At 54.5% G+C, this 137,867-nt stretch overlaps 6 protein-coding genes across 13 annotated transcripts; 3 read left to right on the top strand and 3 right to left on the bottom strand.

Annotated features, from left to right (window-relative positions):
- The first annotated feature begins 3,332 nt into the window (after nucleotides 1-3,332).
- Nucleotides 3,333-32,672, top strand: AEBP1 (AE binding protein 1). Of its 2 annotated transcripts, none has more exons than XM_030551867.1 (22): nucleotides 3,333-4,357; nucleotides 9,054-9,506; nucleotides 16,886-16,951; nucleotides 17,298-17,369; nucleotides 17,702-17,773; nucleotides 20,603-20,692; nucleotides 21,748-21,834; nucleotides 22,431-22,520; nucleotides 22,855-22,956; nucleotides 23,413-23,487; nucleotides 23,874-23,983; nucleotides 24,096-24,235; nucleotides 24,921-25,005; nucleotides 25,808-25,952; nucleotides 26,498-26,586; nucleotides 27,263-27,386; nucleotides 27,747-27,943; nucleotides 28,249-28,428; nucleotides 28,764-29,109; nucleotides 29,638-29,777; nucleotides 30,922-31,021; nucleotides 31,607-32,672. In XM_030551867.1, the coding sequence occupies exons 1-22, from the start codon at nucleotides 4,099-4,101 to the stop codon at nucleotides 32,170-32,172; spliced, it is 3,588 nt and encodes a 1,195-aa protein (XP_030407727.1). In that variant the 5' UTR covers nucleotides 3,333-4,098; the 3' UTR covers nucleotides 32,173-32,672. The 2 variants fall into 2 exon arrangements, with proteins under 2 accessions (XP_030407727.1, XP_030407726.1); XM_030551866.1 differs by having other exon boundaries at nucleotides 22,852-22,956.
- Nucleotides 32,673-33,329: 657 nt separating this feature from the next.
- On the bottom strand, nucleotides 33,330-48,608 carry POLD2 (DNA polymerase delta 2, accessory subunit). Of its 5 annotated transcripts, none has more exons than XM_030551869.1 (11): nucleotides 48,454-48,608; nucleotides 47,713-47,976; nucleotides 41,178-41,299; nucleotides 38,830-38,953; nucleotides 38,346-38,460; nucleotides 36,765-36,963; nucleotides 35,644-35,724; nucleotides 35,392-35,549; nucleotides 34,982-35,109; nucleotides 34,137-34,238; nucleotides 33,330-33,591 (listed from the first exon to the last, which is right to left on the bottom strand). In XM_030551869.1, the coding sequence occupies exons 2-11, from the start codon at nucleotides 47,930-47,932 to the stop codon at nucleotides 33,434-33,436; spliced, it is 1,407 nt and encodes a 468-aa protein (XP_030407729.1). In that variant the 5' UTR covers nucleotides 47,933-47,976; nucleotides 48,454-48,608; the 3' UTR covers nucleotides 33,330-33,433. The 5 variants fall into 5 exon arrangements, with proteins under 5 accessions (XP_030407729.1, XP_030407728.1, XP_030407733.1 ...); XM_030551868.1 differs by having other exon boundaries at nucleotides 48,509-48,608; XM_030551873.1 differs by having other exon boundaries at nucleotides 48,567-48,583.
- Nucleotides 48,609-57,787: 9,179 nt separating this feature from the next.
- Nucleotides 57,788-62,877, top strand: LOC115645113 (antimicrobial peptide NK-lysin-like). Its single transcript, XM_030549514.1, has 6 exons — nucleotides 57,788-57,949; nucleotides 59,481-59,611; nucleotides 61,077-61,187; nucleotides 61,461-61,632; nucleotides 61,948-62,077; nucleotides 62,653-62,877. Exons 1-5 carry the CDS (start codon nucleotides 57,904-57,906, stop codon nucleotides 61,959-61,961), a joined length of 474 nt encoding a protein of 157 aa, XP_030405374.1. The 5' UTR covers nucleotides 57,788-57,903; the 3' UTR covers nucleotides 61,962-62,077; nucleotides 62,653-62,877.
- A 1,092-nt stretch (nucleotides 62,878-63,969) lies between these two features.
- MYL7 (myosin light chain 7) lies at nucleotides 63,970-70,807 on the bottom strand. 2 transcript variants are annotated; one of them, XM_030551864.1, is made up of 7 exons: nucleotides 70,705-70,807; nucleotides 69,520-69,630; nucleotides 68,124-68,199; nucleotides 66,335-66,439; nucleotides 65,347-65,425; nucleotides 64,436-64,484; nucleotides 63,970-64,146 (listed from the first exon to the last, which is right to left on the bottom strand). In XM_030551864.1, exons 1-7 carry the CDS (start codon nucleotides 70,705-70,707, stop codon nucleotides 64,045-64,047), a joined length of 525 nt encoding a protein of 174 aa, XP_030407724.1. In that variant the 5' UTR covers nucleotides 70,708-70,807; the 3' UTR covers nucleotides 63,970-64,044. The 2 variants fall into 2 exon arrangements, with proteins under 2 accessions (XP_030407724.1, XP_030407725.1); XM_030551865.1 differs by lacking the exon at nucleotides 69,520-69,630 and having other exon boundaries at nucleotides 70,705-70,738.
- Nucleotides 70,808-78,507: 7,700 nt separating this feature from the next.
- On the bottom strand, nucleotides 78,508-114,657 carry GCK (glucokinase). The gene is made up of 10 exons (XM_030549419.1): nucleotides 114,634-114,657; nucleotides 100,518-100,680; nucleotides 99,414-99,568; nucleotides 96,067-96,186; nucleotides 94,551-94,646; nucleotides 94,076-94,175; nucleotides 86,796-86,979; nucleotides 83,281-83,436; nucleotides 79,930-80,163; nucleotides 78,508-78,865 (listed from the first exon to the last, which is right to left on the bottom strand). Exons 1-10 carry the CDS (start codon nucleotides 114,655-114,657, stop codon nucleotides 78,721-78,723), a joined length of 1,377 nt encoding a protein of 458 aa, XP_030405279.1. The 3' UTR covers nucleotides 78,508-78,720.
- A 5,977-nt stretch (nucleotides 114,658-120,634) lies between these two features.
- Nucleotides 120,635-135,729, top strand: YKT6 (YKT6 v-SNARE homolog). 2 transcript variants are annotated; one of them, XM_030551862.1, is made up of 8 exons: nucleotides 120,635-120,738; nucleotides 121,010-121,136; nucleotides 127,925-128,007; nucleotides 129,646-129,746; nucleotides 130,538-130,642; nucleotides 131,259-131,324; nucleotides 132,043-132,144; nucleotides 133,381-135,729. In XM_030551862.1, the coding sequence occupies exons 2-8, from the start codon at nucleotides 121,033-121,035 to the stop codon at nucleotides 133,414-133,416; spliced, it is 597 nt and encodes a 198-aa protein (XP_030407722.1). In that variant the 5' UTR covers nucleotides 120,635-120,738; nucleotides 121,010-121,032; the 3' UTR covers nucleotides 133,417-135,729. The 2 variants fall into 2 exon arrangements, with proteins under 2 accessions (XP_030407722.1, XP_030407723.1); XM_030551863.1 differs by having other exon boundaries at nucleotides 120,652-120,752.
- The last annotated feature ends 2,138 nt before the right edge of the window (nucleotides 135,730-137,867 follow it).

Raw genomic sequence — 137,867 nt, 5'->3', positions numbered from 1 at the left:
GGCCTCTCATTCATGCCATGTAAGGAACGGCTGCTCCTCTGGCACGCCCCCGAGTCCAGATCGGCCCAGCCGAGGGATGTGCCCTCAGATCCAAAGCTGTGTCTGATCCAACAACCCTCCAGAGACTCAGACAGGCAGCTGCGACACAGAGAGGCCTTGGCCAAATGGGCCTTTGGAGCCAAAGTATTCGGGACTTGCAGCTTCCTTGGAGCCAGATCTCATAGTCACTGAGAACTCTGCCTGGCCTCTAGGATTCCAGCACTTTGCCAGGTGCCTGCTTCTGGACCCTTATCCGGTTTCTTTAGCCCAGGAGCTGCTGCTTTCTCCTTCTGTCATGGCTCCAATGGGGCAGCCTCCAGGGCTGGCCTTAGAGATGGGTCATCTGGGGGTTTTCTGGATTCCTCGATCTGCCCTTACATCTCGGGCTGCCTCCTCATCTGGGGCCTCAGATACAGACGTGGGGGGACTCATTCTTTCCATGGGACTTTCCCCCATTTTCCGTGGGGAAAGAAAAGGCACTGGGTTCTTGGGCTGGGTTCCTTGTGTGACCCTGCCAATGCCTTGCTGCCTCCCGGGGCCGGCCTGTGAACATGTGACAGAACAGCCCAGATCACGCTCTCCTCTGGAGAACGTGTTGTCTCCTCTCCCCTAGCATCTGGTGCTGTGTTAGGTTGGTGTTGACCAGGCTGATCAAGGGGTCTGAAATCCTGCTGCTAGCAGTGGAATCTCTCTGGCCTCCAGCTTCTCCAACAGATGATAAGTCAACAGCCCGGTATTTGACCCCAGATCCCATCTCTGCTGCGAGCCAAGCATCTCCCTCCAGTGCCCCTTAGCCCAGAGGATCGCTGCACCGCTGGGGAAAGCTTCCAAGATATTAGATGTCACAGGTAACAAAGCCTATTCTATGGTAATAGGCCCTGGATGGCCAATTACCTGGTAGCAATGACCAAGGTCCCTTCCCAGGCCTTCCCTTGCCTGTTGAATGATCCACTGAAAAAGGCCAGGCCTGTCCCAGAGTGCTGGGGGCGGGAGCTCACTCTCGCTGGCTGGTTTTATTCCATTCCCCCCGATCGCTAGCCAGCTGGGTCGCTAGTGATGTTTGTGTGCATAGACTGGCACCCTGCGGTGCTGTGCGCTGACCATGCTGCCCAGCAGACGGGTGGGTTTGGAATCACAGCTGTGCTGCTGATTCTGCCTCAGAGGAGACAGGTTGGGTTACGCCAACCTCTGAATAATAGCGCCCAACCAACTCCCATTAGGGTCCATGGAAAGAGGCCCAGATGCCTGCAGTGGGGACCTAGGCCAGGCCCAGTCCAGCCATCTTGGAAGCGAGACATCCCCTTTTCCCAGCAGACGTGGGCGCCAGGGGCTCATTCCCAGGCACTGCTGGAGTGCACAAGGCGGAGGGAGAGGTGGGCCTAGTATTGGTGTGGTACAGAGTGGGCCTGGGAATCACTACCCAGCACCAGGGAACAATCTCACTGTAAGGAAACTCCAGGGGGACAGTGGGTGGGTGCCAGCTGCTGGCAGCCAGGACAAGAGTGAGGTTTGTTGCTTGGCCTGGGTACAGATCCATGTCTCACAAAGGCTGGGACATTTGGAACTGGGGGTGGGCATCTGGAGCGGGAGGGGGCCCACCCTGGCGCCAGCAGCTCTGTGGCTAAGAGAGGAGTCTGAGGGCAGCTCACACGGCTCTGCCAGGGCCATTGACAGCAGACTTTGCCAGCTCTGGTCTCCAGCCAGGGATTAGGACATCCCTGGGGAAGGGATCTGGGGGGCTGTTAAGGGGTGAGGCAGGACGGACTCCTCCCACTGCACAGGGAGCCCTGTGTGAGTGATCCCAGAGCGCCTGACAGAGGCAGATACTTGATTGCCAAGGAGCTCTGGGGAACACCCTCTGCAGACCCCTATCGAAGAGTGGCTGCTGGAGCAGCCTGGCAGCCAGCCCCTGGTTTGGGGCACACTGCAGGCAGGGAAAATGAGGGGCCGTGACCAGGGCACATCACACTGAAACTCTCTTCTCTATTTCCCAGGGGCCACAAGGAGCACAGTGGGGCCAGTGTAGCTGACGCAGGAGGCTGGGCAGGACCTGAATGCAAAGGGAGCTTAAAGCTGGCTGTGCCGTGTCCTTCAGTCCTGCGCTCAGCATAGAGAAGGCCTGGCTGAGAACTGAGGCCTGGCAGAGTCCATTGTCGGGGAATGCGCGGCAGAATTCTCCTTTGCGTGCAAATTTGGTTCCCAGGATCTCCCCATTGGTGTGTGACTGCTCCTCGATGAAAACCTTCCCTGTGTGACCTGGCAGATACTAGAGCACGTTAACTCTGAACCCTAGTGATGACACGTGCACATTTACTTTATGTCCTAAGGTGCATCACCAAGTCTTTGAGGAGGGAGCAGTAAGGAGCTCTACCACATCTGGGGATCAAAGTGTGCCATGGGGGCGGGCTACAAACTGTTGATTGCTTTAGCGGAAGAAGCCAGCTAGTGTCTTCTCCCACAATCTCCCAATGCCTTCATAGGTACCAGTCCCTTGCTGTCCCTCCCCAGCTGCCATGCCCTGCAGGCTCTGTCTGGCAGCTCCCATGGTGAAATCATGCAGCGGCCAGCAGCTTACGGCGAGCGTGGAAAGAGTGCCTGGCAAATGGAGCTGGCTATCCAATCGGGGTCCCGCTGCGCAGAGGGCGAGGGGACTCCTTCCAGCATCATTAAGGCACAAAATTTCCCATCTGCTGCACCAGAGGCCGCTGAGTTCAGCGGGGGGCCTGGCCACTGAGTCCAGTGGACCTGGCATGGAAACCAGTGGGCCACAAAATCGAGGGGGGGGGCTACTAGAACCAGAGGTCTAGCTGCAGAACCAACAGAGTCCTGGGAGAAGAAGTGACTCTGCTGTTTGTACAGTCATGCCCCCTGGGTGCCTGCCTGGGCTTTGGGCCCCCAATCCCACCTCTGCTCAATATATTTGGGCAGAGCCCTCTCCTTCCTCTGCAGGGATCTGGAGTCGTCCGGCCCCTGCGTGGTTTGGATCAGATCTTCCAAGGGACTCCTGCATTCGGCAGTAAGCCAGCATCCCGGGCACCTTGGCTTGTGCACACTGCCATTGGGGCAGCGTGCTGAGCGGCTGCCACAGATGGGGCGTCCCAGAGGCCGATCCCAGCGCTGGCTGCGAATGGCTCTCCGACACCACTGGAAGTCTCCCCTGGTCCTATAGTGCCTGAGCCGGTGCTAGCTGCCTTGGGCAGCATCTCCCCTTCCCCAGGCAGGATGGGGTTACAGCAAACGGCGCTGCCCTCTCTGATCCATCCTTCTCTGGAAATGGGAAGAGAAGGCTGGCCTTGGTTTTCTCCGCAGAGCTAGACAGTTCCTCCAGCTGCCAGGCTTCCACTCCGACAGCTGTAGGGGAGAGGGGAAGGTGCCTGCTGCTGCTGCGCTCCAGGACTGGATCAACCCCCTAATCCACACCCTGCAGACTGGAGTCCTGGTGACTGGCCTCAGCAAAGGGAACTGCGTTGCCGAAGTCCCCTCTGTGTAGGGGGAGCTGGAGACCTTGGTGGGGGCAGCAGGGCGACAGCAAGGAGTGTCTGAGCTCTCAGGCGCCGTTTGCTGCCTGCTGCGATTGCTGGGCTTATTGGACCGATCCGTACAGCCCAGCCTGGACCCCCCACTTTTGGATGTGGGGGGGGCAACCTCTCCAGGGCTTCGTGGGGGCCTCCTGGCTCCTAGCCCTTGGCCTGCTGCCTCTTGACTTCAAAGCTGACGCAGCCACAACCTTCTGGTCTGAATTAAGCCCAGCTGTGCGGAGCTGCATTCTTTGGGGCTGGCTCCTGCTTCCCCTCCGCCCCCAGTCAGCAGCACATTCCACAGCCCGCTCCGGAAGCCCCGGAGCTGCCCTGTCCTGACAGCTGCGCCGCATCTGCCTACTGTGGAGCCTGGTGACCCAGCTGCCCCAAAGGAAGCGAGAGCGACAAACAGCCCCCCATCGGGTCCTGTCCCCAAGGCTGGCCAGCCAGCCCGTAGGCCAGGTGAGGCCAGGTTCTGTTCCCTCCGGGGCTGGGGGGTCTCTAACTCTGCCCTAGCCCCCCCAGGGGGCGTGAGGCTTCCATGGGGCTTGCCGGAACCTGCCGCCTGCTGCCGCTCTGCCTGCTTGTGGGGCTGCTGACCCCCAGCCCAGGGCAGCCCCCACCGGAGTTGACGGATGATGAGATCGAGGAGTTCTTGCAGGGCTTCCTGCGGGAGGTCAGACCCGAGGGCGAGGAGGAAGCCGGGGGACGGGGACTGTTGGAGCCCCCCGAGCCGCAAGGGAGGCTGAAGCCTGCAGGGAAGGACAAGACAGCCAAGGCCCCCATGGAGGTGGAAGAAGGTAAGTGTTCTGAGAGCAACCTGGGCATAGAGGGCCCAATCCTGCCCCCCCGGTCCAATTCTGCCTGGCTACCTTGGGGCCCGATCCTGCCCCACCCACCCTCACTGGGCCCAGCTCTGCCTGGGCCCAGTCTGGCCCTGCCCAGCCCCATCAAAACCCCATTTCCTACATCCCCTCTGCACAGGTGTGACTGGCACCCAGGGGCTGGGCAGGGGGAACTGAGCCTGAAGGGACTCGCTGGCAGCTACCTAGGGCCAGCAGAGGGGCTGTGTTGGCTGCGACTTGCAGCTTGGGATGTGGGGTTCCCGCTGTCTGGCTCGTGCTGGGTGCCCCTGGGAGAGGGGGCACAGGAGAGCAGAGCAGCCAGTGCCCCTTGCCGTGCTGGGCTTCCCAAAATGCTTTGGGAGCTGCTGCTCCTTCCCCTCGACCCAGGCCGGTCGTCGCTACTGGGGGTTCCCAGCCATGGGTGACAGGCTGGAGACTGAACCACAGTGCTTGCCAGCCTGGGTCAGAGCTGGGTCCACCCAGCCCAGGGTACGGTCTCTGACAGCGGCAGCCCTGGATGCTGCGGGAAGCCTGCTGTGATGGGAGACCCCGGCCGTCAGAAGTGGGTGTGGACTGTCCCTTCCCAAGGAGCGATGGGGGCTGGTATTTGGCTCCCGCCCAAGGGAGATGTCTGGAGATCAGCACCTGGTCGGTGGTGTCCTCCCTGCAAGCCGGCCTCTTAGTGCCTGGGGCAGTGTGCTCAGCATCCCTGAGGCAAAGCCAGGGGGCAGCCACGGTGGAGTCTGTGCCCCCTGGGGCAGATCTCCCCCTCTCCCCCCATGTAAATCCCAGGGCACACTCACACCCTCCCCCATCTGTCACAGTTACAAGAGAGCAAACCCCTGTATGGACAGTGTCTATTCATCCCCTTCCCCCCCGGAAATCCCAGCCCCCTCCCCCCTGCACTGCATGAGCTGAGCTGCTCCCTCCTCCCCTGTGCCGATGGCCCAGGTAAGGAGCAGAGCTTCAGGGGGGCTAGTCCATGCTCTCCCTCTTAGAGGGGTTTATGGAGGGTCTGGCCCCTGGGGCTGAGAATTCAGCCCCACCTCCCCCCAGGTGTTAGCGCAGAGGGTGATGTGGGAAGCTGATATCCCAGTGTCCCCCTCCAGACAGCCACAGGGGGGAACAGGTGGGACGGTTACCCTCACACCATGGCTGTCTCTGGGACCAGCTCACAGGAGGGGCAGTCAGATGGTCACAAGAGTGATCCCAGGCCAGGCTCCAAAATGTCCCCACTGAGCTGCCTCTAGGGGAGAGCCCAGGCCAGGAGGGGAGCCAGGCCCACACCCCCGAAAATCAGAAGCCCAGAAAACATGGGCTTGGCGGAACAATAAACGTGACTGAGTACTGTCTTTGGGGGAAGTGCCCCTGCGTGTGTGTGTGGTAGATGCATGATGTGTGTGTTCATGTGGTTCAGTGCATCTGTGTGTGTGTTTGTGTGTGTGCACGTGGTTTCCTCCATGCATTTGTGTGCCTGCCTGCTTCCACTCTCAGCCTTAACACAGCTCTGCCATGCAGCTTTCCTGGAGGCTGGCAGGAGGCACTGTTAGCCTTCCCCAACCCCCAGCCACCCTGCCCCGTGGCCCCCCGCTTCCATGCTGACCCAAAGCAGCAGCTCACTGGGTGATAGCAGTGTGAACCCCGCTGCATGGGGTGTGTGACTGAGAACTAGAACATTTAGAGTTTTCAGTGGAAAAAAATCAACCTCCCAAATATTTTGATTCGAAAATGGGAGCCCACCTATTCCCCTGCAACCCCTCCTGCTCATGGGACTTGTCATTTGGGTGCAGTGTCCTCCCATTGGCTGCTGTAGGCCCAGCTCCCTGGTCTGGCTACATCTCCCATGATCCACAACAGTTTCCCCTTTTGGGGAGGGGTTTGGAAGGAGTGTGGCTGTGGAGCATCATGGGAGATGAAGTCCCCTGGGGAGCATGGTGCATCAAGGAGAAGAGGGGAGCGAGGCAACTCAACTGCATCTCCCATGGGGCATTGCAGGATCCAAATATTGCAGGTTTCAGGCATTGGTTTTTCCACTGAAATCCCCCCACAGGAAAGAGAAGCTTTTTGCAACAACAGTAACAACAAAAAAAACCTGGTTTAGTGGAAAAGCCAAATTTCTATATGGTCTTGATAGAAAACTTTCAGCTGGCCCCTAGCTCCATTCTCTCTCCCTCCTGCGTCCTGAGGAGGCTGTGTCATCCCTGGGCTCTGTGGGGGCTGGTGCCTTTGCCAGGCCCCAGAGCACAGTGAGCAGCTGGATTCTCTTCCCCCTGCTCCCAGTCCCCACGGCGGGGTGGAAGAGCCTTATGGATCAGGTGTCGCGTGATGAGGCAGAAAGGGGAATCCTGCACGGGAGAGCTTTGTGCTGCCATCCTTACCAGTACCGTGCTCTGGGTCTGAGCTGACGGGCATTGCAGACACTGGGGAAGAGCCCAGGGCTGGGATAGCAGGGGGTTATAGGTCAGGATTGAAGGGCATGGAAGAGCTGGGCGGGGAAAAGGGATAGCTGTGCACATGCTGTCTCTCACCAGTGCTCCTGATCACACAAGCCCCTGACAGCACGGCCCCTCTGGGCTTTGGAAGTGGGCCGCCCGCTCCATCCCGTCAACTTTTCCAGGCTGAGGCCTGCAGAGTGGGGTTTGGCTGCTGGCCCAGCCCTCAGGCGAGGTTTCCCTGCTCAGTGGCTGCTGGTGCACAGCCTGGACCCTGGTGGGGTCTCGCTCTGTTTTGCTCAGCCTATGGGGCTGCGCCAGCTTCTCCAAGGAGGGAGGCCGTGCTCCCCGAGCAGCACAGGAAGGCTTGTCTGATGGTCTGTCACCCAGGGGCAGGGTCCTGGGTTAGGGTAGGTGACTGGAGAGGTGTGAGCTGGGGGCCGTTCATCACAGGGAGCTGTTAACTCGGGAATCCAGTGATGGCACACTGCTCTCTTTGCACATTGTTTTGTCAGAAACCTGCTGCTTGTCTGCTTAGCCATGGCTGCAGAGTGTATCAGCCCCGACCGGGTCGGGTGTGGGGGCATCCAGTTGCTGCTGAGGTTGGGCAGGCAATGAGGAACTCCAACTCAGCTTGTGCCCAGAATGGGGCTTCACCCAGAGGCCCAGGGGACGAGGGAGCGAGGAGGAGGAAGGAGCCCTGTATCCTCTGCACGGGGGACTCATTCCTCCCTGCAGCCTGCCCTGGGCATGTCAGTTCAGTGGGGCCATGTGAGTGTCACACTCCTGGCAGGTGCTGGACAGACAGCGGGCACTCAGGGTGGTGGGGACGTTCTGCCCCATTCCCCGAGGAGCGGGAGTGGCTACAAATCCTACCGCAGAATTGGGCCCTCTCTGCTCACACACTAGAGGACATGGGAATGCTGCTGCTCAGAGCTTTGGAATGAGCCTGTGGTTGCCGCGGGGCGACGGTGCTGTTACTCAGCAGCCTCCTTTCCTTCCTGTCATCCACTGAGTCATGGAGTGAGGCCTCCGTGTCTGGCTGGAGCTCGCTGGAGCCTTGGGTTGGGGAGATCTCCGAGCCCCCACCCTGACCATATGCCTGAAGAGCACCTGCCTCCTGGAGTGCCCCCTGCATCACACGCCAGTCCACGAGGGGCCTCCGGGCGAGGGCACTAACAGAGCCAGATAGCCATGCTTCCCACACCCCCTTCAGTTGTTCCCTATTCCCTTGCCTCCATGTCCCGCTGACTGTGCACCAAGGTCCTAGCTTCTGTCCTGGGCCCATCCTGGAATCAGATCAGTGGGGCTGGAGCTGGGCAATTATGCCAAGGCATTTCCTGCTCATCTTCTCTCCATCTCTTTGGCGTTGGCTTCCTGCCTGTCCTGGGGAGCGTGGATTGTTCCCAGAAGGAGGAGAGATGATCTGTGACTGCTGGAGAACATTCCCAGAAAGCAAACCTCATATTCATAACCGTGGGAATTCGCTGGGGCAGCTGATTGCTCTTGCCCCATCGGGGAGTAGAAACAATTCTCAGGACCATGATCTCCAATCAGTAGAACGGGAGGTTTGAACCCCCCCACCCCTCCTCACTCCCCAAGCTGCTTGCTGAGTAAGTGAGCGGCCGAGAGTGACGCATACAAAGAACCCGGCTAATCGTTCCAACAGGTGCCCTCTTGGTTTGCAGACACACTATGGCCGGATTCGCTGGCTGAATGACCAGCGCGATAGGGTGGGCACGCTGCAGGGTTGGCACGTTGCAGGGCTGGCACTACCAATGCTGATCATTCACAGCTTGTGAGCCTGGCTCCAAACAGCGGAAGATTTAAAAATTCTAAATGCTGGGCTGCTTCTACGTGGAAGTGGTGGAGAATGCGGGCAGGGCAGCCTAGGTCACCGTGTGGGAAATAGAAGGAACCCCAGGGAGCTGCTCAGACACAGAGGCTGTGGACTATGGTGCTGGCAAGGCTTGGTGCCCAGTGGGCCGTGGGCATCAGAAATCCCCAGTGGGTATTGTTTAATGTCCTGCTGAAAGGCAGGGGAAGAGACAGGCCCCAACGAAGTGTGGCTGCCTTCATGTGTGGAATGACAATGACTCCCTGGGGCCCAGCTGGGTGGGGACAGGTGACCCCATTGACCCAATAGGTAGAGGCCTGGGGCCCAGCTGGTTGGGTGGGGCCAGAGACTGGCCTGGGACCGACTCTTTCCTTTTATACAGGGACAACTGTGAAGGTTAAAGAGAAACCTAAGAAAGGGAAAAAGGAGAGGCCTCCCAAGCCCACCAAGAAGCCCAAGGAGAAGCAGCCAAAGGCCACCAAGAAGCCCAAGGAGAAGCACCCAAAGACCACCAAGAAGCCCAAGGAGAAGGACCCAAAGGCCACCAAGAAGCCCAAGGAGAAGCAGCCAAAGGCCACCAAGAAGCCCAAGGAGAAACCTCCCAAAGCCACCGAGAAGCCTCCCAAAGCCACCAAGAAGCCATCTGTTGGGAAGAGGCCCAAGATACCACCCCCCACCCAGCCCTACGAGGAAGAGGAGAGGTACCGGCAACCCGAGAGACCTCTGATCCCCCCGCCAGCCGAAAAGGATTACGACCTGCCCGAGACTCCCAGAATCGCCTCACCCTATGACGAGGAAGAGGAGAGGTCCCGGACGTATGGGGAACGGGACAAAGGTAAGTGCTACTGATTGGCTAATCAGGTTGCCAGTCACTCAGCACGAGGCGCCCACCTTCCTCACACTCCTGCCTGCCTGGTCCCATTGCCCGCCGCCTTCCCAGAGCCCTCCAACCTCAAGGGTGACCCCCCAATTCTTACACGACAGGCTCCTCCCCCTTTAGCATGAGAGGACATGACCAAGGAGTTACCAATCCGTGAGCATCACTAAACATGCTGCACGGCCAGTCTGAGCGGTGGCTTCTCCCTGGAGAATGCCTCGTGGGCATCAGAACAGTGTCTGGGGTGACATCTTCCTGCATGTAGAATCAGGGTCCCTTGGAGCAGAAACAGGACCAGGAGGCTCTCAGGTGCCGTCACTGCCTCTGGCTGTATCACGGCTTGGGATTTCCAGGAGGCAGCAGTGTTGTGGAACTTGTGCTTTAAGACTGGGTTATGAGTCATTTCCAGTGCATGTTTGGTGCTGTTTCTCTCTACTGAGGCAGAGGGCCAGGTACAGTCACTCCAGGGCTCCCCCAGTCAGCTTGGTCGTCCCTCACTAAGATTTTCTCACCCTGACCTGACCGCCTAGCCACAAATAATCACATCCGCCTGATTCTTATGAACATCCAGTTTAATCAGTCCAGGTGAGACCCTAAATTACCTCCCATAAACAACATTGCTGGCGTCAAGTATCAGAGGGGTAGCCGTGTTAGTCTGGATCTGTAGAAGCAGCAAAGAATCCTGTGGCACCTTATAGACTAACAGACGTTTTGGGGCATGAGCTTTCGTGGGTGAATACCCACTTCATCAGATGCATGTAGTGGAAATTTCCAGGGGCAGGAATATATATGCAGGCAAGCTAGAGATAATGAGGTAGTTCAATCAGGGAGGATGAGGCCCTGTTCTAGCAGTTGAAGTGTGAAAACCAAGGGAGGAGAAACTGGTTATGTAATTGGCAAGCCATTCACAGTCTGTGTTTAATCCTGAGCTGATGGTGTCAGATTTGCAGATGAACTGAAGCTCAGCAGTTTCTCTTTGAAGTCTGGTCCTGAAGTTTTTTTGCTGCAGGATGGCCACCTTAAGGTCTGCTATATAAGGTCTCCCTGTGGCCAGGGAGGTTGAAGTGTTCTCCTACAGGTCTTTGTATATTGCCATTCCTAATATCTGATTTGTGTCCATTTATCCTTTTCCGTAGCAACTGTCCAGTTTGGCCGATGTACATAGCAGAGGGGCATTGCTGGCATATGATGGCATATATTACATTGGTGGACGTGCAGGTGTATGAACCGGTGATGGTGTGGCTGATCTGGTTAGGTCCTGTGATGGTGTTGCTGGTGTAGCTATGTGGGCAGAGTTGGCATCGAGGTTTGTTGCATGGATTGGTTCCTGAGCTAGAGTTACTATGGTGCGGTGTGCAGTTACAGGTGAGAATATGTTTCAGGTTGGCAGGTTGCCTGTGGGCGAGGACTGGCCTGCCACCCAAGGCCTGTGAAAGTGTGGGATCATTGTCCAGGATGGGTTGTAGGTCCCTGATGATGCGTTGGAGAGGTTTTAGCTGGGGACTGTATGTGATGGCCAGTGGAGTCCTGTTGGTTTCTTTCTTGGGTTTGTCTTGCAGTAGGAGGCTTCTGGGTATACGTCTGGCTCTGTTGATCTGTTTCCTTATTTCCTCATGCGGGTATTGTAGTTTTGAGAATGCTTGGTGGAGATTTTGTAGGTGTTGGTCTCTGCCTGAGGGGTTAGAGCAGATGCGGTTGTACCTCAGTGCTTGGCTGTAGACAATGGATCGTGTGATGTGCCCGGGATGGAAACTGGAGGCATGAAGGTAGGCATAGCAGTCAGCTGGTTTTCAGTATAGGGTGGTGGTAATGTGACCATCACTTATTTGCACCGTGGTGTCTAGGAAGTGGACCTCCCGTGTAGATTGGCCCAGGCTGAGGTTGATGGTGAGGTGGAAGCTGTTGAAATCGTGGTGGCATCTGATTTGCAATTGCATGGGCTTCATTGCTATAGGCCAAGAGAAAAATTGCAATATTGTGTGGTAAGCCAGCTTTATCAGGGGGTCATAGTCTAGATTGCTTGCTTGAATGTCTGCAGGAACATTTTTGCCAGGACGGTGAGGAGCTGAGGTGCCATGTTTGATATCATTTATCTTGACAAACAATTGGACATCTTTGGATGTGAATTAGGTTACATTGCCACCATCTGCTGAGAAACTCCCGTCCCTAAAAAGCCAAGTCCTAACCCTCTGCGCTGACCTAGTGGAATGCACACAGAATACCGCAGTTCGGTTAGGTTGAGCACCTACGGCAATATATGGCCCTGAAAACGGTCCAGTATGGAGCACATTTAGGCATGTGTTGCGTTCGCTGACAATCTTGACGCTTGTTCTGGCATTTCCTCCATTGTGTATCAATCCCTGCCCACCACCCGGGACTCTTGGCCAGACTTTGCCTTTTTGAAATTCCCAAATAGTCTTTGTCTAATTCCTGGAATACGTGGGCCCTGAGCCCCATAGGAATAACCACATTTGCAACCTTGATATACACGTAACGGTTCTTTGTGAACAAAGAAAGATGGACACAGCTGTCCGTGTATATTACTCCATCCACTCCTCAAAATGTCCTGCTCTTTCACCTGCACTGGGTCATTGTTAGGGTTTCGTTGGCCATGGAAGGGTGCCACATAGAACATACGTACCTGGCTCTGGTGCCACTTCCGTGTGCCAGCTTACCTGCCACTTTCCAGCGGGCCAGTGTGTCAAGCAATCTGCATTTGCATGTCAGTTGGCCCTTTTGAACATCACCCCTCTCTGTAACCAAGCTGGAGTCATTGCCGGCACTCCTTTAAAACCAAAAGCAGTGGTTGGTAAACCGTTGCCCATCCAGGGATTGGTGACAGTTTTTAACTCCACTTGGAGTTTCTCACTCACTTCAAGTATAGCTCCCTTCCCTTTTGCCAAGAGATCTAAGGCAGTGTGATCTTCCACCCCTTGTGAAATGACTGCTACAGTTCCATAACGTGAGGTGGCACAAGCTATCTTCATAAGCAAAGGTGCGCTGTAGTTGGTAAGGACCCTTCCCGATCCTGGAAACTTCTTGACTTCATCAAGAACTGTGGCTCACTGTAGAGCAGTGGTTTTCAAACTTTTTTTCTGGCGACCCAGTTGAAAATTGTTGATGTCCGTGACCCAACGGAGCTGGAGATGAGAGGTTTGGGGTGTGGGAGGGGCTCAGGGCTGTGGCAGAAGGTTGGGGTGCAGGGATGAGGGTTGTGGGGTGGGGCTGGGAATGAGGGGTTCAGGGTGTGGGAGGAGGCTCTTGGCTGGGGAAGGGGGTTGGGGTGCAGGAGGGGGGTCAGGGCTCTGGGTTGGGAGTGCAGGCTCTGGGGGTGGGGCCGAGGATGAGGGATTTGAGGTGCAGGAGGGGTCTCCAGGTTTGGAGGGGAGGGTACTGGACTGGCACAAGATTGGGGCATGAACTTACCTCCAGTGGCTCCGGTCACTGGCGAAGCTGGGGTGCAGAGGCAGGCTTCCTGCCTGTCCTGGCACCACAGACTGCGCTGTGCCCCAGAAGTGATAAGCAGCAGGTCCAGCTCCTAGGCGGAGGTCTGCAGGCTCCGCCTTCCCCCCCCCCAGCTCCCATTGGCCAGTTCTCAGTCAATGGGAGTGCGGAGCTGGTGCTCGGGGTGGGGGCAGCGCATGGAGCCCCATGGCCCCCCTGCCTAGGAGCTGGACCTGCTGCTGGCCACTTTCGGGGCACAGGGCAATATCAGAACAGACTGCTAGTTTTTACTAGCTGGCTGCCAGGGTCCCTGCTTACTGAGCAAGGTGATCCAGTGCCTTGCATTTCGTGACCCAGTACTGAGTCACGACCCAAAGTTTGAAAACCACTGCTGTAGACAGACAAGGTGGGTGAGGTCTTTTAAGGGACCAACTTCGATTGATGAGAGAGACGAGCTAATGTCCATTGTGCAACAGCTCATAACCCGGCCGCTGTGTTAAGTAAGATCAGTCAGTAGTAACTGATCATGCCCAGAAAGGAATGTGAATGGGACACGTGTTGTGGCTGGGATGCTGGAAGGACATGTTTCGTGGCTGGGATGCCATAAGGACAGCTTTGCCTTGCTCTTGGGATTTGTGCAGCTCATCTTTGTCCATGGAATGGCTGCCGTATGCAACTGAATCTTGGAAAAAATCCAATTTCTCCTTGTTTGCCCCAAGCCCACATTCAGACTCACAGTGACCTCTGGGAGGTTCTCCAGGTGTTCCTCACCCCTAGCTCTTGTGATTAGTAATGCTGAGCACTGGCAGTGTCCCCTAATAGCAGGTCCAGAGCTTGCTCCCAGACAGCAAGTGTGGATGCTATTCCAAATGCCTGCCAGTGATGTTGGAATAAGTCCTTGTGTGTGTTCATCGCACAGTACTTGTGACAATCTTTGGTCTCCATTTGTAGATAGCTCAGGCTTGGTTGATCTTGGAGAGATGCTTCCTGCCAGCTAATGAGGCAATTATAGCCTGACTTCCAGGCCAGGGATACTGATCTTTATGCAGTACCAGGCAACCTTGAAATCACCACAAACGTGGCTAGCTGTGTTCTTTTTCATAGAATCATAGAATATCAGGGTTGGAAGGGACCTGAGGAGGTCATCTAGTCCAACTCCCTGCTCAAAGTAGGACCAATCCCCAGACAGATTTTTACCACGATCCCTAAATGGCCCCCTCAAGGATTGAACTCACAACCCTGGGTTTAGCAGGCCAATGCTCAAACCACTGAGTTATCCCTTCTCCCCCTTTTTCACTCCATTTGTTCCAGTTGACCTTGGGTATAATTCTGGAGTCCTAAGTGCCCTATGGCAAAATGCACTGGATGAACATTGCAAGATGTAGGAATTGCTCCCTCTTCAGGCACAAGTTTTGCTGGCAGGTGTTTTAAGGTTTTGATGCCCTACTGAAAGATATCCTCTGCCTTGTCCAAGAGGTTTGTTTTGGAGGCCATACAATTTTGTAAATCTGGTGGCATTTTGAAATCAATGGGAATTAGGTGCCTAAACAACTTGGAGGATCTGGACCTTTATGCTCTGCTGCCCACATGAATCTCTCTCAGCCAGTCTGTTAAATAATACCTGACCCTCTTGCTTCACAGCAGAGAGGTTTAACAGGTGCTGTACACATTTGTATATTGCGTTCAATGTAATAATCGCCAGGGGAGTGAGGACTTCCCTGTGTATGTTTTTAGTAGCACCAAGTTTTCTGCAAAGTCCCCTCTTTAAAGAGCCTCAGATTATCTGACACAGACATAGCAGACCCGGTATCCAGCTCCATTTGACGTCTTGCTCCATCCGGTGTAAAGAAATCCGACGGACCTTTTATTGTTGCACAAACTGTTGGAGAGATGGAATTGGAGTTGGAAAATGTTCATAAAAGGGCAACAAAAATGATTAGGGGTATGGAACAGCTTCCTCATGAGGAGAGATTAATAAGACTGGGACTTTTCAGCTTGGAAACTAAGGGGGGATATGAGAGAGGTCTATAAAATCATGACTGGTGTGGAGATAGTAAATAAGGACGTGTTATTTACTGCTTTTTGTAACACAAGAGCTGGGGTCACCAAATGAAATTAATAGGCAGCAGGTTTAAAACGAACAAAAGGAAGTATTTCTTCATACAACACACAGTTAACCTGTGGAACTCCCTGCAAGAGGATGTTGTGAAGGCCAAGACTATAACAGGGTTCAAAAAAGATAAGTTCATGGAGGATAGGTCCATCAATGGCTATTAGCCAGGATGGGCAGGGATGGTGTCCCTAGCCTCTGTCTGCCAGAAGCTGGAAATGGGTGACGGGATGGATCACTGTATGATTACCTGTTCTGTTCATTCCCTCTGTGGCACCTGGCACTGGCCACTGTCGGCAGACAGGATACTGAGCTGGTTGGACCTTTGGTCTGCCCCAGTATGGCTGCTCTTATGTTCTTATGCTCCAGCATTCTCCATGGACTCCACGCCGTCCCCGGCGAGCTGATGAAAGCCCCCGGGCTTGTCCTTGTGAGATGATGGTTGTGTGTTTTGCACATCACCTGTCTGTACCCCAGTTTGTTGCAGCTTCTGCAGGGTTTGTCTGTGAACCAACAGCCTTTTGCACAGTGGGCTGGTTTGCCACAGCAGGAGCATGCAGACAGAGTGCTGTCCATTTTGGACTGACCTCCTGTTTATTTGTTGCCTGGGTGCTGTTGCAGCTCCCAGGCATTTTTAGCAGCTGTCTCCATCGAGAACACAATTTCTAGTGCACGTTTGAGGGTTAAAGCAGCCTCAGACAATTGCTCCATCTTGCAAACCGCACAGTAACTGAACACCCCATAGAAACGCTCTCCAAACTGGCAGTGCGCTGTTAATGTCTTTGACCCAGCCGCAAATTCGGGAGTTGCTGTTTGGTTCTATTTATAAAAGCGGAAACACTCTGCGGTGCCCAGGGGCTGAGGGAAGGCGGCTTGGGAGAATTTCCACAACCTCAGCAAACATCTGCTGAGTAAGAGAAAGCTGGAGGGTTGTGTTCCAGGTTATTAGCTGTAACCCCCCGTGCCACTGAGTAAAAGCACCACTTTAGTCATCTCACTTGTACCATTAGCTAATCCGTGCTGTTCCACTCAGCCAGAGAGCTGGGCGAGTCCTCTCCAGAGCTGTCAAGGGCATTTTCCCCAAACAGCCAGACGTTTTTAAACCCTTTCCCTGCAGGTCTGCCTGGTACCAAGCACTTAGCTCCCCGGGGACTGTCCCTGCCGGGTACCAAGCGCCAACCCCCCGGGGACTGTCCCCACGGGTACCGAGCGCCAACCCCCCGGGGACTGTCCCCACTGGGTACCAAGCGCCAACCCCCCGGGGACTGTCCCCACTGGGTACCGAGCGCCAACCCCCCGGGGACTGTCCCCACTGGGTACCGGGCGCCAACCCCCCGGGGACTTTCCTCACTAGGTGCCAAGTGCCAACCCCCCGGGGACTGTCCCCACCTGGTACCGAGTGCCTACCCCCTCCGGGGACTGTCTCCACCGGGTGCTGAGCACCAACCCCCCAGGGACTGTACCCGCCCGGCACTAAGTGCCAACCCTCCGGGGACTGAGTCTCTCCCTGTAGGGACTGTCCCGCCAGATACCGAGCGCCAACCCCCTGGGGACCATCCCAGCCGGGTGCTGAGTCTCTCCCTGCAGAGACAAGGCCATGTGGCTTCCCCAGGCCCTGAGAACTCCTCCTTCTCCTGGCAGGGGGGTGCTGAGCCCTTTGCCCGGCCTGGACCCCTGCTGTGTGGCTCTCCGATCGAGAAGGCTGTTCAGTCCCGGCCCCTTGCCTTCCCGCCCCACCCCAGCCCCCGGCCCAGTGCTCTGAACTCTGCCCTGTGTTTTCCAGATGGATTTCCCGAGGGGCCTGACGAGTCGCGTTGGGCTGAAGAACAGGAGCCGGGGAGCCGCCGGAGTAAGAGCGATTCAGGGAGGGGGAGGGGAATGGGGTGCGGGGTGGACCCTCCCCCATCGCAGCACTGCCCTGGCACTTCGCACAGGCTTGGCCCCATCTCCCTAGGGCACAGGAGCCTGGAGCAGCTTGGTGAGCTTTGCTGGGAACAGCATGCGCTTCTGAGAGCTGTGGGAGGCAGAGGCGCAGGAGCGAGGGTGACACAAGGGCAAGGCATGGGCAGCATGTGGGCCATGCAGCGCAAGGGCAGCAGGGCAGTGCATAGGCGTGGGCGGCTGCAGAGGCCCTGGCGCAGCAGGAAGGTGCCTGACCCAGAGGACCCCTCCCAGCCAACAGCTTTTGTTCCTAGATGAGTTCTATGAGCCCCCGACGGAGCCGTGGGAGCCCAGCAGGGAGGACCGGAGACTGGCGCCTGACCCTGGTGAGCGCTCGCCAGCTGCGTGGGGCCTGCCCTGGTTGTGTGCCCCTCAGTCCCCTGTCCTAAACCCAGAGCATCCCTGTGGCCTCGGGGAGGGCAGGGGAGTTCCCAGGAGCCCCTAGCCCTGGCATATCCTGTGGGAGCCCTGGGAGGGCCTCCCAGATAGGGTTGTAGCAATGACTGCGCTGCCTTCTCTTGCCCGCAGTTTAGCTCCAGCCTGGCACAGCAGAGAGCAGCCCCTGCCGTGTCCCCCCTGCCCGCGTGGCCCCCTGTCGAGCTGGGTCCCAGCACCCTCATGGGCAGCAGCTGGTGATTGTGTATGTCTCTCTCTGCAGTGCTGACGGAAGAGCCCGAGCCACCCACGCTGGATTACAATGAGCAGATCGAGCGGGAGGACTACGAGGACTGTACGGGGCTGCTGCTACCTCCCCGCGGCCCCTCCGCCCAGACCCTCAGTCCCCTCTGGGCCCCGGCCCTGTGGGGACAGCCCTGCCCTAGAGCAAGCACACACCAGGGCCCCCCCACACCAAGAAGAAGGGGCTGGCCTGCGACCCCCAATGCTCCCCTGGGATGGGACAGCCTCACCTCCTAGGTCCCAGACCCCCAGTGCTGCACAGCCCCATCCCCTGTGCAGATCCCGGAGCCCCAGCCCTGGGATCCTGTAAGATGGCTCTTAAACACCTGATACCCCTTGGGCCAAAGTCCTATGGGGCCTGAGCCTCCTGTGCCCGGCATCAGCCCCCTTTGGACTTGGGATAGGGGTAAGTGATGTCCACGGTGCCAGGCAGGGAGGATCAGGCTCACAGTCCCTGTGCAGGGACGACAATGACCAGGGCTGCTGGCATCTGAGTAAAGTTACCAGGATCCGGCCTGCTCTGCCCCCTTGACCCCACTCACAATGGTGAAGGGAGAACCCCCCTGACACTGAGTGCCCCCTCCTGCCCCAGGATTGCCCCGGCTCTCAGACGGCCTGGTAGAAAGGCAGCCCTGCATCTCATAGACTCATAGACTTTAGGGTCAGAAGGGACCAATATGATCATCTAGTCTGACCTCCTGCACAAAGGAGGCCACAGAACCCTACCCATCCACTTCTATAACAAACCCCTAACCTATGTCCGAGTTATTGAAGTCTTCAAATTGTGGTTTGAAGACCTCAAGCTGCAGAGAATCCACCAGCGAGTGACCCATGCCCCACGCTGCAGAGGAAGGCAAAAAACCTCCAGGGCTTCTGCCAATCTGCCCTGGAGGAAAATTCTTTCCCGACCTCAAATATGGCCATCAGCTAAACCCTGAGCATGTGGGCAAGACTCACCAGCCAGCACTCAGGAAAAAATTCTCTGCAGTAACTCAGATCCCATCCCATCCAACATCCCATCACAGATCACTGAGCATACTTATCTGCTGATAATCAAAGATCAATTGCCAAAATTAAGCTATCCCATCATACCATCCCTTCCATAAACTTATCAAGCTTAGTCTTAAAGCCAGATATGTCTTTTGCCCCCACTACTCCCCTTGGAAGGCTGTTCCAGAACTTCACTCCTCTAATGGTTAGAAACCTTCATCTAATTTCAAGTCTAAACTTCCTAGTGTCCAGTTTATACCCATTTGTTCTTGTGTCTACCTTGGTACTAAGCTTAAATAATTCCTCTCCCTCCCTAATATTAATCCCTCTGATATATTTATAAAGAGCAAGCATATCCCCCCTCAGCCTTCTTTTGGCTAGACTAAACAAGCCAAGCTCTTTGAGTCTCCTTTCATAAGGCAGGTTTTCCATTCCTCGGATCATCCTAGTAGCCCGTCTCTGAACCTGTTCCAGTTTGAATTCATCCTTCTTAAACATGGGAGACCAGAACTGCACGCAGCATTCCAGATGTGGCCTCACCAGTGCCTTATATAACGGTACTAACACCTCCTTATCTTTGCTGGAAATACCTCGCCTGATGCATCCTAAAACTGCATTAGCTTTTTTAACGGCCATATCACATTGGCTGCTCATAGTCATCCTGTCATCAACCAATACTCCAAGGTCCTTCTCCTCCTCTGTTGCTTCCAACTGATGTGTCCCCAATCTATATCTAAAATTCTTATTATTAATCCCTAAGTGCATGACCTTGCACTTTTCACTATTAAATTTCATCCTATTACTATTAGTCCAGTTTACAAGGTCATCCAGATCTTCCTGTATGATATCCAGGTCCTTCTCTGTGTTAGCAATACCACCCAGCTTTGTGTCATCCGCAACTTTATTAGCACATTCCCGCTTTTTGTGCCAAGGTCAGTAATAAAAAGGTTAAATAAGATTGGTCCCAAAACTGATCCTTGAGGAACTCCACTAGTAACCTCCTTCCAGCCTGACAGTTCACCCTTCAGTACGACCCGTTGGAGTCTCCTGTTTAACCAGTTCCTTATCCACCTTTCAATTTTCATATTGATCCCCATCTTTTCCAATTTAACTAATAGTTTCCCATGCGGAACCGTGTCAAATGCCTTACTGAAATCGAGGTAAATTAGATCTACTGCATTTCCTTTGTCTAAATAATCTGTCACCTTCTCAAAGAAGGAGATCAGGTTGGTTTGGCACGATCTACCTTTAGTGAAACCATGTTGTAACTTGTCCCAATTACCATTGACCTCAATGTCCTTAACTACTTTCTCCTTCAAAATTTTTTCCAAGACCTTACGTACCTACAGATGTCAAACTAACAGGTCTATAGTTACTTGGATCACGTTTTTTCCCTTTCTTAAAGATAGGAACTGTGTTAGCAATTCTCCAGTCGTACGGTACAACCCCTGAGTTTACCGATTCATTAAAAATTCTTGCTAACGGGCTTGCAATTTCATGCACCAGTTCCTTTAATATTCTTGGATGAAGATTATCTGGGCCCTCCGATTTTGTCCCATTAAGCTGTTCAAGTTTGGCTTCTACCTCAGATGTGGTAATATCCACCTCTATATCCTCATTCCCGTTTGTCATCCTTCCATTATCCCTAAGCTCCTCATTATCCTTATTAAAGACTGAGGCAAAGTACATCTGCTGGCCAGGCTGCTGCCCTGTTCTCCCCAGGGGGCGTTACCCTTCCTCTTGCCAACTCTTTCCTCCCACTCTGGACACTGTTGTCCCCTCATGCCACATGGGAGCCCCCTGCCCCAACCCTGGGAGAAACCCCCTGGTTAGAGCCTCCGCTCTCCCTCCTGCAGCAGGACAGTGACAAACCTACGTTCCTTCCCTCCAGTCGAATACGTCCGGCGGCAGCAGAAACCCAAGAAACCTCCGAGCAGAAAGAAACCCGAGAGGCCGCCGTTGGAGGTGGAGGAGAAGCCAAGTATGTTTCTTCTGGCCCCAAGTCTTCCCCAGCCAGGGAGGAAAGGGGGTGGGGGACAGGCAGGGAAGAAACCCCCCTGAGTGGGCCACCATTGGAGGGGTCTGAGGCTGCCCTGCATCGGCGCAGAGGCTGTTGTGCGTACCGGCACCAAACCAGAGGGACTAGGGAGCCACCCCCCTCCCCACACTTTTTAACAAGAGGCACATAAGTGCAGAATTCATGTCCTCTGAAGATTGTTTTTCCCCTGCAGAATAATAGAGTCTGCTGCGGAGGCACTGCAATTACACCTTTCACCCACCAGGGGCTGCTGTGTCACCAGAAGAAAGGGCAGCTGGCTTGGGCAGCCGCAGAGAGGGAGGGGTCACTTTGGCCTTGGGCCCCTCCCCCTTCTACAAAGGTTCCGGTGCCCTGGGTTGTGTGCCCACTGGTCAGAGAGGTGCCCACTCCTCATGCCCAGCTCTCCATGCAAAGCAGCACCTCCCCACTGCCTGGGTGTCAGGGCCTTTCCCTTGGGGCCCACAGGCTCCGCTGCATGGGGAGCTGCAGGGACGGTGCCCTTGGGTGACGTGCCCAGGCCCAACTAGACCCTTGGACTCTGCTCCTGCCCTTAGCCACACATCTGTGACCTACACAGCCTGGGAACCAAGGACCTGCTCTGTGCGGGAGGGGCTGGAGTGCTCAGACACCGTGGTTATTCTGGCCCCTTGCAAAGTCCCCAGGGGCTAATGAAGCAGAGGGGCAATTTAGGGCAGCCCTCAGGTCTGCTCCAGCCACTGTCCCTGAATTCACCTCAGACACCTCAGACCACAGGCCTAGCGCCCTATAATGCCACAGATTGATGGGGAGGGGCTGTGGGGGTTGGACCACGATCTCTCCTCTGAAAGGCCCCCTGCCTGCCCTGTCGTGGGCCACGCTGTGCTGCTGGCAGCCAAACATTAGCTCTCGGAGGGTCTGTCCTGGTCTAAGTCTCCCCAGCCCTGGCAGCTCTCCCCAGCCGGCACCTGGCTGTACTTCACCTCCCTGGGGCTCACTCGGCCTCTCTCCTCCTCCTGCAGAGCCACCCGTGGAGCCTCCCCCTCCACCCCCCGAGAGGGACTACGATGAGGAGCTGCCACTGCCACCACTGCCGGACTACGACGACAGTGAGTGTCGGCCGCCTCAGGACGGGCCCCCGGCCCCCAGCTGCTTGTGCCTGGCCTCCTGCCTCAGCACCCAGCCTCCTCCCCCACCAACACTCGGCCCCTGCCCTTCCCCCCAGCATCCTGCATCCCCCTGCAGCTCTCTGTCCCCCTCTCCCCTGCTTCGGACCCCACAGCTCTCTGCCCCCTTCCCTCCCCCTGCCCTACACTCAGACACCATAGCCCTGGCCCCTGTATGATCCCGCTCCCACTCCTGCCATGGCCTGGCCTGCCACCCAGCCAGTGCATGCAGGCCCAGGCAGCATGATGGGCCTTAGGCCAGCTGGGGGAGATCTGGCATTTCCCCCCCTAGGCGCTAACAGGGGCCCGAGCCCCAGTTAGAACCAGCAGACGGGGTCCCCCCCAGAGGACCATGACTGGGCAGGGCTCGGGTCCTGCAGGGAGGGCTGCCCAGTGCCCTCACGGCCCAGCCTGGGTGCATACCAGCCCAGCGCCATGTCCTGTGGCATCCGGCAGGGCCAATCCCTGGCCTGTTCTCCCCCACTTCCCGCTGCGTTCGGCGGCAGCGGCCCCTCAGTGCGCCCCACTCTCGCCCGCAGTGGAATACGGCCTGCCCCAGCCCAAGAAGTTCCCCAGCAAGAAAGAGGGTGAAGGTGAGATGGAAACGGATGAGGAGCAACTCAAGCCAGGTAAGGAGAGGGCTTCCCCCAGTGGGGTGGGGCAGGGCACACAGGGGGAGGGGCCAGGCACATGGGGCGGGGCCATGCTAATTGTGGGCGGGGCCAGATATGCTGACCATGTATGCACTCCCCAGTAGACCAAACCCCTGGCCATGTGGGCTCCCTTCTCCCAGCTGGCCTGTGCTCCTGGCTGCCCCCAGCCAGGACGCTGGCCCTGTGGCTACGTGGGGATCCCCAGGGACACAGTTCTCAAGCAGCCAGGGCAGAAGGAACCCACCAGCCTGATCTAACCCTCCCTTGACCACATTGGCCTTGACCCTGCCCCTCTCCGCTCCTGAAGCAGGAAAGCCCAAGAAAGGCGGCAGTAGCAAGGAGGAGGAGGAGGAGGAGGAGGATGTGGACACAGATGACAAGTGGGCGGAGGAGAAGACCAAAGAGCGGAAAGGTGAGTGCGGAGCTGCCTCCCCGAACCATGTCCTCTCCGGAGCGGGGCCACATGCAGGACCCCCAGCAGGGCCCGACCCCACGGCACCGTACCCAGACTCCCCAGCCGGGGCCTGGCCCCGGGGCACTGTACTCAGGACCCTTGGTGAGGCCCTTTCTCTGGCCTGGCCCTGCATAGGTCATTCCAGGTGCTCTGGCCATGCCAGCTTGAGTTAGAGAGACGTGCACACAGTCCCCCCCCTCCAGCCCCCCGCCTCTCTGTCCTTCCCAGCCCCTTCCTATTCTGCTGCTCTGGCCCTGCTCAGCTACCAAGGGGTGCAGGGCAACAGGCCCCTGTCCCACCTCTTCTCTGTGCCCCTGCCTGGCACCCTCAGTGCCCACCCGGAGCAGGGTGCCCAGCCCAGCCCCGACATCCTCCCCCTACCTCTCACTAATCCCCCGCCCCACCCACCTGCAGGGAAGCCAAAGAAGCCGGGAGGGAAGAAGTGGGAGACAGATGAGGACGAATGGACGCCCCCGGAGGAGAAAACAAGTGAGTGACCCCCGGGCTGCGCCAGCTGGGGGCAGAGCCACATGCTCCATTTGGAGAGCAGGGGGCAGGAATGATGCAGGGGCAGGAGGGTGAGTGAGGCCGGTTGGCCCAGGTCTGGTTGATGCAGAAACTGGGCACGGCTGGGTTGGTGCCCACACTGGGCCCGAGGACCCCGGCAGTGGCCACGCCAGCTGCAAGGGGCAGAGAGCAGGGAGAGGTCACCCAACCGCTCCGCCACCAGCTGCGGGCACATCTGGGTCGCTCCCGGGCAGGGGGCAGCTGGGTGTGCGAGTGTGGCCCTAAGCCAGGGAATGAGGGGGCTGGAGGGAGCTGGACTAGTGAGGGCCTCCCCCCCTCACACGGGTGCTGCCCTCCCTGCCTTGCAGAGTGTCCCCCCATCGGGATGGAGTCCCACCGCATCGAGGACGACCAGATCCTGGCCTCGTCCATGCTGCGGCACGGCTTGGGAGCTCAGCGCGGTCGGCTCAACATGCAGGTAGGAGCAGCCTCATCCCCTGCCAGACTCTCCAGACCCGCGGTCGCCCCTACCTGCCATTGGCCTCAGGGCAGACCCTGCCCTCTCCCCTCTCCCTTTGCCCATCCCTCAGGCCGGCTCCAACGAGGACGATTTCTTCGATGGTGCCTGGTGCGCGGAGGACGACACCCGGGCTCACTGGATTGAGGTGGACACCAGGAGAACCACGAAATTCACAGGTGTCATCACACAGGGCCGGGACTCCCAGATCCAGTACGTACGGGCTGCGGGGGTGGGACTCCCAGATCCAGTAGGTACAGGCCAGGTTAGGGTTGCCAACTGTCTAATCACACAAATCCAAACACCCTTGCCCTGCCCCTTCCCCGAGGCCCCGCCCCACTCACTCCATCCCCCCTCTTGCAGTCACTCGCTCTCCCCCACCCTCACTCACTTTCATCGGGCTGGGACAGGGGGTTGGGGTGTGGGAGGGGGCTGAGCCTGGGGCAGGGGTTGTGGGGTGCAGGATTTGGCAGGGAGTTTGGGTGCAGGAGGGGGCTCAGGGCTGGGATAGGGGGTTGGGGTGTGGGAGGGATACAGGCTCTGGGAGGGAGTTTGGGTGCAGGAGAGGCGGCTCAGGGCTGGGGTAGGGGGTTGGGATGCGGGAGGAGTGCAGGATCTGGGAGGGAGTTTGGGTGCAGGAGTGGGTGCGGGGTGTAGGCTCCAGCCGGGCGGCGCTTTCCTCAGGCGGCTCCTGGGCCTAGGACTCGTGCTGCCTGGCTGTTTCCTGAGGCCGAGATCCCTGTGCCTTCCTCCCCACCACCACCAGACTCCCTGCCCCGGCTGTGTCCTGAGGCCGAGATCCCTGTGCCTCCTTCCCCCCAGACTCCCTGCCCCCGACTGTGGCTGCCCCCAGCCGCCCCTGGGTGCTGAGTCCCCCCCCATGCTCTTGTCTCCCCAGTGATGATTTTGTCACCGCCTTCTACGTGGGTTTCAGCAACGACAGCCAGAGCTGGGTCATGTACTCCAATGGCTACGAGGAGATGGTACGGGCCCTGCCCCCCTGGCACCCTGCTGGGGGCTCCCATCCACCCCCTAACCCTGCTCCCAAACCGGCTCCAGCCCGCCCAGGCGGCCTCCACTGTGTCTGGGGCACAGCAGCTGTAACTCCGGCGCATGCCTCAGGCCTGGGGCTGGGGGTCGGGATTGAGGGGCACTGGCAGAGCTGGGGGGAGCATCCCAGGGCTGGGGGTTGGGATTGTGAGGCACTAGCAGAGTTGGGGGGAGCCCAGGCCTGGGGGTCGGGATTGCGGGGCACTGGCAGAGCTTGGGGGAGCATCTCAGGGTTGGGGGTTGGGACTGTGGGGCACTGGCAGAGCTGGGGGGAGCATCCCAGGGTTGGGAGTTGGGATTGTGAGGCACTAGCAGAGCTGGGGGGAGCCCAGAACTGGGGGTCGGGATTGAGGGGCACTGGCAGAGCTGGGGGGAGCATCCCAGGGTTGGGGGTTGGGACTGTGGGGCACTGGCAGAGCTGGGGGGGAGCATCCCAGGGTTGGGAGTTGGGATTGTGAGGCACTAGGAGAGCTGAGGGGAGCCCAGACTTGGGGGTCGGGATTGAGGGGCACTGGCAGAGCTGGGGGGAGCATCCTAGGGCTGGGGGTTGGGACTGTGGGGCACTGACAGAGCTGGGGGGGAGCCCAGGGCTGGGACTGTGGGTCAGGATTGAGGGACACTTACAGAGCATGGTGGGGGGGTAGGGTTGCCTGGCACCTACCTCCTTTACCTGCGCTCAGGGGCCGTGTGTCCTGGTGCCACACCTGACGCTGCCTATTGGGCCTCTCCCTGCAGCTCTTCCATGGCAATGTGGACAAGGACACGCCAGTGCTGACCGAGTTTCCGGAGCCCATGGTCGCGCGCTTCATCCGGGTGTACCCGCAGATCTGGAATGGGAGCCTGTGCATGCGGCTGGAGGTGCTGGGCTGCCCCCTCTCCAGTAAGAGATGGGAGCAAACGCATCCACCGGGGCCTGACGCTGCTCAAGCCGCGGGTGGGAGGTGGCTCTGGGGAGCTGAGCCGGGCCTGGGTGCTGGGGCAGGAGGGACGGGACAGCTGCGGCAGAGCAGGCCTGAGAGCCCTGCATGGGCAGGCTGGGCCAGGCTGCTGCTGGGGGGCTCTGGGGCCTGCAGCTCCCTCCTCCCCCCCCGTTTGCAGTGACTCTGGGGATCTGGAGCAGCACTGGGATGGTCCTGCCCAGGAGCTGGCCCTGTCCTGGCTGAGCTCACTTGGCACCCCAGAGGACAGGGGGCAGGTCCCACACCAGCGTCCTTGGCAGTGCCAGCATGCTGAGCTCACCAACTGGCTAGGGCAGCTCACTTTGAGGGGCTCTGGGCCGAGCCCTCTGGGGCTCTCCACTGCAGAACTTGCCCGAGAGGCTCCTTCACGGCACAGCCCCTCCTGGGCGCCAGCGTCCCTCCCTCTGCCTCCAGGCTCCCTGGATCATGGCTGCGTGTCTGACCAGCGGCTCTGCCCCTTCCTCAGCCATCAGCAGCTATTACAGCCAGCAGAACGAGGTGACGTCCACCGACAACCTGGACTTCCGCCACCACAGCTACAAGGACATGAGGCAGGTGTGTGTGCCACACCCCCCTGGAGACGGGGGGATGTGTCCCCCCCCGGCGTGGCATTCAGAGACATTCGGAGCTCGGTGCGCTGGCTCTGAGTCTCTGCCTGCTGTTGGTCTCGCAGGGCAGTGCCCAGCTCCTGGGGTATTTCCAGGGAACCCCCTGCCCCCTCTGGGGGGTTACCACTGCCCTGGCCTCCTGCCGCATTGGCCAGGGCAAGTGCCTCCTATCTGCAGCATTTCCCAGTGCTCCAGCCAGCCCCATGTCCCTGGCATGTTGGCCCCTCCCTGCAGAGTCATTGCCAGGGACTGGCTCCCCCGTGTTTGGCCAGGGTTCAGCGTGACACTGACAGCAAGGATTGACCCCGGCTCCTCTCCCGCCCCAGCTCTGCTCACAGCCAGTAGTGGCTCATCGATGCCGGAGGCCAGAGCTGCCTGTCGCCCGTCCAGGTGATGTCAGCCGATTCCGTGAGCCTCTTGGGGCGCCCACCCCACTGTGTGCCCCACTGGCAGCGGCTCCCTGGCCTTTATTCCCCTTGTGGGAGAGCAATACAGCCCCATCTGCCCCCCCTTGCCTTGCTGGTGGCATGGACTCCCCACCCAGAGCCCCTCCATCCCCGCCCTGGTGCCACCCAGGATGGGGTGGGCAGGCCTGGCCCCTCATGCCTCCCTGCTTCCTGCAGCTTATGAAGGTGGTGAACGAAGAGTGTCCCAGCATCACGCGCATCTACAACATCGGCAAGAGTTCCCGCGGCCTGAAGATCTATGCCATGGAGATCTCAGACAAGCCGGGGGAGCATGAGCTTGGTGAGGCAGGGCCTGGGCTGTGGGATGAGCAGTGGAGCAGGGGCAGCAGGTGGACCCCTCCCAAGTTAGCTGCCTCTGGCCTGGGGATTTCAGTGCAGCAAAGCACCAGGCCGCTGTATGGCGAGGAGCCAGGAGCTGGTGGCACTGGGCTCCTGGGCATGTTGCCCTGCCAGCCCCCACCCTGCCCCACACAGGGATCGGAGGTCATCTCTCCCTGCATGGGGAGGAGCTCCTGGTGGGGTGGGATGGTGCCTGTGTTTGCCCAGCCCGCTGTTCCCCTGAACCTGGTGCACTGTGCCAGTTTCTGCGGGCACCCTGGGCCGGAGGGCATCACCGTGACCTCGCACCCTCCCTCCGCAGGGGAGCCCGAATTCCGCTACACGGCTGGGCTGCACGGCAACGAGGTGCTGGGCCGTGAGCTGCTGCTGCTGCTGATGCAGTTCCTGTGCAAGGAGTACCAGGACGGGAACCCGCGTGTGCGCAGCTTGGTGACCGAGACCCGCATCCACCTCGTGCCCTCCCTCAACCCCGACGGCTACGAGATTGCCAGTCAGGCGGTGAGAGCTCCCCCGTGCCTGCCTGCACTGCCCCTTGGCATGCCAAGAGCACGACCCAGTTATCAGCCGCGCTCGGAGCTCGGCCTGGCTGAGTGCAGGGACTCGGTCATGGGGGGGACCCTGCTGGGGCCAGAAAGCGGGAGGAGGGGTCCTGAGGCTGTGAGGGAATGGGGCAGGGGAAGCCACGTCAGTCTCCATCAGCTCCATCGTGCCCAGCTCGAGGCATGGCAGTGTGGGGGGGGTGGGCTGGGCTGGTGTCAGCTGCCAAGGGCCTGCTGCTGAGCGGGTCATGCCCTTCCCCGCAGGGCTCAGAGCTGGGCAACTGGGCGCTGGGCCACTGGAACGAGGAAGGCTACGACATCTTCGAGAACTTCCCGGACCTGGCCAGCGTGCTGTGGGCAGCCGAGGAACGGAAGTGGGTCCCACACCGGGTCCCCAACCACCACATCCCCATCCCCGAGCACTACCTGGCCGAGGACGCCCACGTGAGTGGCCGTGGGGGCTCTGGGTGCCCTGGCTTCCGGTCACATGTGGTGCCAGGAAGGTGGGATGGCTGGGAATCCTGCCTGCAGGGCTAGTAGGGAAGGCAATCGCAGCCTGTGGGCAGGCCGGAGGGGGGCTGCTGGGGGTGATGACAGGGATCCAAGCTGGCATTTATGGTGGAACTACTGGGCAGGGTGCCAGCCAATGCCTGGCCACTTCATGGAGTGGGGATTAGCAGGGGAGCAGGCAGGTGTGGGTGCTGGGCAGAGAGGGGCTCTGCCAAAGGCAGGAGGTGGGGGCTTGTGTGCCCACAGGCCCCAGCTCTGTGCCCCCCCAGGTGGCTGTGGAGGTGCGCGCCATCCTCGCCTGGATGGAGAAGACCCCCTTCGTGCTGGGAGCCAACTTCCACGGCGGGGAGAAACTAGTCTCGTACCCCTACGACATGGCCCGACCGCCCCTTGAGGGAGAGCGGGAGGCGGCGGCTCGCCTGCCATACGACTACGAGGACGAGAACCTGGAGGTGCAGGAGACCCCCGACCACGCCATCTTCCGCTGGCTGGCCATCTCCTACGCCTCGGCTCACCTTACCATGAGCGAGACCTTTCGCGGGGGCTGCCACACCCAGGACATGACCAACGGCATGGGCATCGTCAGCGGCGCCAAGTGGCACCCCCGAGTGGGGAGTGAGTGGAGGCTGGAGGGGGGGTAATGCTGCAGCAAACACCCGCCAGGCAAAGGTGCTGTGGCGGGGGCGGGGAGGAACTAGGCCAGACAGGGCTCCCTTTGGGGAGGGTGCCAACATCACCCTTAGCTGACACCCCCCCAAAAGCCCTGTAGTGCTGGCCCTTCCGCTGGGTGCCCCTGCCCCTCAGGCCACTCTAGTGTCACCCCCTCCAGACATTTTCCAGAGCTTTGTTCGCAAGGCCCCGCAAGCCGAGGCTCCCGTCCCCCCACCTGGGGGTTCAGCCTCTGTTGCTCCTTGTCTCCCAGCCCCCCACCCCTGTTCCCACCGCTCTGGCCTGCTTCACCCAGGCCAGGTGCTCCCTCGGCTCAAGGCCACCCGCCCCCAGAGGCTGGCACTGCTGCAGCCAGGCTGCCTGCCCCAGGGACCCTGCTGCCCCCTCAGGAGAGGAACACTCACCCTCCCCCCATGGGTGGGCTCCAGCCCTCCTCCAGCCAGTGCTGACAGCCCGTTCCCACTTCTCTGCCAGGCCTGAATGACTTCAGCTACCTGCATACCAACTGCCTGGAGCTCTCCATCTACCTGGGCTGTGACAAGTTCCCCCATGCCAGTGAGCTGCAGCAGGAGTGGGAGAACAACAAGGAGTCGCTACTCACCTTCATGGAGCAGGTGAGCCAGGGGAACCAAAGCGGGGGTGTGACGATGGGGTTCTGGGGGGACCCCCAATTCTGGACAAATCGCTTAAACAGGGCAGTTACAGCCCAAGGCTGAGGTTTTTCCACTTCTAAGGCAAACCAAACCAGCCAGCCAAAGAGGATTTTGGTCTCACCCCACTGGCTAACCACAAGTCACACAAACAATTCCCTTAGATTCTCCAGTTTCCCAGTATCACCCCAGTGCCACTCATTATGAGGATGACTGGACATGAAAACCAACACCCCAATAAAAGAAAAAGGTTCTCTTGATCCCAAAGAATCAAGCCCCAAACCCAGGACAATATACAAATCAGATCTTACCCACAGATCACGCTGTTGCCAGTCCATTAGAATCAAAAATCCAAAGGTTTATTCATAACAGGAAAAAGATAGAGATGAGAGTTAGAATTGGTTAAATGGAATCAATTCCATACAGTAATGGCAAAGTTCTTGGTTCAGGCTTGTAGCAGTGATGGAATAAACTGCAGGTTCAAATCAAGTCTCTGCAACATCCCCCACTGGGATGGGTCATTCAGTCCTTTGTTCAGAGCTTCAGTTTGTAGCAAAGTCCCTCCAGAGGTAAGAAGCAGGATTGAAGACCAGATGGAGATGAGGCATCAGCCTTTTATAGTCTTTTCCACGTGTTAGAACCTCTTTGTCCTTACTGTGGAAAATTATAGCAAAATGGAGCCTGGAGTCACATGGCCAGTCCCTGCATACTTTGCTGAGTTACAGGGTGTATCTGCCTCCTCTCAATGGGTCAGTTGTGTAGCTGATGGTCCTTAATGGGCCATCAAGCAGGCTAGGCAGAGCTAACACCAAGTTGTCTGGGATGTCTCCCAGAAGCACAGCATAAGACTGAAATACAGATAGTATAGAGCCAATACTCATAACTTCAACTACAAAATGACACATACATATAGACAACATAATTATAACCAGCAGCCCATAACCTGGTCTTAGACACCTTATATGACCACCTTTACATAAGATTTGGTGCCACTACAGGACCTTGGTTGCAACCATGTTCTATATGGTCCCAGATTATATCAATAACATCACGGGGGGGCTCAGGGGGCCCTGCAGCAGCCCCAGGCTAACAGCCTTTCCCCTGGCAGGTGCATCGGGGCATTAAGGGGGTGGTAACGGACCAGCAGGGGGATCCCATTGCCAACGCCACCATCGTCGTGGGAGGAATCAACCACAACATGAAAACAGGTTCGGCCGTGTCCCACCCCCGCAGCATGTCCCTGGGCACCCCCAGAGATCCCCCCGGCACCACCATGGAGGGTCCCCAGGCACCCAGCATCCCCAGTCTGCAATGGGTGCTGGTCTCCCCCTCCATTGTGGGCACTCAGCCTGTGCCCACCCAGTGCCAGGCGCTGTCCCTTCCCCCTACACTGTGGGCACTCAGCCTGTGCCCACCTAGTGCAGGCACTGTCCCCTCCCTCTCCACCATGGGCACTCAGCCTGTGCCCACCCAGTGCCAGGCACTGCCCCACTTCTCCCTGGCCTTACACCAGAGCACAGACCCGGCAGGTATCTTGCAGCAGCTGTAAGAGTCCCCGAGCTGAGCAGCTCCACAGCCAAGGCTGGAGGTACCCAGCCCTCAGCGGGAGGGAGGCCCTGACTGCGCTGGCCCGGCCCCCTGGCATGGCTCTGCAAAGGCTAAGGGGAAAGCAGGGGGCATCCTCTTCCCAGAAGGGTGCAGACAACCCTGTGAGGTGCTGGGCAACCCACACTCCCACCCCTAGCTCCTGCCCCGCGAGCTCTGCTCACACCTCTCCCCTTGTGCCCTTGCAGCCAGCGGTGGGGATTACTGGCGCATCCTGAACCCGGGCGAATACCGCGTGGTGGCCAGGGCCGAGGGCTACAACCCCAGTGTCAAAACCTGCACCGTCCTGTATGACATCGGCGCCACGCAGTGCAACTTCATCCTCTCACGCTCCAACTGGAAACGCATCCGGGAGATCATGGCCATGAACGGGAACCGGCCCATCCGGCGCATCCCACCTGGGCGGCCCATGACGCCCCAGGAGCGCATGCAGCTCCGCCAGCGGATGCGCCAGCGCATGCGGCTCCGCCAACAGATGCGCCAGCGCATGTTGAACGCCACCACCACCAGCGCCCCCCCCACGCTGGCCCCCACCACCTCCCTCCCCTTCACCTTCAGTAGCACCACCTTCGCCCCCTGGAGCCAGCCGCCGCCCACTGCTGCCACCTGGGAGACCGAGACCTACACCGAGCTGGAGACAGTGACGGAGCTGGTGACGGAGCTGGAGACGGAGGCCGGGGCCTGGGAGGTGGGCACAGGGACTGCGCAGCCCTTGACCACGGCGGAGACCTACACTGTGAACTTTGGCGATTAGGAGGCGCTCCGGTCGCTGCTGCCTAAGGCCCAACCCAGACACTAGCGCCCGGTGGCCAGCTCCCTGCCCGCAGCCGGCCACCTTTTCCTCAGCTGCAGGCACTGTCATCTGCTTCTAGAGCCCCGCGGCTCCGGGCAGCCTGCTGTCAACCCAGCACTTACCCCCACCGGCCTCCTGCTTCCATGCCAGGCTCACCGCGCTGCTTTCTAGGAGTCCAGGGGTACGTAGCTGCCTGCAGGGGGCTGGGCATGGGGGTGCCTGACCCTGCTGGGCAGGAAATGACAGGATCCCCTTGAGACTGGGCAGCACTAGCAGCTGGCCAGGCTCAGGGAGTGAGGGAGAGTTGATGCAGGACTTGGCCCTGCACCACCCAGCAGGGGCAGCTGGGACCCTCTCCAGGGCAGGGCCCAGGAGGCATGGGCAGTGCAGCCCCGCGGGCAGCTGGGGTCCTCCACGCAGTTCCTGTTATACAAATAAATCCAGCTACGTTGGTAAAGCTGCCAGCTTTGTCTTCTCTTGCCTCGCGGGGGATGCCCTGCGCTAGGGAAGGGGGAGGATGGCTTGGCTGGGCAGAGGGCGAGAGCTGAGGGTGCTCACAGCAAGAGCCCTGTTGGTGAGGCTGCAGACACCTCACTTGCCACAGGCCCGCTGGTGGTGGGGCAGCAGAGTGGGGCGCAGCCCAGACCCACCCTGACAGGGACCAGGACTTGCTCCCGCGTCCAGTGGTGGTGAAGCTGGAATGGCCAGGCCCCTGCAGGCACAGTCATGGGCAGCAGTGCCAGCTCCCCCCAGCACGGCAGGCTCAGGCCCTCGCCCTTATCTGAAGAGCCAGCACCCCACTGATAGGTGAAAGGGGTGGCTGGTCACTCAGCCAGGCCAGGCCCAGCCACAGCTTCCTGGGGAGGGAGGGACGGACTCCACCGCCCCTGGCCAGGCCCAGAGTTGGCAGGCGGCAGCAGTGCACACTTGGGCGCATGTAGCAGAACCAGCTCCCCTCCCTTCCCAGGCCAGTGCAGGCACCACCATCCCTGCAGACTGGAGTGAGCTGGAGGAGGGTGCGCACAGCCCCCCAGAACTGGGCAGTCTGCAGAGGCCCCTCCGGCAGGCCTGCCCCCTCAGCCACCCCAGCACCAGAACACCGCAGCTGCAGGCAGAGGGAGGGGAGAGGTATTTTTATTTGGGTCCATTTGTGCCCTGATGGGAGCAGGTTGGCGTCTCCCCCGGCCTCCCAGTGGGAAGCCCAGCTCTGCCCTGCCCTGGCTCAGTGGCTGATCTCCATCTCGCCCTCATCCTCATCGGTGCTGAAGCCGGAGAAGCTGATTGGCTGGCAGGTCAGGTTGCGCAGGTTGATAAGGCAGGCTGTCTGGGTGGCGCTGAAGTCGGGAATGGTCACCAGCAGCACCTGCTGCCCATCCACCCCTGTGAGACAAACAGAGGGGCTGAGCTGGGTCCCTGGCTCAACCCTGGCCATGGAGCCACCACATTTCCCACACGCTGTGTCACTCGTGCACCTGGACCCCATTGCTAGGCCAGGAGCTCTGTCCCTCCCCAACCCTGCGGGGGCTGGTGGGGAGTCAGCAGCCATCCTGCCATCTGGGCCAGAATCTGTTTAGCCATGGGGTCACCTCCAACTTTAGTTCATGCTGCTCATGACCAGCACAGAGGCCCAGCTCCTGGCTCTATGGGAGTGGGCCCCGTACCCTACCCAACCCAACCTCCTCCCACATGCACTGCCCAGGTGCCGCCCCTGCTGAGGGGACAGCTGGCTGGGTCTTCCCAGCATGCACTGGTGCACATCCATCCAGCAGTGACATGTATGGCAACCATCTCAACACCAGAGCAGCAGGACCCCACATTCTCCAAGGACACTGAGGATCCGACTGCTGGGGCCTCCTTTCCCTCCCGTCACTGTCATGGTGAGGTACAAGCAGCAGCCCCCACCAGCAGGCCTCTGGGCCCCTCACCTGTGAGCTCCTTGGATCGGAAGCTTGGCGCGTTCCCGCAGAAGTAGACGTGAGGGCAGTCAGTGAAGATGAAGGGGTCAGTCTTGTAGAAAGGGTAGCAGCCTGGAAGGCGATGCAGACTGTTTAGGAGTGCCCGGCTCCGTGCCCCGAGGGCGTAGCTAGAAATCAGCAACTCCTCCACCCGCAGGAGCACCCTACCAAACGGCAGGACGGCCGCCTGCCCAGCAATGCTAGTGGCCTCTTGCCAACTCCCAGTTCCAATGGCGATGCAGAGAAATGGGGTGTTGTGCTGCCCCGGGGAACTCCTGGGCCAGACCCCTCCATACCCTCCAAAGTCGGGGGTTTGTTCTGCTGTCGTTCTCAGAGCCAGCAGGGCTAGGACCTGATGCTCAGAGTCCAGGCCCACTAGCGGCCTCCTGGACACCTGCCCCTGCTGCATGGCAGCTCTTGGCCACCCGCTGCCAGCCTGGGCACAGGCGGCGAGTTATATGCACCTGTGGTGCCAGTGCTCCAGCAATATTCAAGAAGGTGGGCCCAGCTCCACCCACGTTTGGGCTTATATTTTCAGAGCCACTCCGTCCAGAAGGATTGGGGCAACCACCCTGGGCCCCGCGCTTTGGGGAGACGTGGGGTCCAGGGTGGTCTCGGGAGTTAGCGAGGGGCCTGATGCTGACAGCAGCGAGTGACCTGGCCCCAGCCTGCCCCATTCTGCTCCGCCCATGAGCCTGGGGTAGGTGTGAGCGCTGCCTCCAGATCCACTCCCCTCAGCGCTGTCTCAGCTCATACATTCAGACCCCCTCCTACCCGCCCAGGCCCACGGCAGGGGTCCCTGCCCAGCCCCTTACCAAGGGTGTCTGGGGCCGTGGGGCTGAGATGTCCGACACGCAGCGTCCACTCCAGGATCTCCAGGTAGTCCTCCATGCTGCTGTATTTGAAGATGTCATTGACGTTCTGGCCAGATGTGCCCAGAAACCTGGAGAGCAACGGGAGTCAGGCTGCTTGGAGGCTGCGTTGTTCCCCGTGCTGCCCCCACTGCCCAGCCCTGACTGTGCCAGCTCAGGGCCCCACACCACTGCCCACCACACCCCAGACCTTTCGCTAAGCCACTGCCCGCTCCACCCTGTGCTGCCCAGCAGGTGGAGGGTAGGGTTTTCCCGGGCTTCCCTCTGGCATCAGCATGGAGCCAGCAGTGGGGGCACAAAGCACTGCCCATCTTTTTGCCATGCCGCCCCTGGTGCCAAGGAAAGGGCTTTACCGGACCCCGTCGATGTCAGCCTGGTAGGGGTTGGTGACCAGCTGCAGTGTGGAGTAGGCACCCGCCAGAGGTAACATACAGTGATGTAGTGGCTGCTGGGGCAGCGTGTAGTTAGTGGGGTCAAACTCGCCGGGCATGACGTCCACTGGCACAGAAGTCTGCAAGCAAACAGGGGGCAATCAGAGCCAGGCTCCTGCGCAAACCTGCTGGCTGCCCCCACCCTCCAGGAGCAGCGATCCCCAGCCCCCTCACACTGAGCTGCAGCAGGATCTCGTCCAGCATCTTCACCGCCTCCACGCTGGCAGCCTGGGTCTTCTTGGTGAGGTACTTTGCCTGCAAGAACAAGTCCGGAGAAGCATCAGAGGAGCAGCTGCCTCAGACCAGCCTCTGGGGCCAGCATGGTACCTGCTGAGCCCCCCGCAGGAAGCAGGAGTCTTCCCAGCCATGCCCCAGGTGGGCACACGCCAGGACAGGCTGGGCGGCCACATCTGAGTGAGCCCCAGCCCACGTGGCAGCTACATGGGTAAGGAAGCGGAGCCAGGTGCCAGCTCCCCCTTGCCCTGGTATGATTCCCATTGCGGGCCCAGAGGGTGGCTGCACTCTGGTGATGCTCTGTCCCGCAGGAGCCCCTGGCTGTCCAAGGGGACAGCACTTGCCCACCGTACAGCTGCTCAGACCCCTCCCCGCTGCAGGCCATTTGCCAGCACTGCCCTCTCTGCTGGGTAGGGCTGGGCTCTCGGGTGCTGTCCATTTGACCCCACTGGAGGGTACCCCTTCCCCCCACATCCTTACTGGGCAGAGGGGACCATGCAGACCCCAGCACAGCTCCCCATGGGTGGCCCCTCGCTTTGCTAGCCCGTTTCCAACCCACTCTCGGGGCTGTTTGCCCACCCAACAGGTCACCGGCACCACAGGGAGGAGAGGCAGCTGGCAGCGACTAGCGGTGGCTGGCATGCGTAGCTTCCTGGGGCTGGCCACGAGGAGCCACCTCTCTCCCGGAGTCCCTTGTCAGCCCAGGCAGCTCCCTAGCTAATTTATCTGCCTCAAGTCTAGAGACTGGCAGGGCCATGCCCTCCCAGCAGCCAGATCCCATGAGGCATCTCCAGTGAGTCCCTCTGCTAGTTCACCTGGAACCTGGGCACGTTCCAGAGATCCAGCATGGAGGCCTGTGCCCAGCCCACTGCCCGCTTCCCCTGCCCATGCAAGTACCACTTGGAGCAGACAGATGCATTCAGTGATGGGGAAAAGAACCGGACCGAGAAGCCTCCATTGACCCATGCAACCAATGCATCATAGGTAGTGTCCACCTTCCCCCTGCACTGGGGGGCGAGTCTCTGTGGCCTGTGCTGGGGCTGCCAGCTGGGGGCCCTCACCTTGTTGATGGTGTCTTTGTTCTGCGTGTTCTGGCTGAGCAGGTTGCCTGCCAGAATGACCCGGGAGATCTGCGCCGCGCAGCTCTGCTCGCCCTCAGCCCCCAACTGCCCCGTCACCACGTCCACCAGCAGCTGCATGCCCAGGAAACTCTCACCGCTCCCGCCGCCGAGGCCCAGGCCTGACACCAGCAAGACAAACCTGTGGCCCAAAGCAATAGGTGGGTGCCCTGCTGTCCGGCACACCTGGGCAGTGGGTGGGTTACCTAGGCACATGCAGTGCCTCGCCATGGTAGCCAGGCCATCGTTACTAAGCAGGAGAGCACACAAAGGAGATGAAGCTGCAGAGTTCAAGGCCACTTTCAGGCCAAGCAGACCCAGCAAAGGCCTGAGAGCTGTAAGGCACCAGTGACGCTGCAGGGTTTGAACGCTGGCGGTGCTGACCCTTGCAGGGTGTCTGGGACCATCCCCTTGTGACGAACTGGGACTGCTCTTAATGTTTCCTCTGAATACTGTAGGGGTGCCTCAGTTTCCCCTATGAATTTCTTAAGTCTCTAGGTGGTGGGATAAGGGGGTGTAATTGTTGCAGAGCAAAGGGCCAGTGCACATAAATGGCTGACACACTGCCTCCTGGCAACTGATGGCCTGGGCCCTTCCCCCCACAAAGTGATAGCTAAAGGTGTTGGAGAACAAAGGAATCTGGTGACCTCCTGGCCCAGGAAAGGGACAAAGCCCAGAATAGAAGGGGTTGGAGAGGGAGGCAGTTTGGAACTGGCTGGGGACATGGAGTGAGGGCAGATGTGGGCGTCTGGCTCACTGCCCTCCAAAATGGACCCAACAGGGGTCCTGTTCTCTGTACCTACAAACTCTGGTTTAGACTGTGTTCCTGCCATCTAATAAACCTCTGTTTTATTGGCTGGCTGAGAGTCACATCTGACTGCAAAGTGGGGGTGCAGAACCCTCTGGCTTCCCCAGGACCCCACCAGGGCGGACTTGCTGTGGGAAGCGCACGGAGGGGCAGAGGATGCTGAATGCTCCAAGGTCAGACCCAGGAAGGTGAAGCCACGTGAGCTTCTTGCCCTCTGCTCTCAGAGAAGAGACTTCACCATAGTCTTGACTGACTTCGTAGGGAGCAGTTCCAGAGCATCGCCCGGGGACTCCGTGACACCACTGTCACGGGGCAGCAGGTGACGATAGTGCTGGCATCAGCAGTGGGCACCTGGGGAAGGGGATCGGAGCCCCAATTCCATCAGCTGTTCGCAGGGAGGGGGAAGCACCACTCCGCACTGGGAGACGAGCAGCAATGGACTTCAGGCCATGTCGCCCCTCCCTGCCTGGGCCTTCCCGTCCCGACACAGGGAACAGGCAGGGCAGGCTGGGCGCAGAGGGATGGGATGGAAGAGCCTATGCAAAGCCCTGGGCAATGGGTACCCTCAGCTGCTTCACCCCCTGGCTTAGAGGCCTGGTACCTACTGCCACCCCTGCACTACAGGGAAGGGGAGTCAGGCCAGAGCCACCCACTCATGGTTGGCACTGTGCCATGTTCACACTCCTGGCAGGGTGCCTCGAGGGAGACTGCCTCACCTGTCCGTGCTGGGCCCTCTCCGGGGCAGCTGCTGGGGCAGGTCGGCAAAGCAGTGATCGTCCACCACGAACCTGCCATCCTCCCTCTCCGAGCCGTAGAGGGCGAGGATGGTCCCTGAGCGGCAGCACGAGGGAGAAGCAGCATTAGGCAGGTCCATCCCAGCCTGCCTGTGAGAAGCCAGGGCCACACACAGCTGCGCCCTACCCGGGGTTCTGCTCTCGTCGCTCAGGATGCCCGGAAGGGAGAAGAGCCCATCCTGGATCCAAGTGAGCTACCACCCTCCACTCCTCCCACCCCCTGCCACGGACAGGGAGCTCTGCTGATGTTGCCAGGGCATTTAGTACTTGGCACACACCTGTCTGGTCTCAAGGAGGGAAGGGCCTACAGCCTGGCACAGGGTGGCCAGGAGCTGTTTGGTCTCAGTGCATTGGCACCCCAGCCTGGCTGGCTGCATGAGACTGTGGCATCTCCGGCACTCCGTACCTGTCACCAGCTTCTGAATGTCGATAGCTCCCTCCAGCTTGATCCGCTGCAGCTCATCCTCCAGGATCAGCTCGTCCGACTGGTGGATGTATTTGGTGCGGGAAGGCTGCGGCAGCAGGTTGTGCTGTGGAGACAAGCCAGGCCATTGGCATGCTCTAGGAACAGAGCGTGAACGCCCCCAAAGGCTCCCCCGCCATCAAGCAGAGCAGACGCATGAGCAGGGTCCAGGAGCGAATGGAGGCTCCTGCACATGAAACATGGGCCCCAGCAACTCAAGCGCAGTGGCCTGTTTTTTAAAGCCACACTCTTCACGGAAGGCAGAGCTTTGGTACCGAGCCACTAACCCTGTTTTGCTGGAGCTGCAGGAATTTTCCAGGGTCTCGGCAAAACAGTCTTTGCTATCCAGATGCAAATCATCATTGACACGTTTTCTCCTCACAGTTTTCTGGTGCAGAGGACATGCAAACAGTAACTTGGAGACCTACCCAAGGAGGATGTTACTCATCCTGGTGGTACCGTCTGCCAGAAAGCCTTCCGCTGGCAGCCTTAGAATATGTCTTTGCAATCATTACAGGGAAGAGCACTGCTCTGTTTGCCTACAGTTGGCAGAAAGGCTGCAAGCTTTATTCCTTAGCAAAGATCTTCCTCTTTCCAGTGGCTGAGCCCTGGCCAAGTCGTTTGGATGTGAAAGTGAGGGATTCGGAGCTGCATGGGGACGTCTGTGAATAAGGCTACGATTTTGGCATAGAGGTTATGGTGTCCACAATAATGGTGAATGTGAATCAATTCCGTGACGAGTCCACCCCACACTTGCCTTGCAGCAACAGCTCCTGTCTTTTGGGGCTGTGACTGGTCCCCTCTCTGGGCACTGCGACCTGGGGCATCGAGTGTCAGTGCCATGCAGGTCTAGTGCATCCACCTGCCCCCCCCCACCCCCATAGAACGCCAGTCAAATTTGGCCCGTCTGCCTCTCTCTCTCCATCTACGGAAGGATGGACATGCCAAGCCTGAGTAGCGCTGGAATAACATGGGCAGGTCACAAAGCCCAGAGCTGGGCCAGCCCAGCGAGACCAGAGCTGGGCGAGTGCAGGGTGGGCTCGCTGTCCACCCACCCTCCTCCTTTCTGGGACTTACTGTTTTTTTCTGGCACCAATGCTGTGAAATTTACTAAAAAATTCTGTGCCAAAATCACGGCCTTATTTACGAAAGCTATCTGCTCGTTATTTCTGTCTGATTGTTGCCAAGGGGACAGACTGTAGAAATACATGGGGTTAATTTGCCAAAGAGGCTGTTTGCAGACAGGCGGCTGACGGACAGCCAGGATGAGTAACTTTGAGTGTTTCTACCTCCAGCCCCCTGCTGAGTGAGTCAGAGTAATTTGTCAAGGAAGGAATGGGTTAGGAGTGGAGTCCAAGCTTGTCAACATAGAGGAACAAAGATTGCTCCCAACCACAGTTAGAAGGGCACGCTCCCAGAAGCTGACAGAGAGTTAAGGGCTACAGGCTGACAGCCAAGAGGCAGCAGTCTGGAGTCAGACAGGCCTGCCTAGGACTTTATGCGAGACAAATGGATAAACAGATCCTCTGTCGTTTTAATATGCATTTCTCTGCATTGCTTTGTGCCTACGGTTAAACAAAACACTCTTCGTTTAGGGAGGCTGCTTAGGGTCACTGAAGCCACTGTCCACAAGCCCCCTAAAGGGACAAACTGTAGGTGCCAAACCCAGTCAGTCCTGCTGGGTCATAGGTTGGTTCCCACCGTGCTGCAGCCCAGGGCCCAGGCCAAGCGTGGGAGAAAGGCAGGATTCTACCGCAGGAGAAGTAAAGGCCCAAGGAGCTGCGCTCAGAAACACCATTAAGGGGCAGAGATGCAGCAAATGCTAGGAAGCATTTGCAAAGGGATGGTGTCATTTCAAAAACCAGAGGTGAAAGCAGTTCCAGGAGCTATCCCTGCCCACATCCCTCCAGCAGGGTTTGTGCTTGGACAGTCCCAGCTGCCTGTTTCAACGAGTCTCTCTCCCCCTCGAGCCAAACATACAGCTGGGGAAACTGATTCTCCGGGACAGGACACAGCACAAAGCGCCGTCACACTCCCCAGACTCAGAGCACAGAGAGCATTTCAGCCAGCGTGATGGAGGCTGTTGGGGTGATAAAGCAGGGACTAAGCATTCAGGGGATTTTTAAATGTGAAAATAGGACACGCTCCTGCCAAAGACAGCTCGGAGTTCATTGTGGTCTGCCCTGGTGTGGGCCCCTGCACTGAGAGCAGGCAGGAGATGAAAGGGGTCGCCCAGCCTGACTGCTCATGGATTCGCTTGCCAGGCTCTGAGCCCCTCCCACCGTCATTACCTCCTCACTGATCTCCCGGAGGATGGAGGGCTGCAGCTGCATGGACTTGAAGAGGGTTCCCACTATGCAGCACTTCTCTGCGGTCTGCAGCTCACACAGCTTCCTCACGGCTATACCGCTGCCTGCAGAGAGAAGCACAACTCAGCCTCTCCGGACATTTCGACTGCCTGAGGGACTGGCCGCACTCATAGCCACCCTGGAGGGGAGTCAGTCACACAACACGGCTATGGGACATCTAACGGGATGGTCGAGAAACACCTGAAGGGCACAAATGCTAATGGAGAAAAACGGAGGTAGGCATGTGAAAGGGCGCGGGACTGGGCAAAAGGGTAGGATTGGTAACTGGGGAGTGCCAGGCTCTGTTCTATGAGGCAAGTCCCTCAGGAAAGCTGCCACAGAGGCCTAGAATGCACCATAGACAGCAAACCTGCATGGGGCAGTGGGTTTGAGAGAGCAAGAACTGTCTCTTCTGTGTCTGGGAAAGGAACCCCTCAGCCCTCCGAACAGCTAACACTAACTCTAGATCCCCGAAGAGGCCCAGTGGCCCAGGAATAACAGCTCTCTCAGTGCCCAGAGTCGCCGTCTTGCCTTCGACTCATCTAGTTCTCTGCGCCATCACCAAGAGCATCAACACGCCATCCGGGGAGACAGGGCCCAAGCCCATGGGTCCCTGCGGCCCTATGCCAGGATGTCAGTGCAGCAGGCAGGACACCCAGCCCGTGACACAGAACCCACATCTCTAGTTCAGAGAAACCAGCAAGGGTAAGGTGGTGTCCCAGCTAAGCCCTCCATGGGGCCCTCAGGAGCTGGGATGTCCCAGGAGGTCCTTTTTATCTGTGGTCATTACCCTGTGATCACCTCCAGCCTGTGCTCCTTGGGGCCCAACAGGAAACAGCTCCCAAGTCCGAGCCATATGCTCCCACCGAGTGCAATCGATACACTGCTGTGCATTTTCAAGGGAGGGCAATTACTCACTGGAATGCCTCCCCTAGGGCTGTGGGAATACTCGGCCCTTGGAGCCATTAAATCCTTCCAGCTGCACCACCTGTTCCTAGGCTGGGTGCTGGAATCCCCAGGGGATATACTCCTGCCTGGGGGAGAGCCAGACTAGATGATCACAGTGGGTCCTCCTGGCATTTAAAATATGAATTCTCTGGCTCTGCACTGAAACAAAAGGGGATGACGCCCTCTAGTGCAGCCAAGAAAACTGCACCGATGCCAGAGCAGCTGGCGTTCAATTCTCCAGCCCACACTTGTGGAAAGGCAGAGCCTGGTGTTGGCAGCTGGATTCGGCCAGCAGTGGAACATGCTAGTTATTAAGGTGAGCAGTCGGGATTGGTGACCATCCAACGAGAGGGGCTGCTGGACAGACAGAAGGAAGTATTGCTCCACACAACACACAGGCAGCCTGTGGAGCTCGTGGCTGGGAGATGTTGTGAAGGCCAAAAGTATAACAGGGTTCAGAAAAGAAGTAGACAAGTTCCTGGAGGACAGGTCCATCAATGGCTATTAGCCATGATGGTCATGGATGCAACCCCATGCTCTAGTGTCCCGAAATCTCTGACTGCCAGAAGCTGGGACTGGACGACAGGTATTAGATCACTTGATAAATTGCCCTGTTCTGTTCATTCCCTCTGAAGCACCTGGCACTGGCCGCTGTTGGAAGACAGGATACGGGGCTAGATGGACCATTGGTTTGACCCAGTATAGCTATTCTTAGGACTTCAGTCTGGGGATTCAACACAAGGCCCTGGAAATTCTGGTCCCCTTCCACTTGCCAGCCAAGACCCAAGTTCAGGATTCTCCACTTCCCTCACAACGTTCAACGATATCACTAATCACAGCCATCTAGGGAGACGCGGCTGTCAGTACCAGTGATGCCACTGACATCTGGATTGTGCTCTCGGCAGACAAGTAAAGGAGGAACTTATTCCCCTAACGTTTCCCTTCCAAGTGTCATTTACACATCGAGAGCTGAGTCCATCCCAGGGGCACACAGATCAAACTGCCTGCTCTCTTTCCATTCTGCTCACTGACATATCGGGCTGTTTGACCAGCACAGGTGACAATAGGAAGGTCAGAAATAATAGCTAGAGGGCCACTGCCATCACTAGCCCCCCAAATGACCTTTGTTTTCTTATTTCAGTGCAAGTAACCAGAACTCTGCTTCACCCCGTAGATCAACACCCCAGTCGGCATGCCACAGCCGGCCTGAAAATCCAGCACCCCCCTGCCCACCAGGGAAAGGAAGAACTCTCATCAATCAAGACACATTCATAGGTTTCAAGGCCAGAAGATACTGTTACAATCATCTAGAGTGGCCTCCTGCATCAACCAGGCCAGAGTACCTCATCCAGTGATTCCTACATCCAGCCCAGAACTCTGCTCAGGGCTCAGCATGGCAGCACATGCACACACACACACACACAGCATTGAAGCCAGAGATTTACAAGACCACTCCATAAAGCAGGACAAGGATGGTCAGTCCTTCCCGTGGGGCCTTGCCCTCCCTGGGCACAGAGCTCTGATCAGCCACAACAGTTCTGGCTGTTCCCGGGAGCAGGGCTCAGCACTGTGACTGCACTTCAATTCCATTAGTTCCTGCGCAGGCTAAACAGGATAGTTTAAAAAAGAAAATTCCTCAGGCTCCAAGACAAATGTTGAAATAGAAATTCCACGAGAGGCTCAACTAATCTAGACTCAGAGGCTGATTCTGGGTCATTTCCCTTTACATCTGGCCTCTGTTCTTGCCCAAGGAAGTCAGGGAGGGGCTCAAGGACATCTGTAGGGGAACACACTGCAAGAGTCTCAGATGCAAGGCACTACAGAAAGGTTAAACATTAGTCTAGCTGCACCCAGACTCTCAGGCTGGGAGCTGTCAGGGTTTCATGAGCTGATTAAGGCGGAGGCTGGCTAACATGGAGATGAAGGATGAGCTTGTTTACACAAAGGAGCTATTCCAGAATAACTCCTCACATGGGGGACACACATAATCCAGTACACAAGTGCCTTTTCCCCCATTTAACTTCACCCCCTTCCAAAGTGAATCCATTCTGGAAGCTAAACTGAAGGAAGGCACTCGCATTCTGGAATAAGTGGGCCCACATGGGGAGTCATTCCAGAATAAGTATCAGAGGGGTAGCCGTGTTAGTCTGGATCTGTAAAAAGCAACAGAGTCTCCTGTGGCACCTTATAGACTAACAGATGTATTGGAGCATAAGCTTTCGTGGGTTTCGTGATTAGCTATTTCAGTACATTTCCAAGTGTAGATAAACCTTGGGAGAGAAACCCCTAAACCTACTTTTATACTGGATTGTCTCCCTGTTTTCTTGGGCTCCCCAGTCTGACTGTATCACCCGCTGTGTCTGGTCTTAGACTGCAGCTGTTTATGGCAAGAGCTTGTCTTTTTAGTCTGTGTTTATTCGGGGCTGAGCACATGGTCTAAGACTGGCCTAGGTGCTACCAGTTATTAGTCCTGGCTGGCTGCTGCTGCCTCCCATAGGGATTCCCCCACTCTTGGCATTAACCCTTTTATTTTCAAAGGGAACCCACCAAAGGGTGCATGCGTGTAGGTAGGAGGAGGTGGTTGTGCCTGATGAGTGAAGAAAGCCTGAGGAGGAGGCTGCCTTTGTTCTTTTCCTGCTAGGAAGGTTCTCTCAGCTATTTCACATTAGAATGAAGGCTGTGCCTGCCACAGGAGGGTACAGACAACTGCAAAATGAAAACGCTCTATGAGCCCGGGCATATCAACCAAGTGGAAACTGATTAGTTGAGAGGGGAAGTGGTTTGGAGAGACTGCCTGCAGCTTTGCTTTTGTTAGTCTCTCGAATCCTGCCAACACACAAATACTGCAGCACTTTAACTACCCCGGGATAGCTACACTGGTACAGCTCCACTAGTGTGGATGCAGTTACATTGGCATAAAGGTGCTTATACCAGGACAACTATTCTTATATGGGAGGAACTTCGGGCAGCCTAGCCACAGCCCTAGGTCCAGCAAGAATTCTAACTAACAAGGATGGAAGGACACTGCTCCCCAGTGTTAGTTTCCACTTTGCTGGGAGATGCCACTTCTGCTGTTTATGTGAGAGTTTGAATACACTGCTAGTGCCAGGGGCTGGAGAGGCAGCCCAGGAGAGTCAAGCCATGCCTATCCCCATGCAGGGCAGGTACAGCACAGAGAGCAGGACAGGCTTCTTGCCCCAAACTGGCCCTGACCAGCACACTTAGAGGGACCCACCACTTCACAGAGGTAACTCATAGATTCATAGACTTTAATGTCAGAAGGGACCATTATGATCTAGTCTGATATTGCAGGCTACAGAACTGCACCCACCCACTCTTGAAAAAGCCCCCTACCCTCTGGCTGAGTTACTGATGTCCTCAAATCATTATTTCAAGTTACAGAGAATCCACCATTTCCACTAGTTTAAACCTGCAAGTGACTTGTACCCCATGCTGCAGAGGAAGGCAACCCCCTGCCATAGTCTCTGACACTCTGACCTGGGGGGAAATTCCTTCCCAGCCCCAAATATGGAGATCAGTTCGACCCTGAGCATGTGGACAAGACCCACCAACCAGACACCTGGGAAAGAATTCTCTGTAGTAACTCAGAGCCTGCCCCATCTAGTGTCCCATCACAGGCTACTGGGGATAACAGGAGATTTCATCCTCCACCCTCGCCCTGGCTGCCAACCAGGGGCCTCCATGAGTGACCATGGGGGGCAGGGGGGGCTGCTCTGATGGAGACACTTGCCCACTAGTGAGCGTCCTGAGATAATCAACTCATTTAACCCAGGGCAATGAAAAGCTACCTGATAGAAACTGCTTGTTCCTGGGCTGGACTCAGACCATCAGCAGCCTAGTAATAAAACATGCCACTCTATCATCATACCCCAGAGCCAGCAATTTCAACACCGTTACAGGACACTGAAGCACTTTGTATGAATTACCCGGCTATTCCTTTGTCTTCTGAACATGACCTTTAACATCTAGCAAACATTATCTCCCCCTGTCTACCAGTATCACAAGCCAGATGCCTTGGGTTATTTTGTAGCAAATAATACAGCATCACCAATTCCAAGAGAGCAAAAATCATGAACCAGCCCTACCACCTCAAAATTATGAGACTTTTTAAAAAATAATCTGGGCTGTTTCCTTGACCCTTTGTTTGGAGCTTTTAGCAGTCATGTTTCAAGCTTTTCTCTGCAACCATTTTTGTTTTTCTTTTAAATGAAAGCTGGGATTCTCACAATCACCTGCCTCCAGGAGCTGGGGCTTCAAGGAAAACACTAAATACTGCAAGGCGCACAATCACATTGAGAGAGTGGGCAATAGTGCAACACCCTCAAAGGTGGGCACAACTCTGGGAGGGGGCTTGTATGGCAGCACAGCACAGGGCCCCATAAAAAAGATTTAAACCCCCCTACAGAAGGAATTCAAAAGCAAACCAAGAAACTGACCTGGCCAGATAGCATGAAATTCTGTAACAACCATTAATCATGTTCTCCTAGTTATGGGGGAGTCACACATTGGCCAGTGTCTTCCAAAAAGGAGCCAGTTATTTATCTTTAGCCAGCGAGTTCTGACATCTGCAGGCGTTTGCATCATACAGCGCAATAAGGAGGGTACCTGCCAGTTATGCTGTTGCACATCATTTTAGGGCTGACTTCTGACACTCTACAGCAGTTACATGTTCGAAAGGAAACTAATTCAGGTACAGTAATTCCATCAGTAAACAGCAATGCAGCCCAGAGGAGCAAGGAAATGATCACTTGAACCTGCAGTCACCAAGCCCACAGGGTCTCTTGCTCACACGCCCGGCACTCTGCTGGAAACACTCCATAACAATCTTTCCTGGCTACCGAGTGCCCACCTCAGACTCTCAATGCTACCTGAATGTAACTTTTGTTTCAGGAATACATGCCTCCTTTTTAGCGAGCCCAGCGAAAGCGTTTCCAGTCCAGAATCACTGCTTGGCAATGGTACATGTCTTCACACTGAGTTGATGTGCTAGACACCCTAAGCCTTTGGAGCGAGTCCCTAATCTGACAGGAGCAGGGCTGGAATTCAGGGCAGAAAAAGCATTTGCTAGGACATGCCAAAACTTACTCATGGTTCAGTTGCTTGGAATTTTGTTTTGCTTAGAAACAGCTCTCTGTGTTCTTCAAAAAACAGAGAGACAGCACACGGCTTCCCAGCAAACAACAATTTCCCCCACCGCCTGCCAAGTGAAGTATGGCACTGGGATTCAGTTTCAGCTGTTGTCCAAAGCCAGGTTTCAGGGCAGACAGTGAGGGGCATGGATCAACATTCACATCACACTCCCCATCAGTACCCGGCCCACGCTGGGGAAGCCAATGATTCAATCAGCAGACCAAATTCAGTGATGAATCCTGGCCATGTGCCACCTGAAGCATGTTGTGCATACGCTAAGGACAGGCAACTAGACACCATTCTGGGAATTTTCTCCTCACTTAGGAAGTTACCGTCACCTCATTAACCAGACAAAAGTATTTTGTGGAAACGAACTCACCCCATTTCTGCCGGGCTCTCTCCAGCAACAGGGGTCTCATCTGAATAAGGCGAGTGGCGTAGATGTGTGCATACTGGCGATTAAAGCTGCGCTCCCCGAGCCTGAAGTGCTGGGAGCAGTTCATGTATGTGGAGACAGGCACTCTGGCAAACGTGGAGGCCTCTGCTGATGGTGGTGTCAGCAGGCCCTGGGCGGTGCGAGCTGCCTGTTCTGAGAACATGGCTGGCAATTAAGGGGTGCCTGGCGGGGCCAACAACTCTCCACCTAGGAAGATGACAAGTCCTGTTACGAACAGCTTCGCTCACTCCCTGTCCCTGATCCCCCAAACCCACTCCACAGCTCCTAGGATGACATGTACTCCCCCCCTCAACTCCGCCATCCCCTGCTTCCCAGCCGCTGGAGTGACATGCATGCCCCCCGACATCCGCCATTCTTCAAACCTGGAGTGACATATGCCACCCCCCCCCCCCGATCCCACCATCCCCCACTTTCTGGGGTGACAAATACTCACCGCAAATTCACCATCCCCTGCTCCCCAACCCTTGGGGTTACACATGCCACCTCACAAACTCCATCCCCCACACAACGCACCCCCTGGGGTGACACGTGGCGCCCCCAAACTCCAGCCCCCACATCCTAGGCCCTGCGGTGACACGTGCCCTCCCCTCCACAACCCCCGCTCCCCGGGCGGCCCCCCCAATACATGGGGAGCAGACGCAGGTTTCTAGGGGGCTGATGAACCTGCCAGGGGCAGCCCCTCCCCCCGCTCTGGCGGGGACCCTCACTCCCCGGCTACCCGCGCCAGGGGCGGACGGGGTCAGGGGTCACTGTCAGCGCCCGGCAAGCGGCAGAACCTCCCGGGATGGAAAAAGCGCCAACGCCGTAACCCGGAAGCAGAAGGGTCGGACGGAACTGACGTAGCGAGGGAGCTTGGCGTTTCCTGGGAAACCGGCGCGCCGCCAGGGGCGGGGCTCCGAGATCATAGAATCTGAGTTTGGTTCCGGCGCCCGGGGTCCTAGACAAGCCCTCGCCGGATAAGGCCCGTACCCCCCCCCCCAAGGCCGCCCCCGCACCCCACAGAGAGGCCGCTCCCAGGCGTGTCCCAGCTTGGCTCCTAGGGTCCCCCCAGCGCAGGCCAGCCCCCCCCCCCCCCCGGCCAAGTGCACCGGCGGCCCGGTGGGGGCCCCGGCTGCGAGGGCGGACGTGCCCCGAGCTCGGGGGGGGGCTCCTCCCCTGCCCATGGCTCTGACAAGCCCCCAGTGTAGACAAATGATCCGTTCATCATCTCGTGGCTCTTCTCTGACCCCCCCCCCCCAATATACCAACATCCTTCTTGTATTCAGGCCGCACCAGCCTACAGCCTCTGCTGCTCTGGGCAGCTCAGGGTCTCCGGGGGGGGGGGGGGGGGAATGCACAGGCCAGAACATCCTAGCAGTGGTGCTGTGCTGCACGGAGGTCTTTGACCCTCTGCTAGAGCTGGGAGTGGGGAGGCTACTAGCCCTGTGGCCTTCGAACCGGTGAGGTGTGTCCCTGCTAAGCCCCAGGTCACTCTTGTCTCTTGTGCTAACATTCCTCTGCCCGTGGGGCCTGAGCTCCCTATTGCCGTGAGCCCTTTGAGCTGTCTCAGGGGCCAGCGGATACAGCGCCTTGGGTTGTCTGTACAGGGGGAAGGCATCCCCTGAGACAGCACAGAGCAGAGTGGGGGCAGCAAGCGAGGATCTTCAAACCTCCCCTTTGTTGCTGTTCCTCACCGTGGGCAGGAAATTCATGTTTCTTGTCAGCCCTCCATTAGACAGGAAGTGGCTGAGAGCAGCTGTGAACTAGAGTGCTATGCCCCTGGTCTGCACTGGAGACTCACTCCCCCGCCGCACCCCCCCAAACCCAGTTCAGCAATGCTAAGAAGCCCAGGGAGGCAAATTTCCTTGTCCCACTGTGCTGCCTATTTAACCTCTGCGTGCCTCCCAAGGACTGGCCAGGATTCCTCCCTGCTCTTTCCTCGCTGCAGCACAACCGTGTTTGTGTCACCAGCCCACATCACAACCGACAAGCTGAGTTGCCTCGCAAAGCAAGTAGGCTCACAATAGGTGGTGGGTGTTTGAGTGCACCAGTGCATCCTGGGATGGATCCAGTCCCCTAGCGTCTCAGTGAAGGAGTGAGTGTATGGAGGGGACATACGAAGCAGTAGGCTGGAGGAGAGCTCTCTAGTTCACAGCTGCTCTCAGCCACTTCCTGTCTAATGGAGGGCTGACAAGAAACATGAATTTCCTGCCCACGGTGAGGAACAGCAACAAAGGGGAGGTTTGAAGATCCTCGCTTGCTGCCCCCACTCTGCTCTGTGCTGTCTCAGGGGATGCCTTCCCCCTGTACAGACACCCCAAGGCGCTGTATCCGCTGGCCCCTGAGACAGCTCAAAGGGCTCACGGCAATAGGGAGCTCAGGCCCCAGGACGTGGGAAGGCAGAGGAATGTTAGCACAAGAGACAAGAGTGACCTGAGGCTTAGCAGGGACACACCTCACCGGTTCGAAGGCCACAGGGCTAGTAGCCTCCCCACTCCCAGCTCTAGCAGAGGGTCAAAGACCTCCGTGCAGCACAGCACCACTGCTAGGATGTTCTGGCCTGTGCATTTCCCCCAGAGAGACCCTGAGTTGCCCAGAGCAGCAGAGGCTGAAGGTTGTTGCGGCCTGAATACAAGAAGGATATTGGTAAATTAGGGAGGGGTCAGAGAAGAGCCACGAGAATGATGAAAGGATCAGGCTTTGTCTACACTGGCACTTTTGTCAGTAAAATGTTTGTTGGTCAGATGTGTTTCACCCACAAAATTGCCGGTGTGGACAGCCCTATGCCAGTGGGAGTCTCTCTCCCAGTGACACAGCTACCGCCACTCGTTGGGGGTGGTTTAATTAGCAGAGCAGACAGGAGTGCTCTGTCCCGCCGGCATAGAGTGAGACCTTACTGTGTCACTGAACGGTCTGTAGAGTAGACATGGCCTTAGCAAACCTGCCTTATCTTGAGAGACTCCAGGAGCTCCATCTATTTAGCTTAAGAAACAGAAGGTCAAGGGGTGACTTGATCCCAGTCTGTCAGTACCTGCATGGGAAACAAAGATGGGAGGGAACTAGATAATCACAATGGTCCCTATGAATCTTGACTCAGCTACCTCCTGACAAGCTCGCTGCTGGACTCCTGTCCCATCTGGAGCTGGTGGGGTCCCCTGCATTAGTGCTGAGGTGCCCACCAGGGGAGAGGGGCCTGCAGGCTCAGCTTGCCTCCTTGCTGATACTCTCCACACTCAAATGCGCCCCAGAGTCTTATCCTATGGCCAAGTGACTCCAGACCAGTGGACCAACAAAGGGTCACAGCGCACAGTTCTGCCTCCACTAGTGCTTTGCTCCCTAGTCATCCAGCAAGGCAGCAAGCTCCTGTGCAAACCCCAGAGCAAGGTGACAGGCCACAGTGTTAGACAGGCCCGGGAGGAGGCCTTTGTGGAGTTCTCAGTCTAATTGGGTGGTTAGCTCTTGATCTAGTTCTCTATGGTCCAGATGACTAGTGAGGAAAGATGCACATTCACGGCCACTCCTGCTGTAGTAAGTAACCCTGGCAAAGGGGTTATTTTTAAAGGACCCTGCCTCTGCAGCATTTGTGGCTGACTTGGAAACAGACCTTCTATCTGGGCCTGGCTGGTCTCTGGATTCCCCCAGTACCTTCTGTCAGCTCGATGGCCAATGAGCCATGTACCAGCTGATCAAAGTGGGGCAAGGGAAAGAGAAACAACTTTGTTGACACCTTAAATGGCTGCTTCTTGGAACAGCTAATTTTAGAGCACAGGAGAGGAGACACTCTGCTCGTTCTTGGCTCATTCCTAAGTAACCTGTGGGAGTTGGTTGATGTGGTAACTGTTGCCGAACCACTTAGTAATATTGGTCACAACATATTAAGTGCAACATCTTCAGGGGAGGAACCATATCAAACCCCAACAGCTGGCGCTACATTTTAAAAGGAAGATTAAAAAACCAAGTCAAACTGAGGATGCTTGCCCCAAAGACCCTAAATCCGGAAGCAAGGAAATGAAAGACTCAATGATCATGATGGTCCCTTGTGACATTAAAGTCTATGAATCTATGAAATGCTTTGATTCAGCACTAAGGCTACTAAAACAGCCAGGACAGTGTATTTCTAAACAAGCAAACAGGAAAGCAAGAAATCAACCAGTGTGGGTACATTTCAAGGTTCAAAAGGGGAGCTGAGGCAAACAGGTATCTTCCCGAAAACCAACTGACCCACTGAAGCCGATAGAAAACAGTCAAAGGCATCCCCACATGTGACAAGAGATTCTCAAAGCAGGAAGATTGTGGGAGGATCGGTGGGACTGCCGGGTTGCCAAGGCTAAAGGGAGCGATTAAGGAGGATAATGACATTGCAGAGAAACAAATCTATTCCTTTGCATCAGTCTTTGCCACTGAGGCTACAGGGGAGAATACCTACTCCAGAGCTTCTCTTTTGGGGTAGTAAACATGAAGCACTAGCAGCAAGGGAGGTGTGGGAACAGACTCATAATTTAAAGGCCTGCCCATCAAGGCTGGATAGACGGAATAATTTAAACTCTTCACACACTTATCAGTCACTGGTCCCCAGGGCCAGCTGTGGCTCATGAAGGCCTTGTAGCGGGGTGGTTACCCTGCTCCTGCCCTGAAGGAGTTAAAAGCAGCCCTGGAATGGCTGTGGCTGGGAGAAAGCTGCTATTAAGCTGGTTGAGGAAGCAGCTGCAGCTGGCCCTATACCAGGGCTGGGGCCAGAAGCCAGAGAGAGACTCTCTCTAGCTTTGAGAGGGAGGGACCTGGCTGCTGGGAGCTGAGAAAGGTACCTGGAATGGAGCAGGGCTGGGGGAAGGCCAAGGGAGCTGGGAAGCTCTGGCCTGAACACCCCCCAGGCCGTGGCCTAGTGGAAGACCCCTTAGGTACTGGAGTTGCATGGGGCAGCCCATGAGTAGGCAGAGGCAGCAGGTCCAAACCCCTCTTGCCTATGATGAGTGGCTTTTACACTGCAGTCTGCCCCAGTGAGTAGGGGCTAGATGGTGACTGGCAGTAGCCCGCGAATGAGGCAAGGTGGGGATAGAGGGTTGGGGGTTCCCCGGGGTGGGGAGACCCTGAAACTGTGGGGATATTGCCAGGGGGAAGCACCCCAAAGACAAGGGGTCCTGGGAGGGACATGGGGGCCAGTGACAGCGGGACACCAGCCTGCAGAGGGCGCTCCAGAGGCTGGATGAGCTAATTCCCTGAGAGACCAGCAGGAGGCGCTTCAGTGGGGAGCCCCACCCCACCACAGGCCCCGATTCTGTAGTGTGCCGGAAGACCCCCCTAGGTATTGAGGTTGAAGCGCTCTGAAGAGGTTGACAAATGCAGAGGTTGAGTGGCTAATACTATACTAGCCAGCAGCAGGGGAGCAAATGTGCCTATCTTTAAAAAGGTTCCACAGGAGAACTAGACTATTATTGATTATTTGCATTGTGCCAGGTGCTGGACAAACACACAACACCGCCATATTTCAGGACTAGGCAAGGCAGGACTAGGACTAGGCAGAGAGCCGTACTTCAGGACTATACTTCAGGACTGGGGTCATAGTAGATCACAAGCTAAATATGAGTCAACAGTGTAACACTGTTGCCAGAAAAGCAAACATCCTTCTGGGCTGTATTAGCAGGAGTGTTGTAAGCAAGACACGAGAAGTAATTCTTCCACCCTACTCCACGCTGATTAGGCCTCAATTAGAGCATTGGTTTCAGAGTGGTAGCCCTGTTAGTCTGTATCAGTAAAAACAATGAGGAGTCCTTGTGGTACCTTAGAGACTAACAAATTTATTTGGGCATAATCCCATGAAAGTTTATACCCAAATAAATTTGTTAGTCTCTAAGGTGCCACAAGGAATCCTCCTTCTTTTAACTGGAGTATTGTGTCCAGTTCTGGGCTCCACATTTCAGGAAAGATGTGGACAAATTGGAGAAAGTCCAGAGAAGAGCAACAAAAATGATTACAGTTCTAGAAAATATGACATATAAGGAAAGATTGAAAAAATGGAGTTTGTTTAGTCTGGAAAAGAGAAGACCAAGAGGGGACATGATAACAGTTTTCAAGTTTGTAAAAGGTTGCTACAAGGAGGAGGAAGAGAAATTGTTGTTCTTAATCTCCTGAGGACAGGACAAGAAGCAATGGGCTTAAATTGCAGCAAGTGAGGTTTAGGTTGGACATCAGGAAAAACTTCCTATCAGGGTGGTTAAACACTGGAATAAATTGCCTAGGGAGGATGTGGAGCCTCCATCATTGGAGGTTTTTAAGAACAGGTTGGAGAAACACCTGTCAGGGATGATCTAGATAATACTTAATCCTGCCTTCAGTGCGGGGGACTGGACTAGATGATCTCTCAAGATCTCTTCCAGTCCCATGAGTCTATGAAACTGGTCACCAGGGACCAATGAAGGAAGTTAAGTGCACTGCTGGGAAGCTAAATGATTTATCTGCACCAATTTCCCCCGCTATGGGTGTTGCAAGAATACCCACCCTCCACCTGCTGTTTTCTGGTAATAAAGATGAGGTGTTGCTAGAGACCAAGGTATCGGAAAAAGACGTGCGGGAATAAATTGATCATTTGAAAAACAATAAGTCACCAGGCCCAGATGGTCCAACCAAGAGTTCTAAGAGCTAGAGGCTGAGCTGCCTGGAAAAAGAGGCAATCTCTCATGAACAGCAGCGACGCTAGCGGAGGATTGAGGGTGGTGAGCATTGAACCTGTATTTAAGGAAGGCTGTAGGTGGGATGTGGGGAATTACAGAGCACTGAGTAATCCGTCCCGGGCAGAGAAACAAAAATATCAGAATAAAACCTCGGGAAGGTGGTGATGTGATAGAGGCTAGCCAACCTGATTTCTGCAAAGGGAACATACTCATTCTTTAAACAGGTCAATAAAGTAGTGGGCAAAGGACAGCTAGTTGACGTGGGACTTTCACAACATCCTTCCCAAGAGGCTGCTGAAGAGGGTAAGTAGACACGGACCAAGAGGGGAAGTAATGTCATGGATCATATATGGTCTGGTTGCCTGTGGAGCTGTAATTCAACCCCGCTGTAGCTGCACCATCCCAGAGCACCTCCTTGTGGCACGACATGGTATTTCATCCACTCCACCACTCTCTCTGGACTTCACTGGTCTGTGACAGCAGCGGCGAGGCCCTCCGACCAGGTAAGGCTACCTTTCTGGGGTAGTGACATCCCCAGTGAGTGATGTCCGGTAACACAGTGTCTTCCGCCCCTACCCGGGTGGCTTTTCAGCCTCATACATCTTCCAGAGCAGCCGCTCACAGGGCTTCCCTCAGCAAGACTCAGACTCAGCCAAAAATACAAACTAAACAATTTCCTCCACCCATCGACTCCCTTGTAGGTTCTCCCTTCACCTGCCTCCTGCCAGGCCCTTCCCAGAGAACAGGGACTCCAGCCCACCTCTCCTGGGCCAGCTCCTCCCATCTAGCCTTGTAACTCCTTCCTGAGCCTGACCAATCCTCCACGGTCAGGCTCTCTGGGTCTAATTAACACTTCTCATTCTGTGTGGGTCATCAGTAGGGTTGGAATCTTTAGCTGCACCCCACAGACCTCTGCCGCTAGAGCTAACACGTAACTGTCAGTAGTAGTAGGTTGTTATCCTCTGTGTCCAGCTACTGGATGCGCATTATGCAGACACACACTTTATCAGCAAGTTTCACAGACCTGTGCTTCTAACAGAGGAACACTGAGATTCAGGCACCTTGGGTTCCATTCCAGGTCCGGGCGGGGAGTGCTCTTTAGAGGGAATAGCCCCTTCTGTCCCTGTCCCCTCTAGATTGTCCATGACAGTCTCTTTGCTGGTGTCCAGCACCACAGTGCAAAGCACCAATTGCAGGGACAGTCCTTAGCTCATGCAGCCTCAGGTTGGAACATGCTCCATCGCTCTGTGGGCATGGCACATGTAGGTGCTTTGAGGGGATGAAGTATCCTCAGGGCACATGAAATCTAGCCACCCTACCAAAATCTAATAAGTCCCAAGTGAGATGTACAGACTGCAATTTTTCAAAGCCTTGCAACTTTGCCAAAGGTGGGTGAATTTTCACATGGGCAGCACAAAGCACAGTTCTGACTGGAAGGTGATCTCTTCACCAGATTTCAAGCCCCTGCTCCAAAGCATGCAGAATCTAGGGCTTCTCAGTGAAACCGCTGAAAGAATTTTTTTAGTTGGGGGAAAAACCTGTATATTTCTCACCTCATTCGGAGAAACTGCTGAACCATTTTTGTTGAAACTCTGCCCCCCAAAATTCAGCCTGTGGCAGACACTCAGCATGGAAAATTTCAGCCTGAAAGATTCAAATTTGGCAAAGCTATAAGCATCTGAAAGCAGGCTCTTATACTGGGATGTATCAGGTGACCTTAATTACATGTGCCGCTATCTGTAATAATAATTGGTCTAGAGACAGGCGATTGGGAACCCAGCTTCTGTTCTCTGTCGCATAATACAAGAACAAGGGGGCATTCGATGAAGTGAAGATGCGGGAAACCGATAAAAGGAGAGTGTTTTGCACAATGCACAATTAGACTGTGGAACTCTCTGCCACCGGATGCAAAGTCTTTTGCAAGTTTGAAAAAGAGATTGGACATTTATATGGTTAGCCAGGATATCCCGGAGTTCATGTTAAAGCTAACATGCATTTTTGGGGGAAATTAAACCTTGTGCTTCAGGAATTAGGGGGAGACTTAAATGGGGGTCAGGTTATCCCACATCTGCTACCACAGGGTACTCAGGGCCGACGCTTCCACTAGGCGACCTGAGGCGGTCACCTAGGGTGGCAGGATTTGGGGGGTGGCATTTTGCCACCCTCGGCGGAAATTCAGTGGCAGGGGGTCCTTCCGCTCCAGGTCTTCAGCAGAAATTTGGTGGTGGGTCATTCACTCGCTCTGGGACCCACCGCCGAAGTGCCCTGAAGACACAGAGCGGAAGGACCCCCACTGCTGAATGCTCAGAGGAGGAGCACTGCTGCCTAGGGCGGCAAAAACCCTGGTGCGCTCCTGAGGACTTACTTCTTCTTCTGCAGCATCTGGTGCTACCACTGTCATAGACAGGCTACTGTGCTGGCTGGATCTCAGTCTGATCCAGTTTGACTGTGTTCCTGTGACTTTCAAAAAGCCTTTGGCAAAGTTCATAACAAGAGGAAATCAATCAGTCATAGATTGGAGGGCTAAAGTTCTGGTATGGCTTGTAAACTGGCCAACTCACCACTGATTAATTTTCGTGATGACCGCAAGTGAGTGGCAGGTGCCACGGGGGTCTATGCTAGGTCCTGCTTAGCTCAGTATATTAGAAGGCATCTCGGCCAATTTGATCATGACAGATATAACTCACAGTGGACCCATGCCACAGCGCCTTGATGTGATACCCATGCAGTGACGCCAGCTTGGACCAAAGCAGCTGGGAACCAGCAAAGATGAGCTGCGGGGTTCTGCTCTCTGAGCGCAGAGGCCGCCACTCGCCTGTGAGCAAACAGACTGAAGCCTGAGCTGGAAACCACCAGCTGCTTCTGCGATTGTTCCCAGCTGCCTGGCTCTGAGCTGTGGTCCCCACCGTGGGCCGACCTCCAGCTCTGGTGAGTCAGAGAAGACAGTGGCTGCAGAGAGGAGGCTGGGAACCTGGAAATCACCCCCAAACCATGTATTAACTGGGCCAGGCATGGTCCAACCCAGCTGCAATGAAAGCACCTGCTGGTTGGGCTTAGGACCCGATGCTGCCTTGCTGATGTGAACAGGAGCAGGGACTAAGTACCTCTCTAAGGCACAGGGGAAGATACCAGGGCCCCAGGGACGGGGTGCAGGGAGCCCATGGAGGAGGTGGGGGGAGAGGAAGCTGGCCCCCAACAGAGTAGAGCCTGTGGTGGTTGCTGCCTCCTTTGTCTGGTTAGTTTCTGTGGTGAGCATCTCTGCAGAAAGCCAGGGGCGTAGGAGGAAGGAAGAGCAGCAGGGGTCGGGGGGAGGGAGGGGCAGCAGGACCTCAACACTCCTTTTTAAGGTCTCTCCGGCTTTCAGAAGCTCTCACTGGCTCAGCCAGACCCCTCCGCCTCCTTCACTTGGGCTATAAAAGCCACTGTGAGAGTGCTGGCCGGCCATTCCAGCAATCGTCGGGCTCCAATGGCTTCAATACTTGTCCTCCCATTTCTCTTCGCTGTGGCTACAGGTAAGAAGTGAGGGAGGGGTAGGCTTGCTTCCCATCTCCCCCGCCTCCATTACCAGGCCCCAACTGGGAGCCAGCCAAGAGCGCCGAAAGGTTTTAGGAGCCATGCGCTGCTAACAGGCAGGTGCATCTGCTTCTGGACCAGAGAGATGGGAGGGGTCTGCCAGCCAGCCAGCAGGTCAGGCCCAGTCACGCTGGTGAGAACAATGAGTCAATCCAGAATTGTAGAACATGGACCCAGCCAGCTCCGACAGGTGCTTAGCGGCGTGGAGAGCTCTGCCTGGTAACGCCAGCCTCGTGGCATGTGCTAATTTCACCAGCACCCTGGCTGCGGGGATCAGGTGATTAGGTCAGTGTCTCCGCTTTCCTCCCAGGCAAAAAGGGAATTTTTCGCCCTTAAGGCTGAAGAGAAACATGTGGACCCCAGAACATGCCAGCTCCAGGAGGCTAATAAAAGACCCCCCCCTCTTACTAATTTGAAATCTCATGATTTTGGAGGCCTGACTCCTGAGTTTTAGACACTCGTGGCTGACTGCTCTGCTCGCTGAGCTAGAAGAATCCACAGAGTGTGGCAATAGAGGCGGGTAGGAAGGGAAGCTGGCAAGTTGCTTTTGGATTTGCCTGCCTCTTCCTTTGGTGCCTCTGGTCTTGGGTATTATCAGAGGCAGGGTCCTGTCTGGGCTGGGCCCTGGTTCTGCTCTGGTAGTCTGGCGAGTCCCACCATGTTCCTGTGGACAAGGCTCCCACAGTGCAGCTAGACCAGTTTTCTGTAGCTGTAGGGCAGGGACTGTCTCTTTATTGTGAGTTTGTACATTGTCTGGCATAACGGGGTCCTGGTAATTCAAATACATCATAATCATAATATAATGTTCCTCTTGAGGATTTTGGGATGCTCCAGACAGCAGCAGATCCTGCTTAGCCCTTCCTTTTGGTATCTATTACTAGAAAAGCTCCGGTTTTTTTTCTTGCGTGTTAATGGAAAGGCTAATGAATGGACTTCAATGGCTCAGACACAGGTTTGATACAGGAGTGGATGGGTGAGATTCTGTGGCCTGCATTGTGCAGGAGGTCAGACTAGATGATCATAATGGTCCCTTCTGACCTTAAAGTCTATGAGTATATGAATGACCCACTGGGGCAGACACGCCACCCCCCTCCCGGCATAACCCCACGGGAATCAACACAGTCACACCCAGGAAGACACTTTCTGTACTTCCCGGAAAACCGCTGATCCTGTTGCCTGCCCTCGTAGTGTCTCTTTGTATCTTGAGACATCCCATCAGCAAGATGGGGCCAGCCCTGCCCCAGTGAGACTGATGCACACTGCATGCAGAATGTGTTATTATCTAGAGTTCAAGATTTACCAGGCTGAATGGCAGAAACTCTGTGGGTCTGGCCGTGGGGACAGAGCATGACACACCAGATAGGGGCTGGGAGCTCACGTTCTCCTGAGGGAAGCGCCTCTGGGCCAGCTAGAGGGTGTTACAAGTCCGCAGGGTTCTGCGCACCTCACACTTCTCTCTTTGTTTGGCAGCATTTGCCGGCCAAGATTTGGTTCCCATGCGATGTTTGCAAGGACCCAAGTTCTGGTGCCAGGATGTGGCCACGGCCGTGGAATGCCAGAGGAAGCAGTACTGCACAAGCCTCTGGGCCGACGTTCCTCTGGTGAGTGCTAGAGCTGCGTCCATCTCTCCACCCCCATTTCCTTGGGCGGATGCTGGAGCCACATCTGGCTTTCCACAACCCATTTCCATGCCGCGTCCCTTCCCCGCTTGCTGCCCATGCAGGGAGCGAGGGGAGGGGAACTGACTGCAGTTGGGTGACAAAAGGTTGTGTGAGGGGGTAGCACGGAGGGGTGCTGGGTGGCTGCAACTGAGGTTGCAGGAAACACTTATGACCCACAGGTGGGTCAATCCAGCCAGCTGCCCCCGCCTCTCTCCCTGCCCCCCTGCACCAGGGAGGAGCTGGGGCAGCTAGTGTGGCAATGGCAGGAGCCAGCCACTGAAGCAGCCCTTCCACTCCACAACCCAAGTTCTTCACCCTCTGCTTCCAACTCCACTACCCTCTCTTATCCCATCCCCCTAACTCCACCCCTTTGATCCCCACCTCCCCACCCCAGGCCAAGATAGGCAAAACTTCACTTGTGTCAGTGAGGAGTGGTGTTCCAGTGGTGAAGGCACTAGCCTGCCCTGCCACAGACTCCCTGAGTGACCTTGAGCAGGTCACTTTGTCTCTCTGGGCCTCAGTTTCCCTGTCTGGAAAATGGGAGCATAGCATGGCCCTGCCTGCTGGCGGGAGTGGTTGAAAGGATAAATTTAGAGCTGTTTTCTTCTCCCATGGGAAATTTCAAGTTTTCAGCAAAAATATTGAAAACCATAATATTTTGGTTTTGCAAATACTGCTGTGGTGCCTCCTGGGAGTTGTAGTTCAGGTGCCTCATGCACCCATTCGCCTCTATGACTGGCTGGACTACATCTCCCATGATGCATTACAGTCTCCCTTCTTATTGTGGCTGCCACCTCTCCCCGGTGCATCATGGGAGACGATATTCAGCTGGGGAGCCCGGTCCATAGAGGAGGCTGGAAGCTCCTGAACTACAGCTCCCATGAGATACTTCGGCATAGAAATATTTTGTCCGCTCTGGTGTTTTTTTTTGGCTGAACATGTGACATTTCCCACAGGAAGTAGACGCTTTCAGGGGAGCATTTTGCCAAGTCAAAAACCCAGTTTCCCACTGAAAAACAGCTTCAAGGGGAAACGTTCAACCAGCCTTAATAAATACACTGAAGTTTTTGCGGCAGTCTTTGGGGCAGGGAGTGTATCATTTTGTTCTGCGTTTGTGCAGTGCTTGGCACCGGGGCCCTGCCCCATAACCACCTTTCTGAGTGCTCCTGCAGTATGAATAATAACTAAGAATAATGATTAGGGCTAGATGAGCGACCGAGATAGATAATGACAGGGATACTGCTGCCCTGTGGTCAGAGGAGGTAACAATGGAACACCTGGCCCAACCCCTTTGAGAACCCCTCTTGGGCTGGGCATCCCCCCCACCCCGGTTACTGCTGCCCTGGGCCCGGCCACACTGGTCCCATAGCTTCACTACAGGGCCTCTTGGTTCTCTCTGGGACAGTGGGATCAGCTGGAGGAGGAAGACGAGGCTCGGCCCCCTAACAAGAAGTGCACACTCTGCACCCAGATTGTGGGGAAGCTCAAGGAGATGGTTGGCGATGACCCCGATGAGGTAAGTCACCCAGTGCTGCTTGTGCTGCCTGTTGGCCAGTGGTTAGAGCAGGGGGCCTGAGGAAGTGTGTGTGGGGGGTGAGGAACGGTGGGATGAGGGAGAAGATGGGGGGGGGGAGAGCAGAGGGCGTGAGGTGATGGGAGAGTGAGGAAGGAGAGAGAGAGGTGGGGAGTGGACTGTGGGATGATTCCCTGGCTGAAGATGCAGTTATGGGAGAGGAAAGGGCGGGCAGAGCACGGTGCAATAGCTCACGTGCCAGGGCTCTCGCCGCAGGACGCTATCAACAAGGCCCTGAATTCCGTGTGCAGATCCGTGGGCAAACGCCAGGCCCGGACTTGCAAATCGCTGTTGAAAAAGTACAAAGATCAGCTCATGGAAGGACTGCAGAATGGTGATGAGGCCGGAGACATCTGCACCAGCATCAGATTGTGCAAGGAGCCCCCAGGTGAGAGTGTGTAGGCTGCAGTTCATCCCCCATGGGAAACTTCTGCCCAGGCTCCTCGGGGCTTCTCCCAGAAACATTGACTGGGCTCTTCCTCTCCTGGCCCAGCAATCACCCACACCTTAGGAATTGTCCCCTGCAGAATTCACCCCCTCCCGCATCTCCAGGGATCCTCCCCTCACCTTGTTCTTCCCCCATCCCCTGGATTATCCCGCTAGGGCTCAGCCGCCCCCCTGGCCTGTCTCGGAGGTGCTGCACAGAGGATGCCTAGGCCGGCCTAGAGCTGCTCTGACCCAGAAACACTTGCTTTCCCTCCAGAGTTCTCCAACTGATGCCCGCCGCTTGCCCCGAGTCCACGCCGATTCCCCAAAGCTTCTTGCTGCTGCTGATTGCGCCCGCCTGCGATGCACAGAACTGGCTGGCTGGAGCACAGCATAGGGCCAGCTGGGTATGTGATACCCCAAGGCAGATCCCCGGGCTGGGGGAGCGAGGTGGGGAGCGGGACTCACTGGTGCTCAGGGCATGGTGCTATAAGCCAGACCTGAAGGTGACGCTGAAGCAGCAGCCGGGGCTCCTTCAGCCCAGTGCTTCAGCCCGGCCCAGCCCTGTGAGGGCTGTGGTGTCTCTGGGGCCCATGTGCTCCTTGGTCTGATGCCCTGGGCGGGGTGGCTGCACACTGGGGACCGGCAGAGCTTAAAGCAGGAGCTCCACAGCTTGTGCTAAAGAGCCACGGCTCCACAGCTGGGCCTGCCCCACGCTCAGCTCTAGGGATCGGGCCTGGAGTGGGGCCTGGAGCACACACTGACGGCTACATGTGCCCACGGGGATGGGTGCTTATGGGACCTGCTCACCAGTGGGTGCTCCGAATGCCACCCAGGGTTATGAGCCCCAGGTTCATGGGGGGCTAGCTCAGTCGGGGCTGTGGAGGAGACAGTGGGTAGAGCCTGGAGCTGAAGGCAGAAAGCAGGACCCCTGCTGGCTAAGCTCACAGGCTGACTGCCCCATGCTGTCTCCCGCATCCAGGACCACTGCAGACTGGAGCAGACAACCAGAGGACAGTGACTCTGCCAGCCCTTGGCCATCAGCTTGGCTCTGGCATCTCTTCTGCTGGATATCGTGGGCTGGATGCTGAGCCAGTGCACGTGGGCACAGCACCAGGCCATGCCGATTTGAACCAGCCTGGCATCTGACACCCCTTTCCCCCCTGCTGCTTTTGGCTTCCTTATGAATAAAGTGCTTTGGACAACATGTGACTGGCTTCATGCCCCTGCTGGGCAGGGAGGGCGGGCAGGCAGAAACGAGCCTTTCGGCTCCAGTGCTGCTGAGGCTGCTTGAGAAACATTTGTCCCAGCCACAATCCTGCATCTCTCTGGCCTGTCGTCTGCCTTTCCTTCCTGCCTTATCCCAGGGCAGAGCCCTGACGGCATCACAAGTTGGGTGTGGCTGTGGTGGCCTTGGCCCCTGCAGCTCCTTCCCCCTTGCCCCCTAGACAAGAGCGGGGCCCCGGGAGCAGGAACGGGAGCGGAAGCTGTTGGCTCAGAACAAGACGCACCTGAGGACTGGCGAGCGCAGGAGGGGAGAGTGGCCACCAATGAACCCGCCCCGGGCCCCGAGCTCACCGTGGTTAACGTGGAGGAAGATATGGGACGGAAAGGGGGAGCAAGTGAGACATGGTGACTGCAGGTATTGCCTGTTGGTCGCCCGGCTCCCCTGCGCAGAGGAGCCTCTCACCTCTCAGGCCAGGAGATGATCCTGTGACAATCCTTCCTCTGCTATGCTGGGGGGGGACCACATCCAGGGTGTGGACAAGGGCCCCAGTCACAGGGGTGAGCTTTGGATCTGAACCGCGTCTCCCCGAGGCTGCTTCCTGCAGGGTGGATTCCCAATGCCCCCTGCCTCCATCATGGGAGAGCGACCCTACATGGCTTGCGTCCTCCTCCATCCCGGGGCCTGCCCATCGCTCCCCACCGGGGCCCACAGTGGAGGAGGGCACCACGGGCTGCATGCCCAGGAGAGGCCCTTTGCATCCCAGTCACCCACAGGTCCTTGTGCCAGGGTCCCCTGGCCTCACACCCAGTGCTTAGGGAATGGCCTTGAGCTGTGCCTGGCCCACTGGTTTGCGCATTGGCCTGCTAAATGTAGGGTTATGAGTTCAATCCTTGAGGTGGTCACTTAGGGAGCTGGGGCAAAATCAGTACTTGGTCCTGCTAGTGAAGGCAGGGGGTTGGACTTAATGACCTTTCAGGATGCCTTCCATCTCTATGAGATGGGTATATCTCCATATATTCCTTCTTCCCCTGGGCCACAGATGGGGCTTCCCACTGGTCACACACAGGGGGCTCTCGTTTGATGGACTTGGGCTTTTATTTCAATGGCGCTAGGTGTGGGGCACATGCCGATTGTCCGCATCACCCATCAGTCCTCCTTCTCGTCGCCGTGGGTGATGATGTAACAGAGGGATTTGTAATCGATGTTTCCTGCCACGTCGATGGGCGTCACCGCGAACATCTGCTCCACCTGGGCAGGAGAGAGTAGGGGTGAGGACATGAGTCGTGGGCAAGGATCCCACCAACTTCGCTGGGCAGGAGCCATGAGGGAAGCCGCAGCCTGGGCACCAAAGATCCGAGCGGCTGGCGGGCACCCAGATCTGCCACGGGGGTGTGTGTGTAGTGCAAAGCCACACACACACCCGCTTATGTTTCCCAGTGCAGCAAGAAGGGAGTTCCTGCCAACCGGTGGGGTTAAAGGCAGGGTGAGTTCCTGGGCCCAACAGATTGGGGGCAGGGGAGAGCAGGGGCCATCTCACCTCCTCCGGGGTGAACTTGTCTGCCTGGGTCAGCAGGAGCTGCTTAAACCTGCAAACAAAACAGGACGTGAGTGAGAACGCAGAGCCTTGGGTTTGTGCCTACTGCCCCCGAGTGCCCAGCTCAGCTGGGGCCAGGCAGAGACTGGGGGGCTGGGGCCTAAGGGGGAGTAGGGGCCAGCTGGGGCCAGGCAAGGGGCAGGGTGGGGATTGAAGGGCGGCAGGGGCTGGAAGGGATCTGAGAGACAGGGCCTGGGGGACAGGAGCTGGGTAAGGTCTAGAAGGGGGGCAGGGTCAGGGGGCGTGATTCCAGGGGCACAGGCCCCACAGGACTAGACAGACCTGCCCACTGCACACACAGACTTTTTTAACCCCACCTTTTCCGAACTGGCCTCTCAGTTGCTGGGATCTGTTCAGCCCTGCCCCGCCCCTGGTCCCCCCCCCACCTTCCACATGCTGTGGCAGCCTGCTCCGCTCCTCATGGCCATTTCCACACTGGGGCAGTGACAGGGAGGCCCATCCAGGCCTCCTCCTGGCTCCAGCCCATACCCAGTTTGGCCCAGGATGCCCCCAGCACCAGGGTGGCACAGAGCCGGCTCTGCTCCTGGCCTTGCCATTCACTGGAGAGGCCTCACCCTGCCCCGCGAGCCATCGGGCACCTTGGAATCTTGCCCTGAGAGCCCAGCCTGAAACACCCTGGGTTCTGATGTGCAACCCCCACCACTGAGGTTAGTCAGATCGGGGGGCACGCAGCCCCCCCAAGACACCAGGTCAATGGCCTCTCCACCTGGGCTTCCAAAAGCTGAGGCCGCAGAAGCAGGGGCTGCTCATGTCCCTATGGGCCTAGGGGTGTCGGGTACCCCCAGGCCTGCAACTCCCCCACACATACACAGCCTTGGGGCGCTTTGACTCACTCGTCCTTGTTCACGTGGCCGGTTCCATTGGGGTCGAAGAGTTTGAAAGCGTTGAGGATGGATTCCTCTGGATCGGTGCCTGGGGGGAGGGCAGGGGGGCTGGTTAGCTTAGAATGAGGCTGAGGCTCCCCAGCCATGTTCTCCTGGCTCTAGGCCCCCCCCCCATGCCTGCCTCGGGGCGGGGGCAAAGCACTGCTTCTCTTTGCACTCTGAATCTGCAGGGCAGGACAAGCCGACAACCTTCCCTCTCCTCAGAGGTGCTGGGAACCTGCATTCCCTGCCTGCGCCCCGACTGCTCTGAGGTGTCCAAAGCCACATCTCAGAGGGCAGCTGCACCCCCACCTCTATGCCCCCCACCCAGGCCCATTGCTGGGGGGATTGGGTTCCAAAGACCCCAGCAGCTAAAAGCTGAGTTAAGTGGCAGGAGGAGACTGTATGGCTTTTCCAGCATGGATCACGGTGTCTCCAAGCCCCATGGGGCCCAGCAGCCCTCAGCCATGGCTCACGCCTGGGGCCTGCGATGGGGGACCTGGGAACACCTAGGAGGGGATGCTGGCAAAGCTATTGAGGGAATCCCCCTTTCCAGGCAGAGACCTTTGATCTCCATTTGGAACAGTCACTAGTGGGGGAGAAAGGCACCATGGCAGCATCCTGCACTGCGGGTGTAGCTTGAAGTCATCTTGAGAGTGCCAAGAGCAAGCGGGCAGCAGAGCTGGGCACAGCGAGGATGCTCCAGCGGTGTGAGGGCTGGTCTGGGATGCGGGAAACCTGTGCCACCCCAGTGTGACCTTGGGCAAGTCACCCAGTTGCTCTGTGCCTCAGTTTCCTCATCTGTCCCATGGGACTCATAACCCCGTGTGTGTGAGGATCAATACATCATGGAGGGTGAGGCGCTTGGATAGGTCAGGGACGTCCCAGAGGTCGATAGAGCCCAGGTTGAAGGGGCCCCCGCCAGCTCTCGGCCCTGGTCGGCTCTTGGCCTACTCACCATTCAGCTTCTCCCCGAAGAGTGCGAGGAAGACGGTGAAGTTGATGGGGCCCTTCCCCTCCTTCAGCATCTCGTCCAGCTCCTCATCCTTCATGTTCAATTTCCCTGGTGAGGACGGGAGGCCCGGTGAGAGCCCATCTTCCCTCACTGGCCCCCCACCTGGAGCACCATTTGTTTTCTGGCGGCAGGAGCGGATCTTGCCCCGTGGAGCCCCACCGCTGTACGACGAGAGGCCAGGACCCCAGCACAACCTGAGGAGGGAGGCAGCTCCAGCCAGGGGGCTGGCACATCATGCCATCCGATGACACGACCCACTCTGAGCTACGTTCTCACCCTCTGCTACCTCTGGGCAGCACCCGGCATGATGGGGGGCCCCCAATCTCCGTCAGAGTGGGTGCAGGGCCTGGCATGGCAGTGGTAGCCACGATCTCCGTCAGGGTGAGTGCAGGGCCTGACACGACAGGTCCCCTTGCTCTGGGTCAAGGTGAGGGCAGGGCCCAGCATGACGGGTCCCCTTGATCTCAGTCAGGATCTATAGGCCGATCTCCATGGCAGCGTCGGTGGAGAAAGCCATCTTTGCAGAGCCCCCTTTGATAAAGGCACCAGAGGGGCTGGGCCGGGATCCGAGCTGAACCCGGGCCCGTGTCTCGTGCTGCTCTAGGAGGAGGCCCGCTTTGCCCCTGAGCCGGGCCCTTGACCCCACAAGTCGACTGCTTCACTCCCCCACAGTGCAGGCAAGTGGAGCCAGCCGTATCAGTGATGACGCATGGGGAGGAAATCATGAGATGCCAAGCTCAAGTGCCTGGTGGAAAGAGCGTGCCTGCTACTTAATCAGCGGCCCTGCTGATAAGCAGCCAGCTCCCGCTGTCTGCCAAGGGGGCAGGGGGCTGGGTAGTTTTGGAGTTAGCATCTGGCTTCCTCCATTGATTTGTAACATAAAGGTCTTGTCTTGTTAGAGCGATGCCCCCAGCCCCACCCGCTCCCCAGTGGTGCAGGATTCCCCAGTAGCCCACGCCCCCATTCACAGGAGCATTACCCACTGGCAGGATCCTCCTTTACTGTGCACCAGCCCATGGGCCTGTGGTGGTTGAGAATTCCCTGCCTTTCTCCTGCTCCGAGGGCTCCCCTCTTCCTCAGACACAAGGAGTAGGCCCATGCTCTGGGACAGGGGGGGACATCAGCACCGCAGGGCTGAGTAAGCAAGAAGAGGCTTTTTTGCATAAGTGCAGGAGCTTCTCAGTTTTGCTTTGAATGAACAGAAAAATCAGACCTTTTTTTGCGTCCTGTGTCTGTGCAGCACCTGGCACCATGGGGCAATGGCTGGGGAACTAGATGCCAGGCCAATACACGGGAATACAAAAGCAAAACTCACACAAAGCTGCTGTGCTTGAGATTAAGGACTTTCAGACCCTTTCGATTCCAGGTGATGCACCGGGCCCAGGTTTGTTCCATATGGAACTAGGGAACTCACTTCCGCAAGAGATCGGAACAGCAGAGAATTTCCGCTGCCTTCCCACCAGAGGGCAAAACACTTAAGCCAGAGGGGGTGGGATAGATAGATAGATAGATAGATAGATGGGGTGGATGGGGATGGATAGATGGTGATGTCCTGACAGGTTTGTCATTCTTTGGGCACCTCCCTGGTCTGTGTTTGAAGCCTACAGCGAGCTCCAGGCCCGGGGGGGTTGCTGAGGCCTGGCATTTCACAACGATGATTACTGGGGATAGCTTTGGTGCCTGCCCCTGGCCAAGGTGCACTGGGAGGGTTGGGGGCGAGGTGCTCACTCACCAAGCTGGGAATAGGTCTCCTTCAGGTCTGATTTTGTGATAATGCCGTCACGGTTCTGGTCGATGCAGCTGAATGCCTGGGAACAGAATGAGACGCTGAGCCCTGGAGCCTGGGCCTACTTGCAGCCCTCAGCACCAGCCCCCTCACTCTCCCAGTAGGGCAGAACCTCCCTCCATCTGGCATCTTCCCCTCTCCCTAGCCGTGCCTAGCTACAGCCCAGCTTGCCATGGCTGAGACCATAGGTCACATTATTCCCTGCAGCCCCAGCGTGGCTGACTTGCGAGTGTCATGATATTTGGCATTTCCCCCTTCAAGCTCCAGCTCCTGGAGTCAGGTGATTTGGGGAGAATCTCAGCTTTGGTTCCAAACAAGTACCTCATAGCTGGGGAGAAGAGCTAAAAACATGACCGCGAGAGGCTCAGAAACCAGCCGACCAATGCAAAGTGTGGTGTATTGCAAACTGTGTGAAAAGTCTGAGCTGTCACTGTGACGAACTGGGACTGTTCTTACTGTGGTCTGTGAATGCTGAGTGGGGGGTGTTGGCCTGGGAGGACGGTCTGCATCGGGGGATAGGAGACTGGCTGGAGGGAGGATGCCTGAGCACGTGTGAGAACCCAGGAAGGGGTTAGAGGCCAGGTGACACCTCTGCCTGGGAAGCTGAACAAAGGCTGGGGGGCGGGGAAGAGACACGGGGAAGGGAGACGGGTTTCAGGAGCTGGCTGGGGAATGGAGGGAAGGACAGACAGGGTTCTGACCCCCCAACGAGGCTGTGGTGCTCCTGGGACCCCAAAATAGACCTAATTGGGGAGGAACCTGTTGTCTGTGCCGGAAAAACCTGTTTTGGACTGTGTTCCTGTCGTCTAAATAAACCTTCTGCTTTACTGGCTGGCTGAGAGTCATGGTGAATCACAGGAAGCCCGGGGTGCAGGGCCCTGACTCCTTCACACTCTGTGACAGTCGTTAAATTATAAGGGGATTCTTGGTCCTGCTTGCAGGCTTGGGGGGCTCTGCAGGGTAGCCGGCAATCTGGGTCCTGTGCAGTCAGTCTACCTAGAGAAAGATGGGGTGAGTTGGGCCTCGCTGCCACAGGGAGTAGCCTGTTTTGTATCTCTCTGGTTTTGGTTTTTTAGTGTTAAGTTTCTGGATTCTAAGACATAAAGTCATGTTATGCTGCAGCCTTCCTGCAAGATGGATGATGCTCAGGTTCTAGCTCACTGTGTGTGTGCTGTGACTACTTGGGGGAGCTAGTGCTGAATATTCCCCCCTCTCTCTTTGCAAAGGCCATGGCCCTGACCCTGCTCTCACCATGGGCCATATCCTTGTGTGGGTATCGTGTGCATTGCCCGGGCTCCCTGGCGTGCTGGCGTTCACATGCAATGGGCCATAGCACCCTCACCTCCTTGAACTCCTGGATCTGAGACTGCTCAAACATGGAGAAGACGTTGGAGGAGCCCCTCTGGGCGCGCTTGGCGGCAGCTTTGCTTCGGGTCCCGGCTTTCCGGCTGGCCTGCAGGGGAAAAAGCCAATCAGAGTGCAGGGAGTCCTGCTGTCTCTGGCAGAGCCAATCAAAGCACAGGGAATCCTGCAGTCCCCAGCAGAGCCAGTGAGAGAGCAGGGAATCCTGCTGTCTCTGGTAGAGCCAATGAAAGCACAAGGAAGCCTGCTGTCCCTGGCAGAGCCAATCAGAGCACATAGAATCCTTACTGAGCCCAGCAGAGCCAATCAGCGAGGAGCTCTGTGCCACATGCCAGCCTCAGTGAGGAGCTCTGTGATGTGTGCCAGTGGGCACAAGCTGCAAAAGGGGAGTCCCTTGCTGGCACAAAAGGTGCCTCCCTCTCCGGTGCCTGGTTATCAGTGTGATTCAAGCAAACAGTTTTAAACCACTGATAACCCCCAGCATGTTCCAACTCCCTTCAAACCTCTCAGGGGGCAATGGGGCGGGGCGGGAAGGGGCTCTCTAGGGCAGGTATCTGCATGGGGGTGGGTGGAGTGGATCAGCTGCTAGTGGGGGAAGGTCTCTGGGTCTGTGAGTGGGTGAGAGCTGGAGGGAGGCAGGGAAAGGTCACCAGTAATCTCAGGGATGCGGAGTTCTTCCCTTCCCTGCTTTCTTTGGCCGCATGTTCCCCACGGGGGCTGTATGCTCTGGGGCAGGTGTTGGCAATGGGGCTGGGGGGGGAGCTGGTGCTGACAATGGGGCTCTAGGGGTACAGCAGTGAGGTTTTGGGGTCTGCTGGCAGTGCTAGGGCTGGGGGGCACTGACAATGGGTATCTAGGGGCTGGCAATGGGGCTCTGGCCTGGCCCGGGCTGGTCCTCCCAAGTTAGTGCCCTGCTGCATGCTGAGGAGCTGCTCCTTGCCCCAGGACGTGCGGGGCTGGAGCCGTTCTGGGGGGAGGCGCTCTCAGCACAGGCCCTAGCTCTCCCTCGCCCCAGGACATGGGGGGCTGGAGCTGTTCTGGGGGGGCGCTCTCAGCACAGTGCCCCTGCCCAAGGGAGCAGGTCCGACGGCTCCCACTCAGAACAGCCCTGTCCAGGAGCTGGATGCTGGTTCCAGTGAGGGACTGAGGAGTTGGGGGGACTCACCATCCTGCTGTGTCAGCTCCGCAGCTACTCCGCAGCGAGGCAGTGGCTAGGCTCCACTATATACTGCTGCTTATCACCTAGGTAGCTAAATTAGGAGCAGAACAGGAGGAGAGCGCCAAACTTGGCAGTCCCAGTGCAGAGCTGGCTGGGGTGATAAGGGCTGGATGACAGCGACATTCCAGCAGGGCGGACCCCAGAAGCCGGTTTGAGTTTTATGGAAGGAGTCCTCAGGCGGCCGCAGAGCAGCCGGGGTCCTTGGGCTGGTCACATCCCGAGATTTCCCTTCCTCGGGAATTTCTGACCACGCAAAATTGGGTTTGGCTTCGAATTGGAACAAAACAAAGTTGAACGTTCTAGCGAAACACAGTTTTCGAAACCCAGCTTGTGGTTCGGGTCGACTGGCCTGTTCTAGGGTGGGGGTTGCAGCCATTCGCTCGGACCCCCGCCAGACTGTTTAAACTGTGGCGTTCTGTTATTGACACCGGCCCAACCAATACAATACAGCTGGAACTGAAAAGGAACGGGCCGATCCGATCGGGTCGAGATGGAACCTTCTCGAAATGCTTCATTCACATTGAGTAAACAGCCTGGCCAGGGAGGCAGGGCGGCCTAGTGCCTACAGCACAGTGCCAGGAGGTGAGGTCAAACCCTGGCTTCGAGCTAGTTGTGTGCAGCCACATTTCAAAACACCGGTGCCTCAGGTTCTGGGTTCCCCGCCTGGCGCACCAAAGTATGGAGGCCACCCCTTATAAAAACGTTGCCCCAATCCAGGCTGCTGGGAGGTCTGTGCGGAAAACCCTTGGGAAACTGAGGCAGGAAGGAAGCAGGCTGAAAGTCAGCAGGGATGATTCTGATTTACAGGGCCCTCCATGGAGACCCAGCCTGGAGAGAGGCTCCTGCCTCATGCCCGGCCTCCAGCTCCTGCTGTGAAAGTTGCTGAGGAAAGGAGTGCTTTGGCCTCCCTCAGTCCCCAGCACCGAGGGCACGCTCAGCTGGGTTCACCTGTTGCAGCACTGGCATGCAGGCTTCCCTACCATCGCCCACCCTGGCCTTCCCCAGCGAGCCAGAGAGAGCCAGCCATTGCCTGGGCTTTGGGCTTGGAGCCAGCGAGGTTCATCTGGGCTTATGGCATATCGGTTGCAGCAGCAATATTATAAAACAAGCCAGAGCGCTTGTGCTAAACTACGACCCCAGAACTGCCAGTGTACTTTGGTCCTTAGGCTAAAGATCCATCCGTGTCTCCTCTACTCAGCTCAGGTTTTGGCTCGGCAACGTCTGAGCAGTGCCCCTGTAATGTTTGCTCCTCGGGAGGTCCCTTGATTTGCAAGAAGCAGGATGTAGGTTCTGTTCAGGTTTGCCGGACGTGAACTGCGGGCCAGCAAATGTTATTTGAGCTTGATGGTTTCTTGTCATTTGGGGCGGTATTAGTTCTGGTTAGCCCAGATAACTCTGTAACCTGAAAAACCAACTCTGAAGGCAGCTCAGGAAAAGGGAGCGTGGGGCATTCCTTTTCTCCCTGTCCTAAACAAGAGGTGTATAAATCTGAGTCGAATTAAACTCACACGTTGCAGCTGACACAGCCTGAAGACTGCTGCAAGAACAGCTTCCCTGCACTGGGGAAACAATGAACTTATTCCCATTGGGGCTGATTCCTCTATGGGCAATCAAACCCATCCAGCAAAGTCATCTGCTGTCTTATCAGTGAAATAGCTGACCCAATTGGCTCTCAAACCCCCCACCCCCAGCACTGCAACTGGCTCCCACATCCAGCAGCCCCTCCTATGACCCGGCAGGCCTTGCATCACAATATTGTCCCAACCTCGGTTCTGGGGCTAATGCATTAAAGGCCGGTGAGGTCTCTGATCCCACCAGACCCAGTCGAGACTCCAGGCTTACCACATCCAGTCCCCGTTTGGATGATGGATATTAACCATTAGCTAGAGGACTCATTATCCCACAGTTATGCTAATGGAGAAGCCTGGCCCTGCAGCCAGGACTCAGGCTCAGATCCAGTGCTGAGGAGCCCCAGCTAAGACGTGGGGGGAGTGTGACGAAGTGGGAATGTTCTTGCTGTGTTATGTGAATGCTGAGTGGGGAGTATTGACCTGGGAAGGTTGCAGGGGAGTTGTGCTGGGATGGCCTGCCTTGGGGAAGGGAGCATACCTGAGCATGTAACCTGAGAACCCAGGAGGGGGGTTGGAGGCCAGGGAACACCTCTGCCCGGGAAACTGGACAAAGGCTGGGAAAGGAAAGGGGGCGGGGGGGGGAGGGCTCAGTGAGAGGCTGGAGGGAGTGTCAGTTTGAAGCTGGCTGGGAAATGGAGAGGGGTGCCCCAACGGAGCGCGGGCTTCCCAATGGGGCTGTGGCCTCCCTAGGGGCCCCAGATGGACCTAACTAAAGGGGGTCCTGATGTCTGTACCGGCAAGACCTGTTTTGGACTGTGTTCCTGTCATCTAAATAAACCTCTGTTTTCCTGGCTGGCTGAGAGTCACATCTGACTGCAAAGTGGCGGTACAAGACCCTCTGGCTTCCTCAGGACCCTGCCTGGGCGGACTCATTGTGGGAAGTGCATGGAGGGGCATATGCTGAATGCTTCAAGAAGAGACCCAGGAGGTGAAGCCGTATGAGCTGCTTGCCCTGAAGACAGTCTGCTCTGAGGGAGAGGAGGCTCCCCAAAGTCCTGACTGGCTTTGTGGGGAGCAGTTCCAGAGCATCATCCAGGGACTCTGTGACAGGGAGCAGAGCTGAATTCTGGGCTCTGGCTCCCCGAATGACATCAGAGCAGCCCCAGAGACCCCTCTAACATATGAGGGCCACCTAAGGGCCACTCCACAGCCCAGAAGAGCTGGGGTGCAGAGTGCTCCAGCCATACCCCCTCCTATGCCAGCGCAGCCCACCGGGGGGCTCTGTGCAGCACAGTGTCTACTGCAGCTCCCCATGCTGGGGGGGGTTCCCAGGGGCCAGCTCCAGTGAAGCAGAGAAGGATTACAGGCCTGTGGTTTGCTTTCAGAGACTAGAGACAGCTCCACACTGGCCACATAGGATTCCTGGCCAGCTTTTCCCTGGGGAGCTGCTGCTGTGGGGAAATTTATCCCTTGTGCACACAGGGCTGGAGATGTTCGGCCTGAGACCCTACCTGGGATTAGCCTCAACTCTCTCTGTCAAGCCTCATGGCATCTTCACTCCCACCCTAGAAAAGCCACCGAAGGCCGAGCTAACATCACTTCTGAAGTACACCCCCCCACCCGGTATCCACCGCCCACCCCGACTCCCCTGGGCCAGAAACCCTTTGGCCACGCAGCTCTGAAGTGACCGAGCCACTGCTGGCTGGCTATACTACAGCTGGATGAAGAAAGCGGTCGTCCCCTCCCCTTACAACTGAGGAACCAGCATCTCCCTCCCCGGGCCCATATGCTGAGTTGATGGGTCAGAAGCAGGCACTAGCCCCTGGCTCAGTTGCACCAAACTCTGGTTTGGCTTCCAAGCCCTGCTGGTCAAAGGGGAACGCTTTAACTGACCATACCTGCACTGGGCAGCAGCAGGAGGGGCAAGAGGCCCTGGGGCAACTGGAAAGCAGCTGAGAAGGGTGGAAGGGGAGTCGGCTGGGATTTTACCCACTTCCCCCATGCCAGCGCATGCAGGCAGTGGGGAGACAGGAGCCCTCCATATCTCATGCCAAGCACTGAGCGACTAAGATCCAGACAAAGGTCATTCCAGAAAGGCCCACAACCTCCTGTCAGTGACATCCATCCCCATGCACTGGGAAGCTGGAGGAGTGAGGGTGGCAGGATGCCTGGCCGCTTCTCCAAAGAGTTAAAAGCTTTCCCTGTTGAACTCCATTTCCCAAAACTGCGGCTCCCAGATTCTAACAGACACCCCCCCCCGACCCTCCCCACCATCACTTTTTTCAGCCCACAGGAGACTTCTCCAAAATTGGAGAAGTACTGAAATGTTGGAGAGCGGGAAACACCAAACAAAACACTCCATACTAAAATTCCAGTCATGACAGCTTTTTTTGGATGCAATTACAAGTTTGGTTGATAAAGGTACTAATGTTGAGGTAACATACTTAGACTACCACGGTAAGGTATCTGACTGGGTACCGCACGACATTTTGATTACAAAACTAGAACAATGTAAAATTAACGTGGCACACGTGACATGGATAAAAAGCCAGCTAACTGAGAGGTCTCAAAATGTAATTGTAAATGGGGAATCAGCATCAAACGGGTGTGTTTCTAGTGGGGTCAGTTGTTGGCCCTACGCTATTGAACATCTTTTAATGGCCTGGAAGAAAACAAAATCATCGCTGATGAAGTTTGCAGCGGACACGAAAATTGGGGAACATGGTAAATAACGAAGAGGACAAGTCACTGATACAGAGCGATCTGGATCACTTGGAAAGCTGGGAGCAGGCAAACAATATGCATTGTCATACGGATAAAGGTAAATGTGTGCATCTAGGAACAAAGACTGTAGGCCATATTTACAGGATAGGTGACTGTATCCTGGGAAGCAGACCCTGAAAAAGATTTGGGAGGCATGGTGGATAATCAGCAGAACATGAGCGCCCCACACAATGCCGTGGCCAAAAAAGCTAATACAATCCTGGGCTGCATAAATGGGAATCTCGTGTTGGAGCAGAGCAGTTGTTTCAACTCTGTGTTTGGCACTGGTGCGACCACTGCTGGAATCCGGTGCCCAGTTCTGGTGCCCACAATTCAAAAAAGAGGTTGATAAATTGGAGAGGGGCCAGAAAAGAGCCACAAGAACGATTCAAGGATTAGAAAACCTGCCTTATAGCAAGAGACGCAAGGAGCTCTGTCTGTTTAGCTTAACAAAGGGACAGTGAAGGGGGGACTTGGTCCCAGTCTGTCAGTACCGACGTGGGGGACAAATATTTAATACCGGGCTCTTCAGTCTAGCAGAGGAAGGTCTAACATGATCCAAATGGCTGAAAGTTGAAGACAGACAAATTCAGACTGGAAATCAGGTGTAAACTTTTGGCACTGAGGGTAATTCACCACTGGAACAATTTACCAAGTGTCGCGGTAGATTATCCGTAATTAAATTTTCAAATGAAGATGCTAGATTTCTAACAGATCTGCTCTAGGAATGACTGTGGCGCAGGTTTTTGGCCTGTGCTCTACAAGAGGTCAGATCAGAGGATCACATTGGTCCCTTCTGGCCTTCGACACTAAAAGGAACAACAGACATCTAGATTTCTGAAAACATCATGCTTTGTGAAAACCAAACGGCAAGAAAAAAATCCCTATTTGGAGTCAGATTTTCTTGCAAACTTTTTCTGCCAAAAATTCCAAAGAAAACATTGTTCGTTCGAAATTTTTTGCAGGAAAATTTGGAAATGAAAACTGGATTTGAATGAGGATTTGGGGGCTTTTTTGACCCTCTTTAATGGGGAGGATAAAGGATGCTCCTATTCCCCGATCCCAAAATATCATCCTCTTGTCGCTGCCAGAAACAATCAGGCTGCGTAGGAAATACTGATGTCTGGGCAGTTCTGATATCTCAGGGATGTGACGCAGACAGTGCCAGGAGCACACTGACACAGGGGTAAAGCAAGGGGCTGGGACCTGTCAGGACAGTCTTCTCTAGGGCCAGGAGCTTCAGAAGAGCCAGAGATCAGAGGGCAACTGCTGGCCTCTTCCAGACGTGGCTTGTGTCCTACAGCTGGCTCCTACATGACCAGTTCTGGCATTAGGAAGCATAGCTCCGTGTATATTACCTACCACAGACGGCACTTCCAATATGATGCCCTTCGGAGCCCTGCAGAGGGGTAGATCGTGCTATTCACAAAGGCTGTCTGGACGCTAAATGCATCTTCTCTGTTCTTTTGTTGTGTTTTGATTGAGTGAGGGGGACTTTAGCTCAGGAATATGCACCTCCCCTCCACACCTCCATGTCTGATATGGGCAGGGTGCCATCACTAGGGGTGGGTGGGGAATTATTTTAACATCAAATACAGGCTAAAGTCTAATAACGCTGTTAGGGTGAATTTCATCACTACTAAACAGTCACACCCAGAGCATCAGAATGATTTTATTCTTATGTACAGAAAAAAAATGAGTGGAAGCCCTGTATGTCCAGCTGAGGCGTCCTGCAGATGGATTGGGTATACAAGGACGGTACACACACCCGTGGGGTGGCGGTGAGGATCAGAGATGCGTGAGTCTGTATGGCCTGGCGCGCAATGCATGATGCTTATCTGATGAGCTGCAGTGTGACGCATGTCCCGTGGGACGGTGAATGAGTGAAAGCGTGTCCCCGGTGGGCTTTGTGAATGGGGTTGTGCATGCTGCACGGGCACACGCAGGCTGTATGTGCGGGGGAGTGGGAATGGCAATGTGTCTGGCTCACGAACAGCAGCATTGGTCCCGCTCAGGAGAGGTACAGCCTAAGCAACGTTAGCCTGAGAGGGCGGGAGGGGTACCTGAAGATTTCAAACGCTTGGCAACAAAGAGCCGTACACTGGACCTCAGACCAACACAGAATGTGCAGCCATGGCTGGCTGCTGTGTGGGTGGGTGTGTGTGAGGGTCCAGCAGAAAGACCTCCAGCCTTCCCCCAGCCTCCCGCCAAGAGGAAGTCTGGGCCATGGGGCACAGGGATCACAGATGGCCAACTCATAGCAGGCCATTTGGTCACATATGACTGAGAGAGGGTATCTGCCCCCCATCTGTATCTGCTCCCGACAGAAAGGTTCCCCAGAGAGAGCAGTTCTTGCACTGGGGTTTGCCTTGGTTTCCTGAATTTCTGTTGCCTCTGCAAAACCAGCCTGAGGCCAGCCAAGCAGCACAGGGCAGGATTTACTCCCCGGCAGCCTTAGGGTGACCAGATGTCCCGATTTTATAGGGACAGTCCCAATATTTGTGGCTTTTTCTTATAAAGGCTCCTATTATCGCCACCCTCTGTCCTGATTTTTCACACTTGCTGTCTGGTCACCCTAGGCAGCCTCCTCCTTGTGAGCAGGAGGTGCATCCCGGGGAGGCCAAGGATTAGGTGTGCTTGGGAGGAGGACGGCAAGCCCTGGAGCTGGATTTCCAGATGGAAAGGGGTGGGCTGGGGAGCGCTCCCTGTTGGGGGCTCTGTCCCAGAGCATCAGGGGCAGGGATGCCAGGAGATCAGTCTGCCGCAAGGAACATCTCTTCATTGGTGTTCGTACCACAGCTGGTGCCATGGGGGCCACTGGTCTTTGGGCACAACCAGAAGAGAGAGGATCTATTGCTATTCCTAAAGGAACCCGGGCTGCACCATGGAGGGGATGGCCAGAGATGGGGGGAGACCAGAGGCAAAGCTTTTGGCAGCTAGATCTGGAGGGACAGGAAAGGGCAGGAGGGGAAGTGAACCCCCCCCCAGCTGCTCTCCTGTCTGAGATTCCCACCAGCTCCATCTCAGCCTGGCCTCAGCAGGCCCAGCCACACCAGGGCCGCCGGTTAGCGGAGAGGCCAGTCTCCATCCCACCTCCGCCTCCTGCCTGGGCTCTAGTCCTATCGCCAGCCCTCCCTGCAAGTACACGCCAGCCTGCCACCGGTCGCTGGCTCCTGACATGCCCCGACGTCCACGCACCTGATTGGCTGAGAGAAACGCAACCCTCAACCGCTGTTTGTGCGGATTGGAAGCCGTTTTGATGTGCCCATCTCGTTTTAATTCCTGAGCCAATCAGAAGAGAAGGGTCAGAGGACTCCCATTCCACTCCCCACCCCGTCTCCCCCAACCAATCCTAGGAGACCTCCTCGGGAACCTATTTATTGCGTGGGCCAAGAGCCCGGCCTGGCAGCAGCAAAGAGGGCTGAGGAACAGCAAGGGGACGCAGTGCAGCTGGCATGGCTAGCACAGTGGCTAGGACAGGTGGGAGGCAGGTGGGCGGGGTCAGGGACAGCCCCGCCCCTTCAATTGTTGTTTCTGCTCCTGGGCTCACCCGCTCTAAAGAACTCGCCCTGGAGCCACACCCCAGCCGTGGCTGCTCCTTCCGTGGTCCTTTGGCCAGCGGCCCCGCTCACCGGCCAATCAGGCAGGCCATTTTGCACGCTACCGCCGAGATCAGGGCGGCCCCCCTGCCGCTGCCCTCCTCTGACTGGAGGAAGGTGATGTCGCAGCCTGGCGTCAGCTGTCTGACGATCGCGTGGAACTGGTCTTTGAAGCTGGGGAGAGAGGAGGCGGCGGGGGTTAGGCTGAATGGCTCCGCTGAGCCTAGGGAGAAACTGCTGTCACATCTCCCTGCTCTGCCCAACTTCCTGTGTGAGCCTCCCTGTGCCTCAGTGCGTCCATCTGTACAATGGGGATACACTGCCCAGGAGGGCAGCGAGCATAATATGGTGATGGAGGTCATCTAAAGATAGATTCAGGCTCTGATGGTGCCCACAGGGGTGAGGTGCCATTGTTTGGGGTGCTGCCCCACGGAGCGTTCGATCTAAGGTGGTTTAGACCTCTGGGCTGTATCCTGGCGCAGCTCTGCAGTTAGCTACCTAGCCCCCAGAGAAGCGCAGGCTGTGATCACTTTTCAATTCTAAAAAGGGGCTCAGAAAGTGCAGTGGGAAGTCTTAGTGCAGGTCAGGCCTGAAGGCCAAATTTCTCCCAGAAAGGCAGCGAAGAAAACACAGCTGGTTCTCAGGCTGACCCCTGCCTGGCCCGACCCGCTGGCTTGCTGAGAAGTGTCTGACAGCTGATGGAACCCCCCGGCCATGCCCTTTCCAATCTGTTCCTTTTTCAGATGCTGCTCTTTTAAGATTTCCAGTTTTCCTCCCTTCTCCCCTCCACCCCCCACCCCCCAGGCATCTAGAGGTCCGAGATCTCATTGGCCCCTCTATTGCCCAGGAAGCTGAGGTACAACCCCACCCCCTACTTCCCACTTGGAGCCCACCAGTACCTGTAAAGCTGGCCACAGAGCACCTCAGCAGTACATGATCACTGCTGGGCTGGAAGCCATGGCAGCCCCAGGGCCAGCCCTCAGCACTGCCTCTCACAGCCGTTCTTTGCTAAAGCACTAACAAAGCTGCCATTGCTCAGGATAAGGGTAGCACTCCCTAGTAGCCCTGCAGAGACAGGCCACCCACACGCTCCTGTGTGATGCAGCTTTCCGTGGAGGCTGTGATGGGGCTGGGATAAGGCTGGGAGGCAGCGCTGGGGCTGGGGAGGCAGCTGCAAGTGCCATTTCACCTCCCCGGTCACTTTCAATCGGAGCGCTCGCCCCTGCATGTGACCTCACCTGGGGTGGAGCTTGTAGACTGAGCCATCGATGCCCACGGTGATCTTCAGCCTCTCCTCGCCCCTGCTTTCCCGCATGCGGTTGATCACGCCGGCCAGCCCTGCCGAGCACATGTGTGCCGCCCGCGTGGAGACGCTCTCGCACGCCATCCGCACGATGTCACAGTCCGTGAGTGAGGGCAGCAGCTCGAAGGATGTCAGGATGTTGTAGGTCTGTTTCCGGTCATCGGCGTCGCTGGGACAGAGAGCGAAAGCATGTCAGCCTCCATATGCTAGGGAGTGCCGAACACAGGGGGCAGGCCCGGCGCTGCTGGAGCAGCTGGACAGGAGGCTGCTGGGTCAAGCCAGTGGAAGGGTGCAGACAGCTAGCAGGCTCCTAAGGCCTGGTCGGTAGCTGGATGGAAGTTGGCTTTGGTGACTCAGGAGAGGACACCCGTTTACGCCTCCAGAAAGCATTCTGCTGGTTTGCAGTGCAGTTCCTCACCAGAAGTGGCTGCATTTCAGACTGCTCATACTCTTGGGAAGAGAGCAGCAGGACAGCTCCTTGTAACAGCAACACGTGCAGTTACATGAGATAGGGTGGAACAAAGAAATGGGGTCAGGGCTTGGGCTACACCAGAATTGCCCTTTGGGGGTTTCTTGTTCCACCCACCCCTGAAGCAGATGGTGCTGGCCAATGTCAGGTACAGGAGACTGGGCAAGAGGGCCCTTAGGCTGAGCCAGCCTGGCAGTACCTATGTTCTTACGTGTCTAAAACCTCACTCACTTCTACGGTACCTCCTGTAAACCCACTTTACCAATGCCCATGAAACTCCAGCCTCCTTCCCAATCTCCTCCAGGTGCGTCCAGCCCCTCCCACCAGATGATGTCTGAGTGGAAGGTCTGTGAGCAGGCGTTTCTCCCCACCCCTACAAACACAGCCCATTCTTCCAGGAGCCCGCATGGCTCCATGTTGATAAGAGCCACAGGAATTATTTGAGGTCTGGAAAACCTGCCTCACAGTGCAAGACTTATGACTCTCCCGCTGTTTGGTTTAGCCCAGAGAAGGCTAAGAGGTGAAGTGGTCACCACCTGCTAGAAGATCTCTGATTGCAGATGGCTCTTTAATCTTGCCGTAAACAGCAGAAGGAGATCCAATGGTGGGAGGCGGAAGGTAGGCAAATTCAGATTAAAACTAATGTAAGCAGAGTCAGGATGAGCGCTACCCTGACATCTGGTGGTGAATTGTAGAGAGTGTGGAAAGAATTTTAAGAATTTGCATTGGCATGCACCCCTCCACTTAGCATAACCCCACAGCAGCTTGGGATGGGACTGCTTTGTGACAGAAATACTCAGCCTCAGTTGGGTGGTACTTGCTAAACATGGGACATGGGTTCCAAAACCCCATGAATGGAGAGAGGTTGGGGTTTGGTGTGTGTACCTGATAGTATGGGCTCCTTTTGAGGGCCTGGAATGCCAATTGCACATCCTCCTCTCTCCAATGTTAAAGAGTAGAGCTAATTTTTAATTCTATTAGGAGTCTATCTAGAGACTGCTGAGCTGAATTCACGTTGGGCCAATGGTGCACCAGAACCAGGGCTCCCCTACTAAGAGCTGAAATCACTGAAAGAGCTGAATTGAGATCACGGAGTGCTGTGCTAACTAGTGGGGGAGCCTGAAGACCTATTGTTAAGCGGCTGGCAGAGCAGAGCAGTTTGCAGCATGTTGGAGCAGCCCATGGAACAGTGAGCGGAGTGAAGTGGCTTGCAGGGACAGCTGGAGGAGCAGCACAGCTGGTGTGGTGGAGCTGGTCGTGGTGAAGGCTGCAGCAGAACTCCACGGAGAGGCGGAGCAGTTGGCCCTGGCCCACGTAAAGTGCCCCTTAACACCTGGTGTGGACCTCCCCCCCTTTCCATCCAAGCTGGGGGGGTAAAACTCTGCCCCTTAACACCCGGTGTGGACTTCCCTCCCCCTTTCCACCCAGGCTGGGGGTGTAAAACTCTGCACATAAACTCTCGAATTCTGGGGTGGCACTGACCAGAGACTTTTGGGTTGTTGGACTTTGGGGTGATTGGACTTAAGACCCTAAGGGGAAAAGGACATTGCCAAACGTACCTGGGAGTGGGTTTTTTTGTGTTTGTTTATGGTTTGTGTTATAATCCTGTTTGTGGTGTTTCTCCAGTGGGATGCCCCATTGTTTCCTTTCTTTATTAAAAAGATTTTGCTACACTCAGACCCCGTGCTTGCGAGAGGGGAAGTATTGCCTTCTAGAGGCGCCCAGGGGGGTGTGGTATGTAAGTGTCCCAGGTCACTGGGTGGGGGCTCGAGCAGGTTTCGCATTGTGTTATTGAACCTGATACTGAACCCGGCCCTTGTTGCTGCCAACTCAGAGGGGCAGAGGGGTTACACTAAGGTGCATTTGTTTAGGGTAATTAACCGCTGGAAGAATTTACCGCGGGGCGTGGTGGGTTCTCCATTGCTCGGAGTCTTTCAATCTTTCTCAGAGACCCGCTGTAGCTCAGCCAAGAGTTCTGGGCTAGACTCAGGAGTCTCTGGTTGAGGTTCTCTGGCCTGGGTTATGCCGGAGATCAGACTAGATGATCAGAAATCCCTTGGGCTGTAGACTACCAGGCCTAACTTGGTGCATTTTAGAGGATTAGCCTTAAAGGTGCTCTAAGTCCCGTGATCTTAGAGCTGCAAAGGGAGGACAGTTGGGTCAGGCCTGAGAAGCTGGGCTCAAGAAGCCAGGTACACAGCAAACCAGCCACTAATAGCGTGCAAGGAAAAGTGAGCTAGGCCCTGTTTGAAGTGACACTGCCACAGCTGTGCAGGGGTTGTAGGCACCCTTATTAAAGAGCATTCACTGACTGGAGCCCTTCCTCTGGTTCCTGCAATCTTGGGGCGGATTCCTCATCGCAAGTACTAACAATCCCCAGCAAGTTTTTCAGCTGAAGAAGGGCAGTGTCATTATAGAGGGGAAACTGAGGCACAGAGCAGGCAAGTGACTTGCCCAAAGGCACCTAGCAGAGCTGGGGATAGAACCCAAGTCTTCTGAGCCCCAGTGCAGTGCTCTAGCCAGTGCACTGCAAGGGTGCCTGCTGTAGGTGTGTGTGAGTCCCTGTCAGAGGTGGGGCTGATGTATCCACCCTTCCACATGAGCTTGGAGCCCAGTGGGGAATGGTGGTTGTTCTCTCTAGTTATACATATTGCAGATCAGTGGCTACTGGAGGCCCTGGAGTCCAGCTGTGCTCTGGGGCTGTAGGATGGGATTACAGCTGGCAGGACATCTCCCTCGTAGGGCTGTATTGGGAGCCCTGAGTTGCAGTGGGTAGGGCTGGCTGCGCATTGGGCGGTTGGGGAGGCCACAACGTACCTTTCAATCTGCGAGATGAAGCGGGTTTCGAAGCTGCCTCTGGTTTTCAGTTTCTCGGACGCTTCCCCGTGGAAGAGCAGATTTTCATTGACCATTTTTAGCAGCACCAGCCGCACGATCTCTCCCATGTACTTGCCTCCAATCATCTTCTCATAGCTGGGCAGGGACAGAAGAGCACCACTGGTCAGGGCCGCGAGGACACAGACCCTCCGCCTGCTCTCGGTTGGACCCTGCTCTCTTGCAACGAGGGGCATCCAAGGCCTAGAGACCTGTCTTGACACAACCCCGGCTGAGCAACGCTGACGCTGGCTTGCCCCTTCCTCCTGAGACAGCTGCAGGCTCAGGGATGCTACCACAGCACCAGCCCAAGGAGGGCAGAGGTCCTGCCTGGCTTCTCCTCCCCTGGCGTTCTGCCAAAGGGACGTCTCCCTACTCCCAGCCTCTGTGGGGACAGGCCTCGTGCAGACACTCAGGCAGGAGAGGAACGCCTCGGCTTGCAGTGAGCAGAGCCAAAGCCACGTATCCTTCAAAAATACCCCTAGGCTCCAATGCAAGACTGCAGAGTTCCTGGAGTGGCCCATTGGCTCAGGGAACCCTGCCAGAGCCCGTGCAGGAGGGAGATTCAATCTTGGAGGCCAAGGGCTTGCTCCCCTAACTGCCGCCCTGCAGGCAGGGCTGTCCCAGGTGTGTGCAGCTGGCCTTGGCAGGATGCGGCTCTCGCTCCGGCAGTGCAGACGTGAGCAATTCCTGCTGCTTGCAGTACCCAGCGAATCCAATGGCCGGTTCCAGGGCCTGCAGGGGGGCCAGTTACGGGCAAACCGTGCAGAGGGAACTGGAACCAGATGTCAACCACTTGGGCCTAGCGGAGAACCTGGGCCAGGGTTTCCATCGCCCCATAAATGAAGGCGAACAGGACAGTTACGTATACTGACTGGCCCACATCCTCCACTGGGCTAGAGCCTCACCCAATGCCCTGGAGCAGGGAGAAGATAGCTTTGAGTCCCCATGATCCCTGGCTCTGCTGGGGGCCCAGCTCACCCCCCCACCTCAACTCAGAGCCACCTCGGGACTGCTCTAACTTATGCCGGCTTGTAACGGGCCCTGAGATACCATTACACTGCAGGGAAGTCCTGGAGTGTAGCATCCTCCAGTCACATCCTCCTCCCTCCATCACACTGCTACAGACTAGGGACCGAGTGGCTAGGCAGCAGTTCTGCAGAAAAGGACCTAAGGGTTACAGTGGACGAGAAGCTGGATATGAGTCAGCAGTGTGTCCTTGTTGCCAAGCAGGCTAACGGCATTTTGGGCTGCATAAGTAGGAGCATTGCCAGCAGATCGAGGGACGTGATCGTTCCCCTCTATTTGACATTGGTGAGGCCTCATCTGGAGTATTGTGTCCAGTTTTGGGCCCCATACTACAAGAAGGATGTGGAGAAATTGGAAAGAGTCCAGCGGAGGGCAACAAAAATGATTAGGGGGCTGGAGCACATGGCTTATGAGGAGAGGCTGAGGGAACTGGGATTGTTTAGTCTGCAGAAGAGAAGAATGGGGGGGGCGGGTGTTGATAGCTGCTTTCAACTACCTGAAAGGGGGTTCCAAAGAGGATGGAGCTCGGCTGTTCTCAGTGGTAGCAGATGACAGAACAAGAAGCAATGGTCTCAAGTTGCAGTGAAGGAGGTTTAGGTTGGATATTAGGAAACACTATTTAATTAGGAGGGTGGTGAAGCACTGGAATGGGTTACCTAGGGAGGTGGAGGAATCTCCTCCTTTAGAGGTTTTTAAGGTCAGGCTTGACAAAGCCCTGGCTGGGATGATTTAGTTGGGGATTGGTCCTGCTTTGAGCAGGGGGTGGGACTAGACACCTCCTGAGGTCCCTTCCAACCCTGATATTTTATGATTCTATGATTCTACCAGCTGACCTCAGAGGGACCAAGCGAGGGGGCACAGAGCCAGCGATTCATCCTCTGCAAATGTTTTTATGACCCCTTTGCCCCATAGCATGGACCAGGATCGGGCCCACTCTGATCCTGCAGCTAAGCAGGTGCTTAATTCAAATGGCTCTGCCATTGATCGCTTATTCGGATGGCCATGCCCCTCGGGCAACAGCTGTCAGCTATTTCCCCAGCCCTGGTCCTGCCCTGGGACTTTTATTTCAGGCCTTGGTAGGTTTTGCGTTCTTCAGCCCTTAACGCCAAGTGGTTGATGCCCTCTCCCACCAACGGCAGGGCACTGTAGCGCCAAAGAGAGGGAAGAGAAAGGTAGAGCCGTTGGGGGTCTCCTCTGTCCATTCAAGGTTAGTGGGACACTGGGTTGGGGACAGTGTGAGAGAGCGAAGAGGAAAGGAAAGGAGAGAAGTGAGGAAAAGCACAAGGGGAGAAATGTGTATTTGTCAGGGTGTTGGGTTGTGAGTGTCGATTGCTCTGTGTATTGGTGTGTGGATTCAGGAGTGTGTTTGTGGGCATCCAGGGGTGTGAGTGTAGATTGCTCTGGGTGTGTTTGTGTACTGGTGTGTGGATGTGGGAGTGTGTTTGTGGGCATCCAGGGGTGTGAGCATAGATTGCCCTGGGTGTGTTTGTGTAGTGGCGTGTGGAAGCTGGAGTGTGTTTATGAGGGCACCAGGGTGTAGGAGTGTAGGTTGCTCTCGGCGTGTGTGTTGGTGTTTTACTGGGTGTATAGGGGAGTGTATTTGTGTGTATCCAGGTGTGTGAGTGTAGATTGCTGGTGGGTATCTGTGTCCTGGGGTGAGTGTACTGAGGATGTAGCAGGGTGAGGGTGCACATGGCTGTGAGTGGATGGTTGTGCACAGGGGGTGTACGGAGGTGTGTGTGAGGCATATGTGCACATTTGTGTTTCTGAAGGGAGACAGCATGGGCAGATAAGCAGACGTGGGTGCAGTTACGGGTGTGTGAGGGAGCTAATGTGTCCGTTTGACAGTGTGTGTGTGTGTGTGGGGGGTGTTTGCACGTGTCGGTGTATTTGAGGTGTGTCTGTCAGTATGTGAGTGTGTGTTTAGACACACTTAGGGTATGTGTGTGAGAGAGAGAGAGGGCTGGAGGTAGGGCCAGTGAACAGAAGTTGCTCTCACCTGTTTTAACACCACCAAGATTGATTGCTCAGTCTGTGAGGCTATTTTCTCTGAGCTGCAGGAAAACAACCCCTTTTCCTCTTTGCTGGGCTCTGCACATTTCAAACACCTGCAGCATATCAGCCTCCTGCTACAGCACCTCAGTGACCAGGCAAGCAAGCCCCTGCCAGCACCCATACTGGGACCTCTGAGAAAGAGCCATTTGGGGAGGGCCCCACAGACCCATTTCCTGGCCCCCATGCCCACACTGTCACGAAGGGCCGATTTGCCTGCCAGGGCAGAGCTGAGCAAATCCCATTGGAGATGAACTGCCCCACCCTCAGCTGAATTAAGAGCTGCGGCTGGCAGAGTCTGGCTCTGCGGCTTGGGCGACAGCAGGGAGGAAGTGATGCCCAGAGAAAGCAATTGTTTTATCTGTTGTGTCCCTTACAGCTGGTGCCCGGGGTTAAGTGAGGTCTCGTCCACCACCCGATCGTACTCCAGGAGGAACTCGTCCAGCTCCCCCGAGGCCCCGAAGGCTCCCCACTCGGTGTTCACGCACATCCGGCCCTCGTCCCCCTCCACCAGCTCCACGTTCTCCATCTCCTCCATGTAGCAGGCGTTGCAGCCGGTACCTGGCAGGGGACACCAAGCTGGGGATGAGTCTGCGAGTCCTAGGCAAAGTGCCCTGTGACAGCTGGGGACGCGGGCCCTGCGCTTGACCCACTGCACGAGCAGCCAGCTGACTTTGAGTCTGCACGGGCGTCTAGTTTACAAGGGGCAGACGCATGGGCTTAACCCAGGCCGTAGTCTACGTGTGCCCACGATACAACCTCATGCCCCATCCTTACAGCCTGTTCCCTGTTGTTTAAAGCCAGAAGGAACCATTAGTCTGAGCTCCTGCATGGTGCAGGATTTCACCCGATACCCATAGCTGAGCCCGACGATGCCAGTTAGGCTAAAGGGTTTCGGGAGGCCAAAGTATTGCAGCCACAGGTGGAGAGCAGGAGAGACCGAGGCCCCACCGATGGCCGAGGCCCCTGTCAGGGCAGGGAATGGATTAGGTGGGACATGCCTAGATGATGCCAGCAGCCCAGCTATGCCCCATGCTGCGGAAGAAGGTGAAAGCCCTCCAAGGTCCCTACTCCTCCTTTCACCCATTCTCAGCGACCCGGTTCTGCAGTAGTCTGGACGACGCAGAGCTCTCGAAGGCCTGGGTCACATCCACAGCCGGGGGCGATCAGTGGATCTCTGCCAGCTGAGGATCTGCACCACTCGTCAGTTAGCTATTGCTCCTTGAGGGATCACGGTGCCACCTTTTTCTCCTGGAGCAACCGGGATCTGGGGCGTCTCTGGTATTATTACTCGTGTGACCATAGCGCCTACGAGCCCCAGCATGGACCAGGCTTCCCTGGTACAAGGTACTGAGCACAAACACAACAAAAGACTGCCCTGTCCCGAGAGAGAACAACTGGGTACAGGCAGACAGGGCAGCACAAGGAGACAACGGGACAGAATTGATCAGCAGGGTTCTCAGCACATCTGCTGCCTGGCCGGTACATTTTTTGCAGGCCTCACGGCAAAGGAGAGTTTTAAGGAGCGGTTTGAAGGGGGATCATGAGGTAGCTTTGGAGATGTTTACAGGAGGAGGGGATCTTGAGGAACAGCAGGGGAGGAAATACGCAGAGGCTTGTTTGCAAATTTAACAAGCAGGTGAGAAAGGCTGGGACCATAGCAGTCAATAGCTCAGTAATGACCCAGAGAAACAGGGTGGAAAGGGCCTTGAAAGTGAAGGTCAAGGGACCACGGTGATTTTTTTTCTCTGTCTCTGCTCTCTGTAATGGTGGCCCTACAGGGCTGAGCGGTTATTGGTGTGTCCCCTGTAAGTCAGGCCCTTGGACTGGGCAGTCTGTTCGTCCTTGTGCACTTCTTCTGGTTGCATTGGTAAGTGATGAACATGGAGCTGCTCTGTCATAATTTAATACTTCCTGTAAATGTTGCCACCCTCAGCTCAAAACTCAGGAGCCAGGCCTCAAAAAATCATGAGATTGGCTTAGAAATCACAAGATCTTTAAAAAATAGTAAGCTTGGGTTCATTTTCTTAGTCTTCTGGTTTATGAGCCTTTAGAGTTCACTTGTGTCGCATTTTTATGCTTTTCTCTGCAACCATGAAAGCTAAAAATGTACTTTAAAAAAACAACAAAAAATCCACAGATTCTCATGCTAATCACATGACTCTAAGAGCTTGGGCTTTAAGAAAAAACCATCAAGGACCACAAGACACACGATACAATCATGAGAGCTGGCCACTCTGCTCCTTGGGATAATAATTTCTGTCAGAATATTTTGGATTTAAGTGCTTCTTCATTAAATTAGGGATCTGTCAGGCAAGAGAAAGAAGATGCCTCCAGTTGATCACCTGTCAGTTGACTTAAGAGTTATTAAGGCACAGTGACAGAATTATGAGCTGCTGAGTCAACCAAACTGGTTTCACCAAAAATGGAAAAAGCCTACCAATGCTTGAGAGAGACAAGGTGGGTGAGACAGTATCTTTCATTGGACCAACTTCTGTTGGTCCTGACCTTTTCACCTTGCAGGGAGACTCGTTTGAAAGGTGACATTGTTACAGGCTTCTTGACCTTCTTCTCCATGTCTCATGTGGGGTAGGGGCGGGCAGTGGCTGCTGCAGGCTCCTGCGGCCCAGCCCCCCTGGGGCATCCCCAGGGTCAGCCAGGCACCCCAGGCCTGCAGTGGGAGGGCTTCCCCCACTGGGCTGCTGTGGCCGGCCCATGCCCCTGGCAGCTGTACTTCCTCCAACGGGCAATGCAGTGGATTCAAGCCTCCTGCAGTACAAAGAATGCTGGCAGCAGGGAACCCACCAGTCTTACACAGGAACTGGGTGGGTCTGGAGGATGGCACGTGAGCTAGCCACACATACAGATTTGTTTTTCTCTGTGGCTTTCTTCCCTTAGCCAACAAACAGCCTTTGTTTGGAGGAGGCTGTTGGTCATGGGCTCCTGTAGGGAAGAAATGTCCAGTTGGACCTGCGGGATCAATCAGGATGCAATTATTTGCAGATCTAATCTGATTAGTTAACACTGTCATCCCTACACTACCCACTGGGGTCTTCCCGAAGCACAGGCCCCCCAGCGCTAAGGGAGAATCTCTTCACTAGGACTCAGGGCAAGAGGTGGGTAAATGGCACACACAGAAAGCACATCTGGCTCGGGTTTTTCACCCTTTAGCATTCACATCCCACAAGCTTTCATGTAACTGAGATTTGTTGGCACCAATGTTTGAGCTCAGTGTGGCTCTGGCCTTTCCGTGCTCAGCTCCTCGTCTGCACGATGGGGATTACAGTACTTCCTGGAGGCAGGGGGCTGCTGTGAGGAGATATACATTAAAGATTGCGAGGTGCTCACATACCACAGGCCAGATGGTTAGCTGCGGGCCACATAAGCACGTTAGACAGCAAGCTGCTCGCATGAATATTCTTGGAAACCAAGTGTTAAACTCAAGCACACAAATCATCATCTTCGAAGTGCCTGTGCCCTCCTCTAACCAATTAGTGGAAACCATCCTGCGTACGTTACCTGATCTATCACCACTAAGCAACACTGCTTGAATTTAAATATCTCGGATGAGGGTGAACTCATTGACTAAATGATTGCAAAAAGATCCGTACCCAACACATTCTGCTGGAAAATGAACTTGTAAAGCTGCAGTCAGTTGACAAGATCTCCAGCAGAAAGAGGCGACGTTTGTCAAATAAGTTCTTGGGTACAGATGATTCACTCTGCTCTACCTGTGAGATATATTTGAGCTAGTCTGACAAGAGAGCCACTAGAGGGCGTAGCTACCACTTACCACTACTCCAGATCACCATACCATAGTGTTGACCTTTGAGGAAAAGAAACGATAGAAACTGAATCCTTGTCCACATGAGAAAATACTGCCTACAGGTCTATAAGCAAGTCCCCCACTAGTCACAGGTAAGAGTGCAGGAAATCCCACCTGGAGGCAGTGACCTGGCAGCACCGACCAATCCATATTGATCCCTGTATCTGGCACTGGTGCAACCGCTACTGGAATACGATGTCCAATTTTGGTGCCCACAATTCAAGGAGGATGTTGCTAAATTGGAAAGGGGTCAGAGAAGAGCCATGAGAATGATTAAAGGTTTGGAAAACCTGCCTTCCAGTGAGAGACGCAAAAAGCCCCATCTATTTAGCTTAACAAAGAGAGGGTCAAGGGGTGACTTGATCCCAGTCCGTCAGTGCTTACATGGGGAACAAGTGTTTAATATTGGGCTCTTCAATCTAGCAAAGGAAGGTCTAACATCACCCAATGGCTGAGAGTGGAAGCTAGACAAATTCAGACTGGAAATAAGGTTCAAATCGGTGAGGGTCGTTAACCATCGGAACACTTTCCCAAGGGTCATGGTGGATTCTCCATTGCGGGGATATTTCTGTAAAAGATCCGTCCTAGTTCAAACAGGAATTATTCTGGGAAGTCCCATGGCCTATGGTCTACAGGAGGTCAGACTAGCTGATCACAGGGGACCATTCTGGTTTTGGAATCTATAAATCCACAGTCCACTCTGGTGAAGCCAGCAGTGATAATACCCTGTTGGGGGAGCCCTCGGCCCTCACCTACTGCGGAGATCTGGGGCCGCTTGGAAGGAGCACTGTGTGGTAAACTCACCCGGCTGGCAGCTCCCACTCAGAGATGAGCTCATCTCTATTCTTAGCGTGATTAAAAAACAGGCCAGTGCCAAGTGAGCGTTGTTTACCCAGCGCGAGCGGAAGAGGCAGCCAAGCAAAAGGCCCAGATGGAGCTGTCGCTGACGACACTGAACGGCTCCTGCGCCCCATGGGGGAAGCGGCCTTGCTTCTCCACCTGCCCCAGCTGAGGGTGCCATGCCAGAGCTCCCTCCCCGGCAGCTGCAGGAGGGGCCCCAGGCTGTCATTGGCTGCTACCATTCCAGGAGGCCGCAGCCTGCCCATGCACGGGGTATCCCAGCATTTCTAACAGCGTCCTGCTGTCACTGTGCTTGGCTCAGCTTCGGTGTCTCTCCAACGCCGGGTGCACTGCGGCGTCCTGGGGGGGGCAGGTGGCCCAGCGTCACTGCTTGCTCTCTAGGAGTGGGAATCAGCCCTGCTGTGCCACCGGCTGGGTCCACTCAGCAAGGATCTCATGGAGAATGCAACGGGCCTGACTCTCTAATCGCTTGCACCAATGGTGCTCCATGGGACCACTCCTGATAAACGTGGGGTGAGCGGGAGCTGAATTGGGTCCCGGGTCCCTCAAGGTGTCAGTCAGCCACCTGCAGGGGTCAGGACAGGATTCCCACCCGAGTGCATTACAGGATGGCCATGGCTGGAGATGGGACACGAGTAGTTTCTCCCCTGGTGTCGCTGGCTGGTTGTTGTTCCCATGCCCAGGGGCTCTGGGGTTGGGAAGGAATTTCCCCCCTGGTCAGATTGACAGTGATCTCTGGAGGGGGAGAGGAAGTTGCCTTCCTCCACAGCATAGGGTGTGGGTCCCTCGCCAGGATTATCTGGGGGCATCTCTCAGACGTTTCCCTTCCATTGCAGGGCATGGGTGCACCCTGATAACTCCTAATCTCAGCCTGTGGCACACCACAATCTAGTGTCCTCTGGGCTGTGACACCTGGGTTGTTGGGTTAGTGTGCAGGTGCTGGCTGGCGTGGGTGGCCTGTGATATACAAGTGGTTGGATTGGTGGTCCCTTCCGGCCTAAAACTCTATAACAGTGAGTCCACCCATATGCTTTGGGCCCCGCCCAGAACTTTGGGCCCACCTCCAAGTCTTTCTCCTGTCAGATCCCTTATGTCCCCTCATTCCTGAGTCCTTCCAAGGGAGCTCTGCCTCCTGCTTCACCCGGCAGCTCTCCACTCATAGAGCCCACTTCGCACACAGAGCCTGGGTTGTGAGTGACTCCCTCAGCTCTGCTCTGTCCTCCTCATGGGAACCAGCAGCTGGCGGTGACTCTCAAGGGGATGGTAACTGCTCTTGGTAGGTTAGGTTATCAGCTCATGGGAGATGGAAGAGGTAATGTCCACACACGGTATCGAGTCTCAGTATCCCAGATGTGCTCCTAGTTAACCTATTACTAAATGAACAGCGATCTCAAATCGAACAGCACAGTCAGTAGAATGGTCGTTCCCCATCCTAGATCGCAATTTGTAACCCCTTGGGCTCCCATCACTGATTTCAGATGCGGAAGTGCAGGAGCTCACTGCGATCTCCCTGTTTGAGCACAGCGCTTTCTCGCCACAGTATCCTCAGAGCAATGGGTCAACGGGGGGTGAAGACAGTCTCCAAGGAAGCTCAGCATGATGAAGGAAATCTTTATTTAGCCACTCCTCTAGGGACTTTGCTGTCGCTATAGATTTTACGGGAAAGATATTATGGTGATGGGTGGAAGTATTCAACCCTAAGATAGATAAATAGATCTAAACCTACTGGAGAATAAACAAGTACCAGTAGGGGAGCAGCTTCCGCAGAACACATGAGCAGGGACTTTACTTCTCACAAGATCTCTGTTACACAAACCTACGTCAATTCCAGGCTTAACAATTCAGCTGGAAGAAATGCAAACGGAGCAGTAACGTGACTCTGGTTGATGCACAAACCCACAGTTCAGCCCAACAATCAGTAACAACTGGAAGTCAGCAAGAGCGCTCACTCCTTCCCCTGATGAAGCCGTCATCACAGAGAGCGGAAACAGACGGTCAGAGAAATCAGCAGAGTTACTTGAAAAACCAGAGACACCGCGAGTACTAGCTGATCCCGGAGAAAAAGACAACTGGATCCCGCGAGGAACAAATCACGGGAGGAGGGAACGTGCATCGACGTCAGCAGAATTATTGTGGACCCCAGGGTTACTAAGACCACTGCAGAACCATTACATTGCCCCAGCTGCCGCATCTAGAGGGAGCCTGACGCCTGACTGACATCGTAACATCGTTAGCCTCAAGGGAGGCTCAACAGTAGTTGTGTCCAGAGAAATCCAGCTGGAGAGCCAGGCCTTTGAGGATGCCCCCTGCCACACAAATGACGTCAGAGCAGCTCAGCAGTGGGGCTCTCCTCCAACTCACCTGCCTCCTGAGTGTTGCTAAAGATGACACACGGCACGGCCTAGCCTCAAATCAACTGAATAGCTCTGGGGCCTCCCGCCCACTCCCACAGTATGAGCTGAACCGAGGACTACTTTGCTTCCTCGTGCTGCCAACAGGACTGGAATGAGCCCTGAGAACAGACCGGCAGGAATTCCACTGGGACAATCCATGTCAGGGAGCCCGTAGTGTCTGTGGGCAGGTGGGGAATGCCTGTGTACGCAGGAACTGTGCCAGCAGGGCCGGCTTTAAGCCAATTCCCCTCATTCCCCAGAATTGGGCCCTGTGCCTTATGAGTCTTTTTAATCTTTTTTTTTTTTACTCACCTGGTGGCAGGACGGTCTGCTCCAGGGCTTCGGCGGCATTTCGGCGGCAGCAGAGGGTCCGCTCCGGGGCTTCGGTGGCATTTCAGCGGCGCGGCCTTCTTTGGTGCCACAGAAGACCTGGAGTGGACCCCCCGCCGCCAAAGTGCCGCCGAAGCCCTGGACCGCCACCAGGTATTCAAATCAGGCCCCGCACTTCATAAAGCCAGCCCTGGCTCCCAGTGCACTCTGGGATGAGGGGAAACACCCAGGTGGGCAGGTAACTTACCCACTATCATGCCAACCTCGCACCGGTGATCTTCATAGTAACAGGAAATCATTGTAGCCACCGTGTCATTGACCATGGCGACCACGTCCATCTCGAAATCCTGTGGAGGAGCATACAAAAGAGAGGTCATGATCCCCCAGGCGTCCCAGAGAAGAGCCCATGCAAACGGAAGCATGCACCAGGGTACAGAACATTTCCAGGGCAGGGCCCTGACGCTAGTAAGAGGCACGTGGAGTGCCCAGTCCACTAATCCAGACTGGGCAAGCCAAGAACGCTCCTGCAGAGCGAGGATCTCTCCAGCCCACCTTCCCACTGAGGATGTCCTTGAAGCTGAAGGAGCCGGAGGATTGCAACGCGCTCCCAGCGGAGCTGATGAGTCCAGAGAAGCCCCAGTCTTGCCCCACGAGGGCGCATCTGTGAGGAGACGCTGGGGAACTAGCCAGTGTGAACAGCACAAAACATGTTTTCAGCTCACCCCTCGGCGCTTGATAGCGTCCCGCAAAAGCCCCACAATGTTGTTCCCTTCAGCTCCTGATGCTTTGAAACCCTTCGTCCAGTTCAGAAGGATGCCCTGTGGGACAAGGGGACAAAGGGCTTAGATCAAAGTGCTACAAAGAGAGAAAGCAGAGAGCTAAGCAATCAGTTCTCTGATCCCAATGGATGCAGGTGGTGAATTTCTGCTAATGCATGTCCAGTTGGGCAGTCCCAGCTCCCACAATCAGAGAATCCTAGGACTGGAAGGGACCTTGAGAGGTCATCTAGTCCAGTCCCCTGCACTCAAAGCAGGACTAGGTATGATCTAGACCATGGGTAGGCAATCTATGGCATATATGCCAAAGGGGGCATGCAAACTGATTTTCAGTGGCACTCACACTGCCCGGGTTCTGGCCACCGGTCCGGGGGACTCTGCATTTTAATTTAATTTTAAATGAAGCTCCTTAAACATTTTAAAACCTTTATTTCCTTTACATACAACAATAGTTTAGTTATATATTATAGATTTATAGAAAGAGACCTTCTAAAAATGTTAAAATGTATTACTGGCATGCGCAACCTTAAATTAGAGTGAATAAATGAAGACTCGGCACAGCACTTCTGAAAGGTTGCCAACCCCTGATCTAGACCATCCCTGACAGGTGTTTATCCAACCTGCTTTTAAAAATCCCCAATGATGGAGAGACTCCACAACCTCCCTAAGCAATTTATTCCAGTGTTTAACCACCCTGACAGTTCAGAAGTTTTTCCTAATGTCCAACCTAAACCTCCCTTGCTGCAATTTAAGCCCATTGCTTCTTGTTCTGTCCTCAGAGATTAAAGAGAACAATTTTTCTCCCTTCTCCTTGTGACAACCTTTTATGTACTTGAAAACTGTTATCACGTCCCCTCTCGGTCTTCTCTTTTCCAGACTAAACAAACCCAATTTTTTCAATTTCTCCCATAGGTCACATTTTCTAGACCTTTAATCATTTTTGTTCCTCTTCTCTGGACTTTCTCCAGTTTGTCCACATCTTTCCTGAAATGTGGCACCCAGAACTGGACATAGTACTCCAGCTGAGGCCTAATCAGCATGGACTGAGCTTTGGAGTCTGAAGTGTGAGATCTAGTGTAAATGTGCAAGGGAGCACGCAGGTGTAGAGAGGAAGCAGCGAGCATGAACGTGACGGGGGATCAGTCATTGCTCACCTCCAAATAAAGATGCCAGCCCCATGAAGGCCAAAGGTATTTAGGCACCTAACTCCCATTGAAATCAATGGAATTTAAATACCTTTGAGGATCTGGGCCTGAGCGTTTAAGGGATCTGCTGTGTACAGATGGGGGCTCATGCTCATTCTGTGAACCTGGGGCCGTGGGATGCAGCGTATGAAGGGGCAGTGAAGATCAGGCATGGCTCCTCCACTTTGCCCACTGTCACGCTCCCTCACTATTCTTTGCAGCCTCTCTCACCCTTCACCTCTGATTTGCCCATGGGAGTCACCCCGCCTTGGGCTCACCTTGTCAATATCCTCATGCCTCACGGGGAAGGAGAATGTGAAGCCCAGAGGCAGCTTTTTGTGTTTCATCTGGTGTTTATCCAGGAAGTCGGAGATGCATTCGGAGATGTAATCGAAGAGCTGGAAAAGGGAGACCCCAAGTCACTCCAAAATCACGACAACAGCATTGCTGGGCATTTCTCATCAGCCGTGCAACCACCAACCCTCCTCCTGCCTCTGCCAGCTTCCTCTATTGGACGCCCGGCTCCATACTTCCCACCACTCCATGCTGCTCTCTAGCCTCTACACACGTCCATTCATTGACTTTCTATTGGATGCTGCCTCAGGAATAATGACTGTCAGTGATTACTACCCAGAAAACCACACACACTGCATAACGATTTCTATGGCGCACACTGTAGACATGCAGATGTCTGCAGTCACAGCATTGCCCATCAGATGGCACTCGACCCTCTGGTATAACGTCGCAGCCCATGCAGTGGCAGTTCCTAATTCCAGTTTTGGAGATGTGCAAAATCTGTGCTCATGGGTAGCTCTTGCCTGTCTCAGAGCTGCCAACAGCATGTGGGCTAGCACCGCCGGCCATGGCTTTCACCCACGCCTCTTCGGCTGAGTTGATGTGTGCAGCTGCCCAGTCCTAGCTGGAGGTACAGAGGAAAGGAATATTGGTAGAGGTGGCTGGGACTGGGCAGAGCCTGGTGTGCGTGGGCATGAATGTGTGTATGCAAGAGCAGATGACTTTATCTCTGCCCCAAATCTGGGTGTCTGTACCCTACTGGCCTTCCTCTGACATGTTCTGACATGACTTTGGTGTGTCGGTGCCAGGCAAGTGCTTAGATGATGTAGCTGCCATGTCGTGGGTGGAATATATCGTTACATAGAGAAGCTGAAGTCTTCGGGAACAATACCGAAATCTGTGACTGGTGAGTGCGGGAATTTGAGTAGAGGGATGGTATAATTCTGTGCTTTCATTTGAAGATTCTATTAGTTCATTTCTCCCCTTCAGACATGTGAGTATTTTGTGTCCCTAGTAATGGCTATTTTAACGCAGCCAGTAAAATTAATTATTCACACAATTATTGTGTCTCTCTGATCATAAAATATTAATCGGCCGGATGGAAGGGGGGAGGTAAAAGGGTTAAACTGGGCCTCCAAAATAAAAGATTCCTAATTTCCAGATGTGACAAAATCTACAAACTCAGAGGCAGCAGCTTTTGCTCCTAAAGACCCACAGGTGAGAACTTGGCTTTAGTACTTCAGTTTTATTCTTATCACAAAGATGCTTTAGCAAAAATCAAAACAAAAAACTATCTGTTTTGTGGCTTGGATGAAGCTAAAACTTATTTGACCCAGGTGTCCAGTCAAGCTGCCATTGAAGTTACACCTAAAAATGGGCTATCAAACACACTGATACCCCAATCTGAGGACTTTAGAATGTATTGCCTGCCATGTCTGCTATTTGAATAATTACATATTAATAGAGCTGGTCAGATAATGAGAAATGTCAAGTATTTTGGCAAAAAATCTAAAGCCCAAATCCTTTCAATTGGGTAACAGCTGCCACAGTGCCTCCTGGGAGTTGTAGTTCAGGTCCCTAATATTCCCATTCTCCTCCACAGGCCGGGCTCCCCAGTCATACTACATCTCTCATGATGCACCACAGCATCCCTTCTTAGTGCAGGGAGGTGGTTCACTGTGGCAGTGGCATGCCCTTGGTGCATCATGGGAGATGAAGTCCTGCTATTGAAGAAAATGAGATAATTAGACATGCAAACTACAACTCCAATGAGGCATGCCAGCAGCATTTCACAACTGACATGTTTCCATTTTTGAACGTTCTTGTTTTGACCCTAAACTCCCCCCCCCAAAAGCCGCACACCAATATTTTATGTGAGAAGCAAGAAACTTTTTTTTGTTTTGCCTAAAACCCAATTTCCCATCGAAAAACAGTTTCAACAGAAAATTTTTGTCCAGCCCCACAAATTATACCAGAAAAAAGCAACATGAACCTGCTAGGCTATCCATGTTCTGTCTAGTCTTAAATCCTAAAGTCACTGAGGTCTTTTGATCTCTTCAAGATCCTACTTCATTTTTTGCATGTCTAATGTTAGTTAAATCTGGTCTGTCCTCTGAGTCTTGTCTCTTTAGTTTTCATGAAGAATAAACAATTAAAAATCAACTAGGACAGGTTCTCTAACTTTGCAAAACATGTGCTGAGGTGTGGGAGCATAAAGGTTTTATTGGCTTTCCTTTAGTGTGGGCTGTATAATAACCCATGGCTCAGTTTTGAGGGGGAGGGATAGCTCAGTGGTTTGAGCATTGGCCTGCTAAACCCAGCATTGTGAGTTCTGCCCTTGAGAGGGCCACTTAGGGATCTGGGGCAAAAATTGGCCCTGCTAGTGAAGGCAGGGGGCTGGACTCAATGACCTTTTGAAGTCCCTTCCAGTTCTAGGAGATTGGTATATCTCCAATTATTACCTATTACCTTTATGGCTTCATACAGGCTCCCTAAAGGATTGCCAATTACCATGTACCATGGACTTACCACTGCAGCTAGGCAAAATTTTCAGAGGAACAGCTGATTACCAAAAAATGCAGTTTTAGGTCAACTGAAACTATTCACAAATTCAGGTCAAATTTGGCAAAGAGTTTTGACACGAAAATGAAAGAAAAATAACATTCAGTAAAGTCAAACCATTTTGTTTTGACATTTTGGAAATGAAACATTTCCACTTTTCCTTTCTAAACGAAGTTTCTTTAAAAACTTAGTTCGATTTTTAAAAAGGGTCAGAAGGGCTTGAAAATGAAATGACACAAAAAAATTAAATAATAAGAAATTGTGTTTTGGAGTGAATGAAATATTTTGCTGAACGTAAAATTAATGTTTTTGGAGGCTTTTCAGTGAGGAAAAACTGAAAAATTTCTGTTTCGGGTCAATTTCCCCCCCAGATTTTTCGGTTCAGCCACCGAACCAAAAAAATCAATCATTTGTTCAGCTTTATTTACCGCACTAAACAAGGAATATCAGAAGCCCTGCTACAGAGACTTCCTGCATAGTTGTTTTCTGGTAAGGTAAGGATATATCCATGTTTTACTCTGTACATTCCTCCTAATATCCCATAGAAAGTGGACCCTCCCCCATCCCTTCTGCCTCTCTGAAGGAGACCCTCCATGGCCTGTTGGAGTTGAACAGATGTAGGAAATCAGTCAGACAACTTATTTTATTCTTTGGTACTTTTAGTATTGCTCTGTTCCATTTTTCACCCCAGCTGCCACCCGCTCACCTTCAGGTTGGAGAGTTTGTCTAGGGGACACCTGCCAGCACTTTTGGCCAAGCTCTCACTCACCATTTCGGCAGTTCCCGTCATGGCGTCCTCTGGGATGGAATACATCTGGTGCTTCGTAGTCACGCTCCACTGCCCGTCTTCCCCTTCGCCCACTTTCACCAGCATCACGCGGAAGTTGGTGCCGCCGAGATCCAACGACAGGAAGTCCCCGACCTCTGCAACACCAGGATGAAGCTTAACCTTTCAAGAGTTACTTAGGTGTTGTCTTGTGTTTGTACTATGTCTAGCGCAATGGGCCCGGGCCCATGACGGGGCTCCTATACGCTACGAAAATTAACAGTAGAATTCAGGATTGAAATATTCCCCCCAAACCTTTTTTTTTCTGATGGAAAATTGGGAGTTTGTTTCAATGGACATTTTCATGGAAAATATCTGGTTGGGAGTGGTGGTGGTGGTTATTTTTTCCATCAAAAGGACAGAAAATGTTTTGTCCGAAACCCAAACTGTTCCCTCCCCTTCCTGTGGAAAATTTCAACTTCTTGTCAAAAACTAAAACCTGAAAAACCATGACCAAAAATCAAAAATATTTCTGTCAAAAACTGTTTGGTTTTTGACTGAAACTTTGGGGGATTTTGACCAAACATGTTCTGGGTTTTGGACACAACGGTTTGTTTTTTCAACAACAGGTCAATATTTTCCATGGAGAAAAACATCCCATTTTCTGACGAGCTGTATTCCTGACTTGTGACGTTCACTGCATGGACCCCTGCAGAGGAAGGCTTTGTCAAGCCTGACCTTACAGACCTCTAAGGAAGGAGATTCCACCACCTCCCTAGGTAACCCATTCCAGTGCTTCACCACCCTCCTAGTGAAACAGTGTTTCCTAACAGCCAACCTAAACCTCTCCTACTGCAACCTGAGATCATTGCTTCTTGTTCTGTCATCTACCATCACTGATTGCTCCCTCCCCCAAGCTGGGAGCGGCACGCCTTTGGTGGAGAGGAGTGGTGGGATAGTGACCAAATTCTTACCACAGGCTGGGTGGGTCCCTGTCTCTAAAGGGGGCCTATGTGTACCCATGGGACCACTGGAAGGTGTAGGGGTGGGAAATTCTGTGCTCCCATTTCCCCCTGGGTGTTCACGCCCTGTAGGATAATGTGTTACCTGAGCCTTCGGGCGTGGAGCGTACGTAAGTGGGCAGCATTTTCACAGAGGCTTCCTCGTGTGTCTCCAGCTTCAGCCCCCGATCCATTTCCTTCTGCATCCGATGCATCACCTTCTTCAGATCTTCCTCCTGCAGCCGGAACTCTGACAGGATCTGCTCCACCTAGGGCAGCAGAGATGCAGGTAAGCGGGGAGGGACCCAGGCGAGTTTGTGTCTGGGAAGGAAGAGGAGCAGGGGATCTAACACCCAAAACTAGAGGAGGATGCAGGTGAATGCACACCTGGAATGGGGAGCAGGTGCTCACCCTTTAGGAGTTTGCTTTGACACAAGCTCCAAGACACTGAACAACTTTTTTATTTCATTCATTTACACCGAGCCTGTCCAGTCTTTTCCTGTGCAGAAAGGACAGGCTCGGTGGATCAGGGTCCTGTGTGCAGGGAGCTCGTCAGAGGCAGTGAAGAATTCGAGAGGTCTTCTGGCTGCACAGGAGAAAGAGAAAGCCTAGAACGCAGCATGGGCATCTGAAGTGGTCAGAGCGGAGATCAAGAAACTAACCAGAAAACCGTGATAACAGCTCAACCCAGCCACTCCTGACAGGGTGAGATTTGGGTAGTGGAACAGAGCAGCCGCGGGAGAAGGAGGTGGGTAGTTATGGGTTTCACACTGTCCAAGCTTTAGGTTCTGGTGTGCTGTGAACTGGAGTAATAATAAGGTTTCCAGGGTCTCAGTTAAATGATTTGTTAATGTTTAATTAAAATCCCCCTAACTAAGGTTCTTTTGACCTCACAGCTTTTTGATTAGAGAAAATCAGCTCAATGTGGTTTTATGGCTTTTATTTAAGAGCCTAAATGACTATAAGGCTAATTAGTTAATTCTACTTCCCTAAAGTGCTAAACAATATGAGAATCAGTCTGAGGTTAGAATGTAAATCAGAGTAATCAATCAAGGAGTTAACAATAGTACAAATTAAAATGGGTTAACTACAATATAAACGAGTGGAGATCAACAATAGATTCAAATTGTTGCAGGAGCAAAATTAATCATTACATTACAAAACTATATAATTCCAGTAACTGAATGGCTGATTTTTTCAATTGTGTCTTTTCCCTTGTGGAAAGAATGGGCTAAAGCTGGAATTTTTACAAACCCAGGATGGCCTTCTGTGATGTGTGGTAAGAGTTGCATTAACCTAGGTTAATTTCGTACTGTGGGCTCACACACACACACACACACACACACAGAGGACACACACATAAACCAACTCTCCCCTCGCAGGCATTCCTGCACAGGTATCAGGTATTCTATGAAGGAAAAGAAAAAGGATCTGCTCTTTGTCTTGCTTAATCCGTTGAGCTTCAGAGAGTCAAAGAGGAAATGCAGTGCAGGGAAGCAGGCAATGTCTTCTGGCTCAGGTACCATCATGTTAGTGGGTATCATCCTCTGGTCAGCTGGCTGGTCTGCAGTGTCTTGGGCTTCACTTTCCATGGAACCAACCCAGGGAAAGCAGGAGTGTCAGCCTTTTGGTTGTCGTTATGGGGACCTGGAGAGGAGCGCACTTCTTCCTCGCTTACCTGGTCTTTTAAGGTTGAGATTCAAGCTGGTCACATCCAATAGGACCTCCCTGGAGATCTTCTGGGCAAATCAGGTGATCACAGGTTTTGCAGCTCAACTGCATTGTCCAGTCCTGATCAAGCGAGGTCAGGCTGATCTTTTGTCCATTCTTGGGGGCCCTCCTTCCTAGGGGACTGCTTCTGTGTCCCGTCCACAAGTCCACGTGTTTATCCCAAGCAAATGATAAGGAAATAACAAGAACTGATGCCTCCACCAAACTGTCTCAAGCCCCCTTGGGTCAACAATCCTGGCTCTTCAACGGCTTCTTGACCATTTCGGTCTGGCCACTTTCCTGGTCATAAATCATGATCTATTATTCTTCACTTGGTCACACATTTCATGCTTATGCTTTGTCAAGGTCCAGGAGACCTCACGAGCACAATAAAAAATTACTAAACTGTCACCTGTCTGAGCAACTGCGTCAAAGGCTATTTCCCTCTTTCGAAGCCAAGCTGCTTCAAAAGCGACTTTTAAACTTCGTTACTGTAAACTTATTATAAATACAGCCCATTAAAGTTTATGCTTAATGTCCGCTTCGCTATAGCCTGCCAGGCTGGGCGCTGTAATTGCACAGCCCCAAAACACCCCGACTGTTTACTTTCCAGCATGTGATGTCGCACATGTTAATGTCCACCCTTGCCAACAGCTCAGAACAGCGGCCACCGGTCTGACCTGTCTTTTGTAATGTTGGAATTGGCACCAGTCTCTCCGGCGGAAATGTATTTCCCAGAGGTCCTGTCCCAAAGTAAGATAACAGTGACCTTATACAAAGAGGACCCCACATCTTCTGGCTTGTCCTCAGCAGGGTCACTGAGCTGTAGGGACCATCACCGCTGACCTTGCCTCACTGTTTACACAGAAAACAATGATGTGTCAGAGTTTAGCCAGCAATCTGCTGCCAGTCACTCCACACAGGCTTCAACCGTGTATCTGTTCCATGCACCCACGCCTTGGTCAGCTGTGGGGCAGTAGCCAGAGCAGAGGTCACCTCTCTGGGAAGCCATGCCCCCACATGGAGCATGGCTCTCTGCCACTCAATCTCCCTTTCCCTTTCAGGGTGCCCTATTCTCCTTGGGAATAAAATCCCCCAAATGATGCAATGGGTCCCTCTCCTCCCCCAGTGACAGCTTCATGGGTTCTGCGAGGAGACTCACGATGCGGTGGAGGTTTTAAGATGACCTAGACAGGCAGTGCAGGGGACCTACAGGAAGGAAACGGAGGATCCAACGTAGGACAGGGAGTGAGGGATGTAGTAAGATGAGGCATCTTACTACAAGGGATGTCAGAGGTCCCAGTCAACAACTGCTGCAGACCATCAGTATTTTATGTGGGACAATCTGGTAAGTGTAGCATCACTGTTAAAAATCCGGGGCCTGATTTTGAACTCACAACAGCTTTATGCCAGGGTCACTCCGCTGCTTTTAGTGAAGTTACTCCTGATTTGCACCCACCAGTGAGAGACAAATCGGTTCCATTTGATGTTGTAGAGTCATCTCATGATTTGGAGCGGGGATGGGAGGGGATTTTAAACTCATCTGCAGTTTCCTTAACCTTGCATGTCCCACTTTCTCTTCGTTTGACGTCACTTGGAATTTCCTAGTATCTGGGTTATTATATAACAAATTCCTCTTAATGGTTTCTTTTCCGTCTGCAATGATGGCTACGTATTTCCAATCTCAATTCCATCGTAACCATTTTGTTTGTCCCTGGACACACGTACAAACAATGGCACATGCTCATCTGCATCCTGCTATATTTTCTGTAGACCCAATATGCTTTGATGTGAAATGAAAATGGACCATAAAGCAAATCAATCAGATTGATCAGTCACTCAGTCCAGTGGGTTTTGAGGCTATTTTAAGGGGTAGAGCACAGCCATAAAGACTGTGAAGGAACCACATATGCCCAGTGAGGGCCAGATAGCCGTATTCACCGAAGAAACACACCGTGGAATAGAGAACACTGGGCACATCCTTCTAGAGCTCAGAGGACAGTTCCCAGTTCCGCTGCACTATGAAAACATCACCACATCAGGACGAACACCATCGCTCCTCAAAGGGAAACGGCTGGAGCATAACACTTGGGGCATTTAAACCGAGCCTGGAGAAAACATTATACAAATACACTAGGGAAGGACTTTGCCTGGTCCCCCAGGGAGGGACTGGATGGGACCTTGGGCGCTCTTCCACATCTAATCTAAATGGAGCAGTTCTTTTGTAACTTGAGGGACTGCCAGCGGTCTGCAGGGAGGCCAGCGTCCCATATTTCATGCTATATTTAGGACAGGCTCATGCCAGCTCCTAAATATAGAAGCCTTGCATCACCCTGGTGTTTGCAATGCCCTGCCATTTGGTAGCCTCCCTACCTTGCACGCTCCCAAGAGTTCACGCAAAGAGCCCCTCCTCCCCCCTTTCTACTGTGCATAGTGAATGGCTCACCAACTCCTGGGCCTTGCGTTTGCACTCAGCGGGCCCCACCAAGGACACTCCAGAACCTCAAGAGGGGTGAGAACTGGGGAACATAATCCCAGTGGCCAGGCAGGGCCCTCACCCCTCGCTGCACTCTCTGCAGGAAGGAGAAGACACAGGATGAGATTAGGATCCCATTTCAGGAAGGAGAGTGCCGCAGCATCACAGTGCTGTGATTTGTCAGCTAGAACCCCACAATTATCCCCCAGATCCTTTGTTACACACTACCCCGACCCTCTGTCTGTGGCAGGCCCTGGGGTCATTCCCATTTCCCTGACCCAGCGGCTCCCCCATGGGTTTATCTGTGTTTATAGGGCATGGCCCTCTCTTTTCTCCCTCTCCCCAACTTTCTCCTCTTAGGTGGGTCCATGACACCATCCTCTTCTCCCCATCCCAACTGCCCCTTTCCCTTTGGGCCTCGACCACCAGCCACTGTCCTCACTCCTCCCTATTCTAGTGTTTCACTGCTTCTTTCAAGTCACTTCGATCTAGCCTGGCTTTTCAGCTCAAGCTGTAGAGATCATCACGCTCTGAGCTCTGGAGGCTCCCGGTGTTGGCCGACACGGTGGTCTGCAAACGATGTCTGGCTCAGACTAATAATCACCAGGACCCCAAACCGCTGCTGAAGACCACCTTCTGCTCCAAGTGCCAGGCGGACCCCTCCCCGCTGCCCTCTCTGATATAAACACAGAGTTGGGGATGAGGGCAGGAGGAGAAGCTGGATAGGACAGAAGAGGTTTGGCATTTATTTCCCCTGTGGGTTAATTTTGGCTTTTTAATTTGATGTATCTATTATGATGATAGATTGGCTCCCCAGTCACGGACCAGGTCCCCGGTGTGCCAGGCGCTGTACAAACGCAGAGCAAAAAGATGGTCCCCGCCCCAGAGAACACACAATCTAAGGGTAAGACAAGAGACAATAGATAGATGCAGACAGACCAAGGGGTGAGTACAGGAAAAAATGAGATGCTGGCCAGCCTGACAGGAGTGGTCTCAGCACCCCAGCGGCCGAATCATTGTCAAGTCTTTGCAGGTGTCTTGACAAAGAAGAATGTTAAGGAGAGATTTGCAGAGTGTTTACAGGCAGCTCCTCCCAAACACGAAGGGCAGCATGGGAGAGAGCATGAACATGCTTGCTTTGCCATCATTGCTCTGTGCCTCAGTTTCCCCATCACTAGATGTTAAGTTACAGTGTCAAGTTACAGATGTCAAGTTACAGTGAGCGCATGTGAGCTTACTGTAACTTACAAGCCTTTAAACCTTTCCAAAATACCAAGCCGGTTCTCTTCAGGACGTCTTTGAGGACTATAATGTGGAGCAGATTTGAAGCTCCAAGCTCCAGTCACTTGAGAATTGAGTATAAAACCTCAACTGGAACACAGGGGGAAATGGTCTTTTTTCCCTCCACCCCCTGTTCACATCACTCAAACTTTCCAAGACCCTTCCTTCCTCTTTGGACTGAGTCTGGGAGGTATTACCTCCAAAGCAAATTGTTGGGGTGAATTAGGAACCACTGAAAAAGGGAATGCAGGACAGCCATCACAGCTTCACTTGAGCAACTGTGATTTATATATCAAGCAGTTTATGTGTGAGAGAAACTTTCTGCTGTATTGCCTGCGAAGGCCAACATTCAGTTTATGGCAATAGCTGAAGGTCTCACTGGCATTTAAAGTGCTGTCACATCTGGGCTGAGTTGGGGAGAAAAAAAAGCTTTTTTTGTTAAACTAATATTATATTTTTCCCTGCCTGGGAAACAGATGGAAGCAGAGCAAGACAGCGGCTATCCAGGAAGGATGTATTCAATGAGTTTTCTTGTTGATGATCAAAAAAATTAGCCCGAAATATTTTTCCCATTATTCAAACAGCTGTGACCAGCTGTGTCCCTGCTCTGCCATAGAGTTCCCATGTGACCTTGGGCAAGTCACTTGGTCAGTCTGCCTCTCAGTTCCCATCTGTGAAACGGGGATTACAGCCTCACCTTACCTCTCAGGGATGTGTGGCAATAAACATGCTAAAGACTGTGTGCTGCTGAAATGCTCCAGTGATGGGGCCCAGGTAAGTCTCTTCCTAATGAGCCTTGCTCCGAGTTGAGGAGGTGCACAACCATTTAGGCTTTCATTTATTTCTAGGCTTTCCTCTGGCCCTGTAATATTGTATTGGTACACCACCTGCATTAACAAATTTATCCTTGCAACCCTCCCACAGGGTAAGGAAGGGTTAACGACCTGCATTCTAGAGATGGAGAAACTGAGGCACAGAGCACTGAAGGTCAAATTGACGTCTCCGGGAGCTGGAAGTGCTTGGCAACAACCAGACCCCTGTAAATGATGGAGCCGCTGGTCTGAGAGGGCAGGAAAAGCACCTGCATCTCCTGGGTTCCAGACTAATGCCTTTGCTAAAACGCCATCCGTGCTCTTGCTGCTGTGGTGTGGAATCGACATGCACGTTGCCTCATTATTTAATGAGATACATAAAACAGCAATAAGCTGTATCCGATGCCCTGGGCTCGTTTCCATAATGTCCGTCTCACAGTGTCATAAGATACACAAGACACAAGGGGGCGCCCTACAGTTACAAAGGTATTTCCAACATAGGCTTGACAACACTGACCCCGCTCCTCCCCTCAACCCCCAATGCTGACCAACCCCAACACTCCAACCAACCCAAAAGAGGTGCCAGAGGTGCCACGGGACTTCACTACCGCCACTGATTTCATATGGAGGGTGCTCAGGTACCACGGGGACCGGCAGAAGGAGAAAGCCATCAAATAAAATAATCTTTCCTTTCCATCTGAAAATACCTACCTCAGCAGATCGTTATAAAATCCCATCCACAGAGGGCATCTCACTTCCACCTCAGCTCAATCCCCTGCAAATGCCCAGGGAAGAGACGGGTTGGCCTTGTAACTTCTCTTCTCGGGCAACACTTGGGTTCCCATTTTACATGCAGCATTGCAACTGGCTGTGAGCTCAAATGGCCCAGCATTCAGTGTGACCTGCCCCGGGCAGACATGCTGATTGCCAGATTAGAGGCCCGTTTGAAAAGATGGCACTCAAGAGCAGAAGAATAGAGTTTCTGGTGTGTTCAGAGCTAGGGGCCATGTCCTGGCTGTGACCTCCAGGACTGTGAAATGTGACTGATTTAAAGGGTGAGAAAAGCCCTCAAACAAGAGCAAAGGGGGCACAAATACTGCCCTTCTGGTTGGGTTTTACCCCCGCTTTGCACTGGGGTGAGCTAATCTGAGCCCCTTCCCCCGACTATGTTCCCATCCTCGTGCTGCCCTGGGTGGAATTCTCTGTCCTGGGATGATCTATAGGAGCTACCGATCCCTTCTGCCTTTAAATTCTGTGCCTCTGTGACTTTATGAATGTCCCCATCCTTTGGACCCCCCCGCAAACAACCTACGGCTGGTGCGATGCTGCCTGAGAAGTTCTCTCGGATCCTCACAACTCACTGGTGTTGAGTGCAAGGATACAAAACTCGGACATATTTTTTTTCTCCAGTCGCGCCAAAGTTATTGCTGGTGAGACCTTTTCCTGTGAGCACAGGATAATAGATCGGTGCAGCCTGCAGCGGGAGAGTGGTGCAAGACCAACAACCAGGGGAGCTTTTATTGTCCATACAAAGAGCTGAATCTTCAACCCCAGCAACATATAGAATCACCACTCCCAACTGCACACCACAGAAGTTGACAACAGGCTGGAGACTCACCTCTCTTAACTAATGGACAGGCTGCTTTCTGTTTTGCTGTTGGTGCAGACAAGCAAGCCCATTCCCAGTGTCTAGACAAAGCTCTGCAGTAACCACAGCAACAGGTTGTTTGGCTGTGTCTTTCCCATTCAGTTAGGAGCGCATGCGCCTTTGGCATGTTGTGAACAACATGAAAGCATGCTGCCAAGCGAAGACCCCAAGTGGTGGTAGCTAGAATGTGGAGCCATGGATGGAAAATCCACCACCACAATGGGTAATTGTTCCAATGCTGATACTTGCAAATGGGGAAACTGAGGCACAGAGTGAGCAATGACTCGCCCAATGTCATGCAGGAGCAGAGGGGGGATTTGAACCTAGGGCTCCTATGTCCCAGTCTGGTACCCAGCCACCAAGCCATGCTGGGCTGTTTCCTGGCAAAGCTGACCAGGCACATGGACGGGCACAGGAAAACTCCCACCCACATCGTGTGCACTCTGAGTTTGGGGGGGGGGGTGTCAGCTCAGCCCCTCAGGCGGAGAAGCATGCAGGCCTCGGAAAGCAGCACAGGGCCCCTCAGGGATTCTCCATCTCCCCTGCCTGCCTTGGGCCTTCTGCACAGATGACCCTGGGAGCACCCACTGCTAGGGAGGCAGCTGTCCATTTCAGACCCTGCCGACCATGGGCAGGGCTGAGCCTGCTCTTGCCTGATGCCAGTCTTGGCCTCTCAGCGGCCCTTGGCTGCAGTGCATGTGGCAAGCCAGGCACTTGCCCCACAGAACTCATGCCTGCTCATCTCAAGCACTGAGCCCAGGTCTTCAACAACCACCATCCAAGCTATCCCTGTCCACCAAAAGGACTGACGCCAGGGCCCCGGGGTCCTCCACCTCGGGGCCTAACCCAGGCACCACCCCTAAGCACTGCCAGCTCGAGTGCACTGGTATCCCTTCGGCTCAGTGTGAGGCCAGCTGGGATCTTTGGTTGCTGAGGCGTTCCCAGAAGCACGCTGCACTGCTCTGCTGCAGACAGCATGTTGGGGAAGGTGGGAGAATGATGATCTCCAGTGCTCACAGCACAGTCCCTGAGATCCTTTCCTAGAGCTTGCTGGGATTCCCCAGGGCTCAGAGGGGCATCGAAAGGGACCAAGCAGGGCTGTGTGCCGGAGACGAGGGGAGCAAGGAGGGGTCTGTCACTGGAGGACCACCGAGGCCTTTCCAGACATCACTCAGTGCAGCAGCCCTGTGACCGAGGGAGGATTAATGCACCCCCATTTAACAGTGGAGGGGCAACTAAAGCACAGACAAGTTAAAGTCACTTGCCCAGGGCCAGCAGCAAAGTCAGGAGGAGAGGCCGGGAGTCCTGAATCCCAAGCTGGTGGTAGGACCTACTCCCTGGGTCTGCCTGTTTGGGCATATCCCACCCCTCTCCATTCCTCAGTTTCCCCATCTGTAAAATGGGAGTGATGCGCCCGACCTCCTCTGTAAAGCGCTTTGTGATCTGCTGCTGCAAAGCAGCATGACCAGAGCTAGGCGTGACTCCCACCTCGCACTGGCTGACAGGCAGGGAACAGCCCACCACTACCTCGAACAGAAAATCACGCTGAGTAAGTGAGATGGCAGAGGTTCCTGGGCCGATACAGAGCTTACCAGGTGCAAGGTGTCATGCTGGCTTGGTTTCATGTTTGATACTGCTCCGGTCATTCTGCTCCGAAAAGATCGGCTGGGTCTGCTTTGCTTTGAGGACAGGCAGGAATCCTCTTGCTCTCTGCAAGCACCAAAGGTGTCTTTTGGATGCCTGCTTTGAAGCTGAACAGACTGGCTGAGCCAGTGTCTCTCGGCACTGCACCGCTGCTGAAGTTCAAGGCTGAGGGCTGCAGATAGCACTGACAGCTTCTTCCAACCCAAAGAGACTAAAGATTCAGGAGCTGTTGAAATACACCCAGCTCAGTGCCCTGGGACTTGGGTGGTGGGGGCCGGCCCAGAGGCCCATCACCCCATCGCTGACATCCATTCTGCTGCAAGGACTCTTGGCAGCATTTCTGTAGCGCTGAGGCTCTTGCAGGCCCTGTTTCTGACTCTGGCAGTCAGGATACAAATCAGGCTGTGGAGACCTGGCCAAGTGCCACCCCAAAGTAAACCAATTAAAGGAAAGTCTGGGATGAAGCACCCCAAATGTGGGCTTGTGGGGCGATTTGGGAAGGAATGAGACCGAGTGGGCAGAACAATGGACTAGGACCCAGGAGACCTGGTTCTATTCCCAGCTCTGCTACTGGCCTGCTGGGTGACCTTGACCACGTCACCACCCAGCTCTGTGCCTCAGTTTCCCCATCTGTAAAGCTGGGATGATGATCTTGACCTGCTTTGTAAAGGACTTTGACATCTACTAATGTAAAGCGGTTGATAAGAGCGAGTTGGGATAGTTATTGGCAGCTGGTCAGCCTGCTCCCTGGACTGCCACCTCTCCTAGCATCACCCACTTCGCTGAGCGCGTGAAACTCAGAAAGGGAAAACTCACTGGAGGGCACAGCCTCGCCCTGTTCCCCCAGGGCAGCAGCTTTTCCATCTCCACTTGCTGTGATGGAACGTGTGTTCAGCTCAGCAGCGAGCCAAGCCTTGGGACACTGGCTTGCTTGAGCTAACGAATACACCATCTTGTCCTGACTTCTGAGCACTCACTCCTGTAACCTCAGCTCTCCTTTAATAGAGCTTTCCAGATGGAACCTCCTGGAGGAAAGCATAAGGAACTGGGATGGAGGCAGTCTGGCTTAGCAGTCACAGCCAGGCTGGTGGTGTCCAGACATTGAGGGTAGCCTCAGGACTGTAGTACATGGGCTAGAGTCAGAGGACTTGCTAGGCCAGGTTCAATAAGCAAGAGTCAGGGTCAGAGGCCTGAACAGACAGTGTGCTTGGGAGTCACAGCTGACTGGACCTTGGTGGAGTTGCCTAGACAACTTCAGGTGTACTAGGCACTACAGACCCAGGTTCCGGTCCCATGGATCCTGGAGAGAGGGGGTCCAAAGGAAAAGGACAAAACGAGGACGCTCCACCATGGCCAAGCAGTTGCTAGACAGCTGTCAGCTGATCTCTCTGCTGCATTGTGTGCAAGGAAGGCCAGAGAGTCCCTTGTCTCCTTCCACATGTAGCTTGGAAGGCTTTAGGGTACCAATAAAGCTCTGAGGCACAGAGAGGCATCATGGAGTTTAAGGCCAGATGGGAGCACTAGGTCATCTGGTCTGACCTCCTGGATATCACAGGCCACCACCAGCAGAAAGGAGATAGACTATTCCGTGCCACGGGCAGAGAATGGGCGGGACTGAGGTGCACCAGTGTTTGAGGCCCCCGCAGTAGCAGGGAAGTGATTAAATGAGATACACCTTGGCAAGTGACCTGCACCCAGATGCTACAGAGGCAGGCACAAAACCCACAAGCTCACTCGAGGGTGGATTCCTTCTTGACCCCACACATGGCAATCAGGGAGATCCTGGGCACATGAACAAGAATGAGGCAGCCGAGAGAGAAGGCTGGGTACCACCTCTGAGCCCTGGCCCACCCTATCCAGTATCCCATCTCCAGCTGGGGCCATCTCTGAGTTCAGTCTCAGCTGTCGCTGGCAGCCCCGTAATTCTCCTTCAGGCATGTATCATGCTCCCTTTTAACACATGGTAGCAACAATGAGCTGCTTTTCCTTTTTTTCATTGTTGCCTAGAGTTTAAGGCCAGAAGGGACCATGAGATGATGTAGGCTGCCTCCCTGCCTAGCATAGGCATTACCGGTCACCCAAATACCCCTATGCTGGGCTCAATTCCTTTGCTTTGACCAAAGCATTTCAGTCCTCAGGAGATCAAACTGGTGTGTGCTACAGGCAGGGAACAGGAGAGACCAAGGTGCCACCAATCTATGCCCCGACCAGCAGGGGACACTGCACGAGTGGCATGAACACTCGTTCCTCAGCCAGCCGGGGGCGTTTTAGGGGATGGAATTTGAGAGAGCCCAGCTTCCTGCACGGGCCAGCACAAACAGAGAATGCAGACTATGAGCCAAGCCGCGAATCCCCCTGGCTTTGGGCCCTGTGTAGCTGGGATCTCTCTGCGCTAGGTGCCTGCTGCCACAGAGTTAATATTTCACAGCTCACATGACGGGCGATTGCTGGGGCTCCATGGGCCCTGCCCACTCCATCCACTGCCATTGGCTCCCTAGACTGCAGGGAGCTGGGATGTTGCAGTCCCTGAGATGGGCAGACTGCTTCCCCAAACAACATCGCAGCTTGGGAGCGAGGGGACACCTCTTCCTTCCTGCTCCCCAACCCAGGGCGATCACAGTGCACACTGACTGCTCCCTCTGGCTCATCCCCTTGCTGAGATCAACTGTGATCTCTGAGTACACAGCGGGGATGCACATGGTGTTGGTGGGGGGTGTAGTTATTTGCTCTAGTTCTCAGGCTCTAACTAGGTCGCATGGTGGCAGGATGCTGCATATGGTCCCTCAGCAGGGCCGGCTCTACAGTTTTCGCCGCCTCAAGCAGTGCACCAAATTGCCGTCGCGGGCGGCAGGGACAGTCCATGTGCCCTTAGGACGGCAGGCGCGTTTCCGCAGCGGCGGCAATTCGTTGGCAGCTTCTATGTTTAGCTGAAGCCGCCCCGGACAGCTAAACATAGAAGCTGCTGCCAAATTGCCGCCACCGCGGAAACGCGTCTGCTGCCCTAAGGGCACACGGACTGTCCCTGCCGCCCGCGACGGCAATTCGGCGCACTGCTTGGGGGCAAAACAACAGCGACTGTCACCTCTTGCACATGGCCGCCCCAAGCACCAGCTTGGAATGCTGGTGCATGGAGCCGGCCCTGTCCTTCAGCAGATGTCAATGGCATGAGGTCAGTGGGCCGAGGATGCCATGAGCCCGATGAGACACTTCTCCTTCCTGCTACCCAGAGAGGTTAGACTCTATGGCAGCCCCGGACTGGGTTGGAAACCCAAGCTGCTGGGTGGGATACAACACTGAGAAACATCCCTGCAACTTGCAGACAGGCTGGTTATAACGGGCCCCAGAGGACAGGCAGGGTGGGAGACAAGCCATCACTGGGGCTTGGAACAAGACGGGACGGTAGACAGCCAAGCCGAAAAGCAAAGAGCCCAATCGTCAGTCCGAACCATAAGCCTTCCCGACAGAGCTGTGCATCGCTTCCCTGGGAGTAAACAGCCTGGGCACAGAAGCCCCCTACCTGCAGAACCCCCAAGTCCCCTCTTACATAGTACATACCTTGGAGGAGCTGTTATCTTGACAGATCTTGTAGATTAAAAGGATCCGGGATTGTTTGCACAAGACCTGAGCCTACAGTGGCTGTGGCCTGGGTGGACCCGTAGGGGGTGCTCTCTCTTCTGAGCCCCAATAAGGTGCTAGAGGGCACTATAATACCGGAAGCAACGTGGGGAGGTTCAGTGGGGGGCGCTCTCCCTCTGAGTCAGCATTAACCCCAAGGTGACAGTGCAGTGCTAGAGGGCGCTGTGCTGCAGGGTGAGGGGGGATAATAGGGGGCACCCCCCATCTGTGTCAGTGCTGGCCCCAATACAGTGCCATCCTTTGGATAATGAGGAACAACTGAGACATGGGTTATTAACCCCTAAATTCCAGTACACCACTTCAGTGACACACCAACAATCCAGCTGCTGGAGCCCTTCTCCTGTCCCCAAATGTCTAGACCCCTCCCTCTGCCCATCCTCTCCATATACTTCCTCCTCCCCTAGCACAAAATAACCATTTCGTCAGCGTTAGCCAATCCACATTCTGAGACAAGCCCAGAACACAATTCCATCACATTGCCCACCATTTGCCACGCGTCCCCCTTTTGTGCTCTTGGCACGGTGATGGCACCGAATGCTTCGACAGAATGCTGATGGCCAAGCTACATGACCCTGGGTGCAATCTCATCACAACATAGCAGCATGCGCACCTAAGACCCGCCGTCTCCCCGGACACCCCACGAAGAGTTGCTTCACTAGCGAACCTGGAAATTAAAGCCCAAACGTTCAAAGGCACCTTCTGAGTTTGGATGCCTCAGATTTTGGGTGTCCAGAATTGACCTGGGCACTAACTGGGTCTCCAGAAATTGAGACATCTTTGAAAAATTGGGTGTCAACTTCCATGTCAGCAGGATCTGGAGTCTAGTGGAACAAGGGGTGATGGATGGGCACTAAATGAAGCTAAGGGTTCCCAGAAAGGTCTGCCTTTTGCAGAGGTGCACTGAAGGAGCCCACCACTGGCTTAGGATGGGTCCTATTGATTAATCCGCTATCCACCCAAGCAGCACCTTCATTGCCCCACAAAGCTAAGGGAGAGCCAGAACTAGAAACGTTACCTTCTCCTTCTTGGAGCTGTCCATCCTGGTTCTGCGATCCAGCATTGGGGCAGCTGTCCGCAAGGGGCAGGCTGCTGGCAAATCCGTCACACACCGAGCCAAAACACACACCACCACTTGTTTCCTTGCCCCGGAAATATTCCACCTCTTGCTCCCGAAGCAGCTGGTCCTGGGCTGAGAAGACAGCTCCGCCTGCTGCGCTTGTGAATCCTCCACTTTCCCCGCTGGTTTATTTCAGTCGTAGGATGGTTGGTTGGTTTCCTTTTTTCTAGCATGCAAAATCAAAACCAAAGCAAGTCTGCTCCTGCTTCTACTTCTTTCCCTGGACTTTGCCTTGCCCCAGCCCCAGGGATCTCAGCCTTCTTCTGGTTTGGGGGTTCACTCGATGGGATGGGGTGAAGGGATGTCCATCATGTTGGGATCCATTTTGTCACCCTGCATCTTGTCGGAAGAGAAGCAATGAGTCCCTTCCTGGTGACTGAAGGTCTCCTCCTCTCCTCGGGGTAATGGAGCATGGGTGCTCAGCTTCACTCACCCACCTGCCTGCTTCCTCTAGTCACTTTTCCCAACTTACCAGTAAGTTTATTTACTTTTTTTGCTGGTGACACCTTCCCATTTTTGCCCTCGATGGGGTCCCAAGTTGCATCCTTGGATCTTGAGATTAACTTTGTATTACTGTGGCACCCAGGGAAATCCTGTTGCTGTCCTGCTTCACCGGGCCCCCTCCTCACCTGGCCATTAGTGCTCTCATGCAGAAGGCCACTGCCATGGTGATCAGTCTTCCTTCAAATTGTCATAACAACCACTTAATCTCCTTGTTACTGCGGTAACCACTCCACTGCAAGACTTAGCAACCTGTTCTGCTCCCATGGTGACCATGTTGGGTCAGAGAAACCCACTTCCAAGTGACAAAGGTTAACAAAGAAGCAGGAAGGTGCTTGGATGAGACGTCTGGGCAAAGGTGAGAGTAAACGGGAAGCATCTGCTGTGGTGGGAATGAAACCAGGGTCCAGCTCTGGATTGCTCCACTTTCAGAGGCCTTATAACCCAAGACATGGAATAAGCAAGGAGCAGCTTGGCCCAGCGATCCTGCTAAGGCACAGTCCTGGGATCACAAATGAAGCCCAGACGGTTATTTCATTCTTGAAGCGAGCACAGCCAGTGTGAAGAGGAAGACAAGGCGGTTGCCCCCAGAAGCTTCCAGTCTAATTCAGACGGAGCCACTGATGTAATGCACCAGAGCACACCTGTAGGGCAGCAGATCTCTTAGGAGGCTTTGAAGAAGATGCGGTGGCTCCTCTATCGCTTGAAGTCTTTAAATTAAGACCAGATATAGATATAATGTAGCTCTTATAGAAGCTCGGGGCTTGGTGGAGAAATATTTGGGTGGGGTTCTCTGTTCTGTGGAGGATGGTAAACAGCAAAGAAGCCTCACCCTTGAGTATGGTGGTACTATCACTCCGCTGTAATATTGACTTGAAACCAAGATGGTTAGATCTGTATTGCTCCATGTGGATGCACTTATCCCAACACATCTGTGCTTACCCTGGTATCAAGGTGATGACCCTGGTACAAAGGGCCTTACTCACATATAGTGGGGCTCATACTGGAAAAGGGTGTCTACCCTAGTATAGTGGGGCCCAACCCAACTATATTGGGGCTCACCTCAGTATAGTGAGGCCTACTCCAATGTATTGAGGCAGACTCTGGTATATCAGTGCTCACCCAGTATTAGGGTCACGAGGCATCTGGGACCCTGGCAGCTCCGGTCAGAACAGCTGACCAGGCCGCTAAAAGTCCAGTTTTCTGCTGCAGCAGCCGGCTCTGCGTGGCTTGCAGAAGTGGCCAGCATGTTCTGCCGGTTCCTAGGCACAGCGGAGGCCAGGGGTCTCTATGCCCTGCCCCCATGTGCAGGCACTGCCCCCACAGCTCAGGGAAACACCTGTGCTGCAGGCAGGGGTAGCACGCGGAGCCCCCTTGGCCACCCCTGTGCCTGGGAGCCAGCAGGGCATGCTGGCCACTTCCGCGAGCCGCCTGGGGTAAGCGCCACCCAGAACCGCACCTACTCCCATATCCCAATCCCGTGCCCCAGTCCTGACTCCCCTTTCACACCTAAACTCCCTCGCAAAGCCTGCACCCCTCCTGCACTTCAACCCCTCACCCCAGCCCTGAGCCCCCTCCCACACCTAAACTCCCTCCCAGAGCCCACACTCCTCCAGCATATCAACCCCCTACACCAGCCCTGAGCCCTCTCTCACACCTAGACTCCCTCCCAGAGTCCACACTCCTCCCGCATACCAATCCCCTACACCAGCCCTGAGCCCTCTCCTGCACCCAAACTCCCTCCCAGAGCCCACACTCCTCCTGCACCCCAAACCCCGCGCCAATGCCTGGAGCCCCCTCCCTCACTCCAAACCCCTTGGCCCCACCCCCCCAGCCTGGAGTCCCCTCCTGCACCCCAAACCCCTCATCCTTGGCCTCACCCCAGAGCCTGCTTCCCCAGCCAGATCCCTCACCCCCTCCTGCACCCCAATACTCTGCCCCAGACCAGTGAAAATTAGCGAATGAGTGAGGGTGGAGGAGAGCAAGCAACAGAGGGAGAGGGGAATGGAATGAACAGGGGCGGGGCATCAGGGAAGGGGCAGGGCCTCGGGGCAAGGCTGTTCCGCTTTCTGCAGTCAGAAAGTTGGCAGCCCTACCCAGTATGTTGAGGTTGATCCCTGTCTGGTGCGCCCGCCCGAGTATATTAGAGCTGAACCTGATATGTTGGGGCCAATCCTTGCACAGTATTAGTGCTCACCATAGGCGCCGATTCCATGGGTGCTCTGGGGCTGGAGCACCCCGGGGAAAAATTGGTGGGTGTTCAGCACCCAAGGCCGGCTCCAGGCACCAGCAAAGGAAGCAGGTGTTTGGGGCGGCTTTATCTTTTTTTTTTGGCTTCACCGCTTGGGGCAGCAAAAAAGCTGGAGCTGGCCCTTCCAGCACCCACTGACAGCCAAGCTCCCCACCCCCACCCCGCTCCCCGCCTCACCTCACCTCCTCCTCTGCGTCCTCCCCTGAGCTCGCCGCATGCCCGCTTTTCCCCTAAGTCCCAGCACTTGGGCTGCAAAACGGCCGTTTAGTGTGGGTGGGAGGGAGTGGGGAGGAGGGGGAACATGGTGTGCTCAGGGAAGAGGTGGGGCTTGGGCGGGGATTTGGGGAAGGGGTCCAACAGGGGCAGGGAAGGGGTGGAATTGGGGCGAGGACTTTGGGAAAGGGGTTGGAATAGGGGTGGGGTAGGGCTGGGGAAAGGGTGGAGTTGGGGTGGGGCCATGGGCACGGGGGCACGAGCACCCACTGGCGCCGGGGAAAGTTGGCACCTATGGTGCTCGCCTCTGTCTGGTGGAGCTCACCCTGATATATTAATGCTGACCCCAGTATAGCAGGGCCCATTCTGATATACTGGTGCTGATCCTGGTATAGTGGGGCCCATAGGATCCTATGACTGGAAGGGACCTTGAGAGGTAATCTAGTCCAGTCCCCTGCACTCACGGCAGGACTAGGTATGATCTAGACCATCCCTGACAGGTGTTTATCCAACCTGCTCTTAAAAATCCCCAGTGATGGAGATTCCACAACCTCCCTAGGCAATTTATTCTAGCGCTTAACCACCCTGACAGTTAGGAAGTTTTTCCTATTGTCTACGGTGACCAGATAGCAACTGTGAAAAAACGGGATAGGGGTGGGGGGTAATAGGCACCTATATAAGAAAAGTCCCCCAAAACAGGACCGTCCCTATAAAAACAGGACATCTGGTCACCCTACTAATGGCCAACCTAACCCCCTCCCCCTTGCTGCAATTTAAGCCCATTGCTTCTTGTCCTGTTCTCAGAGGATAACGAGAACAATTTTTCTCCCTTCTCCTTGTAACAACCTTTTTATGCACTTGAAAACTGTTATCAGGTCCCCTCTCAGTCTTGACTTCTCCAGGGTAAACAAACCCATTTATTACAGTCTTCCTTCATAGGTCATGTTTTCTAGACCTTTAATATTTTTTGTTGCTCTTCTCTGGACTTTCTCCAATTTGTCCACATCTTTCCTGGAATGTGGCACCCAGAACTGGACACAATACTCCAGTTGAGGCCTAATTAGGATAGAGTAGAGAGGAAGAAGTACTTCTTGTGCTCTGCTTGCAACACTCCTGCTAATGCATCCCGGAATGATGTTTGCTTTTTTTGCAACAGTGTTACACTGTTGACTCATATTTAGCTTGTGAGCCACTGTGCTACCCAGATCCCTTTCCACAGGACTCCTTCCTAGGCAGTCATTTCCCATTTTGCATGTGTGCAGCTGATTGTTCCTTCCTAAGTGGAGTACTTTGCATTTCTCCTTATTGAATTTCATCCTGTTTACTTCAGACCATTTCTCTAATTTGTCCAGATCGTTTTGAATATTAATCCTATCCTCTAAAGCACTTGAACCCCTCCCATATAAGTGTACTCTCTATGCCAGCATTTCTCAAACTGGGGGTGCGGACCACCTGGGGGTCTGTGAGAGTACTCCAGTGGGGTCCACCGGCCATGCTGACAAATACCTGCCCCTCCCTCCCTCAACTCCTCCCCATTCTTCTCCATGCTGCCTGCACATGGTGGAACAGCTGTTCAGCAGCGTGCAGGAGGCACTGGGAAGGAGGGGGAGAAGTGGGGATGTGACGCGCTCTGGGGAGGCGATGGAAAGTGGCAGGGGAGAGAAGGGGCAGAGAGTGAAGCGGGGGTGGGAAGAGGTGGGGCAGTGTGAGGCCGTGGGGAAAGAGGTGGAGTGGGAGCAAAGCCTGGGGCTGAGCGAGGGACTTCCGGGTGTTCGGTTGCGAAAGTTTGAGAACTGCTGCTCTATGCGGGGGTGGGGACTCCAGGAGGGGGTGGGGAAGGGGCAGGGCCTCTGGGAAAGGGCAGGACTGGGGTGTTCAGTTTTGTACAATTGGAAATTTGGCAAAACTAGTTCATGAAGGGGCACCAGTTTGGGCTGCTGTGGCTGGGTCTAGGCCGGGCTGTTCGGGCTGGACTGTCTAGGCTGGGCTGGGTCCAGGCTGGGCCACGCTGGCCGGGTTCAAGCTGGGGTGGGGTGCCCTTGCTGTGGTAGGTCCAGACCTGGCATAGTTGGGGCTGGGGAAAGGTTGGGATAGGGCCGCCCAGAGGAGGGGGCAAGTGGGGCAATTTGCCCCATGCCCCGGGCCCCGCAGGGGCCCCCATGAGAGTTTTTGGGGCCCCTGGAGCAAGGTCCTTCACTCGCTCCGGGGACCCCAGAAAACTCTCGCGGGGCCTAGGCCTCCGGAGCGTCTTCCGCTCCGGGTCTTCGGCGGTGTGGGTCCTTCTGCCCCACCGCTGAATTACCGCTGAAGCGGGACCCGCCGACGAAGTGCCTGGTCAGTGGCGGGGAGCCCCCGCCGCAGGTCTTCAGGGCACTTCGGTGGCGGGTCCCAGAGCAGAAGGACCCTCCGCCGCGGAGTTACCAGTGAAGCGGGGGCCCCGGCTGCCAAAGACCCCAGGCCCCCTTAATTCTCTGGGTGTCCCTGGGTTGGGGGCAGGGATAGGTTGCCGGTCCCCGGCAGGTTCCCTGAATGCCTGTGAGGCACTAAACAGGGTGCGGCACAGCCACGCAGCTTACAGGGAACTTAGCCCTTAACAATGTCTGAAAAACCACCAACGCTCTTGCACTGTTTTTACCCTTAGACTTGCTGCATTGCCACGCCCCCTTGGGGCTTGCCCCGCCCCCTTGGGAGCTGCCCGTCCCGCCCCACACCCCGGAGGAGGAGGGGGTGTGTGTATGTTTCACTAGCCCCGCCCTCTATGGGAGGGGCTTATGCTAGGGCGATGCTCATTGGCTGTCCAGTATGAGCGGGGGTGGGGCGTCAAAGCTCTCTGTCAGGCGGATATTTATTAGGTGGGGCCCTCAGCGGCCGGGCGCATGCGCAGTACGAGAGCGCTCCGTGGCATTGACTCACGCCGGCACTTCCGGCAGCACAATTTTGTTTCCGGGTCAGCGGGGCGCGGCGGTTCCTTTCTCCGCCCACTGCCCAGTCAGTCGCAGCAACCGCCGGAGCCGCAGGAGGGAGGCGGGACCCGCCCGGTACCGACTTGCGGGTCCGAGCGAGCGAGCCCCTGAAGGCGGGGCCGGGCCCTCAGTTGGGGAAGGCGGGGGGTAGTGAGGGGGCCGCGCCGGGGGGCCCGAGTCTCCGAGCCCAGCGCGCAGGGCCGGGCCGCAGCCAGGTCCTGCTCTGTTGTGGGTGTTGGGAGCGAAGGGTCCTCGGGCACCCGGCACGGGCTGGGGGGGGTGTGTGAAGGGGGCGGTCGGGGCTTGTCTCCCGTCCCCCAGCCCTGACTCCTTCCTTCTCGCTCAGGCGGCTGCTGGGGAAGCGCCAGGATGAAGCTTTACAGCCTAAGTGTCCTTTACAAAGGCGACTCCAAAGTGCACTTGCTGAAAGCTGCCTACGACTTGTCCTCGTTCAGCTTCTTCCAGAAAACCAGGTGGGTCCCCGAGGCGCCGGCCCCGGCTGGGGAACTCTTTCCCCTGTGTTGGGTGGCCACCTCTCCGGCTGGAACAGATAGCTCCATAAGGGCAATCACTGGTTGGTGCGCAGGCTTGTGAGACGGGGGTTCCAGTCCCTGCTCTGCCACAGACTCCTTGTGTGAACCTGGGTAAGTCACGTAGGTCGATCCACAAAGGTAGGGAGGTACCTAAATATCAGTTTTGGTTTCACAGACGGGGAACAAACACTTATCAGGAGTGCAGGAGCCAGTCCAGTAAGCAAGCTCAGAGGCTGCCTACTGGATAAGGTCCCATTCAGAATCTGGCCAGAAGAGGGGGTGGTCTTCATACCACTCTCCTTATAACATTTAGCCCAGTGGGTAGAGCACTCACCTGGGATCTGGGAGGCCTCAGTTCAATTCCTCCTCTGCCCGATGGGGCAACGGGATTGGAACAGAGGTGTCTCACCTCTTTGGGAGGTGCTCTAACCCCTGAGCTATGGGGTATTCTACTGTGGGGCTCTCTCAGTTTTTCAATTGAAGCTATTCCTCTATAGATAAAGAGTGACACACTGGCTGGAGCAAGGGGTCTGCCTGCCAGGTGTCCTGCCTCCCAAGTGGGTGCTCGAAGCCTCAGGCTGCAGAGTAATTCTCTCTTTCATACCCAATGACTAGTTAAATATTTATCCCCAGTGGAATAGTCTGTCCCTCTGGGGCATAGTGAGGGTAGCTGCATTAAAAGTTGTGTGGCGTTCAAATATACAGTAATGGGGCCCATAGAGGTACCTCAGATGGGCAGAATGAACATGCAGTATGAGTGAGCTTTTAAACTGGTGAATAAGATGGGTTTTTTATCGTCACAGCAAAAGGCCTGTGAATAGATCAGTGCCTAAGCTGGTGTGTTTTTGCAGGTTTTAGAAGGCTGATTCAGTGGGGTATACAAAATAAGAGAGCATATATTGATGTGAATTGTAATCTATATCATCGATAATGTGTCAAAAGATCTGTTAAGTTTCACAAGCTTCTCAGCTCATGAAGAGACTTGAAAAACAAATGGGAGATAACTTGTGGGTTTTGCTTTATCAATTCAGCTGGGCTTCTGTGACAGCTGGAGCGATCAGTGTGTTTGTATTTAGCAATTGTTAGTATCTTCCCATTTGTGGTGACGTATCATACAGGCCTGGCATGTCACCTTTGCTTAAGGTGTTTAGTTGTGCAGAGAACACTGCTGATGGCTGAGGTCAGAGTGCTCAAAGCTAAATGCTAATCCCAGCTCCTTGTCATTCTGGTGATTCACGGTGCTCTCAGCATTAGGGTATAATCTGTATTTGGTACTCTTCTGCAATATTGCCCTTACATCAGTTAACCTGCACTAGAAGTGCCCCCAACCATTAAGGTGGGGTAATACCCCTAAACCTTTTTTAGAAAAAAGTAGTTGTATTAACAAGTGCTTGACTGCAAAACAACTTCCCTTCTAACTTCCTGGTTTCAGATGCTCATAATTTTAAGAAACATTTGCCTTCTGCCCTGAAATTTTCCATGCTTGGTTGTTTACCCAAAGGTGACATTTAAAGCATACACAAACTCTCTCTTCTATGGTTCTGATGGGGAGGGGGCAGAGTGAGTTTGGAGGAGAAATACCATTGTTAATTTATTTTATAATTTTTTACTTCCTTTGCCAAGGTTACAACAAAAATAGCTGAGATTTGGAGCTTGGCCATTGCTTGACACTTAGGCCTGATGGGGCTTTTGCTTCATGGTGGATTATGTTAGGGGGATCTTTTTTTAAAGATAAGCATTAAACAAACGCACATCTGTGCTCCTGCTGCAATTTTTACCTGTGCCTAAGGAAGCTGTACTCCTCTGACATCATTACATATTTTCCCTGTTTGGCATGACCAGAGGTCTTGCATTTACGAGGGCTGATGCATGAGGGGAAACTGCAATTTGTTAACTAAAATAAAGTTAATAAAATCCTCTCGGAAGAACTGCCTTAAAGTCAGAGACAGAAGAAAATCACAGGTGTAGGAGAAAGTCACAGATCCTACAATTTATCTGTCCAGAATCATTGCTGCATTCTACAACAGGCTGCTAATCGGAATTTAGGATTTTTTTAAAGAAAATCAGTTTTTTTATTTTCAAAAAATACAATCACCTCAATGTAAATTGATCGACACTAGTAGAATCCCAGGCAGGAAGTCATGCCAATATCTTCCCTAACTCAAGCCCACTCGGATGCAAAGATGGCATAAACTACAGGCAGTTTTCTCTTACTCATTTAAAAAAACCTTAATTGTGGGGAAAATTTCCCCGCCTCACTAATTTGATTGCTTTGCATATGCATAATCTTATACTAGCAAGAACCCCAATCCTGCAAACTAACACGTGTGTGTCAAGTAGTCCCTTTGAATTCAGTGTGTAAATACTTGCAAGCAGTATTAAGGATTAACAAATTTGGCCTAAAATTTGAATTTTGTCTTAAGTTTTTAGTGTCTCCTAATCCTGGAAAGGTACTGGGATTTTAAATGTTGAATGTTTTAAATGCTTTTTTTAATTCATGGCAATCTAGTCCAATGATGTCGTTCATGAGACTTACTAAAATGTCATAATTAAACATGGAGGGGGTAAGTGAGGGAGAGAGAGACTGTGATCAGGTACCTCACAGGGCATCTCATTTAACACCCTATGTTCATCTTTTTATCAGAATTATCACCAGGAATTAGGTTTGTTTTGTGTTGTATTATAATCAGACCTTGGACTTATTCCTTAAAAAACCCACACACCTGGAATTTCAAATTCAAACATCGGCTGGCAGCCTGTATTACAAAACCTGAGACCAATAGGAATGATTCTACAATCTTTCTTCATTTCAAGTGCTGATGAAACACGTTCTTAAACAAATCTTCCCCTTCAGGTTTTGGAAGCTTTATGTTGCAGTACTGAGAATCTGAAAGTGAAACTGACGTTTTAGTTCCCATTGTCCCAGACTGGGAGTCATGCAAAACGTAAATGGCATAAATAGTAACAAATGAATTGATTACTTAAAACTTTCACTTTTAATAACTGAAGATGGGTAAAACAAAGTGGCTTACTACACATTAATATTGTCACTTTATATCAGTATTAATATAATACTATAATATGCATTAATCCATATATTTCATCTAAGTTGTATCCCGTAGAGGTGGGAGTGTAGAAACTGTCTAAGTGTGGAATGCATTGCAGCAGCTTGGATTTAAACAGAACTTATGGTCTGAACTGCTGAGAATGATTTGTTATAAAGGCAGCTTTCTGGGTACTGGAGCTTGAAAGAGGGGAGGAGAGCTATTGTGAGATGGGGGAAGATGGGTGAATAAGACAGCAATAAAGGAGCTATGGGGGAATGTCAATTATCCTTTCCAGAATCTTTTTAACTTGACTTGCTCAAAAAGGCCAGGTAGCATACCTGAAAATACAGTATGGGCGTCTGGTGGGAAGAGAGCATTGCATAAAGGCCACACTTGCTACCTTTGATCAATTAGTCTGTTCTAATCTGTGTCTTACTCCTGGAGAATAGTCCCACCAAAACCAGTTGTGAGGCTTGAAGTTGCCAGATTCTTAGCTAGACTGTAGCCTCACTGGTGGGATTCGGGACTGTGCTCTGACTAGAACCTGCTGATCTCTGCACCTGAAACCCCTAGGAAGAGGGAGATAGCTGGGATTTTGGCCTGGTGGACTTTGCTTAGAAGCACCATCTTTCATATGTCTGACTAGTAGGTGTCTGCTAAATGTGAAGGTCCACATCCTACCCCTGCCCCCATGCAAACCAGTAGCTGAAAGGGAGGAGAATTTCTCTTCTCAGCCCTCCAAAGCTGCCTGACAACTGGTTGGAGTGTCGGATTCAGCTAACTGAAGCATGGTGCTTCCTTGTGACTAACTCCAGTGCCTGCCTATGCTCCTAGTCTTCCCCAGGAGCAGTGTGAAATTGACAGAAGCCAGTGCAGTTTCACAGCTGCTTGCAGGGTTCTAAATGGAGGGGTGGGTTTACACCTCTGACTGCAATTGTTTCAGACTGCAGACTCAAAACAGGGCTATTGGTTTATTCCTAGTTCATGTTTTCAAGGCTATTTTTGTAACTGAGAGGTCTAGAAATAATGTACTTTTGAAATGAAAGCCTAGATTTTTGCAGAGTCAGAGTATATTGTGCAGGCCCCCAAAATGCATAAGAATGGCCCTTTTGGGTCAGACCAAAGGTCCATCTAGCCCAGTATCCTGTCTTCTGACAGTGGCCAGGGCCAGGTACCCCAGAGGGAATGAACAGAACAGGTCATCATCAAGTGATCCATCCCCTGTCGCTCATTCCCAGCTTCTGGCAAACAGAGGCTAGGGACACCATCCCTGCCCATCCTGGCTAATAGCCATTGATGGACCCATCCTCCATGAACTTATCTAGTGCTTTTTTTGAAACCTGTTATGGGTTGGCCTTCACAACATCCCCTGCAAGGAGTTCCACAGGTTGACGGTGTTGTGTGAAGAAATACTTCCTTTTCTTTGTTTTAAACCTCCTGCCTATTGATTTCATTTGGTGACCCCTAGTTCTTATGTTATGAAAAGGAGTAAATAACACTTCCAGATTTACTTTCTCTACACCAGCCATGATTTTATAGACCTCAATCACATCTCTCCTTAGCCATCTCTTTTCCAAGCTGAAAGTCCCAGGCTTGTTAATCTCTTCTCACACGGAAGCCGTTCCAGACCCCTAATCATTTTTGTTGCCCTTTTGAACCTTTTCCAATTCCAATATCTTTTTTGAGATGGGGTGACCACATCTGTATGTGGTATTCAAGATGTGGGCGTACAATGGGTTTATATAGAGGCAACATATTTTCTGTCCTATTATCTATCCCTTTTTAATTATTCCCAGCATTCTGTTCGCTTTTTTAACTGTTGCTGCACACTGAGTGAATGTATCCACAATGACTCCAAGTTCTTTCTTGAGTGGTGGCTGCTAATTTAGACCCCATACTTTTATACGTATAGTTGGGATTATGCCTTCCAATGTGCATTTCTTTGCATTTATCAAATTAAATTTCATCTGCCATTTTGTTGCCCAATCATCCAGTTTGGAGAGAGCCTTTTGTAGCTCTTTGCGGTCTGCTTAGGTCTTGACTATCTTTATTAATTTTGTATCATCAACCTCAAGCAGGGTGAATGTATGACATGCCTATTTTAGTGCTACTTCACGCGGCATTAGCGAGACTGCTTTGGCAGTGCACTTTTAAAACCAGAACAAGAGGAAATACAATTTGGAGATAGCTTTGAGGAAAATAATTTGAGACTAAGGGAAAGATTAAAGGCACTTGAATGTTTTTAAACTGAAATGGTGATGAACTTTCACATTCTTTTTCCTTCTCCCTCCCCTTAAAGGCAAGTAAGTCTTTTCCTTCCCTCCTTTTACTTGGGGTAAAAATCAGGAGAAATAGCTTTTGTGGCTCTTCCATGTTCATAATGAAGACTTCTGCAGCAGGTGTTCAATTACCACTAAAATTGCTCTTCTGCACTCCACCCCTGCAAAGTTGCTCTGGGATCAGCATGTCTTTCCCATGCATCATCCCCAGTAATAAAGATTCTGCAGACCAAACAGGCTCTCTGCTACCTTTACAGCACCGTATGCTTCTGGAAAGCCAAGGAAGGTCAAGTGAATAGACGTTGGTAAATTCCAGTGATGCACAAGAAGGGATTGAATTCCATTCACTCTCCCTGAAAAATCTTGGCACTTTAGGGCTCTCAGGAGTAAAGACAAGCAATTAATTTTTAGTCACTAAAATCAGCAGGTCTCTTTAGATACGCACGGGGGCAGATCTTAAATTTCATGGTGTCAGTTTACTTAGTTCCTAAATTAATGAAGGACAAATTCAACTTGGATATTAGAAAACGCTGATAAAGCTATGAGATGGGAATGGTCTAATGAGATTTCCGTGCCAAAGTCAGGTGTCATGGTAAGACATTTGTGGACAGGATATTTTAGAGTCCTTCCTGCTGGACTGGTTGGCCAAGTGGGCCTCTCCCTGCCATTTCACCTGTAGTTCGCCTACTCTAAAGTAATCCTGATTACCACCCGTGTTCCCAATATCTAAGCCGCTGCACAACCGTAGGAGTTAATAGAGAACCATTGTAAGTACTGGGGCTGGATCGAAAAAGAAACTTGCATACAGTATATAAGAAAGCAGAATGTCTTAGCGTTGCGTGAAAAAGCCCCTCTTCATGGAGACCACCGCTTGTGTCCCACATGCTGCTCAGTGGCATGCTTAAGAGAGTAGGCTAGGATGAGCACTGAGGCATCATGCACACCTTTTAATGCTAGGCAGTGAAGGTGCATTACCTTCAGTGTAGCCCTGTCTATGGGAAATGCTGCAGGCAGAGCCCTCGCCTTTCAGCTCCATATAGTACACATACTGGAGTGAGTATGGTAGAGCTGGGTCGTAACAATGACCTATGAGTTAATTTGTGTTAATCAGCAGAGCTGACACTGGCGGTCTGGGTCTGTAGTTAGCTCCTGCTAGTTGGCCTGGTTCTCAAAGTGGTCAAGGCAATATCTTAAGTGCTACCTTGAATGCAAGATTTAAAGGAAACCTTTTTATTGGTTGCATCACAATTTTTCCACTAGCACATGCTCTGCAGTGAGTTAATACAGCAACTGCTGGCAAAATTACTTTGTTCTTGGCATCGTTGTGGTGATAGGTCTGTTTGGGGGTGGGGAGATGCTATTGTAAGAGAATTTTAAATAATGAAATGTTGTGTGTTTGCAGTGTTCAGGAATTCATGACCTTCACGAGCCAGCTGATTGTAGAGCGGTCGGTGCTGGGCAGCCGAGCGTCAGTGAAGGAACAAGGTAAAAGGACACAAGGGCCTTGAGCACGCAGGGTTATGGCGGATAATGTACCGGAACACAGATTTTCTGCATTTTGCAAGATACAGAGGAGCTGTATGCCTTGGAGAGTTTAATTCTTTTCCTTGGGCGTCTGCTTTTCCAGAGAATCTGTTGCTGGCTACTGTCCCCCTCCCTTTCATTGCCATTGCCAGGAGCTGTTTCTCTGGCTATGCAAGTCATGCAGGATTAGTCAAACATCTGGCCTAAATTGCTTGATTAAATTGCAAAGCACTTAATGCCCAATGAAAAATGGACATCTGGAGCCCTGGCTGGATTAGCCATGGCCGGCTCTTAACATCCACCCTGAGGTGTGGCATGACTTGTAGTAATTTCCTCAGTGACAGCCACACATACTATTACTGTAGTACTGAGCATTCCTGGTTGCTGATGTCATGTCCTCTCCTCTGCCCAAGTACCTCTGACATCCCCTAATGGCATTGTGGCACATGCATGAGAAATGTGCACCAAAGGGTTAACCATGCCTATCTTTTGTGTGTGTATCTGGGAACTTCCTCCATTTGTAGACTAAACTCAGGGTTCTCTGAGTAACCATATTGGTCTCTGATCTGCAGTATTGATTCCATTGGGCCAGGAGGTGCACAAAAGATTGTGAGGTGGGAGGGAGTCTGGATTTCAATCCATACTGGACTGCAGCCAAGTCACATGCTGACTGGCGCTTCTGCTGTCCCAGCTGGAAAATCAAGTAAGCACAGGAACCTGCCTGACAACCAGATGCTACTTTTGAGCTTCTTGCCTCACCTTATCTTAACTCCACACAAGCCCTGCCACTGAACTTAGCCTCATGGGCACTGCCTGAACTCCCCTCTCCAGCCCACAGAGCCGCTCAGATCTTCCTGCCATTACTTTCACCCCACCCCACTGGAATCCCTCTGCTGGTGGCTTCTACGTAGAGTTCAGACTCCATGTCTCTGTGCTCCAGGCTGTGGACTGCAATGCTCCACCTAATACAGCCCTTGTCTTTCTGTCCTATCATTCATACGCTTCTCTCTGCCATCTCCTCTGTCTGCCCAAACTCCTGACTCCTAGCCTTGTTCCATACATCTCCCTAGTCCTGGAACACCCCGTATGCCACATCTCCTTGCTACAAATGTTCTTAAATCTGTCTTCTCATGCCCCTTTACCTACACTAGTATATAATAGTGAGTCATTAACTATTAACCCTCCAAAACCAATAGAACGTGTAACCCAAACAACTTGAATGGCCTAGTTGTATGTTACCTCCCTTCCTCACCTTTGTTTGACTTAGATTGTACACGCTCTGCCTTGGTTACATTTGTCACATTCCATGTGTGCCGGGGGGAACAGAAATGATCTAACTCACTCAGCACTCTTGTGTGCTCTGCCTCTGGTCTTCCCTGGGGAGAAATACATTGCATCCCCTTCTGCTGCCTTCCTAGTGAAACCCACATGCTGTCTCTGAGCTAAGTGTTGCCAAAATGTGAACCCTGGATCTTCGTCTGGACAGTTGGCTGTCCATGACAGTTGGCTGATTTTACATGTGGGTTGCTCTGAATGCTGCTTGATGACCTCATGTTTTGCACTTATCTGTGAAACCTTTGCACTTGGTTTTTGGTTCAGAATACCTCTGCCACGTGTACGTGCGAAATGACAGACTGGCTGGAGTGGTGATTGCAGACAATGAGTATCCACCGCGTGTGTGTTTCACCTTGCTGGAGAAGGTAAACTCCATTTAGGGTTCTCTTTATTTCCGAGATGAGCCGTGTGGCTGGGGCGATGCACGGCAGGAGGAGACTTTGACTGTCTATTCATAGTCCTGAATTTGCTTTCCTTTTAGTTGAAAAGCAACTTGCTGCTTGGGCATTTGAGACTCTACAAATCTTTTCTCGTCTGCTGACATTACTGTCACAAATTAGTTACATGATGATCAGGCCTAAGACTTCTTCATGGGCTGGGTGATGCAATGGGTTAATGCATTTTACCTTGTCCGACCTGGGTTCAATCCTGGTTATACCCCCAGAAAGAAGGGTCTAATGCTCTTAGCTTGATATTTAGTATTTGTCCTCACAGAAACATTCTGCAGTCTGGCCCAGGCTTTTGAGTGGCCAGAACTGGTGCCTGGGTGTTACAGCCCTGTCCGACTTGTATCACAACTTGCATGGCCTCTGTCTGCATTCTCCACTATGGTCGCTGCTGTTAGTCATGCGTCTGGATGCCAGGGTGTCCCGCAGGTCAGCGAAGACCATGGGGTACTTGGGAGAGGGGAAGTCCTTGGTATGTTATCTGAATTCCAGTGACTGTCTCCTCATGGGCCACTTAATGTACTCCCAGCTTGCATTCCTCTGTAGGTTGCGAGACAGGAGTTGGGTCTGCACCCCCTTCCCTCTGTTGACAGAGTAGGATGCCAGGGAATGACTCTTTCTTAACGATCCTGAGATCTCAAGCCCCGTTGTGGGTGTCTGAGTGGGGAAGACAGCTGGGTGCTCAGCCTTGGGTTTGCTTTGCATTGCAGGTGCTGGATGAGTTCTCCACGCAGGTCAATAGGACAGACTGGCCCTCAGGATCTCCATCTACGATTAACTATGCAGCCTTGGATGGTTACCTTAGTAAATATCAGGTATGGCCTGCATTTACTGACTGGATGTCAGAAGCCAGAGAAGCAGTAGGAAAAGAGTGGTCTTAGTGGGTAGGCTGTTGCCCTAGAACTTGGGAGTGCTGGATTCAGCTCCCTGCCCCTCCAGACTTCCAGCGTGAGCTTCAGCAAATTGCTTAAAGTGCTGGGCTTCAGTTGCCCATTTGTAAAATGGGGCGCGTAGCTCTGTCCTGCATCTCGGGATGCAGAGGATCAGTACACCAGCTGTAGCGAGGGGCTGGCTGAGTGCCTGCGATGAATGAAGAGGTCTGTTTCCTACATAAGAACATAAGCTGTTCAGACCAGCTCTGCAGTCTGCTCCTGTCCTCTAGGCCTTACTGGGAGTGTGAGGAAGGCCTTTAGCTGGGAACCCCCAAATCCCTCTGACAAATGTCAGCTCTATTTGCAGTGTCCACAGAGGCTTGTATCTTTGGCAGTGTAAAAGACGGTCTCCCTGTCCCCACGCAGTGCTTGGAGTGCTTTGAGGGGGAAGTCCAGCTTCTGGCTTGGATACATTTGGGCTCATGGGCCTGCAGACGCTGAGCTCCCTGTCCTTGGAATAGTGTGTCCTGTGTAATGTGCTGTGTTCTTGCTCTCCAAGAATCCCCGGGAGGCAGACGCTATGACGAAAGTGCAGGCAGAGCTGGACGAGACCAAAATCATTCTGGTAAGGGCTGTGTGCGGAGCAAGAGGAAGCGAGGAGGGCTTCCTGGGAGCAGCAAAGGGCCAGGGCACCCCCTGTCTCCAGTCATGAAGTCAGCTGAACCCAACTCCAGACTGACCTGTACTCCTGGGTTGCCTTCACTGTAATGAATTGTGTGGGTTCCCAGCCATTACTTGGAAATAAGCAGATGTTAGTCTGAAGTTAGCTTGATATCAGTCCATAGACTGCATAAGGCAGACTGAGTCACATAGCACCGGATTGCAGGGCTGCATTTGAGTCCCAGGTATCAGGCTGCCAGGGCACCAAGGGAAAAGAGCCAAAGGTCATTGGATCCCCTGTTCTCTAACAGGGACAGACTAGTAAGTCAGGATCCCCTGTAAAGCAGAGGCTTGAGGGACCCAAGAAGTCACAAGCCCATGCGAGGCCTCTTTGTGCTCTTTATCATGACATTCCCAACCTCCCAGGGCGGGTGGGGTGACATCACCATTCACACATGCAATGCGGTATCCTGAGTGGAAGCTAACTGCGGGGTGATTGGACATCGCCTGCTTCTCACTCTCCCCTCTCGCACAGACTGGCGAGAGCTGCCCTGAGGGCTCTGGGGATGGAGGGGCCAATAGCCAAGCTGGGGACAAACTGAAAATATTCGGCTCTGGTGCCGTAACTGCAGCTGGGTGAGGTGTGAGTTTTCAGCACTGGTGTTACTACTTGCCCTCTGCAGCACAACACCATGGAGTCTCTGCTGGAGCGTGGGGAGAAGCTGGATGACTTGGTGGCCAAGTCGGAGGTGCTTGGGCTACATTCCAAACACTTCTACAAAACTGTAAGTGCCTCTGGGGCTCGTCAGCCCTGCTGCCTGACAAGCATGAGGCGGCTGGGAGGGGTAGCCAGGCAGCTGTGTGCTGGGCTGGGCCAGCACTTACTCACCCTGGGCAAAACCTGCAGATGTATAAACCCTGTTAAGTAGTTACTCAGATGTTACCCCAGTGTCTGATATGGGACTGGCTGGCTAAGGCTGAATCTAGCTTAGGTCTGAGTGGATGCTTAAGTGTGGAGGAAGTGGCGGAGGAGAGGTCTGAACCATGATGAGAGACGGTGACGGCCTTAGGGCTGCTCTCTGGTCACAGGTGCCAGGAGTGCACTTCTCCTTGGCAAGAAAGCTGCAGCTTTGCTCTGGGCTGCAGGGATTTCCACTTCTGTCACTGCAATGAGCTCCTAAACTACTCAGAGTGCAGCATCCCCTTGTGCCAGGGCTCTGTGAACTACCTTGGCTTCCAGCCATTTTATTGTTTGCATGCAGCAGTGCCTGGGAGACCTCTTCATGGAGCTGGCGGCCCCCATCATGCCAGGTGCTGGACAAAGCTGGTCCCCGCTCCAAAGAGCATAGTGACTTCTAGGTGGAGTTAACGTGCTCGGTTTGTGTGCAAGCTCCCTTTGTGAGTCTGTGGATGACCCTCGAGGTCGGTGTTGGTGGGAGGGGCAGAGGTGGAGGGTTCTTAGGAATACCCTTCCCTCTGCCTCGCTCCAGCAAGCTGGAGCTGGTGACCCAGCACAGGCTATCCTGCTGGGGTTTGGAAGCATCTTGACTGAGCTGCTGACTCAAGAGCTGACAGGGCAGCGGTGTCCCAAGGCAGGGTGGCCAGGCATTACAGAAGTGCTGTGGGAGGGGGTTTTCCCAATAGAAAAGAGGATAATGTGTGTGGGAGGGGGGTGGAACTTGGAGTGGAGGGCACTGAACTAGCTAATGCCAGTGGCCCACTGTAAAGCCATGGCCTTGCAGCTGGGCTCACTTCTGCTAGTGAGCCTCAAACCCCTTGGATGGGTCACCCCCTCCCAGATCCAAACCCCACCTGTCCCACTGCTGCTTTGACTTGCTGGCCCTGTAGCATAGGGATAGTGGGCAGGGTTAGACATTGCTGTATCTTTCTGACTCTCCAGCACACGAACTGCAGGGTGCTGGCCTGGGAGGAGCCAGCTGTGAGCCCAGTACACGGGCTCTCGGCTTGTCCCCAGAGGGGAACTCCAACGAGAAGCATCTCAGCTCTTCTTTGCTTTTCAGGCCCGAAAGCAGAACTCATGCTGTGAGATCATGTGACCCAGCCAGCTGAGACCGCTGCTCCTGACCGCCTGGCCTTCACTCACTTTCAGACCTTTAAAGTACATGGGACAAAAAGAGACCGCCCATGGGTGGGCATCCCCGGTTCCAGGCTGCACCTCTGCAGGCGGTGGGGCTGGGACAGGGCTTTCTTGGCACCCCGGGGCCATCTAGTTAAACAGCTCTTCATCAGAAAGGCCGGCAAGGTCAGCCCTGAAGAGACAGTGTGACCATTCTCCTGCCAGCCCTTTCTGGCCTGAAGGGCTTGTTGCTTTGACATCTGGCTTGTAATTGCAGTGCTGGATTGGCCAGCGGCTTTCACTCCTCATCTCCAGAGATCAGACACTGACTGCATTCTGGTCATGTTGTTGTTTACAGTCATAACACTAGAGAGAGACTCCAGTAACTGAGACCAGCCAGCACCACTGCCCAACGTTGCGGGCTCATCAGCTCAGCCTCCGAGTCCTATCCACCCAGCGACTTGACTCCTTGGGCGCGGGGCCCGGTTGATATGGACCTCTGAGGAGCGTTGGTAACAGGTTCAGTGTTGTGGGATGTAGCCTTGCTGCTCCCAGGGCAGCAGGGGTGCTCCGACTGGAGTCTCAGCCAGCCAGAGGGAGCCAGGCCTGGAATCTCCATTGTTCCCCGTGTTCAGCTGGGGAGTCAGCACTCATGGCAGCGCTTTCCCACCAGGTGCCACCAAGCCAAGGTCATCGAGTTTTGCTGCAGGGACTCTGCCTCCCCACCCCGGCAGTGAGCAGAGAGAGCCCCTGGGGGACGCCATTTGCTGCGGAGCAGGGGGAGAGGCTGGTGGTTTGCCTTGCTTTCACCCTGTTCCTCGCCAAGGGGCTGGTAGGTCTCTCCCCCCCATGGGTGCCTGGGCTGTGTCAGTTACTGTCCATCCTCACCAGGCTGTTCGTCAGCCAGCATCCCCATTACTTCATCCTAACCTGTGGCTCTGGCCCCCGGGGCTGTGCTGCCTCCCACTCTGCCCTGGGAGCTGTGCCAAGTGTGCTCTGTGCCATATGTGTGATGTAACGTGAGCTGTGGCGGGGGAGGGTCTCGCTGGTGGAAAGACTAGAACATGATGTTCACGTCCCCTCTCCGTATGGAGATGGAGGCTGAGCGGAGTCCACCTTGTCCATCCTTCCATCCTGTCCGTGGAGCTGCACTTTCCTCCCCCCTTGGACCTGACTCTTGCTTATCCTTGCCTTTGCCCAGCACTGATGTACCGAGATCAGGTCGGGAGGAACCAGGGTCCTTGGATGGGGCTCTGAATGGGGAGCAATCACCTGAGGAGGGGCACCAGGGAGATGAGGCAGCTGCCAGGAACAGGGCATTCCAGGCACCAGCTCACTGGGTGGAGGATGTGCCAGTGCCATCTCTAGTGGGCAGGTTAAGCACCTGGCTCGCTCTGCTCATGGGAGAAGGGAAGCCCCATCCTCAGGGAAGTTCTTGCTGTGCAGTGAGAGGTGACGTGAGTGTTTGTGACATGGGACATTGCTAGCAAGGTGTGATGCCATCCCTCACTCCCCTCTGCAGACCTGGCTTGAAATCTCTGCTGCGGTCACCTCTGGTCAGTCCCCTGGGGGGCCCTCACTGCACAATGGGCTGACTGTTGGGATTGGGGGAGTGGGCAGAGGGGCATCAGCAGAGCTGTGTGTGTGGCTGCTTGCCCACCTGATGCCATAAGCTGCACATCTAGCCTGGGCTTCAAGGCCACTAGAGCGGGTGCTAAAGCCATGGCTTGGTAATGCTCTGGGGGTAGGTGCTGCTGGGAATAGACCCTGCTTGGAAGAATCCTCAGCTGCACCCTGCTCCTGGCACTGTCCTCTGTGCAGCCAGGCAGTGAGCCAGCTGCAGGGATGGCAGAGCCACCCTCCTCGGGGGTCAGGTCCTACCTGCCTTCCCCTCCCTACTGGAACTGTGGAGCTGGGCTGTACCACCTGGCTGTCGGAGCTCCCTCCTGCCCCTCACATTCCCAGGCCCATGCATTGGCCTCTTACCCTTTGAGCCCAGCAGCCTGGCACATGAAGGGAGAGATGGAAGGCGGGCATGTGCATGAGACTGGGCTGGAGTGAGCCTAGCCCCATGGGAAGGAAGAAGCTGTGGCTCCCAGCCCTGCCCCTGGACGCTGTGATGTTTGGTGGCCACGTTGGCTCTGTGCTCCATCCTCCCACTCATACCATTTCCAATGGAAAAGCTTCGTCTAGCAGACGCGAAGACTGTGTTTTAGTAACTGTTGCCTGACTTCTCTGTACGTGCTGTTGGCTGGCCTGTACCCATCTGGATAAAGTTGTCTTCTCACCGTTCTCAGCTGGCTTGGGGTCTCATTAGTACTCCGGTTCTCCGGTGGGCTGACCCAGGCCTGTGGCCTGCCAGATCTCCCAATCTGTGGTAGCAGCCTTGGCCGGTGCTACATGGGCGGGAGCTCCATTTTCAGGGCTGGGGGAGTGTGCTCCCCTCCTGGCTTGGTGCTGGCTGTGAAGCCACGTGCCCTGGCCACTTGTGTGTGGCGAGGACTATGCCACCAGGCTTACTGCTCTCTGAGCCCATAAGTTCCCTACAGTTTGGGTGGCATTAGCCTAGGTCCTGTTTTGCTCAGCTCCAGCCCAAGGGCGGGAGCATCCATCTAACCTCTCAGTTCTCTGTTCTGTGGGGGGTGGACAGGCAGCAGGCTCCTGTGGTGACCCTATAGCAATTTCTTTGGCAGCAGCCCCCACCCCAGGCAGGGCTTAGCTGTTGGGCCCCTTTCTGCCCCATTAAGCCTTGGAGCTGGAGGTTGCTGCCTCATCCTCTCATGGGGCCAGAGTCCCAGGTAAGGGGTAAGCTCTGGCCCAGCTGCTGCTTGGCCTTCACCATTCTGAGTGCTGAACCAGCTGTGCAGCAGGGCTCTTTGGTGCTGGAGTCCAGCATGCTGCCAGGGCTCCATTTGCTCCCGGGCCCTGGCCCAGCGCTGGGTGCTGTGCCCTGGTTCAGTGTGGCCCATCCTCTGGGGTACCAGTGGCTTCCCTCATTCTGTGTCAGGATCTCAGGCAGGGGGGTTGAATGTGGGCCAGCAGTGGGTTTTCACTCTTCCCTCTCCAGCCCCGTCTCTTGTTCTAGCTACATTCCCTCAGAGCGGCCTCCTGGGGCTTGGCCTTCAGGGAGCTCGCCCTGCTGCGGGCATGAAACTTCCTGCTTGCTCTTAATACAGACACCTGCCCGCTCCTGTGAGCATGCACTGGGCCTGCTCCCACTGCTGCCTCAGGGGCTGCCTGCCCCAAGCAGGCCTTGGCCTCCAATGTCACAAGCCTCTGCTTCTACCATTGCTGGTTTAATGGGATGTGCCGCAGGGAGAGGCTGGGTTTGCTGGGAGTGGTGCTTGGCCCTGGGTGGTTACCCTGACTGGTGAGCTGGGAGGGGGTGGGGCTCTTATAGCTGAGTCAATGGTGCCCAATCACAACATGCTAAAGGGGGGACAGGAGGGCTGGGCCATGACAAAGGCTATGTAGGTCCTCTCTGGGTTATGCCCTTGAGCCCGTTTGTAACTGATTCCCTCAGTGCTGACTGCTCACAGGCAGCTACTGGATCCTCCAAAAAGGCCACTCCTGCCTCTGCTCATGAATTATGTGGCAGAGATCAGAGGCTGCGGTGAGGGGCTGAAGCCTCAAACTGGCAGGCAGGCAGCCAAGGTAACTAACCAGCATCGTCCAGGTGGACTGGGGGGACTCTGGTCTGCCCCAGCTAATGTCAGCACAGGCTGTTTCCAGGGACAGAGAGCACAGGGACTGGGCTCCCCTTTCCCAAGGGTGGCACAGCCCAGGGGCGTGAGGGCATGGCTGGGCGGTTGTCTATGGTGCTAGGATTTGGGGGGCACCATTTTCTTTGGCAGCGACCACAGCAGCCAGATCTTCAGCTGCCCTGATTGCTGCCGGCCCTTAGGCGGAGGGAGTTGGGTAGGGGAGGGCCACCTGCAGCAAGTAAGTGGGAAGGGGTGTGGCATGCAGGGGAACTCCCTGCCCCAGCTCACCCCTGCCATGCCTCCTCGCCAAGCATACCATGGCTGCTTCACTTCTCCCGCCTCCCAGGCTTGCGGTGCCTAAGCTGATTGGCCTAGGGCGCAAAACATCCTTGCACCGGCCCTGGGGCACAAGGGTCTCGCTCACAGAAGGAGTTGCAGTCGTTTCACTACTTCCCTTTTTTATTTGTGTTTTTAAATTTATTTGCAGTTTTCCGAGACAACCCCCCCCCCCCCCAAATCGGACTCACCGTTTACACTTACAAGGCAAAGAAGGAAAAGACAGTGAGAAGCCCAGACAAAACGAAAGAGAAAGAGGGAAATTCAGCAAGGATCCACCAGCATTTGGGGGATGGACAAACAGCTCCTCAGCCTACAGCTGTGTCAGGAGAGGCTTGCTCTTGAAAGGGCATGCAGAAGAGAGATTCCCTCCCCCCTGCCCCAGTCCCTG

This window comes from Gopherus evgoodei, chromosome 2, assembly GCF_007399415.2.
Source record: "Gopherus evgoodei ecotype Sinaloan lineage chromosome 2, rGopEvg1_v1.p, whole genome shotgun sequence".
Lineage (NCBI taxonomy): Eukaryota > Metazoa > Chordata > Testudines > Testudinidae > Gopherus > Gopherus evgoodei.
This window is presented reverse-complemented; position numbering and strand designations above follow the sequence as displayed.

Coding starts and splice junctions, on each gene's coding strand:
- POLD2 (XM_030551869.1), bottom strand. CDS start 47,932: ATGTTCTCAGAACAGGCAGCTCGCACCGCCCAGGGCCTGCTGACACCA. Junction 38,461..38,829: donor CATTCAGAAGCTGGTGACAG/GTACGGAGTGCC, acceptor GCTGCCGCTCAG/GGACCATCCTCGCCCTCTAC. Junction 33,592..34,136: donor CCGATCCAAGGAGCTCACAG/GTGAGGGGCCCA, acceptor TTTGTCTCACAG/GGGTGGATGGGCAGCAGGTG.
- AEBP1 (XM_030551866.1), top strand. CDS start 4,099: ATGGGGCTTGCCGGAACCTGCCGCCTGCTGCCGCTCTGCCTGCTTGTG. Junction 25,953..26,497: donor GCTGGGCTGCCCCCTCTCCA/GTAAGAGATGGG, acceptor CCCCTTCCTCAG/CCATCAGCAGCTATTACAGC. Junction 27,387..27,746: donor GCCGGGGGAGCATGAGCTTG/GTGAGGCAGGGC, acceptor CTCCCTCCGCAG/GGGAGCCCGAATTCCGCTAC.
- YKT6 (XM_030551862.1), top strand. CDS start 121,033: ATGAAGCTTTACAGCCTAAGTGTCCTTTACAAAGGCGACTCCAAAGTG. Junction 121,137..127,924: donor AGCTTCTTCCAGAAAACCAG/GTGGGTCCCCGA, acceptor GTGTGTTTGCAG/TGTTCAGGAATTCATGACCT. Junction 132,145..133,380: donor CCAAACACTTCTACAAAACT/GTAAGTGCCTCT, acceptor TTTGCTTTTCAG/GCCCGAAAGCAGAACTCATG.
- GCK (XM_030549419.1), bottom strand. CDS start 114,657: ATGGACAGCTCCAAGAAGGAGAAG. Junction 96,187..99,413: donor TGACGGGAACTGCCGAAATG/GTGAGTGAGAGC, acceptor TCCCTTTTCCAG/CTCTTCGATTACATCTCCGA. Junction 94,176..94,550: donor ACGCTATCAAGCGCCGAGGG/GTGAGCTGAAAA, acceptor GCTCCTCCACAG/GATTTCGAGATGGACGTGGT.
- LOC115645113 (XM_030549514.1), top strand. CDS start 57,904: ATGGCTTCAATACTTGTCCTCCCATTTCTCTTCGCTGTGGCTACAG. Junction 57,950..59,480: donor TCTCTTCGCTGTGGCTACAG/GTAAGAAGTGAG, acceptor TTTGTTTGGCAG/CATTTGCCGGCCAAGATTTG. Junction 59,612..61,076: donor TCTGGGCCGACGTTCCTCTG/GTGAGTGCTAGA, acceptor TCTCTGGGACAG/TGGGATCAGCTGGAGGAGGA.
- MYL7 (XM_030551864.1), bottom strand. Junction 65,426..66,334: donor CTTCGGGGAGAAGCTGAATG/GTGAGTAGGCCA, acceptor CCCTCCCCCCAG/GCACCGATCCAGAGGAATCC. Junction 64,147..64,435: donor ACAAGTTCACCCCGGAGGAG/GTGAGATGGCCC, acceptor TCTCCTGCCCAG/GTGGAGCAGATGTTCGCGGT.